The sequence below is a fragment of the Tachyglossus aculeatus genome, chromosome 24 (genome assembly GCF_015852505.1).
Source record: "Tachyglossus aculeatus isolate mTacAcu1 chromosome 24, mTacAcu1.pri, whole genome shotgun sequence".
Taxonomy (NCBI): Eukaryota; Metazoa; Chordata; class Mammalia; order Monotremata; family Tachyglossidae; genus Tachyglossus; species Tachyglossus aculeatus.
Window position 1 is genome coordinate 6917455 of NC_052089.1, and position 144179 is coordinate 7061633.

Consider the following 144179-nt stretch of genomic DNA (forward strand, 5'->3'; position numbering starts at 1 on the left):
AGACTGTGCGCTCCACGTGGGGCGGGGACCGTATCCAATCTGATCAGCCTGAATTCACCGCAACGCTTAGTACAGTGCCTGGCACATAGTAAATGCTTAACACATATAAAAATTATTATTATTAGTCCCTGGGCCTCAGTTCCCTTATCTGTAAAATGGGGATCAAGCCGGTGAGCCCCATGTGGGACAGGGACTGTGACCAACCTGATTAACTTGAATCTATCCCAGTGCTTAGTACAGTGTCTGGCACACAGTAAGTGCTTAAAGACCACAATTATTATTTCTATTATTATTATTCTCTGGGGTTCAGTTTCCTTATCTGTAAAATGAGGATTAAGACGGTGAGCCCCAGGTGGGACAGGGACTGTGTTCAACCAGATTAACTTGTATCAACCCCAGCACTTAGTACAGCGCATAACACATAGTAAGCGCTTGACAAATACCGCAATTATTATTATCAACACAATTTGCTCCCTCCTCGGAGAAGGGCCAGCAAGGCTAGTTCGGTGCTTAGTACAGTGTCCGGCACATAGTAAGTGCTCAACTACCACAATTATTATTTCTATTATTACTATTCTCTGGGCCTCAGTTTCCTCATCTGTAAAATGAGGATTAAGACGGTGAGCCCCAGGTGGGACAGGGACTGTGTTCAACCAGATTAACTTGTATCTACCCCAGCACTTAGTACAGTGCATAGCACATAGTAAGCGCTTGACAAATACCGCAATTATTATTATCAATGTAATTTGCTCCCTCTCCTTGGAGAAGGGCCAGGAGAAGGGAGGGGGGAAATGGAGGCTGGGAGGAGGAAAGAATGAGGAGAAACCGCTTCCAGTTGTGGCTCTCAAAAGTGGGAAAACAAGGAATGCTGAAAAAAAAAACCCCAACAACCATTCATTATTCTTCCGTGTTCTTAGTCTCCAGAATGCTATTTACTTACCATTGTTCTGTCAGTATATCTACCCTGCTAAACACAAGCATTTCTAAAGGTTCACAGCAAAGGCCAGCTCGACAAGTAAATGAGGTAAAAAAAAAAAACAATACCTTCTCCAATAATACTTACCTTTCCACCAGTTTCTCTCTCTAGGGGGAAAAACATTTTCCTTCTAAACATTCAAAAACATTCAATGAAAACATTTAATAGATGATTTTTTTTTGGCTCTGGATCAGCCGCTGGAATCACCTCTCATCCCTGGCTAGAGAAAGACATGACACCGACACCTCGCTTGCCCTTCAGGTTGACATTTCAAAAATTAAAGTAAGATTTTTAAGCTCACTCGGGCAGGAAATAATTGATGGCTCGCCCGGTCAATAAAGCTGAGGGGAAAAATCAAGCCGACCTAATCATTACCGATGAACCGATGTGTTTCACAGGACACGATCTAAACAACCTTCCTTCTAGCACAGGCGGCTTAAAGAACCAACGATCAGCTAGAATTCTCCGTTGACATCAATCGCTCTACATTTTGGCCGCAATTCTGATCCGTTCATCAGAAAGGGGGTGGATTGTGGACGTTGAGTTTTCAAAGTCTCCGAAAGGCCTCTCCAAACGGCTGACACCCACCGCCTCCCCAACGGCCGGGGAATATTGTCCTGGACTCTTCATTTTCTCCCATTTCCTGCTTTTCCCTCCCATTAAAGGCCTTGTTTTCTCAATCCCCGTTGTTGGTTTTTTTTTAAATGGTGTTAAGTGCTACGTGCCAGGCACTGTACTAAGCGCTGGGGTAGATACAAGATAAAACGAGTGGCGGAGCTGGGATCCAGGTCCTCTGACTCTCCTGCTCGTCTGCTTGGCCACGGGGCTTCTCTGGCCTCCCTCTCCAGGTTGGAGGTTGGCCAGTTCCCGTGGGGGCCATGGGAGGACGGAGAAAGCAGAGGAAGGGCCATGTTGAAAGAACTATTAGCCACTCCGGAATAAACTACTGCCCCTATGAAAGTCCTCTGTCTCATTTTATCACTGACACCTGGTCTTCTTCCTCAGAGCCGGCCCTCAAAGCGTTTCCACTCGTATGTGCCTCTCCCTCTAGACCGTAAGCTTGTGGCGGGCAGGGAGCGTGCCTGCCAACTCTGTTCTGCTCGCCCAAATGCTTAGTAAAGTGCTCTGCCCCGAGTAAGTGCTCAATAAATCCAACTGGTGGGGCGGGGGTTGCATCTGCCCATTTCCCAACAGCGTGGCTCAGTGGAAAGAGCCCGGGCTTTGGAGTCAGAGGTCATGGGTTCGAATCCCGGCCCCGCCACATGTCTGCTGTGTGACCTTGGGCAAGTCACTTAACTCCTCTGAGCCTCAGTTACCTCATCTGAAAAATGGGGATTAAGATTTTGAGCCCCACATGGGACAACCTGATCACCTTGTATCCCCCCCAGCGCTTAGAACAGTGCTTTGCACATAGTAAGCGCTTAACAAATCCCATTATTATTATTATCTCCCTGGACTGTGAGCTTGTTGTGGGCAGGGAACGTGTCTGCCAACTCTGTTGGATTATAGTCTCCCCAGAGTTGAGTACAGTGCTCCGCACATGGTAAGTGCTCAATAAACACCACTGATTTTTCTCTTGGAGTCCAACTGACTCCTCCAAGCCTGACTGTTGCTTTGACACGCTTGGACGGCAACAAAGACGCCCTCTCCGTTCCTGCACATTCCCCAGATCCTCCATAATTTATCAACCAATGGTAGTGATTGAGCACTTACCGCTGCATTAAGCACTCGGGAGAGTACAACAGAGTTAGCAGACCTGCTCCCTGCCCACAGGGAGCTTACAATCATCCTGGAAAGGAACCCCACCGTCATCACAACCTTGCTCTCGGAGGGTGGTTACCCTCTCCCAAGCGCTTAGCCTAACGGTCTGCACACAGTAAATGCTCAATAGGTACCACTGATTGACTGAAGCATGAGAGGCAGCCTGGCCTAATGGGTAGAGCATGTGCCCTGGAGTCGGAAGGACCTGGGTTCTAATCCCAGCCCCGCCACTTGCTGCTGTATGACTTTGGGCAAGTCACTTTGCTTCTCTGGGCCTCAGTTACCTCATCTGGAAAATGGGGATTAACAGCGTGAGCCCCGTGTGGGATGGGGACTGTGTCCAACCTGACTTGCATCTACCCCAGTGCTTAGAATAGTGTTTGGTAACAAGTACCGTGATCGTTATTATTGATCGAGATAGGCAGGAGCCCATCCTAAGAAGAAATGTGCTCCTTTCTCAAGACTCAATCCTGTCCACGGCTCGTTAGCCGCATCCGTGACACCGGTCTCTTGGGCTTCCTCTTGGTCTCGGCCTTCGGAATCCGCCTTATTTCCCCTGTACCACTCCAGGGTGGGGCCGGAGGACGAAGAGCTGGACTCTGAACTCCGACCTCCAAGCCACCCAGAGCTGGGAAAACCCCACCCGGCCTCACTCCCGGCCTCTAAATCGGTTTCAGGTGCAAGAAAGATCAGAAGTGGAAGACCTCGTTCGGTCGAACGGATCATTCAGATGGTCTGGTGAAGCCGAAGAAAAACGGCACGATGGAGGAGAAAACCTGCCATCTTGGCGTGACTCTTTTTCTTCCTGGTGAATACCGAGTGGGGAGTTAAAGAAGCAACCTGGGCTGAGCCAAAGCCTTCGGGACACACCCAAAAGAGAAAATTGTTTCTTGTAAATGGGAGTGGCTGATCTAGCCGTTTCTGCCAAGCACCACGGCCCAGTGGATAAATCACGGGCCTGGGTTCTAATTCCAGCTCTGCCACTTGGCTGCTGTGTGATCTTGGGTGAGTCACTTCACTTCTCTGGGCCTCAGTTCCCTCATCTGTAAAATGGAGATTAAGACTGTGAGCCCCAGGTGGGAGAGGGACTATGTCCAATCCGATCAGCTTCCATCTACCCCAGTGTTTAATAGAGTGGCCAGCACATAGTAGGTGCTTAAGAAATGCCATTAAAAAAAATTATAATTCTCGGGGGGTGTAGGGCCTTGGCAGAAGCTGGGGAAGGAAAACCTGCCAGAAAAGGAGACCATCGGGCTCACGGGTTCAACAGGAATAGCAACTGAACAGTTGATCACCCTCTCCCAGATGGAGACGTTCACTTCGGACATCATCATCATCATCATCATCATCAATGGTATCTATTGAGCATCTACTAGGTGCAGAGCACTGTACTAAGCACTTGGGAGAGTACAATACAACAGAGTTGGTAGACATTTGGCCAGCGGCAGTTGCTTCGAGCAGGATCAAGGGACAAGAGACCCTGATGGTGTCTAGCCATTAGGAAAATGAAAAGCGATCTGTGGGTTGCAGTTTCATCGTCTGCAACAGGAGGAATCAAATGTAGGAAAAAAGTGTCCCACCTTAGGGTAGCTTTGATTGCATTCCCCCACGTAATATTTGGGGGCCAAATTCCCAGCCACAGAAGCAGCTGGGATTTAGAATGGCCCAGATGGATCCCGTCCAGCTCCATGCCCAGGGATCTGAGTTTCGAAGCCCGACCACAGTGAATAACCATGATAATAATTGTGGCACTCGTTGAGTGCTTACTATGTGCCAGCGCTGTGGTGGTTACAGCCAAATCCGGCTGGTCGCGGTCCCTGTCCCACGTAGGGCTCACAGGTAACTGAAGCCTGGAGAAGTGACTTGTCCAAGGTCACACAACAGACAAGTGGCGGACCGGGATTAGAACCCGTGACCTCCTAACTCCCAGGCCCGAGGTCTTTCCACTACGCCATGCTGCTGCTGCTGAACCCGACCCACACTGGAATTGGGGTCCGGTTCCCCAACAGCAAGAGCCGCTGCATTTGTGTCAGTGACTCAGGGGTTCCAGAGCTTCCCAGGAGCCCAGCCACACAAAAGCAGCATAATTCCCATCCCCAACTTGCCGCTCTCCCAATCGGACTCCTCCGAATCAGAGGGAGAGAGGAGAGATGGGGATCCAGAACAGTGCATGACACACAGCAAGCGCTTAATATAATCATATTAATAAATAACAATGAACACAGACAAAACGAAGCTGGCTAAATAACCACTCTTTCCGTCGCGCGGTCCTCAGATGCTGTTCTCTAAACGGCGCCCCTTCCCGAGGCAGAACATTCTTCAAGGGTTCAGGGAAATCTTCAAAAGAAGGGTGTTACAAAATCCCGTGAGAAATACAAGGCACAGTATTGAAGGCATAGCACGGAAATGAAAGCAAGTCAAGAGAAATTCAAGGGTAAGGCTCCTCTCTGGCCACTTTCTGAGCGGTTTTTAGAGCCGTGGAGCGGGATATCTATCTAGGCGCATCACTTGCCTTCGAAAAAATTAATTTAACAAAAATGTTTATTTTCACACAACAGCTATTAATGTTTTACAATCAGGTCTCTTATTTACAGTGAGCTTACATCAGGTTGTGAGAAACAACGCTGCGATGCGTCAGAAAGTCGTACCGCTAGAATCCGTTTTTCAAAGTTTCACTTTAAAACTTCATAAAGTTTACCAAGTGGTTTTTGGCTGGCGAAGAATATACTTGGAGTAGGTCAAATACTCGTTTTTCGATCTGAATTTTGCTACAAAAAAGTTAAACTTACAGAAGGCTACAATATCCCACACGAAAAAGGGGGTCCCCAGTAGGTAATCCGCTTCTCTCCCCAGCCAGCTAGGTTTCAAAGACAACCGACAAGTCAAGATCTCGTACACACTGAAAATGTCATTCTAGAAATAGCGCTCGCTTGCTGGGGATTTTGCTCAGAGCATTCACTCGGGATGACAGCGGGGATGGAATTGGGCCGACGCAATAATGAATCACCGTCTGCATTTCAGATGGTAAAATACTGGGGGCCGCCCTCGTTTGGCCAGACCGAAATACGAATCGCCGTCTGTTACTCTTATCTTCCCCAAAACACGGTAACGCCCCATCACAGTGCGCCGTCGACGGCGTCATTTTAGAAATCCAGATTCCGTATTTGCGATACGGCTCTAAATACCGACTTGACATTTTTACGGGGCTTTTCGGCAGCGGCCGAGGTATTTCGAAGGAGTGGACCCTATTCCCTTTTCCTGTGGGTTCTGGGCTGGACTTTAGAAAACCCCCAGATTTTCTGGGAGGGGACTTTTGTCAACTACTCCAGATGTTTAACGCTTTGGGCTGCTGGGATCCTTTGCTACAGGAAGAGGGTGAGTAAAACCCCACGTCTTGGTCGCCGATTAGCTCAAACTCTCTCAGTCGCAGGTTTTAAAGTCTCGCAGAGCATTTTCCGGGAACCCACTCTAGCTGACCCCGCCTCCTCTGGCATTCGCGATGGCGCCTCAGAGCAAGCATTTTCACTCCAAGTCACTCTTTGCCTGTTTCCCCCTTGACTGCCAAACATTTCAGAACCATTCTGTTAACTTTGGCCTTTCTCGCCCGGCCAAAAAGCCAAGGCATCACAACCCAGAAGCAGCCACGGAAAGATCTGTTCTTTGGTCCGCGCAATACATGTAAGCATCAGCTGTATGTTTTCCAGGACTTGGCTGCAAAAATATTTTAATTAAGGGCTCAGGGAGGCACCTCTAGAAGGAGCTGGATGATATATTGCTGAATTTCTCTTTTCGGGATGCACGGCATAGACTCTGAAAATGAAATGCTTACTCTGTCAATTAACCGTGCTCGCTTCATAACCTATTTGGAAAATCCCGAAAATGTTCAAAAATTAACGTCTCTAAAAAAGGAAACAACGGAGATCCGTGTTTGGGTAAAATGTTGGCTTGAGCTGTTATTGCCAATTAAACAGCCTTTACACCTGACTCCGATATTCAGATTTTAGTGCTTCAAAACTCCGCTTATACTGTTTACCCTCTGATCAAAATGATCAAAGACAAGATCACCAACAAAGACGATATAAAAACAGCTTTTGGCTAGGTTTGTGCTCTCATTTTCCATTCGTAACTGAAAAGTTGTATCCTACCTGCTTTTCCCTTAAAATCCCTTTTGGACTGCAGTCAACGAGCGGTCTCATTTTCTTTTTTTTTAAATTGTTTACTAGAATAGTTAAGCAAAAAGTACAAAAAGACTGGAAAGCATATAAAATTCCAAACTCGCTTAACACACCCAATTTTCTACCTTCACAGTACGGTTTGTCCTCTAGTGACGAGGAAAACTGTTGCGTTCGGAGCTTTTTAAGTTAAATTATGAAGGATTTAGACTTCATTTTGCTTATAAATGTCATCCTTCTCTTTTTATGACCCAAAATACTGAAGATTTACATTGTGTAATTAGGGCAAACCCCTGTGCCTTACGTCTATTGCAAAAGTTTCAGTGCCGCAAAATAACCTTCTAGAGTACAGTCACCTAGACAGTATTTACGGCGAGGCTCATTAGAAAACAGAGGTATTCTTCCATTGTGCAAAACACAAGCTAAGGAACTAGAAGCGTGGAGAGGGAACGATGATCCACCAGGCCGCAGGTCGCGGAGAAAAGAAATCGATTTTTCAAAGAACGGTTAACTTTGAACGGGTTTTGGATTAGATTCTGGTGTGCCATTACAGAAGGGCAATTCTAGGTTCTAGATCGAGACGTAACCGCTTTTACCAAGACTGTACTTGAGATGACAGTCTCAGGCCAACACTTAATACACAATGCAGAAAGGAGGTTGCTTTTTTTTTTTAATTTTTATACCCCAAAACATACAATTAACTTTAAATTAACATTCTGTTCTTACCTGGGCCACAGACCAATAAAGTACTCTGCGTGACTATTCAAATCTCGAGAGACAGTAGTACAGCATTGAGAAAAAACAACGTAGAGCAGCTCAGATACATCTCACCTAGATCTGACATTTCCATTGGTCAAGTTGGGAGTACAAAAAGTAAGCTCGAAAATCAACTTCAAAAAGCTTATTCTTCCCCAAGAAAAAGGAGGGACAGATGTGAAAGCGACCGACCGACGCGAATGACACGTTGCGGCAGAGTCGGGTTGCGTTCAGCGGTGGCTAAACGTACCACTCCCTCCGGGAAATGACCGAACCGTCTACCTGGGGAACTAAGTCGTCCTCGTTGTCGTCGAAGCAGTCCTCGCCGACGTACTTCATGCCCAGCTTTATGTCTTCGTAATAATCCATCGGTCTCTCAAACCGCCCCTGGTACCGGTTGGCGAGGCTGTCGCCATTGTTCCACTCGGATTTTTCGGGATCTTCCGAGCTCTCCTTACATATGAGGTTGTTCGGGGGGTGTTTCGTCTCCTTTTTGATGCTGTCGGGGTAGGAGTCCAGCTCGTCGGGTTGCAGCACGTCGATCTGGGATTCCTTCTGCATATCCGACGGCGGGATGTAGTTCTTGGCAAAGTAGTCGCCGCGGAACGTCCGTCTTCGCCTATAGACGATGACGCCCGCCAAGACGCTGATGAGGATCAAGAAGAGGGTCCCGCCCACGGCGCTACCGATGATGGTGCCCAGCGTGTCTTCCTGAATGCTGGCCAGGGTGGACAGTGGGAAGGGCAATTTTTTGGACGCTGTGGCTACACCTGGGATGTCCACGGTGGAGAGGTGCCACGGTATCGTTGGCGGGAGGGTGGTGGTAGAAGGAGGATCTAATGGAAACGGCAAAGATAGACAAGACACAGAAGGGCAGAGCATGTCAATGCAGAGCTAAACAAGAGGCAAGTTGACCGGAAAGCCCGGCTGATGGATCCCTAGGCTCACCGCGCATGATGGTTTTTCATTCTTATCGGGAGACCTCTGTGCTTCTCGTGATTGTTCTCTGGGTCACACTGACAACAGAAGCTCTGAGGTCTCAGTCACGCAATCAATCAACCAATGGTATTTCTTGAGCGCTTACTATGTGCAGAGCACTGTACTAAGCGCTTGGGCCTCAGCGGGACTTCTGCAAAACAGCGAAGTGGCTGGGGTTGCACTGCCCTCAGGTCAGTCGTATTTATTGAGCGCTTACTGTGTGCAGAGCACTGTACTAAGCGCTTGGGAAGTACAAGTCGGCAACATATGGAAGACGCTCTACAGCAGCCAGGCCTCCTAAGGAGAGGGAGCCTTGGGTTCAGGTGGGCAGGTGTTTGGCTGAAAACCTTCCCAACTGCAAATCCGGGCCCGTGGAAACCCCTCCGGGATCCCTTCAGCTGATGGGCCGGAGATACGAAACGACAGCTGGGCTAATATTAAATGGAAAAGTTCATCGGGTCCAATTCCTCTTGTTTTTTTTTTTATTGAAAAAAAAAATCAATGCAGCAAAAGAATGAAAAACCATAGATGCTTGGTAAGTGGGTAGAAAGAGAGCTATTGATTTTAATTATTCTCTCTAAAATATTTTCCCTGTGTGAATGCAATTGCTTCCGTCTGGAGCAGGAGAGGGGACAAATTCAAATGTGGCATGAAACACACTTTCTTCAGTCATTTTTAAATGCAAGTGAATGCTGGGATGAAAGGCAGCCAAGACACCACTCCGGGGAAAAATCCATTTGACCGCTCCCAGGAATTCGAAGTTTGGATCAAGGATTTTATTAAGTCAATTCCAAAATAGTATAACGACTAGGAAAACCCCCAGGAAGAATTAATACTTTAGAGAGAACACTTTAACACTACCACCATATTAGAGGCAAATGATCCAGGGTATTGCTAGGGATTATTCTGTATATCTCTGTTAAAATAAAGGCATCTACAGTGGTGAAAATACAGGCTGGTTAATTGAAAATTAAAGGTGTTTAGGCTATTATCCACAAAATTATAATATAAACAGAGGAACAGAAATGTGAATGCTCTCAATAGCAAAAAGAAATGTCCCAAAATAGTAGAATTTCCTAGCTTAGATGAATTCTAATGGGTGGCACTGACACATTATTACAAACAAAAACAAAACACAGTGTTAGAAAGAACTCTAAGTCTACACTGGGAAGTTATGCTAATGTTATTTACAGTGGAGAGATACTTACTGTAATAGTTTTCGTCACGGAATGCCATGTGTACAGAATGTGGTGAGAATTTAGCAGTCAAAATATAAAGCGTTGAACACAGAACAGTAACGAGTTTCCTATGAATATACATATATACAACTAATCCTGCCACGCATGGTGAGGGGATGAATATTAGTTCATACAGTATAAGTCAGTGAAAGAAAGAAGAAAAATTTAAGACTCAATGCACTCTACTGGTGAGTGAAAAGGAGTGTGTTGTTAACGGCGATACGAAATTCGAGAAATCAGGAGATATACGGAGAGAAAGATAAAGACAGAAAGGAGAGGGAAACCCAAACTAAGGGGTTCGCTGTGAGGGAGGAAGGGATCTGTCCTCACCAGTATCGGCTCTTCCGACCAAGCGAAGAGCGAAAATAAGTTGGCCTTTCCAAATCAACACTCGGGTCATTTTGGAAAACGGGACTTCCGGGTGTCAAATGTTATCTTCGGAACGATCCCTTGGCGTTTATGAACGAGGGACCCGCACGGTCCGCTTTTAAGCTCGGAGTTCAGAAAACACGCAGCCCTAATGCAGTCCGGTCAACTTCTGGTTTGTCTTCCCACCCAACAGGTGCTTTCGTGATGTCTGAAAAATAGCCTGCGTGGTCGTGTCATCTTCTCCACAGAGCCCGGAAGAGCTCTCTCCGGGATCTGCTGCTTCCTCTCATCCAAACAACCATACCGTTGGTCCAGGCAACTACATCAGCCTCCTCGCTGATCTCCCTGCCTTTACTCTTCCAAACCCAGACCATAATTCGTTCTGCTGCCTGGAATGTTTTCTAAGAATGTCATTCCCACACATTCCTTGGAAGCCTCCAATGGTTGCCCGTTCTCCTCTGCACCATGAAGGGACCCTTGACCAGTGGCTGTACAGCACTCAATTGGCTTTGTCTCCCTTCTACTAACCACTCTCTTCTCCCACTATCAATCGATCATATTTATTGAGCACTGCAGGGCACTGTACTAGAATACAATATAACAGACACGTTCCCTGTTCATGAATTTACAGTCTACACTTTAGGTCGCATCCTCTCCAGCTAATCTACCATGATAGAGCATGGGACTGGAGTCAGAGGGACCTGTCTTTTGTGTGACCTTGGACAAGTCACTTAACTTCTCCGCGCCTCGGTTCCCTCATCTGTAAAATGGGAATTAAGACTGTAAGCCACATGTGAGACAGGGACCGCGTCCAACCCAACTAGCCTGTACCCAACCCGGCGCTTAGAACAGTCTGGCACATAGCAAGTGCTTAAGAAATATCATGATTTGTATGTATTTGGGTCATTGAGCGTTCTTCTTGACTTCTGCTAAAGTTTCTTGATTTAGTACGTTCGGGAAAAGATGAGGCTTAATGGGCAGGGTCCGGTCAAGGGATATGTCAATTAAATACATAGCATCACACACTCAGAAAGCCTTTCTTTGGCACAGAGATGTAATGTCTGTGCTAAGACTCAGGAAGGATTATAAGCCAAATGTTTTTCAGGTGACACGGTGCACATCAAAATGCAACGCACTACGATGGTCAGACCTGAAACACCATGCTTTAGAGACCATATTTACGCACATGTTTCACTCTACCTTTCGCAGAGCCAAAAACAGGGATGGGACTATTTTGAAGGGTCATCTAAAAATTAAATCTACCAATAAGAGGAGCAGAAAAAAGGGAGGAGATGAAGCAAGATGAGGAAAGGAGAAGGGAAGGTGGAGAAGGGTAAGAAGTCTTTTGAGACTGCATCTCTAACTTTAAGTTGCACTCTCTTAATAATAATAATAATCATCATTATAATTATAATAATGGCATTTATAAAGCACTTACTATGTGCAAAGCACTGTTCTAAGCGCTGGAAGCACCTTCCTACCCACCTTCTCTGCTTTCTTCCCCAGTGGATACTGCTAACTCTGCTTACAATTAAGATGTGAGGTACAAAAAATAATCTCCCCCTAATCCCCTCAAAAGTTAGGTTGGGGAAATTAACTGGAGGAGACAATTATGTGAGTAAAGACAGTACTCAACCAAAAAAGATAAGCCCTGAATGTGTGAATATTTATAGTTGCAAAATAAGCTTCAATTCAATTTATTTTTAATCAGACCTATAATCTGAAAACGGTCTTTACTATTAGGCCTAATTTTCCTCATGGCTTGAAATCCTCCGAATCATATTCAACTCATTCATCAGCCTATACCTTGTGAGATTACACTTCCTTCACCCGGAGGGAATCAAAATATCAAAATTGATCACTCGGGGCTAATATCCTTTCATATTCATGTGTACACACACAGGAATTGCTACATTCCCATGACTTATCACGTATAGCCAACACTTTCACGGATTCGTATTTGATTCCATCTGAGCAGAGAAGGTATAATTCCACAAAGAGTAAAGAAGAGTGAGGTGAATGCGATTCACAGAATTTCAAGCAATGAGCTTCAGGAGAGAACTCTTTTAGATCTGGAACTGATTAAAAAGAAAATTGAAGTCTCTCCTTTAAGGAGGTACAGTAACATGTTTTAAATTTCTGGACGCCTCCTTTCCGTCGGATTCATTTTCTGGCTTGCGATCTTTTCATCCAAGAGAGGTTCCTTATCTTTTCTACAGAAATACTGGATTAGTTGCCCTTTGCTTCCAAAGACAACCCCACGGATAACTTATTTAAGAATACAGGTTGGCTGACAAGGAAGCACGGTTGAGCAACGCTACATTCTATGCCGAATACGCCAAGATAGTTTTTTCTGATGCTTAGCATTTTCCAGTTGCTCTTTTAAGAATCCGCCTGTTGGAATCCTGGCCTTCCTGAAGCGTCTCCCTGTATCCTGATGTCACACACCAAGCTGCTCCATCTGCTGCTACATCTCTCCAACCCTTTTTTCATGGTATTTGTTAAGCACTTACTATGCAGCAGACCCTCTGCTAAGCGCTGGGGTGGAATGCAAGCTAATCAGGTTGGACACGGGCCATGTCCCACGTGGGGCTCACGGTCTTAAATCCCCATTTTACAGATGAGGGAACTGAGGCCCAGAGAAGTGACTTGGCCAAGGTCACCCAGCAGAAAAGTGGTGGAGTCAAGATTAGAACCCAGGGCCTTTGGATTGCCAGGCCCGTGCTCTATCCATTAGGCCACACCGCTTCGTGTTGCGGAGTCTGTTGGGAGTGCTCTGCTCTAGACTTCACTCGTTTGTTTGGATCCCCCTATGTGCATGCATCTCGTTTCAGGTTCCCCATTTAGCAATAATTTGGGAAGCTTGAATTTGTCCATTCTTCTCTCACGTCCCGCTCAGTGCAGTAAAACAGTGCCGCCCTGGGCTTTTCCTCAACACCGGCAAACGGACACCAGGATTTCATCCAGCCACTTGACATTTTCAGTCTGGCTGGTCGGTGACATTGATGAAAAGGCTCCAGAAGCTGGAGAGATCTTTCTGGACCGGTGCACGATGTCTTAGCTGACCTTTTAGCTCAGTCTGAAGCTTGGCGCTTCATCCTCATTCTCTACCTAAAGACCTACAGATCGTGGCTTCCCCTTCCCCCAGACAAAAGATGGTAGACGGGCACGTGTGCGTGGCCGACGACAGTCTACGGTCACGGGTGAGGCTTCCCGGGAGTCGAGGCGTCCCCTCGGTCTTCTCCCTCGGGCGGACTGGACACGACCATCGGTCCCTAATGTCCTGCTTGTGTCCCTGTGCTGGGCCCTCAGAGCACAGAACCCTGGCAGTTCCTCAGAGACACTCACTCACCCTTCCCCTCTTCAAGGGCCACTCTTGCGTTACCCAAAAGGAAGCCTGACTCAAGTCCCATATGCCAGTGGGGCCCTCCGCGATCCCGTGAGAGACTCCGTGAGATTCCTCTTGAACCTGAATTGTCTTCGTACTTACCGGGGAGTGAGGCAGGGCTCAGCATCAGCTGGGCCTCGCTGCCTCCGCTCTGAGCTCGGTGGTGACTCTTCCGGGCCTGGAGACTTTCTTCCCAGGTCCCCCTTGCTACGTGCCACTTGACATAGACTCTGCTCCCCAAAGACAATGAGGAAACAACCCTGTGGGTGCTACACTCGGTGAGGGAGCTGGAGTCTTTTAACATCAGCTGTGAGGGGAAAAAATACAGTGCGGGGTGGCTACTGCCTAAACCTTGTCATAACTCATTTGGTCTTTGTGGACAACAGGTCCTAGGTTCCAGTTAGTTCTAGTTATAAAGCAACATATCTCGAAGAGAAAATGGTTAAAATAGTCCAGTCCCCCCCAGTAATAAATGTTGCAAAACATCTTTGTTGGGCTACTCTAAAAATTTTCAGGTTCTAATCACCAAAGCCCTGGCCCCTGGAGAAACAATTTAGTTGGTGGTTCTCCTGCAAAGAAACAAGCTACTTCTTTCCCCCAGTTAATAATAATAATAATAATAATGGCATTTGTTAAGCGCGTACTATGTGCAAAGCACTGTTCTAAGCACTGGGGAGGATACAAGGTGATCAGGTTGTCCCATGTGGGGCTCACAGTCTTAATCCCCATTTTACAAATGAGGTAACAGGTACAGAGAAGTTAAGTGATTTGCCCAAAGTCACACAGCTGCCAAGCGGCAGAGCTGGGATTAGAACCCATGACCTCTGACTCCCAAGCCCGGGCTCTTTTCACTGAGCCATGCTGCTCCATGCTGTACTCCGTTAGAGTGTAAGCTCCTTGTGGACAGGGAATGGACCCCTTGGTTATTCTGTTGAACTTCCCAAATGTCTAGTACAGTGCCCCCCACCAAATGGGAGTTCAGTAAATGTTACAACAACTACCATCAACACCACCATCAGGCTGCTGTTTCCCCAAGTGAGAGGCGGATCAAAAGTTGGCTATCCTTCCTCCAGGAGACCAGCAAACCCCCACCACGGCACAGCAGGTGGTCTCAAATTTGAGAAATCCCACGATGTCGGGGCCACAGAACAGGATGGCGTTCTCAGGCTCAGAACACAGTTTGCGCCTCGGCTATTGGGAGGCTAGAGACAACGTTTGTAAAGATACACACCTTTTACAGGTTCGGTTTTTCCCTTCCTTGTGAGTATTCCGAGTTAAAGCAGAAATCCTTGGCAGGCGCCACCCGCCATTTTCAGTCCACATATTACTATGATCGGATCCCGGACTTTACAGCGGCACACAATGAACGCAAGCGAGAACTCACCTAGGATGTAGACGATCTTTTGATCACTTCTTTGACCAAGGGAATTGGTCACTTTACAGACATAAACCCCAGAGTAGTTGTAAGACAGGGGACTGCTGAAATGTAGTGTGTTGTTTGACGTCACTAGGCCTTCGGGCCACTGCCCATCCAACCTGAATTGGAACAAGTCAAAAAAGAGGCTTAAAACTCTCAAATACCTTCATCGTTCAATGCAAAAAATCTTCCGGCGTCTGAGTGAAGGGCAGTCTTACAAATCAGAGCGGTCTCATTAACGTCCTAGTTGACGGCATTATGGTTCATGTGATGTCTTCCACGTGTGGGCACTGGTAAAGGCCACTGGGGAAAGACCCTGCTCAGTAAATAAAAAGCTTTGGAAATGGTCAAGAAAAAACAGCAGCTTAGGTTGAAAACAACTGGTTGGAAAAGAGTCGTAGAAAATTTTAAACCCTCTCTTTTTAGCTTTGGTTACGAAACCGAAGCCTAGATGGGAGAAGGTATAATGAACACCTAGATACATACTATATATTATATAAAGTACAAATGTACTACACATTATAAATAGCATAAACATGCTACTTATATATAGTATAAACACATAGATATACTATATACTAGACAGTATAATTTATATTTAGATAGGCATACTACGTATTACATATAGTATAAACACTGTGTGTGTATATATATGCATGTATATATGCATATTCATTCATTCAATCATATTTATTGAGCGCTTACTGTGTACAGAGCACTATACTAAGCGCTTGGGAAGTACAAGTCGGCAACATTTAGAGACGGTCCCTACGCAACAACGGGCTCACAGTCTAAAAAGGGGAGACAGGCAATAGAACAAAACATGTAGACGGGTGTCAAAGCCGTCAGAATAAATGTGCTATATGCACATCATTAACTAAATAGAGTAGTAAATATGTACAGGTAAAATAGAGTAATAAATCTGTACAAATATATACAAGTGCTGTGAGGAGGGGAAGGGGTAGAGCGGGGGGGGATGGGGAGGAGAAGAGGAAAAAGGGGGGCTTAGTCTGTATACATATGTATGTATATGTATATGTATATATGTATGTGTATATATATATCCATAAACATAACAGCATCCAGTAATGAAAGAATAGTCCACTAAGTGTTCAGGAGAAATAAAGTGATATATTTTAAAATTTTACCCACAAGTTTAAGAGGAAAAAAGGAACACCTACTTAGGTATATGGCCCAGGAATACGAGATAAATGCTCAAACTCTTATAAACATTATACGGAGCGGTTTCTATTCCCAAAGGGGGTTTGAAATAGGAATCTCAAGTGGTCCCCTCTAAGCCCTGAAGAAAAACCATCTATAATCGACAATGCTCATCATCAAGAGTACACACTCTCTCTCCGGTGAAGAGCACCAGCAGATCTGAATGAATACACAGGCCCTGCTCTCAAAGAGCTTACGGTTTAATGGGGGAGAAAACACAAGCTGAAAACACAAAACCCAACCAAATGAACCAATGCAAGTTCCAGGAGCATAAAATTTAACGATGCCGTTAACGGAAACATACGGCTAAGGTCTTCAGTGCTCTCCAAAGCCAGATTGAGTTTGGGTAGCTGGGTGTGTGTGGAAAGAGCAAAGCCCAGTGAGGTGAATCTAAGGGTGGATGCGGAGCCCGCTCTTGTTTCCGCCAACGGGAAGGGTGAGCTGTTGAGACCTCCCAATAGGGTCCCGCATGGACTGAAGAACAGTGCTTTGCATATAGTAAGCGCTTAATAAATGCCATTATTATAAGAGGAGACCAAAATATCACCCAGGAGGGCAGCCAGGGGGAGGTCTGCTCTACCCCACTCCAATATTTCTCCATTGGCCGAGGAGCGAGATGTTGGGGAGAGGCGGAGACTGGGGGACAGGAGGCCCTTCGATGTTTCAAATCGGGGACCAGAGCTCTCCTCAATAGGATAAGAGTAACTTACGCAAGGAGCCGGTTCTAAGGCATGACCTTGGGTCTTCCTAATTTACGATGTTATAAAGCCATAAATTGGGTTAAAGGCAAAGCAACCCACAAGGCCAAATGATAATGGAGGAATTTAACTGCCATTTCCGGTGGCTCCTGAGAGCCCTAATGATTGGCAGCCGTCTCTGGAGAAGGCCCTGACCTCTGATCGCCCAATAAAAAGCAGGGCTGGGGCCTGGCCTTTGTTCTAGGGCCCCAGCCCTTTCCTGGCAATTCAAAATGATCCACAAACAGCTTCTAGATTTCTCCGGAGGGCTTTGCGCAAAGGTGTCTTTCAACAGAATGTCATTCTTAATTCCGTTCATGAGAACCGTCCTCTGATATCTCCCCCGTCTCCCCCTGCCCTTTCCCATCTGTTTTTACCCTTTCTCTGGGTCCCACAGCCAAGCTCACCCCTTCGGGTGAGAAATCCTCAGATTTCTGGAGTTTGGCTAGTACCAAATAACTTAAAACAGGCCAGGAGGATGGCAGCTGGCTACTACCGAAAAGATCACCAACGGAGCTTCTAACCCTACACCTCATTATGGGACAACAGGTGGAGGATACCGGCCGTGTCTGCTGCAGGTTATATCAAACTCGAAAAACGCTACTGAAGCAGTGTGGCCCAGTGGAAAGAGCCCAGGCCTGAGAGTCAGAGGCCCTAGGTTCTACTCCCGGCTCTCCATTTATCTGCCGATTGACCTTGGGCAAGTCGCTTGCTTTCTCTTGGCCTCAGTCACCTCACCTGTAAAATGGGAATTAAATCCTACCCCCTCCTTCTTAGGCTGTGAACCCCATGGAGACCACGGACTGTGCCAAACCTAATTAACGTGAATTTACCCCAGCACTTAGTACAGGGCTTGGCACATAGTAAGCGCTTAACAAGTACCACACATTATTATTATTATTATGTTATTAACAACATAGCAAGTGCCTGGGGCTGAAATCGCTGCATTAATGAGAACACTGAAGATTGTCTCTCATTTTTCGGAATGCATAACTGGTGACGCTCAGAAAGGGGAGCTATAGTTTTCACTCTGTGGGAATGTTTCATTGTTCGCTGTTTGCAGACCGGAGTGGACAATACAAGTCTGAATTTGGGACCCAGACAGATAAATGGTTGCACCTTAGTGATCCGAGCAGTAATTCCCTCTTTTCAAGCACCCTAATTAGGCCCCACCCTCGGCTTTGAGGGGATCATGTCTACTGACATTACTATGTTCTCCCAAGCGTTTAGTACAGCGCTCTGCACACAGTAAACGCTCGATAAATACCACCGATCCATTACTAAAGAATCCTCCACTAGTTAAGGGTTTGGCCCAGCAAATAATGAGGGCATTTGTTAAGTGATTACTATGTGCCAAGCTCTGGGGTAAACACAAGCTAATCAGGTTGGACACAGTCCCTGTCCCACATGGGCTCACAGTCTTAATCCCCATTTTAAAGATGAGGTAATTGAGGCACAGACAAATTAAGTGATTTGCCCAAGATCACGTAGCAGACAGGTGATGGAGCCAGGATTAGAACCCAGGTCCTTTTGACACCCAGGCACACGCCTGTAGAGCTTCTTCCCCTAAGCCACTCTTCAATAAAGTCAGAGTAATTTAATACAGTTTCCTGGGTCACTTAACTCCCCTACGTTCAGACGATAACATTCGGTTACCTTCGCCATGTGAATTCCGTGGGGGGTGGGTTTGCATCGGCATTACAGGTGAGATGAACGTTCTCTCTCCCAATAAACCAATTTCCATCATACCCTGTGACGGAAACTTCTGGGACATCTATAAAATAGAACGGGATGTGACAGAGCAACATAAAAAAACTGCACAGAATCAGAAGAGAGCCAGAAACACCTTTTTTGCCCATTAAGAGAAATACAGAAGAGATGTGCAAGGGTTTAGTTGCTTTGGACACTTGTAAAATCAATCCATCAATCCACAGTATTTAGTGAGCACTTAATGTGAGCAGGGCACTGCACTAAGTGCTATGGAGTCCGTGATAGAGCAGAGCTGGTAGACCCGCTCCCTGCCCACAAAGAGCTTACACTCTGGGAGGGGAGAGAGACATTTAAATAAATTCCAGCTAAGTACAATGTAGAAGAGAGTGGGAAGTGAGGAACTGAAGGCTTAGTCAGGGAAGGCCTCTGGGAGATGCGATTTTACTAAGGCTTTGAAGTTGGGGAGAGGTGGTCCGCCATAATCAGCGGAAGTAGCGTGGCTCAGTGGAAAGAGCCCGGACTTTGGAGTCAGAAGTCATGGGTTCAAATCCCGGTGTCAGCTGGGTGACTTTGGGCAAGTCATTTAACTTTTCTGGGCCTCAGTTACCTCATCTGTAAAATGGGGATTAAGACTGTGAGCCCCCCGTGGGACAACTTGATCACACTGTAAACTCCCCAGCACTTAGAACAGTGATTTGCACATAGTAAGCGCTTAATAAATGCCATTATTATTATTATTATTATCAATCAGTGGTATTTATTGAAAGCTGACTACCTGCAGAGCACTTTAATAGGTGCTTAGAGGGAGAACGCTCCAGGCCGGAATCTCTTAATTGTCAGATCCTCTTACTCTAAAGTGACACAGAATACAAAATGATCCCAGGGCAACAATAATCTGCTTGGTTACCCAAAAGAAAGCAGGAGAAGGAACTGTAAACTGTAAACTCGTTGTGGGCAGGGAATATATCTGTTTATTGTTATATGGTACTCTCCTAACAATATATCTCATAGAAGCAGCGTGACTTGGTGGAAAGAGCATGGGCTTTGGACTCAGAGGTCATGGGTTCAAACCTCAGCACTGCCAACTGTCAGCTGTGTGACTTTGGGCAAGTCTCTTAACTTCTCTGTGCCTCAGTACCTCATCTGAAAAATGGGGATTAAGACTGTGAGCCCCCTGTGGGACAACGTGATCACTCTATAACCTCCCCAGCGCTTAGAACAGTGCTTTGCACATAGTAAGCACTTAATAAATGCCACCATTATTATATTATCATTATATTGTTATATGTACCCGCTTACTACAGTGCTCTGCACACAGTAAGCACCCGATAAATATGACTGAATGAACGAATGGGTGATTTAGACAAGTCACTTCACTTCTCTGTACCTCAATTTCCTCAACTGTAAAATGGGGATTTAATACACGCCCTTCCTGTCGGAGTGTGAGCCCCATGCAGTGTAGCTCAGTGGAAAGAGCCTGGGCTTAGGAGTCAGAGGTCATGGGTTCTAATCCCGGCTCGGCCACATGTCTGCTGTGTGACCTTGGGCGAGTCACTTAACTTCTCTGAGCCTCAGTGACCTCATCTGTAAAATGGGGACTAAGACTGTGAGCCCCACATGGGACAACCTGATGACCTTGTATCCCCCCAGCACTTAGAACAGTGCTCTGCACATAGTAAGCACTTAAATGCCATCATTATTATTATTACTATGTGGGACAGACTGTGTCTAACCTAATCATCTCATATCTACCCCAGCGCTTCATACACTGCTGAGAACATAGTAAGCACTTAAATACCACTGTACCGTCAAAAGAAACAGAATAATAACCCTGCTCAGCTACACCTAATCGCGGAGGGGGAATCAATCCCATCAGCTAATTTTAAGATGGAAAACCACACTGAGTTCTTCAGAGGAAGAGAAAAATGACTATCACAAAGGTCTAAAAAGCGGCAGCTTCTTTGGAAGGAAGATACCCTGTAATATCTTGAGAAAACGGAGGTGTACGAGGAATTGGGCAAACCGTTACCATTACAATGCCAGCCCGGGGGGAGAGTGCTCATTGAAATCTGCTTCCTCTTCAAGATGTCCTCATCCAAAGAAAAGCCTCTCTCTAGGGAGAGAAAATGCCACGTGGACGGGGCTGAGCTGTTCCAACTTCTGCAGCTGTTCCAACTTGAAAACTTCCACACTGCCCTTCCTGGCTCCTACTGATGGGCGATCCCACCCGGCGTTCTTGATACACACGGTGTTTCCGAGGGAAGATTGTCGGACAAACAAGCAGCCAGATCGATGGATCATCTCCCCCGATAGTCCATCTCCACAGGTAACCATCCTAACTTTCCTCCCGCTCACTCTTTACAAATCCTTTCTTTCATGAATTTCACCCCATCCATCTTAGGCCGGTTGAGATTTCCTGCAGGCGTAGCTTGCGTTAATGAATTCTATATATCGTGTTTTCACGAGCATTTAGTACAGTGCTCTGCACACTTTAAGTGCTCAATAGGCAGGGGCAACGTGGCCCGGTGGCTACAGCACGGGGCTGAGAGTCAGAAGGATCTGGGTTCTAGTTCCAGTTCCACCACTTGTCGGTTGTATGGCCTTGGACGCTTATCTTCTTTGTTGTCTCTGTTACTTCGTCTGTGAAATGGGGATTAAAAATGTGAGCCCCATGTGGGACATAGAGTGTGTCCAACCTGATTAGCCTGTATCTACCCCAGGGTTTCGCACAGTACCCGGCATACAGCAAGCGCTTAACAAAGACCATAAAAAAATAAATATACATCACAGATTGATTGATTGATCTACAGTCAGGATCTGCTCCATCCCCCTAGATCAGTCTTCCTGAATCTTCTCCATCTCTATTTCCTCCCAAAATGCACCATCCCAGGCCTGGAGAGAGCTGGGCTTTACCAAGTGGGACAACTAGGACTGAGGCTTTGTTTTCTGTCCCCTTCCTGACACTCCACCGCATAAGTCTGGCCTCTTGCCCGCTGCTGCTTCACATCAAATCCAATAAGGTGCCTTTCCTGAGCCAGGGCTGCAAACTCGCTGGTGGGGAACCTTGTCAAAGGCCATTAAAAATCTCTCGACGGGTCTCCCTCGCCATCTGCGGGATTGTCGATCAAACCACAAACGAGTAGGTTGTGTTTTCTTCTTACAGAAAACACGTCGCCTTTCCTGGTGGCGGGTCTTCCTTGTCTGATGCTCCCGGAGACCGACTGGTCTCCCATCTTCAGGGTCGTCTCCGAGCCCCTCTTGCCCACGGGAGCAGCAGCAGGCAGACCGCACACTCTTGTCAGGAGATCTGCCGCTTCCTCTCTGCTTTCCCTCAGAACTTCCATGTTGGCCCCATCTGGTCCTGGTGGATTTTCATATCTAGTTCATCAAACAAAATACCCTCGGCTGTTCACAGTTATAATCCATTTCCTCAGGCCAACGAGGGAATGTTTCGCTCCTCTCCGCTTTATCTCCTCATCCAAAGGAATACGAACGACTCCGCAGTCTTCAAGGGTCCCCACCCACCTCTCCGGTTCTCTTCTTCGGACAAATAAGGAGACTCTTCTACAACTAGACACCTTTTGGGCCTGCTTAATTTCTTGTTGGCATTCAACCGGCCGCTTTTTCAAACACTTCCCTCTTCCCCCCTCAGGTGCGCTTGCCGTGCTTTCCAGGATGACCCCCTTTACTTTATCAGTTAACCATGCGAGGTTCCTATTTTATCACTGCGATTGTTTTGTTCTCAAACGCATCATTTCACCAGCCCTCTGTGTTTTTTTCTCATCAGCCCTCAAATTTCAGGAAGGTTGTTTTTGTCTACTCCTTTCAGCTTTTTTTTTCCTAAGGGTCTCTTCTCTCTCTCTCTTTTATCATCGTTCCCCTTTCTGAGATTTAATATCCTCCTATTGATTTCTTTAGGCTTCCCATCCGTAGTATGGATGTTAAATTTAATCATGTTGGATCACCACTGCCGAGTGGAACTCTCATATAAGGGCTCTATACAAAGTCCTGTCCGCTAGGTTGAATTAAATCCACTGTATCATCTCGCCTTACGGATTCTAAAACCGGCTATTCCAGAAAAGTCTTTTATCCTCTCAAAACACCTCGCCTCCCCTTCTCTTCCTGATGACTTATTCAGCCAATCTCTGTAGGGAAATAATGGACATCTCCCACTGTTCCTTACTGCCCTACTTTTACAGCCTGTCCAATGTGGCAAACGTTTCCTCTTTCTAGCCACCGAGATTCCATCAGATTCCTCTCATCCGGCAAGACTTTGAAGTTATTGCTGTTTTAAGCTATCCTTCCCTTCCGGGTCTTCTGCCCTCCGACAGAGGCTCAGAGATATAAATGCTGTATTGGCAAAGGGGGATGTGGATGTGTCTAGCTTAGGGTGATCCCACCGTAGCAAGCAAGGCTTCGACAGCCTGAGAGGGATGACTGACCATTCGGGGGACTGAAGTTGGAATGTGATTGAAAGGAGGCAGGCTTTCAGGATTAACAGGGACGGTGGCAAATGGGAAAACTGATGTTCTGATGCGAGGTGACTTTTGAGGATGGAGAAAGAAATGATAACTGTGGTCTCAACTCTATACCAAGCACAGTCCTAAGCGTTGGGGTCGACAAAAGATAATCCGCTCCCATGTGTCCCATCCGCTCCCTCGTCCCCCTCTCCATCTCCCCCATCTTACCTCCTTCCCTTCCCCACAGCACCTGTATATATGTATGTTTGTACATATTTATTACTCTATTTATTTATTCATTTATTTTCCTTGTACGTATCTATTCTATTTATTTTATTTTGTTAGTATGTTTGGTTTTGTTCTCTGTCTCCCCCTTTTAGACTGTGAGCCCACTGTTGGGTAGGGACTGTCTCTATATGTTGCCAATTTGTACTTCCCAAGCGCTTAGTACAGTGCTCTGCATACAGTAAGCGCTCAATAAATACGATTGATGATGATGATGATGATGTGGGACTCACAATCTACATAGGAAGGAGAACAGGTACTGAACCTCCATTTTGCAGATCGGGGAGCCGAGGCAGAGACAAGTTTCGTAAGTTGCCCAAGGTCAACCAGCAGGAAGTGGCGGAGGCGGGATTAGAACCCAGGACCTTTTGACTCCCAGGGCCGGGCTGTAGCCACTGTCCACACTGCTTGCACACAGTAAAGACAGAGAAAGCTACAGTAATGAAACTTTTCCCTTAACTATCATTTTGTTGGCGATGCTCACAAAATCAGAGCCTGAATTCAGGCCCGCTAGCTCATATCTACTTTTCTGAATTCCATTCCCAGGATGCTAATTCCTGCCGCCACCCAATACTAATTGAAGAATGAATGCATCGGAGAAGGTCAGCCTTAACGGTGCCTACGGTCACTACACTGGATTGAAATCTGAATAGTAGGCAAAACACCCCAAATAATTTAGCTCTCGAATACCAGAAACAGAAAATAACAGAAAAACGGTCTCTACCCTCTCTCCCCAGCCCTCAGTTTCCTTCACCATTCTACCGACAACTTCCTGCCTGCTCCCCTGGAACTGAACCTTTCCATTTTTTTTTTTTAATTTTAATGACATTTTGTTAAGTGCTTACTATGTGCCAGACATTTTATTCAGCACTGAAGTAGATGAGAAGCAGTGTGGCTCAGTGGAAAGAGCCCGGGCTTTGGAGTCAGAGGTCATGGGTTCAAATCCCGGCTCCGCCAATTGTCAGCTGTGTGACTTTAGGCAAGTCACTTCATTCTCTGGGCCTCAGTTACCTCATCTGTAAAATGGGGATTAAGACTGTGAGCCCCCCGTGGGACAACCTGATCACCTTGTATCCCCTCCCCAGCGCTTAGAACAGCGCTTGGCACATGGTAAGTGCTTAATAAATGCCATTGTTATTATTATTATTATTAGATACAGTCTGATCAGGTTGGACACAGTCCATGCCCCACACTGAGGCACCCGATCTTAATCCCCATTTTTACAGGTGAGGAAACTGTGGCCCGGAGAAGTGGAGTGACTTGTCCAAGGTCAAACAGCAGACAGGTGGTGGAGCCGGAATTAGAACCCAGGTCCTTCTGATTCCCAGGCCCGAGCTCTATCTACTAGGCCAGGCTGCTTCTCTCGTGTTGTGAAGGGTGCGTTTTGTACGGAAGGAGTCTGTACACTTGGTGTGGTTTCCCAGAACCTCCCAGGGTGGGCAGAGACCATTTCACAACTCAGAAACCTCCTCGGGAGTCGGAGGGCCAAACTGTTTGGAAGCTAAGAAAACCGGCACAGGCAGCGACTGCCAGAATCCGCCATCATTCCCGGCCCCCCACCATTATTTGGGAAGCACAATAAAATATGCCATCACCGGATAAACTTGGGGGGCCGCCAAAATTACAGAGGGAATACCCACCACCGCAACACGTATAAAAGAGATTCAGCGTGGCCTACTGGAAAGAGCCTGGGAATCACAGGACCTGGGTTCTAATCCCAGCTCTGCCACTATTGATTGTTCTATGGTGCTTCATAACGCTTACTATGGGCCAGGGACTGTACTAAGCGCTGGAGCAGATAAAAGCAAGTCGGGTTGGACACAGTCCGTGGGGCTTGCCGTCGTAATCCCCGTTTTACCGATAGGGAACTGCGGCCCAGAGAAGTGAAGTGAATCGCCTAGGTCACACAGCAGACAAGCGGTGGAGCCAGCATTAGACTTCTGGACTGTGAGCCCACTGTTGGGTGGGGACCGTCTCTGTATGTTGCCAACTTGTACTTCCTAAGCGCTTGGTACAGTGCTCTGCACACAGTAAGTGCTCAATAAATACGATTGAATGAATGAATGAATTAGAACCCGGGTCCTTCCGACTTCCAGGACCGTGCTCTATCCGCTAGGCCAAGGTGCTTCAGGACCACTAGTCCGCTGTGTTACTTTGGGCAGGTCGACTTCCCTGGGCCTCGGTTTCCTCGTCTGTAAAATCGGGATTTGATACCTGTTCTCCGTCCCCCTTCGATTGCGGCTGTCTCTGGCGCGATTACCTTGCCCGCACCCCAGCTCTCGGTACAGTGCTTGGTACATAGGCAGCACTTAAGATATATCATGATTATTATTACTATTATTATTATTATTATTATTATTATTATTCTAATAAAAGGTCCCCTCTCAAAATGACGTAAAGACTCATGAGGAAGAGCAGATGTGATTCAGTCCAATGAACAGCACATCATCATCTGCCCAGGGCCTCCAAGGTTCGGTCTGCACACCACACTCCAACGGGTCACTTGAGGTGAGCCAGTTCTGAAATCTACCAGTGGTACTTACTGAGTGTACACTGTGTGCAGAGCGCTGTACTAAGCACCTGGGAGACTACAAGATAGCACATTCCTGGCCCACAATAAGCAGAGATTGAAAGGGGCCAGGTTACATCGTTTCCTGTACCAGGAGGTCCTTGAGAAGCAGCGTGGTTCAGTGGAAAGAGCCCGGGCTTTGGAGTCAGAGGTCACGGGTTCAAATCCCGGCTCCGCCACTTGTCAACTGTGTGACTTTGGGAAAGTCACTTCACTTCTCTGGGCCTCATCTGTAAAATGGGGATGAAACTGTGAGCCCCCTGTGGGACAACCTGATCACCTTGTAACCTCCCCACCGCTTAGAACAGTGCTTTGCACATAGTAAGCACTTAATAAACGCATCATTATTATTATTATTGATAAGATAAATAACCCTACTTCCCCTCGACCTTTCCCTTTCACAGCTGATGTGCTAGACAAGCTAACGGTAAGGCAAACACCCAGAGAAGCGTACGTAACCACTTGACAAATACCAGAGAAAAAAGTTAAAAACGGAGAGACACTAAAAAAGTCATAACGGCATTGAGCATCACGAATCACCCGGCACGGTCCATGCTGAAGGGAAAAAGGAGAAGCCAAGTGAAGGAGAGAGGTTAAACTTTGTGCAAACGCCCAGGCTATATCCCTGTTACTTACACTGTATGTCCAGCATAGAGGAATAGCGGATCTCTTTTTCCCAAGCTGGATGCTTCACCACGCAAGTGATCCGCCTTCCTCGGGCAAACCTGGTCGGAGTCAGTTTGTACCGGCTCGTAACCGTCACAGTCTCGTTCGGAAAAGTCGTCGAACTAGATTCCATCTCCCCGAGGTCTCCTTCCCAGGCAATCTGGGCGACGGGTTTCCCGGTGGCGGCTACACAGACGGCTGCTACTGTTCGATTGCCGCCGTCGATTAAAGCGTTTGGTCCTTTCGTTAGCCTCACAGTGGGTTCAACTATTGAAAAAGGAGGAACAGAAATGAGAAAATATCCCTTAGAACGTATGCTTAAAGTCCACGGAAAATCACCTCCCAAAGCACACGTAATCCGTCCCTTCACGAGACTACTCAATAGGCAGACATGAGTGTGGAAGATTTTCATGACAAGAGATGGCCAGCTTTCTTTCTCCGGGAAGGACAGCTCATGCCCATGCTCTTTCCACTGTGCCACGCTGCTTAATGATGTGTATATAGCCATAATTCTATTTATTCTAATGGTAATAATAATAATGATGATGGCATTTATTAAGTGCTTACTATTGGCAAAGCACTGTTCTAAGCACTGGGGAGAGCACAAGGTGATCAGGTCGTCCCACGTGGGGCTCACAGTCTTAATTTTCCACACCATCTGCATATATGTATATATGTTTGTACGTATTTATTACTCGATTTATTTATTTATTTTATTTGTACATGTTTATTCTATTTATTTTATTTTGTTAACATGTTTTGTCTTGTTCTCTGTCTCCCCATTCTAGACTGGGAGCCCACTGTTGGGTAGGGACCGTCTCTACATGTTGCCAACCTGTACTTCCCAAGCGCTTAGTACAGTGCTCTGCACACAGTAAGCGTTCAATAAATACGATTGAAAGAATGAATTAGAACATCCGAAGGCCACTGCAACTACCAAGCTAGGGAGAAGGGGGTGTGTATGTTGTGGGGGAGAAGGCAGCTTCTGGGAAAGGGTCGAGGCAGAGCGGGATAACTGGCCTTTGAAGTGTGTGGGGGGATAACGACTGCCTGTCAATAATAACAATAATACTAATAATTACGGTACTTGTTAAGCGCTTACTACGTGCCAGGCACTGTACTAAGTGCTGGGGTGGATTAAGCAAATCAGGTTGGATACGGTCCCTGTCCCGCACAGGGCTCCCAGTTTGATTCCCCATTTTACGGATGAGATAGCTGAGGCACAGAGAAGCGAAGTGACTTGCCCAAGGTCACACGGCAGACACAGAGCAGAGGCAGGATTAGAAACCGGATCCTTCTGACTCCCAAGCTTGGTGTTAGGCCAGTTCTAATCCTGGCTCCGCCACTTGCCCGCTTTGTGGCTTTGGACAAATCGCTTGTATGGTACTTTCTCAGTACAGTGCTCTGCACACGGTAAGAGCTCAATAAATACTACTAATTGACTGCCAGGGATTGTGTCCAACTCAATTATCTCATATCTACTCCCAGCGCTTAGTACAGTGCCAGACACCAAGTGAACAGTGCTTGGCACGTAGTAAGCGCTTATAAATGCCATCATTATTATTAAGTGCTTAACAAATACCATTAAAATACTACTACTGATGATAATAATATTATTCTCTCATCCTGCTGGGATCCAATCCCTATGTCTCCCTATTTTCTCGCATAGTGGTTGGGAAGTAGAAGAAGAGGGAGTGAACGGGAGTCTATAGAGGACAATGAGGACCTTTCCAGATTTCAGAACAGGAAGCCGGTGGGAGAGAAGTGCCCTCAGTAATCCCTACTGGACACCTAACAGTGCTGGGCACAAAGTAAGCACTTAATAAATAACCACAATAATACTTATTACCTTGGGGAAGGAGAGTAATATCCCGGTGGAAAAAAAATGTCATTGGGAGTCAGGTGACCCAGTTCTAGGCTCAGCCCCACCGCTGTGTGACTGGGGGAGATGACTTGCCCTCTCTGGGCCTGTCTCCTCTCCTGTAAATTGGGGATATGAACCCAGCTCTCCCCACCTCTTAGTTTCTAGGCTCCAGGAAGGGCAGAAAATTTGTCTGATCTTATATTTACCCGAGGGGTTGGAGGGCTTGGAGTGTCAGCCCTTAATAAGGACTGAATAAATAGGAGAATAAAAAGGAAGCAAGTTGATGAGAAGTTGAAGCTCCCAGGAGTCTGGATACTCTTGATCATATGTTGAAGTTTCTGAGCCAAACCACAGCGGGTAACTAACCCAAGCGAAGACCCATCGTTTACGAACGATTCATTTGCCGGGACTTTACCGCTCCCAGACTCGCTCTCTGCTCTTTTCCTCCCTTCCTCCCACCATCCTGACAGGAAGGGACACCGCTTCTCCCCTCTTCCTTCATCCACCTAGCCCAATGTGTTTCTGGGCAAATTCCCAAGGGGTTATAGTTGGAAGCCGTTAACATATCCCAAAAAGCGGTGTGGCCTAGTGGAAAGAGCACGGGCAAGGGAGTCGAAGGACTTGGGTTCTAATCCCGGCTCTTTGTGACCTTGGGCAAGTCACTTAACTTCTCTAAGTGAAGAGTGATGAGTTATCTCATCTGTAAAAAAAAGGGGGGGGGGATTTAACTCCTATTCCAACTGTGAGCCCCATGTGGCCACACCAGCATTTAAAATAGTGCTTAACATCACAATTATTATTATTTGCTTACTAGCTATTAGTTGGAGCAGGCTACCGCCCTCTGTCAAACCTTCTGTCTATCAACAATGAATCCCCTTAAAAAAGAGAGATAAATACCCAGCTTCCACTCCACAGTCACAACTGTGACAACACAATTTTTCACAAAAATCACACATGCCAGAATCCAGAACTTACATCCAGTATAAGACTAGACTGTGAGCCCGCTGTTGGGTAGGGACCGTCTCTATATGTTGCCAACTTGCACTTCCCAAGCACTTAGTACAGTGCTCTGCACACAGTAAGCGCTCAATAAATACGATTGAAGGAATGAATGAAAGTGAGAGCCCCAAACTCTAAATTTGTCATATTCAGTGAATTGGCCCATCAAACTCATGTTTGCAAGTCAAATTTTCCACAGAGGGTATTCAGGGCTGAAAAGAAACTGTTTGAAAACCACACGGGCACGCTTAAACAACTTACAGAACACCTTTCTGGTTTCCAGACATCGACCTTGGCAGGGACAGAGATATCACTGAAACACTGCCAATTGTTCCATCTGATAAATGCCCAAGTTAGTGAATAAGCGGTCCGTGTCATTCCTTAATCAGCTGTTCAACTTCATTTTTACTGAAAAGCATAGCGATTCATTAACTCCCATAAGAGCATCGCTCCAAATTGACTTCTTAGCTAATCTGATCGATACAACTGTGACATCCTAGCGGTGCTTCTCACGGGAATGTTCTGGATTTTATGGTATTTATGGAACTTGTTAAGCACTTTACTATGTGTCAAGCATTGTGCTAAGTGTTGGGCTAGATAGAAGATAATCAGGTTAGACACAGTCCAAGGGGGCTCACGGTCTAAGTAGGAGGAAGTAGTACTTAATCCCCATTTTACAGTTTTACAACAGATCAGATACAGGAAGAACAGGAAGTGAATCCCTAATTTACGAGGAAACTGAGGCCCAAGGTCACACAACAAGCACCTGACAGAGCCGGGATTAGAACCCAGGTCCCCCGACTCCCACCGGCTCTTTCCATGAGGCCACGCTGGAACCCAGCGTGGATTTGACGGAAAGAGGTCAAGACCATTCAAAGTCCACCGGCCCGGACTGAGGATGCATAAATCTCGTGCCGGGGTGGGGTTTGGTGGGCGGAGGGGAACCGGGCAGCCCGTGGCTCGGTTGGAAGGGAAAATAACTTGGAGCCAAAAAGGGTCTGAAACGGCAGTTCTGGGATGGAAAGGATTTTGGAGCGATTGTGTCGCTGCAGGGAGGGGAGAGGGGGTTGTCACCGCCCGAGCCTCCCCCACGGCCCCAGTGCTTTGGCCTTTTTGGGGTCTGAGGCCTACACCCCACACCCCTCCAGGCTCGGCTGCGGGGTCCGGCCTCCGTAGCCACTCGGCATCATCGGCCGCCTCTCCCATCCGTGCTCTGCCCGGGGAATGGCCAAATTTGGCCTCTCTGCTCCCGTTCTTCCCTTTCATCTTGGAGGGGGGGGGGGTCGTGGTGAATGGCGGGGGGACGGGGACGGGGAAGGCCTCTGATGAAGAGCCCCTCTCCCCCCGCAGTCTTGGCAGCCCTCTGAGGCCTGGCGTATAATCTGGCCGCCCGTGGAGCACCCAAATCTGGAGACGGCGGCTCCAGGTCACTCTGCTCCTCTAGCCACAGTCAGTGCATTACTGATCTTTTTGGCTTCGTTTTTTAAAAGAAAATTACCTTTGACTACTGTTGGTTTTGTGGTCTGATTTTTTTCCACCGCTCCTCGCTTGTCTGTCGCCCGGTCCCTGCTGGTCCCTGCCTGACCTGGAGGCCGCGGGGGACCCCGTCTGAAGCGGCTGCCTATTCACCTGTGGCTTCTTCTTTGGGCTTGGAGCTTCAGACGGCTGGTTGGCGAACCGCCCGGGCGCTCTCCCCGCCGGCCTCGGGGCTCCCAGTTTCTGCTGCCACTGCCCGAGCTTGCCCGGAGGACCCATGTGATGAGGAGGGCAGGGAGGACGCTTGGGAAACACTTCCAGGATGGCACTGAGGGCCTCCCGGGCTAATATCTGGGAACCCGGACTCCAGGGGCACGCCCTTGGCACCATCCGGAGCACGCGTGTGCCAAAATGGAGCTCTGCCCACTGGCCGGGAGGAAACGAGAGAATGCCAGCTGCTCTAATTACAGGACCTGTCTATTCCCTTCAGGCTCCGAGCTCCTTAAGGCCAGAGACTGTGACATGTGTTTTCAAACACCCCAACCGCCCTGAACTCAGAGGACACTTAAGACCGCTGCTGAGCGATTAAACCTAACCCGAGCATTTTAGGGAAATTCAGAGCTATTAAACCTAACCTGAGCATTTTAGGGAAATTCACATCTCTCTGCTCTTATTTGCTCAGTGGAGGAAATAAGGAATAAGTGGAGGAAAGTGGTCACTTTCCCTTTCATATAAGTCAGGTCTTTTTATTCACACACCTCCTTTTTTTTTTTTTTTGGCTCTCAACGTCTGGCCTTCTGTGAGGGGTATATTCCACGGCTTCATCCCAACTGTACAAATGTGAATAGCTAGAATGTATTTACACTCTGCACACATACATGCATACGTACGAGTGTTAAATACCCACCATATTTTTAAGCACTTTCTGTGTGCAGAGCACTGTACTAAGCGCTTGGGAGAGCACAATACAATAGAGCTGGCTCCGTGCTGCAACAACCTTATAGTCTAGAAAGTATACAAATTTGTATGCGTACACACAAAGTGCATACTTACACATGAGCATATGCGGGGGCAAGCTGTCAGCCCACATAATAATAATAATAATAATGATGATGGCATTTGTTAAGCACTTACTATGTGCCAAACACTGTTCTAAGCGCTGGGGAGGATACAAGGTGATCATGTTGTCCCATCTACAGTCTGTCCCCTGTTGTGAGGCGAGCTTGCTGCTTGTGGCATGTACTGACCCCTGAGGTAAACATCGAGGGGATCAGGGTCTCGCGGCCTCACCCTCACGTCTGAGTGGGATGCTCACTTTGGGGCCCTGTCGCAGTCTTCTAGACTGTGAGCCCACTGTTGGGTAGGGACCGTCTCTATGTGTTGCCAACTTGTACTTCCCAAGCGCTTAGTACAGTGCTCTGCACACAGTAAGCGCTCAATAAATATGACTGAATGAACGAGAAAGTTCCTGGCCCGGAACGAAACGCTTTTGGAACCAGAAGGCTGGTCCTTGCCGCGGTGTTCCCAGATTGGATGCTACACCATGTAGGCCTCTCTCCTTGGAGAACAGTGCTTCAGCACTTAGAACAGTGCTTTGCACATAGTAAGCGCTTAATAAAGGCTATAAAAAAAACTCTACTCTTTGCTCGCACTGCAAATCGGCCAACAAAGTAGTGCCAATCAGTGCGAGTGTTTAATACAGTGCTCTGCACACAGTAAGCGCCCAATAAATACAGCTGAATGAATGAACCAGTGGTTAGAGAGGGGGGCCTCAGAGTCAGAAGGACCTGGGATCTAATCCCCGCTCTGTCCCTTGCCTGCTGTGTGACTTTGGGGAAATCACTTCACTTCTCTGGGCCTCGGCTTCCTCTAACTGTAAATGGGGACTAATTTTGTGAGCTCCACGTGGGACACGGACTAGGTCCAACCTGATTAACTCATATCTACCCCAGCGCTTAGTACAGTCAATTGTATTTAGAGGGCACTTACTGTGTGCAGAGCCCTGTACTAAGCGCTTGGGAGAGTACCACATAACAGACACATTCCCTGTCCACAGGCAAACAGTAAGCACTTAACAAATACCATTAAAAAAACGAGTCAATTAAGGTAAAACCCTTCACGGCAGTTTGGACATATTTGAGCGAGCTCTTCAACTGAACAATCCTAGAATTCCAGCTCCCGAATCTCCTGGGAACCCTGATGTGAACCTTTCCAAAGACAAAAAGGATGCACTTACCCAGCACGGTTATTGTCGTGGAGGCTTGGGCATTTCCTAGTGGGAATGTAGCTGCTTTGCATATGTACTCTCCCGCATCGGGGAAGCCTACGTTGCTGAGGACGATGGTTGCATTGTTGAGTGAATAATTTTTAAATAAGACCCTCCCTTGGTATTCTCCTTGGACCGAGAAACCGTACTGAGGGTGATGGACAGCCACTGTCTGGGCACCTTTGCCCCGGATCTTCTCCCAGGAGATCTGGGTGATGGTTTCGTTCACTTCGATTATACACTTCAGCGTGACGTTCTTCCCCCACACGGCCGTCACGTGTGGGTCCACGAGAACTGGCCCAGCTAAGGCACCTGGAGAGAGAAAGAGGAAGAGAGAAACAGAGACAGAGGGAGAGAGAGAGAGAAAGAAATCGTTCAACAGAGTGAGAAGAGGGTGGGCAGGAAGGGGAGAAGACAGATCCGGAAGAGGCCGGGAGTGGGTGAGAGTGCATTGGGAAAGGACGAGGGGGGAGATGAGGAGGAGGGAGATGAGGAGGGGAGAGATGAGGAGGGGAGAGATGAGGAGGGGAGAGATGAGGAGGGGAGAGATGAGGAGGGGAGAGATGAGGAGGGGAGAGATGAGGAGGGGAGAGATGAGAAGGGGGAAGTGAGGAGGGGGGAGATGAGGATGGGAGAGACGAGGGGGGGAGATGAAGAGGGGGGTGCCAACGACGAGGGGGTAGAGCATGAAAGAGCAGGAAGAGAGCAAGAGGATGCGAGAGGAAGAGAGCAAGAGGATGCGAGAGGAAGAGAGCAAGAGACAGTGAGAGAGCAAGAGAAAGCAACAGAGGGAGAGAAAGCGAGAGAAGGAGACAGAGAAAGTTCCAGAGAAAGTGAGTGAGAAAGAGTAAGAAGGAAAGAAAGTGTTAGTCAGGTATTAGGAATCTAAAAAAGCATGTGCTTTACAAATTCCTGCTCATTTTCAGTTCAAATATCAGATTTCACATGTTCACTATTTTTAGTAACAAACATCTAGCATTTTATTCATTTTAAATTTAAATCTGGATCAAATGAAAGAGGAAATTGAGAACATATTTTACACACACCAATTATGCTCCAACTCATCTTCCCACCTAGATTACTCACACTGAGGGCAGGGCCCATGTCTAAATAACACTTTGATCTACACAGAGACTAGCACTGGGCCAGAAACCCTTTTTGATGAACATTTTCTTATTACAATTTTCCATTTTGGCCTAAACCCACACAGGTCACGTTGAAAATTGAGCACAGACCTAATCCTAGCAAGGATTGTGTCAGACAGAGTAATGAGTCAGGGCTGTAATGAGGCACTCTAGAGAGTGGCTACAAAGGCAGAATCTAAAGTTCAGGGCAACTCCTGATTGAAGTGTGTGACCCCTGGCAACTGGGAGCCAGGAGGTTAAATCAGGGCCTCATCACTTCAGCTGCAGAATGACTAGTCTAAAATGAAAGGAGGAGGAGGACGATGACCAGGAGTAGGACAAGGAGGAAGAAGGAGGAGGAGGAATTGGACGAGGAGGAAGTGGACAATGATGTTGGGGAATACTAGGGGGACGAAGATTAGGGAGGACAAGGAGAAGAGGAAGGATGAGAAGAGGGGGGACGAGGAGAAAGGGGGACGAGGAGAAGGGGGACGAGGAGAAAGGGGGACGAGGAGAAAGGGGGACGAGGAGAAAGGGGGACGAGGAGAAAGGGGATGAGGAGAAAGGAAGATGAGAAGGGGGAAGGAAAAAGGGGGGATAGGGAGATGGGGAGGGGGACGAGGAGAAGAGGGGGGATGAAGAGAAGAGGGGGAACGAAGAAGGGAAGGCAGGTGTAAATGGAAATATGCTGCCAGGAAAAGGGATCTTCAACCATTTAAGTCTAGGGAAGAGTCCAGGCAAGCGAAAATTTGGTTTCTAGTTTCTATATTCTTTTTTCTCTAATACTGGAAAGGTTTGGTTTCCCAATTCTTAGCCCACCCATTAGTTCTTGTATGCTGAGTCTGGGAGCAAACCTAAGGTTGTTTCAAACTTCAGGAAGTTAGGAGAGTAAAGCCTCTACAATAACCTTCAGCAGCTTGGGGCAGGGGTCACACCGATTAAACAGCTTAAACCACTGAATAGCGGCACTTCTGAAAATCAGTCATATTTATCAAGCGCTTACCGTGCGCAGCACACTGTACTAAGTGCTTGGGAGTCCACAATATAACAGATACATTCCCTGACCACAATAAGCGAATGGAATTAATTAATGCAAATTAAAGCAAATAAGTTATGGATATGTAGGGAAGTGCAGTGGAGCTGAGAGAGGGGTGAATAAAGGGGGTAAATCCAAATGCAAGGGCGAGGAAGAAGAGGAAATGAGGGCCTAGTCAAGAAGGGTTCTAATGGAAATAATAATAATATTGATGGCATTTATTAAGCGCTTACTATGTGCAAAGCACTGTTCTAAGCTCTGGGGAGGTTAAAAGGAGATCAGGTTGTCCCACGGTGGGGGGGGGGCTCATGGTCTTAATCCCCATTTTACAGATGAGGGATCTGAGGCCCAGAAGTGAAGTGACTTGCCCAAAGTCACACAGCTGACAATTGGCAGAGCCGGGATTCGAACCCATGACCCGACTCCAAAGCCTGGGCTCTTTCCACTGAGCCACGCTGCTTCTCTAGGAAACTAACGGAAAGATAGGAGGCTCCAATGTGGACAACGGCTGAAGTGATAATGACAGTATATAAATGAAGCTCTTCCTAAATGCCAAGCACTGGGCTAAGCAGTGGGGTACACAGGTATCTTTTTTCCATTTCACAGACGAGGAAGCCAAGGAGCAGAGAAGTGAAACGACTTGCACGGGGCACGCGAGGGGTGGAGTTCGGATGGGAATCTGCATTTCCTGGCTCCCATTTCCAGGGAATGTTGGCTTAAAGACACCTCTAGCGTCGTTCCACACTGATGCCCGCTGGGGTATCAGGCAGACCCACCCCACATCTCTCCGATCACACGTGGCCATCTCTAGTCCTCCTCCTGACTGGAGGCAGGGAGCCGGGTCGGGTGATCTCTCCAACAAACTATCCCTGATCCTCTAGACTTTAAGCTCGCTGTGGGCAGGGAATGTGGCCGTTTATTGCATTGTACTCTCTCAAGCGCTTAGTACAGTGCTCTGCACACAATTAGTGCTCAATACATACGACTGGATGATTGAATGAATGACCCCAAGAGAAGCAGCGTGGCTCAGTGGAAAGAGCATGGGCTTTGGAGTCAGAGGTCACGGGCTCGAATCCCAGCTCTGCCAGTTGTCAGCTGTGTGACTTTGGGCAAGTCACTTAGCTTCTCTGGGCCTCAGTCCCTCATCTGTAAAATGGGGATTAAGACTGTGAGCCCCACGTGGGACAACCTGATCACCTTGTAACCTCCCCAGCGCTTAGAACAGTGCTTTGCACATAGTAAGTGCTTAATAAATGCCATTATTATTATTATTAACCATGACCCTTATGCCGCCTCTAGCACTTCATTCATTCACTCAATCGGATTTATTGAGCGCTCACTGTGTGCAGAGCACTGTCCTAAGCACTTGGGAAGTAGCCTCCCTTGGAACCCATGCATAGTACAGTGCATGGCACATAGCTTAACAAATACCATTACTATTATTATTATTATTACGCATAGTGTCCCATCGGCCATAAACAGTCCGCTGATTCTTATGACCCCATTTGCCAAAATTTGTGTCCAATTTTGACACAAATTGAGACCGGCCCTAAGGTTCAAGTCTTACCTCTGCTGCCTGAGGATCAGAACCATCAGGATAAGACAACGCACTTTGGGCACTCGGGAACCACATCCCAACTCCCCCGCCCAAAAACCAACACCAAAAGAAAGCAGATACTTGTAGAAGTTTTTTTTTAGCTCATCTTCTGCCAAGTGCAAACGGATAACTACTAGCTGGATTGGTGAAGAAAACAAGATAGAAACAGGAAAACTTTGAAACGGTTAGATGATCCCGTGTTAAAACTGCCAGACCCGAAAGATATCCCTTCGGTACCTACAGGCGGAGGCGAAATTACTAGCTCTTATTTTTCCGAACTCAGGTTGGGTGGATAGGGGTCCTAAACCAATTAATGGAACATAAGCTCGTTACGGGCTCGGAACGTGTCTGCTAATTCTGTCCTATCGTACGTTCCTAAAGCAGTGTGGCTCAGTGGAAAAGAGCCCGGGCTTTGGAGTCAGAGGTCATGGGTTCAAATCCCACCTCCCCCACTTGTCAGCTGTATGACTTTGGGCAAGTCACTTCACTTCTCTGGGCCTCAGTTTCCCTCATCTGTAAAATGGGGATGAAGACTGTGAGCCCCACATGGGACAACCTGATCACCTTGTATCCCCCCCAGCACTTAGAACAGTGCTTTGCACATAGTAAGCACTTAATAAATGCCATCATTATTATTATTAAAGGCTTAGTACAGGTCTCTGCACATAGAGCTCAATAAATGCGATCGATCATTGATTGAGTGCTTACCGTGTGCAAATCACTGTACTAAGCACTTGGGACAGTACAATAAAACAGAGCTGGTAGGTGCATTTCCTGAGATGGCAGGGATAGATAATCAATCATGTTTACAAAATATTGAATGTCTACTGTGAGCAGAGTGCTCTATTCATTTCATTCATTCATTCAATCGTATTTATTGAGCGCTTACTGGGTGCAGAGCACTGTACTAAGCGCTTGGGAAGTACAAGTTGGCAACATATAGAGACAGTCCCTACCCAACAACGGGCTCACAGTCTAAAAGGGGGAGACAGACAACAAAACAAAACGTGGACAGGTGTCATCAGAACAAATAGAAATAAAACTAGATGCACATCATTAACAAAATAGAGTAGTAAATATGCACAAGTAAAATAGAGTAATAAATCTGCACAAACGTATATACAGGTGCTGTAGAGAGGGGAAGGAGGTAGGGCGGGGGGGATGGGGAGGAGGAGAGGAAAAAGGGGGCTCAGTCTGGGAAGGCCTCTTGGAGGAGGTGAGCTCTCAGTAGGGCTTTGAGGGGAGGAAGAGAGATAGCTTGGCGGACTTGCGGAGGGAGGGCATTCCAGGCCAGGGGGAGGACATAATAATAATAATGATGGTATTTATTAAGCGCTTACTATGTGCAAAGCACTGTTCTAAGTGCTGGGGAGGTTACAGGTTGTCCCACGGGGGGCTCACAGTCTTAATCCCCATTTTACAGATGAGGTAACTGAGGCCGGGAGAAGTTAAATGACTTGCCCAAAGTCACACAGCTGAGAAGTGGTGGAACCGGGGTTTGAACCCATGACCTCTGACTCCAAAGCCTGGGCTCTTTCCACTGAGCCACACTGGCCGGGGGTTGATGGAGGGACAGGCGAGAATGAGGTACAGTGAGGAGGTTAGTGGCAGAAGAGCGGAGGGTGCGGGCTGGGCTGGAGAAGGTGGGACTGGAGGTGAGGTAGGAGTGGGCGAGATGATGGAGAGCCTTGAAGTCCAGAGTGAGGAGTTTTAGCTTGCTCTAGTGATACATGGGTGAGTGTACTATGACTCCTAAGCCAAGTCTAGCCTCAAATCCTACAGACAATTACGCTCCCATGCTTCTTCAAAGCCCTACTGAAGGCCCATCTCCTCCAAGAGGCCTTCCCAGACTAAGCCCCACCTTTCCTCATCTCCCACCCTGATTTGCTCCCTTTGTTCTTCCCCCCTCCCAGTCCCACAACACTTATGTAATTTTATTTATTTGTATTCATATCTGTCCTCCTACCTCTAGACTGCTCATCATGGGCAGGGAATGTGTCTGTTTATTGTCCTACCGTACTCTTCCAAGTGCTTAGTGCTCTGCGCACAGTAAGTGCTCAGTAAATACAATTGAATGAAAAAGTTAAAAAAAATTAAGTGCCAGCTCTGAAAGAGCTAATGGGGGAGAGAAAGGCAGACAAGTTGTTTGCAGAGTGGGAGAAAAAGGAAAAAACAGAGCGGCCACTAGTATTCATTTACTCATTCAATCGTATTTATTGAGCGCTTACTGTATGCAGAGCACTGTACTAAGCGCTTGGGAAGTCCAAGTCGGCAACAACGGGCTCACAGTCTAGAAGGGGGAGACAGAGGACAAAACAAAACACAGTAACGGCTTAAGTTGGAAAAATGAATAAACAAGGTCAGTCAATCTACAGTGCTGATGAGCCTTCTAAGTGCAATCTTTAAAAAAAGGAATGACAGGTGATCACAAGAACGATCTGAGGAGCTGCAGGCCCATCTATAGAGGACTGAGAAAACAGAAGGGATTAAAACAAAACAAAAGCCCAAAACTTACACACACACAAACACCTAAAAAAAAAAAGCAGGGTCCTTGAATGATTGCCTGGTCTTTTTGAAGTGACATCAACGGTAAACAACCCAAACCAGAAGCAGCTTACAGGAATTTCTCTTTGAAATGCAGACACTTGACGGTTCTTATCGGAAACTCCTCGGGGCAGAGAGATACCACAGGTCCCACGGAGAAGAGGCTGGCTAGGGACATGGGGAATGCATTTGGTGTAACAGGGAAAAAAAGGTGGGCCCTTCCAGGATGTTGGAAATACTTCCACATATTTTCTCCCAAATCGTTTCCCTCCAGATAGGGGAAACCCTGCTCTCCTTAACCCAGCTGTGATATGGGGGGCACCTGTAGAAGATGAAAGAAAGCAGGGTATCCAAACGGCTGCTGCAGGAAGAGCTGAGATTAGGAAACCAGCAAGCAAGGGGGCACAGAAGAAGTGTTTGAAAGGACAACATGAAACAATGCTGCATCGCAGCTTCCGAAGAAGAGGAAAATTGCCAGGAACACACCAGCATGGGGCTCCTGTCATCAAGCAAAGCCCAAGGCAGACGGAGGAAGAAAGCAAAAAACCCCAGCAATCTTCAAACATGACGTGTCTGGGCCCACAGTGGCCTTTTCCAACACAAACACATTCCTGGGTCAATTTCACTTCAACGCGCTTACTATGTGCCAGGCACTGTACTAAGCGCTTGGGTGGATACAATAAACGTGGGGCTCACAGTCTCAACCCCCATTCTGCTGATCAATCAATCAATCGTATTTATTGAGTGCTTACTGTGTGCAGAGCCCTTGGGAAGTACAAGTTGTCAACACATAGAGACGGTCCCTACCCAACAGTGGGCTCACAGTCTAGAAGGGGGAGACAGAGAAACAAAACAAAACATATTAACAAAATAAAATAAATAGAATAGATATGTACAAGTAAAATAAATAGAGTAATAAATATGTACAAACATATATACATATATACAGGTGCTGTGCGGAGGGGAAGGAGGTAAAGCAGGGGGGATGGAGAGGGGGCGGAAGGGATAGTAGCACAGCGACTTGCCCAAGGTCACACGACAGACAAGCGGCCGAGCCGGGATTTAGAACCCAAGACCTTCGGACGACCAGGCCCACGCTGCTGCGTCTCATAATATGACCCTGTCATCAGTGTATTTATTGAGCGCTTCTGTGTGCAGAGCACTCTAATAATAATGATGGTATCTATTAAGCACTTACTACGTGCATAGCACTATTCTAAGCGCTGGGGAGGTTACAAAGTGATCAGGTTGTCCCACGTGGGGCTCACAGTCTTAATCCCATTTTACAGATGAGGGAACTGAGGCCCAGAGAAGTGAAGTGACTTGCCCAAAGTCACACAGCTAAGCGGCGGAGCCGAGATTTGAACCCATGACCTCTGACTCCAAAGCCCGGGCTCTTTCCACTGAGCCACGCTGCTTCTCCAAAAGCTTCTACTAAACGCTTTGGGGGAGGACGATGCAACAGAGTTGGCAGACACCTTCCTCGGCTATTCCGAGCTTGTTGAAAGGGATTAAAATCCCCAGAGAAGTAGAGGATGAAGGGGAGGAGGTGATGCCTCGCACCATTACAGACGGCCCCCCAGCAAGCCGAGGAGAGAATGCCCTAATTCCGAACACTTGAAATGTTTAATATCTAGCGGTGGCAACCAAACCGTTGGCAGATTATCCCCCTTATCACCTGAGGGATTGGTCCTGACAGGTTACCCCCTGCTCTGCCTCATGTCAGGACAGTGGCACCCCACAAGTAGGGGTGGAAGAAATGCTTTGATCATCAGTCCCATGGCTGCAATTCTGTAAGCCTCCTCTGTACTCTACCGTAACTTTAATCCTGATGAAAAGGACCCTCTTCTACTGTTGCGGCCCCTTATTTGTGACCCTGAATTTGGGTCACAAGAAGAGACACAGGGTCACGAGGTGTATTTTAAGTAACGTATATTTCCTCTCCACTTCAAAAATCGGAACTATTCGTCTCGAGCTATGACAGCATCTTGTGACTTTCGCAGCTAGAAATCAAGTTAAAGTATTTTAGACGGCTCTTTTCCCTTTCCTCTTCTAATTGCTGGAAGTAATTTATAGTTTGAGATGATGAAGAGATTAAGTTAAACGCCAGTCCCTTTTGGCTGTCTTAGGTTGGGCAGGGATCGCCGTACCTCTGTTCCTTTGTAACTTTTCTCTCTTTGGACACAAAGCACCTCCGATGGTACTTAGGCCACGGGAAACATGATGGTAAAAGATTTAATGAGGCAGGGCTAAATTCTGCTCTAAGTCAGTCGCCTGGCAATTCCAAAATATAACTAATTCTGACAAGCAACTTCCCAAAGCATCATTTTAAGTGATCAATAAGGCATCTGTCACACATTCCTAGGGAATTCCCCACTACTTCTAGCACTCTACTTCCCTTGTTGAATTGAACTGGGAGGCCACTGCAATCCAGGGAAAGATTAAACAGCACGATAATGAATCAACCAATGGTATTTACTGAGCACTTATTGTGTCACTCTAACCCTAATTACATTTTTCTAAGGACTTGGAGAATACAATACAACAAACTTAATAGACACTAAGTCTAAGTCACAAGTTTATAGTCTGGAAGGGGAGATAGATATATTTCCAAATATCTGGATGAAATACGTTCTTCAGGATTAAAGAATGCAATGGACCATTTTGCACAACTTAACAGGTGGGGATTTTGGTGCTTCTGGCGCAAAGGTTGTTCAGTGTAAAATCTCCTCTTCAGCAGCGGAAGCTGTCTTAAGGTGGGGAGGGAGCTCTGATTGTCTCAGAATACTTCTCTGCCTGTATCCTGTCTTCAGGGAAACTGGTATCAATCGATCAATGGTACTGATTGAGCCCTTACTGTGTGCAGAGCGCTGTACTGAGCACTTGGGCGAGTATAATATATCAGAGTTGGTAGACACGTTTCTTGCCCGCAAGGAGCTTCCGGTCTAGAGGTATCAGTCTGCGTGGATAATAATAATAGTGGTATTTGTTAAATGAGAACTGTACCATGCAAAACCCTAGACTACTTCAGCTGTGGCTGCTTGTATCACACCGTGAAGCTTAATTCTGTACTCCATGTCACTTGCTTTGCTAAGCTTTCCTCTTGTCACCATCAGGAGTGCAAGCAGTGATGGTATATCAGGTTTTTTATGAGTAGCTATTGATCTTCCCCCTCTAAACTACGTTCTCTGTGGTCAGTGATCTCTTCTACCAACTCTGTTGGGTTGTACGTTGCCAAGCACTTACAACAGTGCTCTGAACACGGCTCAATCAAAGCCGCTGATGGATTGATTCAAAATCCATCACCAAACCAGTGTCTTTTGGCTGCTCAAAATCATACTGGATACGCCACATCTCCAGGAAGCGTCCACTCCCTGACATTCCTTGGTGGAGGTAAATGGTGTTTCTTGCTGCTAAGTGGTTTTTTGAAGCGCTTCGAAGGTTGTTTCATTCTCTGGAATTTTGGCTTTAATCAACCTGCGATCCTTGGGGGCCACTGCGATCCACTGGTTTTTAATCACCAGGGAGGCTGGAATATATCTAACGTCTTTCCGCTCCCCAACTACGATTCTGAATATCTGGAAACTTTCCGTTCAACAGGCCAGAAAGGTCACCATGGGTCCTTTGAGCGTTTATCAGGGCTCCTAGATACTGATGACTGAGTATTCAGGGTTTAATACCCAGCGAAATCAAGCAGAAGTACAGATGGCTAAGCGCCGTTCTTCGGAATCAGTGCGGCCTAGTGGAAACTGTAAGCTCGTTGTGGGCAGGGAACGTGGCTGCTTATTTTATACTGTACTCTCCCAAGTGCTTAGTACATGCTCTGCACACAATAAATGCTCAATACGACAATGAATGAAGGAAAGATCATAGGTCTCTGGGAGTCGGTGTATACTTAACCATGGTCAGTTTATCAAGCATTTATTGAGCATTTACTGAGTGCGGAGCTTGGGACAATACAGTACAAGAGTTGGGAGACACGTTCCCTTCCCACAGGAAACTTACAGTCCGGAAGGGGAAACTCTACAATCTAGCGACATTGGCAGGATGCAGCTTATCCAAAAGGCTTCTTTCGGTACCAAAGACTGCAGGGGGGAGGACCACGTATTCAGAGGACAGACGGAACAGCTCAGACGGCGTGCTGAAAGTTGTGTACAGCTGAGAGACAACTGCAGCAAACATACCCGCTTGCAGAGTTTTAGGAATAAATAAATACACCACCATACTCAGAGGCTCAAAGAAAAACCACACCAGACGCCACGGGTGGCAAATACTGTGACATGTATGGAATAATTTTTATATACATACAACAAGGACGGGATGGTTGGTTCTACCAGGTACCCTCAAACACACTGATAAGCACCTGCTACCAGGAGCATCACCTCCAGCCTTGGGATAACTACATATATTTCAAATTTGAAATTCTCATTCTTAGTTGGCATCAATAGCCCGAGGTATTTCTTGCCTCCAGGCTCCGGGTTATATGGTTACCCCTTTCCAAGGGGACCTCTCAAATAAAAAGACAAGCTGAAAATATGTGGAACGTCATCAGTTCTAGTTGAAGAACTCCTCAGTCCCGAAGCAAAGAAAGGAGACTGGGAGTCGCGGTCAGCTGTCCGAGGTTAGGGTAGTTTTCGGCCTCACTACAGCGTAGCTTTGCCTCTGTAAATGGTTCGTTCCCTGGTACTTTCCCCCTGCACCTCATCTCCCACTCCCTTCTGCTTCATCCGCCTTACTCCCTGTATTCATTCCCCACTCCCAGCCCCGCAGCACTTATGTACATGTCTGTAATTTATTTATATTAGTGTCCGTTTCCCCCTCTTGATTGTAAATTTGTTGTGGGCAGGGAATGTGCCTGTTTATTGTTAAGCTCTCCCAAGTGCTTAGTACAGTGCTCTGCATACAGTAAGTGTTCAATAAATGCATTCATTCATTTGTATGTACTGAGCACTTACTGTGTGCAGATTACTGTACTAAGCACTTGGTAAAGTCCAGCACAGCAATGAAAAGAGACAATTCCTGCCCATTACGAGCTCACAGTCTTGAGGGGGAGACAGATATCAATACAAATAAACAGACATTAATATAAATACATAAAATTACAGATCTATAAATAAGTGCTGCGGGGCGGGGAGATGGGGGAAGAGCAAATAAAGTGAGTGTGGGTGACGCAGAAGGGAGGGGGAGACGGGAAAAGTAACGGCCTGGAAGACTTGAGGAGGGAGGGCGATCCAGGTCAGAGGCAGGATATGGGCCAGGGGTCGGTGGCGAGACAGGCAAGATCGAGGCATAGTGAGAAGGTTAGCACCAGAGGAGCGAAGTTATATACGACTGAATAAATGAATGAATGAATCACCATCCCTCTGGCCTTCTGTTTGCCGCCTACCCGCGATTTTGAGATGGGGGTGATGGAGCCGACTTTGAAAACCCTGGAATCGTCCATCTGGCCCCCACACTGCTCGAGGAACAAAAGAAGAGACAATCGCTGCCAAACAGCCCCTTCAACTAAGCAGCTTGGCCTAGGGGAAAGGACACCGGCCTGGGAATCAGAGGACCTGAGTCCTAATGCGGGCAACGCCACTTGTCTGTTGGGTGACCTTGGGCAAGTCGCTTTACTTCTCTGGGCTTCAGGTACCGCACCTGTAAAATGGGGATTAAATCCTCCTCCCTCCAACTTCAGACTGTAAACTGTGCGGGACAGGGACTGGGTTCAACCTGATTATCTGGTCTCTACCCCAGCGCTTAGTACGGTGCCTGGCACAATGCTTAGTAAGTCCCACACAAACAGAAATGAAGGCGGACTCCCAGAGCCTACAGAAGCTCTTTGTGGGCAGAGCATGTGTATCTGTCGTTGTATTTTACTCTCTTAAATGCTTCATAGAGGTGCTCTGCACACAGTAAGCACTCAATAAATACGACTAACTGGTCAAATTAGGGATCCGTATTTTGTAATCTTGGAGTTGGTATCATGGGTAGGGGAAACTGCTGTACAAAGGTTTAATGGAGAGAATGCCATTATTATTATTGTTGTTTTTGGAGAGGCAGTGGACTGAGAACAGTTCCGGGGGTTGGCAAACCCGGTTTCTAATCCCACTTTGCTGTTTCCCCGCTGTGTGACTTTGGGCAAGTCACAACCTCTTCAGGCCTCAGTTACCCCATCTGAAAAACGGGGATGATGATAACAATGAAAATAATAATAATTTCAGTTTCCCCAGTTTGACACACACTCGGAAGGATTAAAAATCAATAACCACCTCGCAAAGCCCAAAGAGAGCCTGTTTAAGGAAGGATGTGATAATAAAGGACAACAAATCAAACAATCAATCATATCTATTGAGTGTTGAGTGCAGAGTGCTGTAATAATAATAATAATAATAGTAATAATAATGGTATTTGTTAAGCATTTACTATGTGCAAAGCACTGTTCTAAGCACTGAGGGGTTACAAGGCGATCAGGTTGTCCCACGTGGGGCTCACAGTCTTAATCCCCATTTTACAGATGAGGGAACTGAGGTACCGAGAAGTTAAGTGACTTGCCCAAAGTCACACAGCTGACAATTGGCCGAGCCGGGATTTGAACCCATGACCCCTGACTCCAAAGCCCATACTCTTTCCACTGAGCCACAATGCTTCTCAGCTCTTGGGAGACATTCCCTGCCCACAACGAGCTTACAGTATAGACAGGGAGACAGACACTACTTTAAATAAATTCCAGATGCTTGTAAGTGGTGTGGGGCTGAATAAAGGGAGCAAATCAAGTCGACACAGAGGGGAGTGGGAGAAGAGGAAATGAGGTCCTCCTCAGTGAAGGTCTCTTGGAAGAGATGCCTTTATTAAGGCTTTGAAGGTGGGGAGAATAACTGTCTGCCGGATATGAAGAGGGAGGGCACTCCAGACCAGAGATGGAACAAGGGTGAGAAGTCAGGGGCGAGATAGACCAGATGGAGGTACAGCAAATCGGTTAACATTAGAGAAGTGAAGTGTGAGGGCTGGGTTGGAGGAGGAGAACAGCGAGGTGAGATAGGAAGGGGCAAAGGTGAGTGAGTGTTTTAAAGCCGATGGTGATGAGTTTATGTTTGAGGAGGAAGTGGACGGGCAACCGCTGGAAGTTTTTGAAGAGTGGGGAAACGTGGACTGAACATTTTTGTAGAAAAATGATCCACTCAGCAGAGTGAAGTACGGACTGGACATGGGAGAGCCAGGAGGCCGGGAGGTCAACAAGACGGATGATACGGTAATCGAGGCGGGGTGGAACGAGTGCTTGAATTAACTTGGTAGCAGTTTGGAGGGAAGGAAAAGGTGGATTTTAGTGATGCTGTAAAGGCTGAACCAATAGGAAACTTGGAGCTATTAAAGAAAAGCCACAACAGCCAGGCGGAAGCAAACTCGTCTAAAATGTCCTCAGAATCTGTTCTTGGCCTCCTTCAGAAGTGATGTTCTCCTATTATTGGAAGGTCCGTGGCAGTACGAAGCACTTTGGGGGGGTGCGGTAAAAAATTAAGCATTCATAAGCCACTGGAATGCAACAATGGGCTTCAAACACCAGCAAAAGTTGTTCTAGTTGGAAATGATTAAGCCTACAGCATATATTCATGCGTGAAATGCAGGCAAGGACATTACCAATTAACCAGTAACCACACTCAATCCATGTTCCTGCAAACATTGCCATTAGAAAAAATGATCATTTCCTGGCGGTCCACATGGCCCAGTGGAAAAAGCCTAAGTCTGGGAGTTAGGAGGCCTGGGTTCTAATCCTGGCTTCGCCACTTGCTTGCTGGGTGACCAAGGGCAGGTCACCTAAATGATCTGTGCCTCAGTTTCCTCACCGGGAGCCCCGTTTGGGACCGGGACCATGTCTGACCTGATTCTCTTGTATCTACCCTGGAGCCTGGCCCTTACGTAAGCGCTTATCAGATACCACAATTATTAGTATGCAAAAGTATACTTTTCCAAGAAAACTTGCCCCGCAGTCCACTATAAAAACTAAGAAAAATAAGTGGCGAAGAGGATTTGACCCTGAGCTTGGCTGTTACATTAGGCTTCCCGGCGGGGACCTCGAAGGCAGTCTTCACTTTATGTTTCGAGTTCCAGTGAACGGCTCTTACAGCGTCCTGTAATTCCTACCGTTTCAGGTTTTCAACATGCCGGTTTTGACTTTACAACACAGCCTCCTTTTTGGTACAATCTCCGTTTGCTACCTCCAGTACCCATCAGATAGGGTGTGCGGGGGGTGCACCCACGAACCACAGCGATGTAGGGACACAATTTTAAAAGCTGTAAAGAGAGGGGGTGGGAGGGCAGAGCGGGAGTGTCTTGGGGGGCAGGTGGGTGTTTCCTGAAGCTCAAGATGGGGGTGCGATTTAGCATGGTAGGCGTCTGGTTGGTTGCAGAGGTTGTCTGAGCAGCCTATCGATTCTACCAATCCCGAGGCGAAGGGGTTGAACTATGGTCCAACACGGTGTCACCTCCCCCTCCCAGTCATAAGATGCAATCTGTCGCCAGCCCAGAGCCTACCCCAACATATGGTCCGGCTCATGATGCCATCCCTTCTTGCCGATCATAGGTTGCAATCTGACATGCAGCCCCAGCGAGCCCCAGATGCAACGGGGACTGTGTCCGACCTAACTCGGAGCTACTCCAGCGCTCAGAACGGTGCTTGACACAGAGAAAGCGCTCAACGAATACCACCGTTTTAAAAAACTCATTAGGACTTACTTCCAACAAAGAAACGGCCAGCTACGCTACTGCGACTCGATGTAGATCTACATTACTGTAGCTCTTTTACTCATTTCACTGGAGTTAGCGTACAACGCGGGATCGCTTTGGCAGAAATAGGATACCTGACCGTGGTTCAGGAAGCGATGCCCCATTTAGGTCACCGTTCCTACGAGGAGATCGGTTTCGACGTAGAACAACCCGACTCCAGGGGCAGTTTTCGGGAAGCGATTTGGGTGGGAAGTCTGAGGCCCCCCTGGAAAGACAAGCCATCTTCTTGGACCCTTGGGAGGCGGGGGGGAGGGGAGGGCGGGAGTCCTTCCACGTAGCAAAGTCAAAGGAAAGGTGACATTACAAGCTTAATCTGGATAAGGAGAAGCGTTCGTTCATTCGACTCTCCTAAGAGACAGATCGGCTGAAAGGATGAACCATGTCAGCGGGTTCCATCCACTCTGTAATCTCGTAAGGCGATAACTGGAGATCGTCGCATTTAATCCAGCCCATGCCAGCAGTCAGAAGTCCTGGGTTGTGGTTACAGCTGCTTCTCACAGCAGATGCGGGATTCCTTAAACAGACCCGTTTATCCACAATAACCAGGTGCGACAGAAGTGTGCAGAGATAGCCCTGGCCCTGTATGAGGCTGCCTTATTTATAATCCAGACAGAGAAGATTCAAAGGAGTACGCTCAATCTGCCAGAGTCAAATACGGAAAAGGAGAAGAGCCGAACATCTCGATTTAATTCAGTTTTTCTTGCTCTGCGGGCCATCGGCCCTTACGCCGTGCATCTGTATGTTGGTCTGTTTCCCAGGCACACTGGGGGAAAGACATCATGACATCCCGTGTCCTCAGGTCTTCTCCCCAGCTCCTTCGATGTTTCCCCGACCCAGCTGGACCCGGCCACGTTTGAGGGGCACGGGTTAGCCCGCTGAGGGGAGAGCGGCGGTGGCCACGGGTCTGAGTAGCTGCTGCTTGCCGGAAAGGATCAAACACGCGTTTCCCTGGGGTCTCCGCTGGCTGGCATTCTTTCAATCAGTGCTTTACCAACTCCTTAGTACTTTCCCACTTCCTTAGTGTGATGCTCTGCACACAGGAGGCGCTCAATAAATACCACCGACGGACAGATTGATTGACTGATCGGGAGGGAAGGAAGGGGCAGGGAGACACTCAGCTCTGGCCTCTGGACGTGAAGAAATCTTCAGGAATCAAAGCCAAGTACGGACTCCCGTTGGCACAGACAACCCTCGAAGGCCCAACTACGCTAAATTTGAGAAGCTGACTGAAGAGCAAGTGAGCACGTTCTTACTACTAAGACATCGACAAAGTCTCTTGCACGTATGTGGTACTTACTAAGTGCCCACTTGGTACGGGGCAATGTATGAGACGCTTGGGAAATACAGAATTGATGCTCATTTCCAACGCCAATGAAAAGCAGGGGGAAGTCAAATGTTACGGGCCTTACCGTCTTTCCCAAGGACCTGTTTTTTCATCCAGGTACAAGCTGAGGCAGAAACCAGACCAAGATGCAGTCTGACTTTAAAATAAAAATCTGTCTTGCTCCCCAACTGAGTTTAGCTTTACTCTTGTCCTCCCTTGTGTGTGTATGTCTCTCCAGTCCTGAACAGGTACCACGCTTCAGGTCTGACCTCCACCGGCCCCAGAATCCAAAGGTCCCCAGAAAAGGCTATTTCTGAGTCAGTTTTATTTCACTTGGGCATATGGAAGCCACGTTCTCCTCCTGTGTAGACCCAAGTCTTCGGGGACACAATGAGGCCGACAGCCTCCACCCCTGAGCAGCCAACTTTGTCGGTGTGGCACGCCTGAGAGGTCTCCTTTAAAGACTGTGGAGAAGCCGCCTAGTAGTTGGAGCTCAGCCCTGGGCATCAGAAGGACCTGGGTTCTAATCCCCGCTCTGCTACACGTCTGCTGGGTAACCTTGGGCAAGTCGCTTCACCTCTCTGATCCTCATTTCCAAAACAAGGATTAAGACTATGAACGCCATGTGGGACAGGGACTGTGTCCAACCTGATGAGCTTGTATCTATCGCAGTGCTTAGTACAGTGCCTGGTATATATAATAAACGCTTAACAAGTAATGATAATAATAATGATGGCATTTGTTAAGGGCTTACTATGTGCAAAGCACTGTTCTAAGCGCTGGGGAGGTTACAAGTTGATCAGGACGTCCCACGGGGGGCTCAAAGTCTTCATCCCCATTTTACAGATGAGGTAACTGAGGCCCAAAGAAGTGAAGTGACTTGCCCAAAGTCACACAGCTGACACTTTGCGGAGCCGGGATTTGAACCCATGACCTCTGACTCCAAAGCCCGTGCTCTTTCCACTGAGCCATACTAATCAGAAAAAAAAACACAAAAGAAGACACAAGCGAAAAAGACACAAAATGTACAGGCCAACACAGGCTGCTGGATACATTCAAAGAGATTCCACGGCTGTCTTTCGGTGATGCTTCTGGGGCGGAGGCCGGCTTCGGGCTCCCAACCCAACACTAGCTCCAACCCCGCAATTTAGACTGTGAGCCCCATGTGGGACAGGGACTGAGTCCAACTAGACTATCTTGCATCTACCCCAGTGCTTAGTACCATACGTGGCACATAGTAAGTGCTTAAATACCATAAAAAAAAAATTAGTTGCCAATTTGCCTCTGGATGAAACTGAACTGCAACAGTTTATTTCAACAGGCCGAGATGTGTGAGTGGACTAAAGGACAATCATTTGGTAGGTACGCTTTTTGAAGTCGTTATTCCTCCTTTAAGAGGAGCAGCAGGGAGGGCGGATGACCCGGTGAATGGAGAGGTCAATGGGGCTCCCCAGGCTGGCATCCACATCATCCTTTGCTTCGAAGTGGCCGGGCTGGGCCCCTTTCTTCTTTAATGCTGCCCGGGACGGGAGATGCTTCCTATCCGAGCCGGCTGCAAGTCACGGCCCCCCACCCCAGCCCCTCCACTGTGCACTGAACAGAGAACAGCGGCTGCCACTTTCCCCGGGAACGAGACTAAGGGAAACGGTTCAGTCCCTGGGGCGGGGAAGGAGGCCTTGGTGATCCCGGCTGGCTGGTGGCTAGGCGGCCTTATGGTTGTGGGGGGCTGCCGGCAGGGCACAAACTCACTTGTGGCCAGGGCCGGGGGTTTTCAAAGCAAGTTTCGGTAGGAATGTGGGCAGGACCTCCGCCGTGTTTGAGCCCAGTGCGAGGTGGGAGGAAACCTTTGAACCAGCCTGATCCTGGGGGTTTTAGATTCCAGGGAACTCCCCAATCCTTAGCAGGGCTCTTCTGGGAGCCACCCGCCTCTCCGTAGCTCAGCACAGACATCCATCACACCAAAACGCCTCAGGAGGTCTGCTCCTTCACCGCGGCCCTATCCGGCTAAGAGAAGGGAGTCTGTCCGGTGACAAAAACAGAAGCAGATTGGCCTAGTGGAAAGAGCACGGGTCCGGGAGCCGGAGAAACTGGGTTCAGATCCCGGCTCTGACCTTGGCAAGTCACTTCACCGGGCCTTCGTTACCTTATCTGTAAAATGGGGATTCAAATCCCGTACTCCCATCTGCTTAGGCTGTGAAGCCCGGGTGGGACAGGGATGGTGTCCAACCTGATTTATATTGTATTCATTCATTCAATCGTATTTATTGAGCACTTACTGTGTACAGAGCACTGTACAGAGCTCTTGGAAACTACCATACCTCAGCCCTTAGTTCAGCGCCAGGCACAGAGTAAGGACTTAAAGTACCGCCACCATTATTAAGAAATGGCACGTGGGAGCCCGCCTTCTTCTTTTCCAAACCCCTGCCAAGGCAGCCTTCACTGCAGGTGGTCCCGAGGCGGTGGGGAGAGCAGACAACAGCAACATAAACCCAAGCCTGGGTGGCAAACAGCCCGGCCACAATCATGTTGGCACTGTGCTTTATAAAGCAACGTTGCCTATGGAAACATACCTGGGACCGGCACGAATCTTACAAAGTTTGTACCAGGGCCACAAAGCTTCTAGGGCCCGGGTTTATTCATTCAATCGTATTTATTGAGCACTTCCTGTATGCAGAGCACTGTACTAAGCATTTGGGAGAGTACGAAATAGCAATAAAGAGACATATTCCCCTCCCACAACGAGGTTACGGTCTAGAGGACGAGCACGATTGCTCACTCTGTGCAGAGCACTGTTCTAAGCACTTGGGAAAGATGGTTCACACGATCCCTGCCCTCTGTGAGCCCCGTGAGGGACATGGGTGTTGTCCAACCTGATTATCTTGTATCTACTCCAGCGCTTAGTACAGTGCCTGACACATAGTAAGAGCTTAAATACCATGGAAAAAGAGTTAACAGTATAAAGCAGGAGACACCTTAAAATAAATTACATCTAAATTCACTAGTTTGAATGTTTTAAAAGACCCACAAAAGCTGAAGAAATTCCACTCGACTTTAAAATTTCTGAAAATTCACCGTTTATTATGGATTGCCCAAGCTAGACTGAGCGTCCTATTCAGAATGGAGACTTGGATCTATCTTGCAAATTTCTCCCAGTGCTCAGCATAGTGCTGGGCATATCACAGACGTAATTAATCATCCCCAACTAGATTATTTTCTGAAAAGTGTAATATGGCTAGAGCAGGAGGCCCTGCGATTCAAGCCTTAGAAAAAGGAAGACTCGGGACACATAAAATGACACTTTTCTGTTACCGCTTGATTTCTAATAGGTTCTAAAAGTTAAAATTATAAAGTCCATGTGGAAGTTCACTACCTGACTTGACCCTAAGCTTCTTTCCCGCTAGACCGTAAGTTCATTGTGGGCAGGGAACATTTCTGTCAACTTTGCTACAACCACTTAGTCCAGGGCGCTCAATAAAAACGACTGATTGATTGATTTCCATTGACCTTCAAAACTCCAGCAATTGGACATTACAACTGTTCTATTCTTCGGGCATTGGGTCTATCTTCAAATATCGCTCCACCTCCATAAGCGCTCTTAGATGGTTCCGTGAATTTAGAGGATTATGCAGAAGAGCATCAGAGGAAGTCTAGTTTCCCATAGGAAATCATATAAATTGCCTCGGTGGGTTCCCGGGATCCAAAAGAAAGAAGCAGCCTGGCCCTAGTGGACGGAGCACGGGTCTTGGGTTTAGAAGCACCTGGATTCTAATCCCGGCTCTGCCACTTGTCTGCTGTGTGACCTTGGGCAAGTCGCTTCACTTCTCTGTGCCTCAGTTACCTCCTCTGTAAAATGAGGATTAATAATACTGATGGCATTTGTTTAGCGCTTACTATGTGCCAAGCACTGTTCATAGCGCTGTAATACTGTGAGCCCCGTGTGGGACACGGGCTGAGTTCAATCTGATTGGCGTGTATCTACCCCAGCGCTTAATACAGTGCTGGATATATAGTAAGAAAAAAAAAAGGACCCAAACCACAGAAATAATATTTTAAGTGAAAAAACCCACACACTCAGAGTCTACTAACTCTCGTGACTCAGTGGAAAGAGCATGGGCTTGGGAGTCAGAGGTCGTGGGTTCTAATCCCGGCTCCGCCACATGTCTGCTGTGTGACCTTGGGCAAGCACTTAACTTCTCTGAGCCTCAGTTACCTCGTCTGTAAAATGGGGGTTAAGACTGTGAGCCCCACGTGGGACAACCTGATCACCTTGTATCCCCTCCCAGTGTTTAGAACAGTGCTTTGCACATAGTAAGCGCTTAATAAATGCCATTATTATTATTATCATGTCTACTGTGTGACCTTGGGCAAGCACTTAACTTCTCTGAGCCTCAGTTACCTCATCTGTAAAATGGGGATTAAGACTGTGAGCCCCATGTGGGACAACCTGATTACCTTGTATCCCCCCAGCGCTTAGAACAGTGCTTTGGACATAGCAAGTGCTTAACAAATGCCATCACTATTATTATTATAAGCAGCGTGGCCTAGTGGATACGGCACGGGCTTGAGAGTCAGAAGGACCTGGGTTCCAATTCTGACTCCGCCACACGTCCGTTGTGTGACCTTGGGCAAAACACTTCACTTCTCTGGGTCTCAGGTACCTCACTTGTGAGGGGATTAAGAGGGTGAGTCCCATGTGGGACAAGGACTGTGTCCAACCTGATTAACTTGTATCTACCCCAGTGCTTAGAACAATGCTTGGTACATAGTAAGCACTTAACAAGTATCATTCAACGTCGGGGGGGGAGGTGTAGCTATCTGAGCGGTAACTACCACGGGCCCTGCAGGTCTTCAAAGTGCCCATGAACCAGAACATGATGTGCCCTGGTCAAAAGTTCCCAGCCGCAGCCTCTCATCACTAAAGGCGAGCACGCTGAGAGCAATTCCAATTCAACAGGGCAACTGCAGAAAAGCCCTCCACGGTGAGGGGACGGCAGTCTAATAATAATGATGGCATTTATTAAGCACTTACTATGTGCAAAGCGCTGTTCTAAGCGCTGGGGAGGTTGCAAGGTGATCAGGTTGTCCCATGGGGGACTCACAGTCGTAATCCCCATTTTACAGATGAGGTAACTGAGGTACAGCGAAGTTAAGGGACTTGCCCAAAGTCTAGAAAACAGGACTCCAGCCCGTTGGGCATCAGGACTAAAATCCGCTCCAGACTCGATGACTGCGTCAGTCTTCCTCCAGATCTCTCCACCTCCAGCCTCTCCCTTCTCTAGTCCATATTTCAATCGGTCGTACTTACTGAGCACTGTGCGCAGAGCACTTTACTAAGCCCTTAAATCCATTCTTCACTGTGTATCGTTTTGCTTAAACATCATGGTCAGCATAGCTCCCAGCTCCTCAAAAACCTCCAGTGGCTGGTTGCCCATCTATCTCTGAATCAAGGAGAAACTCCTGACCTCTGGCAGTCTAGAAAACCGGACCCCAGCCCGCTGGGCATCAGGACTAAAATCCGCTCCCGACTCGATGACTGCATCAGTCTTCCTCCAGATCTCCCCGCCTCCAGCCTCTCCCTTCTCTAGTCCATATTTCAATCAGTTGTATTTACTGAGCACTGTGTGCAGAGCACTTTACTAAGCCCTTAAATCCATTCTTCACTGTGTATCGTTTTGCTTAAACATCATGGTCAGCATAGCTCCCAGCTCCTCAAAAACCTCCAGTGGCTGGTTGCCCATCTATCTCTGAATCAAGGAGAAACTCCTGACCTCTGGCAGTCTAGAAAACCGGACTCCAGCCCGCTGGGCATCAGGACTAAAATCTGCTCCGGACTTGACGACTGCGTCGGCCTTCCTCCAGGCCTCCCTGCCTCCAGCCTCTCCCTTCTCTAGTCCATATTTCAATCAGTCGTACTTACTGAGCACTGTGTGCAGAGCACTTTACTAAGCCCTTAAATCCATTCTTCACTGTGTATCGTTTTTCTTAAACATCATGGTCAGCATAGCTCCCAGCTCCTCAAAAACCTCCAGTGGCTGGTTGCCCATCTATCTCTGAATCAAGGAGAAACTCCTGACCTCTGGCAGTCTAGAAAACCAGACTCCAGCCCGCTGGGCATCAGGATTAAAATCCGCTCCGGACTCGACGACTGCGTCGGCCTTCCTCCAGGCCTCCCTGCCTCCAGCCTCTCCCTTCTCTAGTCCATATTTCAATCAGTCGTACTTACTGAGCACTGTGTGCAGAGCACTTTACTAAGCCCTTAAATCCATTCTTCACTGTGTATCGTTTTGCTTAAACATCACCGTAGCTCCCAGCTCCTCAAAAACCTCCAGTGGCTGGTTGCCCATCTATCTCTGAATCAAGGAGAAACTCCTGACCTCTGGCAGTCTAGAAAACCAGACTCCAGCCCGCTGGGCATCAGGATTAAAATCCGCTCCGGACTCGACGACTGCGTCGGCCTTCCTCCAGGCCTCCCCGCCTCCAGCCTCTCCCTTCTCTAGTCCATATTTCAATCGGTCGTACTTACTGAGCACTGTGTGCAGAGCACTTTACTAAGCCCTTAAATCCATTCTTCACTGTGTATCGTTTTGCTTAAACATCACCGTAGCTCCCAGCTCCTCAAAAACCTCCAGTGGCTGGTTGCCCATCTATCTCTGAATCAAGGAGAACTCCTGACCTCTGGCAGTCTAGAAAACCGGACCCCAGCCTGCTGGGCATCAGGATTAAAATCCGCTCCGGACTCGACGACTGCGTCGGCCTTCCTCCAGACCTCCCTGCCTCCAGCCTCTCCCTTCTCTAGTCCATATATCAATCAGTTGTACTTACTGAGCACTGTGTGCAGAGCACTTTACTAAGCCCTTAAATCCATTCTTCACTGTGTGTCGTTTTTCTTAAACATCATGGTCAGCATAGCTCCCAGCTCCTCAAAAACCTCCAGTGGCTGGTTGCCCATCTATCTCTGAATCAAGGAGAAACTCCTGACCTCTGGCTTTCCGGCACTCAATCAGCTCTCCCTGCTACTTATCTTTATTCCTCTCCCATCCCAACTCAACCCTGATGCATGACACTAACTCCACCCTCATTCCTGGGCCTCCTTCTCTCCTCCCTCACCACTGACCTCTAGCTCCGTTCCTCCCTCCTGCTTGGAGCTCCCTCCCTCTCCACTTCATTTATTCATTCAATCGTTATTTATTGAGCGCTTACGGTGTGCAGAGCACTGTACTAAGCGCCTGGGAAGTACAAGTTGGCAACATATAGAGATGGTCCTACCCAACAGTGGGCTCACAGTCTAGAAGGGGGAGTCCACTTCCGACAGACCATCTCTCTCTCCCAACTCCTCCGGGAAGCCTTCCCTGATCAATCTCTCACGGCCGAGTGGAAAGAGCACAGGCCTGGGAATCAGAGGACGTGGGTTCTAATGCCTGGCTCTGCCCCTTGTCCGCTGTGTGACTGCGGGCAAGTCACTTCACTTCTCTGTGCCTCAGTTTCCTCATCTGGAAAATGGCGATTAAGACTGTGAGTGCTAGGTGGGACAGGGACGGTGTCCAACCTGACAATCTTGTATCTACCCCAGTGCTTAATACAGTGCCTGGCACATAGTAAGCACTTAATGAATACCATTATTATCATCATTATTATTATTATTATCTCCCCACCTTATGCCCTTCCCTCCTGCCACTTCTTATTTCCCCTCTCTCCACAGCACTTACTGTACGTATCTTTCTTCAAAGTTTGATGCTTTCCCCTACGTGTAATCTAGTTTAGTGTCAGCCTCTCAGGCTACACTATAAACTCCTTGAGGGCAGAGATCAGGTGTAGTAACTCTATTGTACTCTCCCAAGGGTTTAGAACAGGACTCTGCCCACAGTAAGTAGGGAACCAATACCATGGATTAATTTAAAGTTCCATACACAAATGATGTTCCTTGAAAATGCCCGTCTGGTGGATGGCACTTGATTTGCCCGGTAAAAGTTAGGATTAGGAGTCATCTCAAAACTTCTAGTAAGAAACTCCCTTCTGTCCCTGTGATATATTGTTAGACACCCCTAAATTACTGCGTAATCTTCAATGCAGTCATTCCAAGCACAGCATCCTGACTTCACATGAATTTTCTGTAGCGTGACCTTGAAGTAGAAATCCACTCAAAACCACCGGTGAACCCAATATAAAACAGATCCCCAACCAAGAGGGGACACGACAGCGAAACCTAGACTGTAAGCTCACTGTAAGCAGGGAATCTGTCTGTTTATTTGTATTGTACTCTCCCCAACACTTAGTACAGTGCTCTGCACCCAGTAAGTGCTCAATAAATAAGAGCACTGTACTAAGGACTTGGGAGAGTACATTTATTGGCTGGCAGCCCCACTGCCCCATCCCGCATCGTGGCCAGAGCACTGTGGCCTGGTGGAAAGAGCCTGGGGGTCAGAGGATCTGGGTTCAAATCACAGTGCCACTTGTCTGCTGTGTGATCTTCAGGCAGTCACTTCACTTCTCTGGGCCTCAGTTGCTTCATCTACAAAATGGGGATTCACTAATTGTTCTCCCTCCTACTTGGACTGGGAAACCCTGGTGATCTTGTATCTAGTCCAGTGCTCAGTGCCTGGCACATAGTAAGTCCCTAACAAATGCCGCAATTATTATTATTATTGTTCTAGACATCCAAAGGTGTGGTCACAGCTGTAATAATAATAATAATAATAATAATAATAATAATAATAATAATAATAATAATAATAATAATAATAATAGCATTTATTAAGCGCTATGTGCAAAACACCGTTCTAAGCGCTGGGGAGGTTAACAAGGTGATCAGGTTGTCCCACGGGGGGCTCACAGTCTTCATCCCCATTTTACAGGTGAGGTAACTGAGGCCCAGAGAAGTGAAGTGACTTGCCCAAAGTCACACAGCTGATAAGTGGCGGAGCAGGGATTTGAACCCATGACCCCTGACTCCAAAGCCCGGGCTCTTTCCACTGAGCCACGCTGCTTCTTGTTGTACCTTGTTGCTCTTGCTGTACCATCCAACATGCCTACCTCTTCCTCCAAGTATTACTCCCCGCATTACTGTTAGCTCCCGTGCAAGAAGAAAAGTGTCGCTCTCCAGCTTTTCCAATACTCTCCTGGAGGATCAAGCTGAAAGGTTACACAAGTCCACACTTCTAGGATTAGTCCAACACCGCTCAACGCAGAATATATAGCGAAGCCTTTAAGATCAACTGAATTTTCACGACTACTGGGAAATTACATTCAAGTCTTTAGTAGATGTCTAAATTGCGCGGAATAAGTGGCATTGAAAAAACAAAAAATCCACCTCTCAGGTTAGAAGTTAAAAATGGAATCAAGAGAATGTATTGAGTACCTGTGCGCAGAACACTGTACTCTGGGCCCGGGAGGTTATTTGTTCATTCAGTCGTATTTATTGAGAGCTTACTGTGTGCAGGGTACTGTACTAAGTGCTTGGGAGAGGACAATATAACAACAGACAATAATGGAATGAGCTTAAGTAATGAGCCTGCAATCTAGACTGCACATATAGGCATCTGTTATTCATCCCACTCTCAACCCCACAACTCTTACATACACGCCTATAAATTATAACTAATAAACTATTGATTTATATTAATGTCTAGAGGGAACGTGGGCAGGAAACAAGTCTGCCAACTCTGCTGCACTGTATTCTCTCGAGCACTTAGGACAGTGCTCTGCACAAAGTAAGCCCTCAAGAAATATTCATCCATTGAATCATATTTATTGAGTGCCTACTGTGTGTAGAGCACTGTACTAAACGCTTGGAAAGCACAATTCAGCAATAGAGACAATCTCTGACCACACAAGGCTTACAGTCTAGTTTGGGGGGAGACAGACATCAAAACAACAGGCATCAATATAAATAAATGGAATTACAGATATATACATATATATATGAAAGTACTGTGTGGCGGGACGGTGCAGGGAGAGGAAAGGGAGCGCATCGAGGTGAGGCGGAAGGGCGGGGGAGCCGAGGAAAAGGGGGCTTCTGACTGAATGAATTAAATGGGATAGTGTTAGATGATTCAATCCCTGATCTAAAGAGCTTCCAGTCTAGCGGGAAGACGGACACCAAATTGCAGGCAGGAAAAAGAAGAGGAAGGAAAGATGGATCTTTGGATGAGTGACTGCTTAAACAGTAGAACATTTAAGGTTAAATGAACAGACGTGCCCTGGGTGACTGCAGCAAAGGCCTCAAATGGGATGTGGGGAGGAGGGAAATTAAAATCAGGGAAAGTCTCCCAGGGGAGGAGAGACTACTCTGAAGGCACAGCGAGCCGGAGTCTGGCAGATCTGAAGGGAGAAGGAGTTCCAGACAGGAGGGTGGACATAAGCAAGGAGGCGGGAGAGGCAAGAACGAGGCTGGTTTGGGAAGACTGACGTGGACAAGCTGGGCGAAGAGAGGGGCTGACAAGAGTGGGAGAGAGCTGGCTGAGAGCCAACGGTCGGGAGTTTCTGCTCCAAGTGGAGAAGGATGGATAATAGTTGGGGGCTTCCTAGGAGTGGGGAGACAGTGTTGGAAAAATGATCGGGGCAGGAGGATGGTTGGAGGAAGGGGAGGCTGGAGGCAGGGAGGCCGGCGAAAAGGCAGCTGATACGGTTGTCTAGTCCAGCTTTGGCGAGTGTGGGGAGGCCGATGGGATGGAGAGGAAGGGGAAGAGTCCGGGAATGTCGGGGAGGGAAAAACTGACTGGATTTAGTGACAGAATGAGTTGAAAGATAGGGAGGAGTCAAGAACACTACCGAGTTTGTGGGTTTAGAGCCTTTCCCTTCCCTTCCCAATCCTGGCTGCCTCCAACACAGCCGACGCGGGGTGCCTCTCCTCGCTGGCCCTCCAAGCCCCTCCACCACACGCCTTCTGGGGGGACTCCCTCTGACAGCGGAGTCGGTCTCCCTCATAGGGAGGCCTGCACTAATTCACCCACTAATCACGGACATGCAAACCTGATCCAAGGCCCCCAGAGTTGGCTTGGGGAAAAAAAGTCCAGGGCTGGGAGGTGGGAGACCTGAGTTCTAATTCCAGCCCTGGTAATAATAATAATGATAGCATTTATTAGGCACTTACTATGTGCAAAGCTCTGTTCTAAGCACTGGGGAGGTTACAAGGTGATCAGGTTGTCCCACGGGGCACTCACAGTCTTAACCCCCATTTTGCAGGTGCGGGAACTGAGGCCCAGCGAAGTGACTTGCCCAAAGTCACACAGCTGGCAATTGGCGGAGTCGGGATTTGAACTCATGACCTCTGACTACAAAGCCCGGGCTCTTTCCACTGAGCCATGGGCAACTCTGGAGTCATTTAACTTCTCGGTGCCTCAGTTCCCTCCTCGGTAAAATGGGGATTACATACTCGCACTTGCTGTGTGGAGGAAAGGATTGTATCTGATCTCATCATCCCGAATTTACCCTGGAATTTAGCACATCGCGCTTAACAGACACCACAATTATTAGTACTAGTCGTTCGCATTTAGATGTCTGACTTGCCACCATTCGGTAAAAAGATTATAAACAGTCAAAAGTTCTTTCAGATTGAAACTGCCAACCTACTAAATATTAAAGCAAGCTGCAAGACATATTAATGCGGGCAAATCAAGAAATCTAATTAGCCCAATGCTTTTCAAATGTAGGCCCCCATTTGTAACTTTCCAAGTCGAGACAAAACACGGCGGATTCTAAGAGCGATACCAGCTCCACTAGAGCCGGGCTATTAAAAGTCACACGAGGCGGCGACGGGCAAGTTTCTCCATCCTTTTCTCCTCCGATTCGTTTCGCACAGTCCCCCGAATGAACTGTATTTTCTGAGTGCTAACTGCGTGCAGAGCACTGTACTAAGTGCCTGGGAGATTACAACCCAATTGAGTTGGTGCCCAACATCTCTCCTCTCAAGGGAAACGGAATGGCCTAATGGAAAGAGCCCAGGCCTGGGAATTAGAAGGCCTGGATTCTCACCCCGGCTCTGCCTCTTGTCCGGCGCGTGACCTCGGCCAACTCGCTTCACTCCTCTGGGCCTCAGTTTCCTCACCCGTAAAATGGAGATTAAATCTTCCTCCTTCCTACTTAGACTGCAAGCCCCACGTGCGACAAGGATCGTGTCCAACCCAATGATGTTGTATCTACCCCAGCTCTTACGACGGTGCCCGGCACCCAATATTCATTTAGCGATTGATTAAAATACCACACTTCAGGAATCCACAACCTGTTTCTCAGTCAGGTCCTCCTGGAGGCCGGCACCAGTCAGGTGTGGCTCTCAAACTCCAAAGGTGAAGCGGCCTGGATCCAAGCCCCGGCCGCCCTCACTTGGCACGCCTCCGGAGAGCGTCCGCAGCCGAGTCCCACCGAGGCACCACCTGGAGAGCTTCCGGCTTCCTTCTGGGCCAGCTCCCGCACAACAGAACACCACCTCCACCTTAGCTTTCCAAAGTCTCTCCCTCAGTGACCTCACTCTGTCCTCAAAATATCCCCGGGAGCCAAGGAGAGGTGGTGATGACACCCATTTTCCAGATACGGAAACTGAGGCTCAGGGAGGCTAAGTGAGGGGCCCAGGGTCCCCCAGCAGGAGGTTAGGAGCTGCCCCGACCTGCGGGTACTCCGCTAGATCCACGGCCCCGCCCCAGTTGGAGCGGCCGGCCCACTGAGGACAGTCAAGCGCTTAGTACAGTGCTCGGCACCCAGTAAGCGCTCAATAAATACGATTGAACGAATGAAAATCAGAAGAGCAGCTGCCCTGGTTGGGGGATGGGCTGATGTCTTCTAGGGGCTCACCCTTCCTGGGGTCCACTTTGGGGGCCCAAGCTCTCCAAAGGTGGAGGCTGGCCGTTAAATCTAGGGTCCTACGGAGCTCCAAGCGCACCTGACCTTCTGGGCCGGAACTTAAGGAAAAGTGAATGGGAACCTTTGGAAATCTTCTAGAAATCTTCTACAGAAGCAGCTTGGCTCAGTGAAAAAGAGCCCAGGCTTGGGAGTCAGAGGACATGGGTTCGAATCCCGGCTCCACCACGTCTGCTGTGTGACCTTGGGTGAGTCACTTAACTTCTCTGAGCCTCAGTTCCCTCATCTGTAAAATGGGGATTAAGACTGTGAGCCCCACATGGGACAACCTGATCACCCTGTATCCCCCCAGCGCTTAGAACAGTGCTTTGCACATAGTAAGCGCTAACAAATGCCATTATTATTCTTATTCTAGTGTGTAATTTAGATTTCCGGGACGAGAGGCCCTCGGAATGCCCAGGCTTCACATGTCTCCTCTCCCTCACCCGACTCCACCGTGGCGCACAAGAAATGCTCCGAACGTGTCAGACCAATGGGATGCCCAGCCGGGAATTCTTGCTCGACCAGGTGACTTGGCGGTCCCACCTGGCCCAGGACGGAGGACAAGGACCCCAGCCCCTCATATCCCGGAGGCCGGCCCGGAGCCCCAGGCAGAGCCGGTCCCCACGCTGGGATACACAACGGGTGCCCAGACGGAAGGGTTACGGAGCGTGAGGCCCGACCAGCCGGACGCTCACTGTCCCTTGGGGGCCGGGAGGGTGGAGGGGGTAGACAAGTTATTTTTCACGTCCACGAGCAGCCCTGACTCAACAGACACGGGAAGCTTTGAGGGTCTGGCCTCTCCGGACCCGAAATACCGTTGTCCCTGGCAAGCCCAATTCTCAGGTCGGGGCTGGCTCCTTTACAGGGCTAGTGTGCCACCGCCAAAATGCACCGAGCGTGCCCTCGACAGGGGAGGAAAGGGCGGTTCAAGTTTTGATTCAAATGGTTCTGGCTGAGCTGAGTTCTGGGGGAGCAGTTTAAATCGCTGTTTGTCCCTCTCCTTCCCCTGAGAGTTTAGAGAATCCACCCCAAGAGGAATGTGAATTTTTGAATATCGGGGAGCCAACCTGGGCTGGATTCTGATTTGGACCCGTCCACCGACCAACTGGGGTTGGGGGCTCCCCAGCTAACCCGGACCCCTGGAAGGCTCGTCAGGGTGGGCGTGACGCTTCTTCGGCACCCGGGTTGCCGGTGGCGGAGGGTCATCCCGGCCTCCCCCTGCCCAAGAAGGCCTGGCCCTGCGTGAAGAGGTCACGGCTCTCCTCCCCAGAGTCTTGGGGATCTTTGGGTCCCTCCCTGCCCCCCTCAACTTAAACCAGCCTCTTTCATGGATTCACACAGCTCCTCTAACTGAACTCAGTCAGTCGGGGCCCATGCAATCTTGACCCGGTAGTACTCCGTCCCGTCCACCCCCCCGCCGCCCCCTCCCCTGCTGTATGCTCTCCAGACATCGAGTGCCTTCTGTATGCTCTCAACAATACTAATTGATGATGACAAAAGAGTTCTAGAAGGCTACCACATCGGATGATTCTGCAAGAGAATACCAATGATTCAGTTCACTTCATATTTGAGAACACTGAACAAATATTTTCGGTTGTGCCACTAGCTCAAGAAAACGCCTCCAAACGATCACGGCAGATCTGAGGCCACCTTCCTTCCGAAAGGCCGGACAGAGAAGAGAATTGTTCGAGTGGCACTACAGTTATTTTTTTTTTATTAACCGACTGCTTTCTTTGCCCAAACTGCTTAGCTGAGGCAATCGGGAAGGCAGACGAGTAAATTAGTTCATTTGCACTGCCCGAGAGGAGCTGCGTGGCCAAATGAAAACATAAAATACGGGAGAAAACCTTAGTGAGGACTCTGCATTAGCTAAAGTCTTGAACTTACCAGACACGCAAAGAAATGATCGGCCAAACCTAAAATTTAGCTAGAAGAATCCTTCTCAGCATCGAAACCTCCAAGAGCGCGGACGCTGACGACAAATCAATACGGTACAAAATACACGCCAAGCCTGGCTTTGTACACAACACATTCTGCATGTCACACCAACTAATAACTTGAGAGAAAAACCAAGGCTTCCACAGTTACCGAGAACCCATTAGTCACATCTAAACCCTTCTCAAAAATTGAGTTTTAAGATGGAGAAAGGTTGATGGAAAAACCCTGTCGGAAGAGCTGAAGGATGAGGGTGCCGAAACACTCGGTCAGAGCCAAAGTGAGACTGGACGGAAGAGGAAGGCGGCTGGCGTCGGAATGCCCACGGGAGAGCCTTACTAACTTCAAACTGGAGACGAAAAGTCCAGAGGGGAAAAATCACATGGGTCGACTCGGGTACCGGCGTTTTAAAATCAAGTTTATGTAGTGAAAAGCACTCCCCCCAGACCCCACCACCACCACCGCTGCAGAAAAAGCTGGGGTCATCTTTATATTTCTCTCCCGACTGCAATCCCTTTAAAAAGCAATCAATACTACGTGCAGACAAAGGTGGTACGGTAAAAATACCTAAGAAATAGTTCTGCAAATCCCCTTCCAGCCTCTCTGGCAGGAATCCTAAAGCGGCACTGCAATCCGAGGAGGGCTTTGCCTAGTTTAGCTCTACCGTTTCTCGGACAAAGATTACGGCACCTCGGCCCGGCAGCGCCTTCCCCGCTCACGTTCCGCCCTCCGGCCTCCGATTCCAGGATCGCTCATCCCGGCTGGGCCTGAAAAGGGGTCAGCCCAACGCACTGGCTCCGGGAATGCATTTCCAAGGCAATACACACTGTAGTGCTGTAATCTGATTTTTGTGTCTCGGGTCCAAGCCCGCTATCACATTACAGAAGCAAGACACCGAGGGACGAGACAAGAGGCGAAGCTCCCAGGGCCCCGCGCCAGTTCGAGGCAGAAATCCAGCCCCGGGTGGTATCTACTGAGCGCCGAACACTGTGCTAAGCACAGATTTCGGGAGCGACCAGCGACAGCTCCTTAGCGCAGGGGGCACAGTGGGAATTGAGAGCGGAAGAGCGGGCAGGGAATGTGCCTGCTCCTTCTGCTATTCCCCCAGGCGCTTAGGATAGTGTGCGGCCCAGAGCGCTCAATAAACACCCCTGATTGACATCCGACAGTGACTCTTCCCGCCTTGAAAGGCCCAACTCCTCCAGGAGGCCTTCCCAGACTAAGCCCCCGGCTCTTCCTCATCTCCCACTCCCTTTGGCATCGCCCTGCTTTGCCCCCTCTGCTCTTCCCTTCGCTTCCCAGCCCCAATGTCCGTATCGGTCATTTTATTTATAATAATGATGGTGTTTGTTAAGCGCTTACTATGTGCAAAGCACTGTTCTAAGCGTGTATATCGATGTCTGCCCCCTCCCTCCAGACTGTCAGCTGGAGGTGGGCAGGGAATGTCACTGTTCATTGTGGCGCCGTACTCTCCAGCGGTCAATCGCTGGGAATGAACCAATAAACGCCGGCACCATGGTGACCACCCGACTCGGAAACCTTGTAGGCGCCCTCCATCCTGACACGCCTAGCTCCGGCCGCCGGGATTCTCCCTTTCCCCAGCCACCGTCGGGATCTGGCCAGGCCGGTCCCGCTCCTTGGGCACGCCACATCCTAACCCGCGGCTCCGGATTTCGGGAAGAATCGTTGGGAAAGTCTGGAGCGTCGGCGGGAAGGGGGCTCGAATCCACCCAGGGAAAGCTTTCCTGCCCCGGCACGCCTGGAAAACAACTCTCCTGGAAAACAAAACTCCTTGCATGTCCCCAACTTGAACTCCCAAAGGTAGTCGGCACCCTCCGCCGTCCCTCTCCAATTCATTCCTATTTACTGAGCACTTACTGTGCGCACAGCACTGTGCTGAGCGCTTACTGTCTGCCAAGCACTTAGGAGAATGCACTTAGAACCAACGGTCACCTTCCCTGCTCACTGCGAGCTCACGCCTGTCAATCAACCAATAAGGGGCACTTACTGGACGCTTAACAGGCACAGAGCACTGTTCATTCCTATTTACCGAGCGCTTACTGTGTGCACAGCACTGTGCTGAGCGCTTACTGTGCCAAGCGCTTAGGAGAGTGCACTTAGAACAACAAACGGTCACCTTCCCTGCTCACCGCGAGCTCACGCCTGTCAATCAACCAATCAGGGGCACTTACTGGACGCTTAACAGGCGCAGAGCACTATTCATTCCTATTTACCGAGCGGCGCTTACTGTGTGCTGAGCGCTTACTGTGTGCACAGCACTGTGCTGAGCGCTTACTGTGTGCCAAGCGCTTAGGAGAGTGCTCTTAGAACAACAAACGGTCACCTTCCCTGCTCACTGCGAGCTCACTCCCGTCAATCAGGGGCACTTACTGGACGCTTAACAGGCGCACAGTACTGTGCTGAGCGCTTCAGAAGAACAAACGGTCACCTTCCCTGCTCACCGCGAGCTCACTCCCATCAATCAGGGGCACTTACTGGACGCTTAACAGGCGCACAGCACTGTGCTGAGCGCTTCAGAACAACAAACGGTCACCTTCCCTGCTCACCGCGAGCTCACGCCCGTCAATCAACCGCTCAATCAGGGGCGCTTACTGGCCGCTTAACAGGTGCAGAGCGCCGTGCTGGGCGCTTAGTACACTCAACCCCTCCCGAACACACCCCAGCCGCACAAGGAAGGGATTTTTGGGGGGGTGTGTCTTTTTGTTGAGCTCCAAATCAACAAAAGCCCGCTGATCTCCAGATCCCAGCGCTCCGCACAGCGTGGGCGCTCGCTGAATAGGCCGGAGGGAAGGGTGCAAGGGTACATATTCATTCTATTTATTTTATTTTGTAAATATGTTTTGTTTTGTTCTCTGTCTCCCCCTTCTAGACTGTGAGCCCGCTGTTCGGTAGGGACCGTCTCTATATGTTGCCAACTTGGACTTCCCAAGCGCTTAGTACAGTGCTCTGCACACAGTAAGCGCTCAATAAATACGATTGAATGAATGAATGAATGAAGGGGACGATCCGGGGGTGTGTGTGACCTCTGACCCCAGGCCCCCCCCCCGCACATCCAGCCCCGGCTCTGTTGCCGATTCGTCCTCTCCCGAGCGCTTAGTCCAGTGCTCTGCACACAGGAGGCGCTCAATAAATAAGCCGTTAGTCCGGTGCTGTGCACACCGGAGGTGCTTAATAAATAAGCGCTTAGTCCCGGCGCTGTGCACACAGGAGGCGCTTGATAAATAAGCGCTTAGTCCGGCGCTCTGCACACAGGAGACGCTCAGTAAATAAGCCGTTAGTCCGGCGCTGTGCACACAGGAGGCGCTCAATAAATAAGCCGTCTCAGTACCGAGGGGGTGCTCAATGAATAAACCGTTAGTCCGGCGCTTTGCACAGAGAGGGCGCTCCATAAACAGGCGCTGCAGGAGGCGCTCAGTGAATAAGCCGTTAGTCCGGCGCGGTGCACAGAGGGGGCGCTCCATAAATAGGCGCTTAGTCCGGTGCGGTGCACAGAGGGGGCGCTCCATAAATAGGCGCTTAGTCCGGCGCTCTGCACCGAGGGGGCGCTCAGTAAACAGGCGCTGAGTGAATAAGCCGTTAGTCCGGCGCTGGGCACAGTGGGGGCGCTCAGTAAACAACCGCTTAGTCCGGCGCTGGGCACAGAGGGGGCGCTCAATAAATAAGCGCTTAGTCCGGCGCTGGGCACAGAGGGGGCGCTCCATAAATAGGCGCTCAGTCCGGCGCTCGGCACAGAGGGGGCGCTCAATAAATAAGCAAGCGCTTAGTCCGGCGCTGGGCACAGAGGGGACGCTCAATAAATAAGCGCTGAGTCCGGCGCTGGGCACAGAGGGGGCGCTCAATAAACAAGCGCCTAGCCCGGCGCTCTGCACAGAGAGGGCGCTCCATAAACAAGCGCTTAGTACAGAGGGGGCGCTCCATAAATAGGCGCTGAGTGAATAAGCCGTTAGTCCGGCGCTGGGCACAGTGGGGGCGCTCAGTAAACAAGCGCTTAGTCCGGCGCTGGGCACAGAGGGGGCGCTCCCTAAATAGGCGCCCAGTCCGGCGTTGGGCACAGAGGGGGCGCTCCATAGATAGGCGCTTAGTCCGGCGCTGGGCACAGAGGGGGTGCTCAATAAATAAGCGCTTAGTCCGGCGCTCTGCACAGAGGGGGCGCTCAATAAATAAGCAAGCGCTTAGTCGGCGCTGGGCACAGAGGGGGCGCTCCATAAGTAGGCGCTCAGCCCGGCGCTCTGCACAGACGGGGCGCTCCATAAACAAGCGCTTAGTACAGAGGGGGCGCTCCATAAACAAGCGCTGAGCACAGAGGGGGCGCTCCCTAAATAGGCGCTCAGCCCGGCGCTCTGCACAGAGGGGGCGCTCCATAAACAAGCGCTTAGTACAGAGGGGGCGCTCAATAAATAAGCGCTGAGCACAGAGGGGGCGCTCCATAAATAGGCGCTGAGTCCGGCGCTGGGCACAGAGGGGGCGCTCCATAAATAGGCGCGCTGTCCGGCGCTGCGTACAGAGGGGGCGCTCCCTAAGTAGGCGCTCAGCCCGGCGCTCTGCACAGAGGGGGCGCTCCATCAACAAGCGCTTAGTACAGAGGGGGCGCTCCATAAGTAAGCGCTGAGCACAGGGGGGGCGTTCCATAAATAGGCGCTGAGTCCGGCGCTGGGCACAGAGGGGGCGCTCCCTAAATAGGCGCTGAGTCCGGCGCTCTGCACAGAGGGGGCGCTCAATAAGTAAGTGCTGAGCACAGAGGGGGCGCTCAATAAATAAGCGCTGGGCACAGGGGGGCGCTCAAGGGCCCGCCTCTCTACGTTGCCAACTTGCCCTTCCCAAGCGCTCAGTCCAGTGCTCCGCACACAGTCAGCGCTCAATAAATACGATTGAATGAATGAATGAATGAAACGAGCGCCGAGTCCGGCTCGGTGCACGGAGGGGGCGCTCCGTAAAGCCGGCCGGCCGGCCGGATGGGTCCTACTTATTGAGCGCTTCCTGGGGGCGGGGCAGCGGACGGAGCGCTTGGGAAGTCCAAGTCCAACCCGACAACGGGCTGCGCTCGCGGGCTTGGGAGGAGATGGAGGATGAGGGACGGAGAGGGAGGGAGGGAGGGAGGCGCACAAAGTCCCCAAAGTTTGCAGCCCGGGCGGAGGCGGCCCAACCGCCGCTAACGGCCGCCGGGGGGGGGAGGGAGGGGATGGAGGGGAGGGGGTCCTACCGTGGGGGCGGGAGCCCAGCGCCGGCAGCAGCAGCAGCGGCAGCAGCAGCGGGAGCAGCGGCAGCGTGGTGGGGAGGGGCGGGGGTCCCCGCGCCGCCCGCGCCATCCCCCCCCCCCCCGCCCGCCCGCCCGCCGGCTCCCGTCCGCGGCCCCCGCTCCTCCTCCGGACCCGCCCGCGCCCACACTGCGCGAACTGCCCGCCGCCCCGACTCCCGGACACTCGGACCGCACCACCCCGCCCCGCGCCCGGGGGGGGGCCGCGATGGGGCCGGGCCCACAGCGCCGCCGCGGGGGGAGCCTCAGACGGACCGCCACGGGAAAGGGCGTCTCTACTCCCTCGCGCCCCCCCCTTGGGGTGGCCAACGTCCGTTCGGACAAAGGGGGGCCCCTCTCTCGGCGCGCGCGCCCCCCGGCTCCCCCCCCTCCGGCTGCGCGGGGAATGGTCTCGCCCCGCCCCAGGCCCCGCCCCCGGCCCCGCCCCCGGCCCCGCCCCCTTTATCCTCGGCCCGCTGCCGCCCGGGGATCCCTCATTCATTCGTTCGGTCGGTCATTCATTCATTCATTCATTCGCTCATTTGCATTTATTGAGCGCCGCCTGTGTGCGCGGCACCGTACTAAGCGCTTGGGAGAGTACAACTCGGCAACATATTCATTCATTCGTTCGCTCTTTCATTCATTCAGGCATTCGTTCATTCATTCATTCAGGCATTCGTTCATTCGTTCATCCGTCCATTCATTCATTCATTCATTCATTCATTCGCCCATTCACTCATTCATTCATTAAGGCACTCGTTCATTCATTCATCCGTCCATTCATTCATTCATTCATTCATTCGCCCATTCACTCATTCATTCATTAAGGCACTCGTTCATTCATTCATCCGTCCATTCATTCATTCATGTATTCATTCATGCATTCGTCAATCGTCCATTCATTTGTCCATTCACTCATTCATTCATGCCTGCATTCGTTCATTCATTCATCCATTCATTCATGCATTCGTTCATTCATTCATCCATGCATTCATTCATTCATTCATCAATCATGCATGCATTCATTCATTCGTTCATTCAGTCATCCATGCAATCATTCATTCATCTCAATCATGCATGCATTCATTCATTCGTTCATTCATTCATCCATTCATCAATCATGCATGCATGCATTCATTCGTTCATTCATTCGTTCATTCATTCATCCATTCATTCATGCATTCGTTCATTCATTCATCCATGCATTCATTCATTCATTCATCAATCATGCATGCATTCATTCATTCGTTCATTCAGTCATCCATGCAATCATTCATTCATCTCAATCATGCTTGCATTCATTCATTCGTTCATTCATTCATCCATTCATCAATCATGCATGCATGCATTCATTCGTTCATTCATTCAGTCATTCATGCATTCGTTCATTCATTGAGTCATTCATGCATTCGTTGTTTGTTCGTTAATTTGTTAATTCATTCATTCGTTGTTCGTTCACTCGTTCGTTCATTCGTTCATTCATTCATATTTATTGAACACCAACAGTGTGCAGAGCACTGGACAAAGCGCTTGGGAAGTCCAATTCAACAACATATCATAATAATGACGGTATTTGTTAAGCGCTTATTATGTGCCAGAGGGATACAAGGTGATCAGGTTGCCCCACGTGGGGCTCATGGTCTTCATCCCCATTTTACAGATGAGGGAACTGAGGCGCAGAGAAGTGAAGTGACTTGCCCAAGGTCACAGAGCAGACATGAGGTGGAGCCGGAATTTGAACCCGTGACCTCTGACTCCCAAATCCATGCTCTTTCCTCTGAGCCACGCTGCTTCTCCATTCATTCATTCATTCATATTTATTGAGCACCTACTGTGTGCAGAGCCCTGGACTCAGCGCTTGGGAAGTCTAATTCAGCAACATACAATGATAATGATGGAATTTGTTAGACGCTTACTATGTGTCAAGCACTGTTCTAAGTGCTGGGGGGGATACAAGGTGATCAGGTTGTCCCACATGGGGCTCACAGCCTTAATCCCCATTTTCCAGATGAGGTAACTGAGGCCCAGAGAAGTGAAGTGACTTGCCCAAAGTCACCCAGCTGACAAGTGGCCGAGCCGGGATTAGAACCCACGACCTCTGACTCTCAAGCCCGGGCTCTTTCCACTGAGCCACGCCACGCGACAATCCCTACCCAACAGCGGGCTCACAGTCTAGAAGGGGGAGACAGACAGCAAAACAAAACAAGTAGACAGTTACCTTTCATTCATTCAATCGTATTTATTGAGCGCTTACTGTGTGCAGGGCACTGTACTAAGCGCTTGGGAAGTACAAGTTGACAACATATAGAGACGGTCCCTACCCAACAGCGGGCTCACAGTCTAGAAGGGGGAGACAGACAAGACAAAACATCTTAAAATAAAATAAATAGAATGAATATGTACAAATAAAATAAATAAATAAATCAAGTAATAAATATGTACAAACATATATACATATATACAGGTGGTGTGGGGAATTAAGACTGTGAGCCCCACGTGGGATGACCTGATCACCTTGTGCCCTCCCCAGTGCTTAGAACAGTGCTTTGCACATAGTAAGCACTTAATAAATGCCATCATCATTATTATTATTATTACCATCAGAATAAATAGAATTATGGCTATATACACATCATTAAGCAGCATGGCACAGTGGAAAGAGCATGGGCTTTGGAGTCAGAGGTCATGGGTTCAAATCCCGGCTCTGCCTATTGTCAGCTGTGTGACTCTGGGCAAGTCACTTAACTTCTCTGTGACTCAGTTACTTCATCTGTAAAATGGGGATTAAGTCTGTGAGCCCCCCGTGGGACAACCTGATCACCTTGTAACCTCACCAGCGCTTAGAACAGTGCTTTGCGCATAGTAAGCTCTTAGTAAAAGCCATTATTACTATTATTATTATCATTAATGAAATAAATAGAGTAATAAATATGTACAAATAGACACAAGTGCTGCGGGGAGGGGAAAGGGGTAGGGCAGAGGGAGGAGGAGGTGAGGAAAAGGGGGATCAGTCTGGGAAGGCCTCCTGGAAGAGGTGAGCTCTCAGTAGGGCTTTGAAGGGAGGAAGAGAGCTAACTTGGCGGTTAGATAGAAAAAATAGAATAAATAGAATAGATAGATAAATAGAATAGTAAATATGTACAAGTAAAATAAATAGTAAAATAAATAGAGTAATCACCATCATCATCATCATCAATCGTATTTATTGAGCGCTTACTATGTGCAGAGCACTGTACTAAGCGCTTGGGAAGTACAAATTGGCAACATATAGAGACAGTCCCTACCCAACAGTGGGCTCACAGTCTAAAAGGGGGAGACAGAGAACAAAACCAAACCTACTAACAAAATAAAATAAATAGGATAGATATGCACAAGTAAAATAAATAAATAAATAGAGTAATAAATATGTACAAACATATGTACATATATTCAGGTGCTGTGGGGAAGGGAAGGAGGTAAGATGGGGGGATGGGGAGGGGGAGAGGAAAAAGAGCCCCAGAGTGTGGCTCAGTGGAAAGAGCCCGGGCTTGTTAGACAGAGGTTGTGGGTTCTAATTCCGGCTCTGCCGCTTGTCCGCTGTGTGACCTTGGGTAAGTCGCTTCACTTCTCTGTGCCTCAGTGACCTCATCTGTAAAATGGGGATGAAGACTGTGAGCCCCACGTGGGACAACCTGATTACCTTGGATCTACCCCAGCGCTTAGAACAATGCTTAGCACATAGTAAGCGCTTAACAAACACCATAATAATAACTACTATTATTATTATTATCATTCCCCACCCCCTGTAGTCTAGACTGTGAGCCCGTTGTTGGGGAGGGACCATCTCCATATGTTGCCAATTTGTGCTTCCCAAGTGCCTAGCACAGTGCTCTGCACACAGTAAGCGCTCAATAAATACGATTGAATGAGTAAATGAATTCAGGCTGATTCTTCCCCAGGCGGAGCGGTAGAGCCCCGGCCTGCAAGTCGTGGGGTCGTGGCTTCTAACCATGGGAAGCAGCGTGGCTTAGTGGAAAGAGCACGGGCCTGGGAATCAGAAGTCGTGGGTTCTAATCCCGCCGCTTATCAGCTGTGTGACTTTGGGCAAGTCACTTAACCTCTCTGGGCCTCAGTTACCTCATCTGTAAAATGGGGATTAAGACTGGAAGCCCCACGTGGGGCAACCTGATTACCTTGTATCTACTGCAGCGCTTGGCACATAGAGCTCAACAAATGCTATATATAAAAAAGCGCTTAGAACAGTGCTTGGCACATAGTAAGCGCTTAACAAATACTATTAAAAAAATCACTTCACTTCTCTGGGCCTCAGTTCCCAAATCCGGGAAATAGGGATTGAGACCGGGAGCCCCAAGTGGGACTGTGGTCGACCCCATTTGCTTGTGTCTATCTCAGTGCTTAGCACAGAGCTTGGCACATAGTAAGCGCTTTAACACGTATCGCCATTACTATTCTTCTTCTCCCTCCCTTGGCCACTCTCCCACCCAGACTGATTCTTTTCCAACTGTCCTCGGCTCAGTCCAATTCTTTCCCAAGTAGTCCTGGACTTGGCTTCTTCTTCTCCCACCCTCCCCTCCCCTAGTTCAGGCTGATTAATAATAATAATAATAATAATAATAATAATAATAATAATAATAATAATAATAATAATAATAATATTTGTTAAGCTCTTATTATGCACCAAGCCCTGGTCTAAGCGCTAGGTAATCAGATTGTCCCACGTGGGGCTCACAGTCTCAATCCCCATTTTATAGATGATGTAAAGCAGCCTGAGAAGCAGCGTGGCTCAGCGGAAAGAGCCCGGGCTTGGGAGCCAGAGGTCATGGGTTCGAATCCCGGCTTCACCCCTTGTCAGCCGTGTGACCTTGGGCAAGTCACTTCACTTCTCTGAGCCTCAGTTCCCTCATCTGTAAAATGGGGATGAAGACTGTGAGCCACAAGTGGGCCGACCTGATCACCTTGTATCGCCCCCAGAACAATGCTTCGCACATAGTTAACAGACTCCATCATCATCATTATTATTATTACATAACCGTGGCACAGAGAAGTTGTGACTTACCCAAAGTCACACAGCTGACAAGCGGCGGAGCTGGGATTTGAACCCACGACCTCTGAGTTCCAAGCCCGGGCCCTTTCCACTGAGCCACGCTGCTTCCCATGATTCTGGCTCAGTGGAAAGAGCCCGGGCTTTGGAGTCAGAGGTCATGGGTTCAAGTCCCGGCTCTGCCAATTGTCAGTTGTGTGACTTTGGGCAAGTCACTTCACTTCTCTGGGCCTTGGTTGCCTCATCTGTAAAATGGGGATTAAGACTGTGAGCCCAAGTGGGACAACCTGATCACCTTGTAACCTCCCCAGCACTTAGAACAGTGCTTTGCACATAGTAAATGCTTAATAAATGCCATTATTATTATTATTATTATTATTATTATTATTATTATTTATTATTATTCTCCACCCCTTGGCTCAGGCTGATTTCTTCTCCTTTCCATTCATTCATTCAATCATATTTATTGAGCGCTTACTGTGCGCAGAGCACTGTACTAAGCGCTTGGGAAGTCCTCCTCCCCCCTCCCCATCCCCCCCACATTATCTCTTTCCCCTCCCCACAGCACCTCTATATATGTATATATGTCTGTACGTATTTATTACTCTATTTATTTTATCTGTACATATTTATTCTATTTATTTTATTTTGCTAACATGTTTTGTTCTGTTCTCTGTCTCCCCCTTCTAGACTGTGAGCCCGCTGTTGGGTAGGGACCGTCTCTATATGTTGCCAACTTGGACTTCCCAAGCACTTAGTACAGTGCTCTGCACACAGTAAGCGCTCAATAAATTGTAAGCTGTGTGACTTTGGGCAAGTCACTTAACTTCTGTGTCCCTCATCTGTAAAATAGGGATTAAGACTGTGAGCCCCCCCATGGTACAACCTGATCACCTTGTAACCTCCCCAGCGCTTAGAACAGTGCTTTGCACATAGTAAGCGCTTAATAAATGCCATCATCATCATCATCATCAATAAATACGATTGAATGAATGAATGAATGAATGAATGAAGTACAAGTTCTCCTCCCCAATCAATCAATCCCTGTGCAGAGCACTGTACTAAGCACTTGGGAAGTCCAAGTTGGCAACATATAGAGACGGTCCCTACCCAACAGTGGGCTCACAGTCTAGAAGGGGGAGACAGAGAACAAAACAAAATGTATTAACAAAATCAAATAAATAGAATAGGTATGTACAAGTAAAATAAATCAATAAATAGAGTAATAAATCCGTACAAACATATATACATATATACAGGTGCTGTGGGGCAGGGAAGGAGGTAAGGCGGGGGGATGGAGAGGGGTCCCCACCCTGACCACCCCCAAGTTGGGCTGATTTTCCTCCAACCGCCCATTCCCAGGCCGAAGCCAATTCTTTCCCGATCAGCCCCTGGCTCAGGTCGATTCTTCCCCTCTTTCCTCTCCCGACCCCTCCCAGCCGGAGGCCAAGAGTCACCCCTAAGCCTGGCCCCTAGCATTTCATTCATTCATTCAATCGTATTTATTGAGCGCCTACTCTGTGCAGAGCACTGGACTAGCAGATCTGAGCCCACATCCAGGGTCATTTTAGTAAGAGCCGAGGACCCCGTGCTTCCCGGATTTCCCCGGGCCATCCCGTCGCTGGGAACCCTATGCCGTCTGAGCCCGTGCCAAGCGGGCGGCGTGTTGCCGAGCTGTAGGGACTGAAAAGGATTAGTGAGTTTTGGGCTTCACAAATGGATGACATGGAGATTTTTTTTTTTAATGTATTGCCTCCATACTTGGCGAAATTGGATTACCAGCGTGCTATGATTATACTCTCCTCTGACCTAGACAGGAGTGAGGGCAAGGGAGAGCAGTATTTATTGGTGTTTTATAGGCATTAACAGGGCACCACGCTGATGCTTTATATGCATGAGTGCGATGTGTTTTACTACCCATAATTTGTATTTATATAGCATCTTTCAACCAACGATGTCAAACCACTTGCTCCCTTCAAGAGAAAAGTGGAAATTATTCTTATCCTTATTTGAAAGCTTTCTAGACTGTGAGCCCACTGTTGGGTAGGGACCGTCTCTATACGTTGCCGACTTGTATTTCCCAAGCGCTTAGTACAGTGCTCTGCACACAGTAAGTGCTCAATAAATACGATTGAATGAATGAATGAATGAATTAATGAATGGAAGCTGGAAAAGCCTAGGCTCAGGAAAGCTAAGTGCCTGACAAAACACCAGTGTGGCATCATCATCATCATCGATTGAATTGATAGAGCTCTCACTACATGCAGGGCACTGTACTAAGCGCTTGGGAACTGTGTTTAACACAGCCCCCAGGTTCGGGACACTAAGATTCATTCATTCATTCATTCAATAGTATTTATTGAGCGCTTACTGTGTGCAGAGCACTGTACTAAGCGCTTGGGAAGTACAAGTTGGTAACATATAGAGACGGTCCCTACCCTTTAGCACGGATACTCAGATCCCTTTATATTACACCAGAGTTTCAAAGATAAAGGAAATCTATAATTTACCAGCTCTCTAGCTAGACTAGCTGCTTCCTTAAATCAATCAAGCGATATTTCTAGAGCACTTACTGTTTGCAGAGCACTCGGAAGAGTACGGTAATAATAATGATGATGGTATTTGTTAAGCGCTCACTATGTGCAAAGCACTGTTCTACGCGCTGGGGAGGTTACAAGGTGATCAGGTTGGCCCACGAGGGGCTCACAGCTTTAATCCCCATTTTACAGATGAGGTCACTGAGGCCCAGAGAAGTGAAGTGACTTGCCCAAAGTCCCACAGCTGACAGTTGGCGGAGCCGGGATTTGAACCCATGATCTCTGACTCCAAAGCCCGGGCTCTTTCCACCGAGCCACACTGCTTCTACCGCGCAAGTGGACGATACCATGTGTGAAATTCAGAGCCTAGACCCTTTTATCATTACTGATTAAATTTGTTGATCCGGGGAAAAAGATCGGTATCTAATCTCTTTTTTTACTCAAAGCCTAGAGTAATTAGTCACTTTTTATTACTAACCTTTAGCTTTAGAATTTTAGAGCTTTCCTGCTACGGTCTGAACTAGATAGCTTTCGGGACCGTTTTTACGTGTGGTAAAGTTTGGGATAAAAATCACTTCATTTGTCGCGAATTATACTCTCCCAACCCCTCAGTACATAGCTTTGCGTACAGTAAGCGTCCAATAAATCCCATGGATTGATTGAGTGATTTCTCCCAGATACTTGGAGGCTCTAGACAGCTTCGAGGAGTATATTGTTAAAGTGTGCATTGAAAAGTGTTCGCTTACACAAGTACCTATGAAACGGTCTATTCTCAAACGTACTGTAGCATGTTCATCTTGATTTCAGTCATAGAGGCTGCCAATTAACAAGCCTCATTAACTCAACGGAGAAGCAAACCACAGAGTTTGGAGTTTTACCGTAGAAGGGAATTATTTCCCGTTCTGGATAGTCTGCGTTGGGCTACGTGGTCACAAATTGTTCCCCAACACGGAGTAATTAAAAGAATTTAAGCTATCCATTAGAGAAAGGGTTGACAACCTAGGACATTTGGAGGCGTATCTGGCTCTCCTGGCAGCTAAATGCGCTTCTCAAGCTGACCCTAGGGCCATAATAATAATAATAATGGCATTTATTAGGCACTTACTATATGCAAAGCACTGTTCTAAGCACTGGGGAGGTTACAAGGTGATCAGGTTGTCCCATGTGGGGCTCACTGTCTTAATCCCCATTTTACAGAAGAGGGAACTGAGGCACAGAGAATTGAAGTGACTTGCCCAAAGTCACACAGCTGACAAGTGGCGGAGCTGGGATTTGAACCCAGGACCTTTGACTCCAAAGCCTGGGATTTTTACCACTGAGCCACGCTGCTTCTCAATGGAGGAGGTGGAGGTGAGGGGGGGTGGGGGAGCGTGGTCCCATTGAACATCCCACAATGTCTGGTTCTTTGTTACATTTATTGAGCACGTACTCTGTGCAGAGCACTGTGTTTGGCTCTTGGGAGAGTATAAAACATCAGCATTGGTAGACACGATTCCTGGGCATAAAGAGAAGCAGCAAGGCCTAATGGATAGAGTGCGGGCCTTGAAATCAGAAGGTGCTTGGCACATAGTAAGCGCTTAACAGTAAGTTAAGTAAGTTAATAGTAAGCTCTCCCTTTTAGACTGTGAGCCCACTGTTGGGTAGGGACTGTCTCTATATGTTGCCAGCTTGTACTTCCCAAACGCTTAGTACAGTGCTCTGCACACAGTAAGCACTCAATAAATACGATTGATTGATTGATTGATTAACAAATACCAGTATTATCATTATTATTGTCTTCTGTCTAACCTTGGGCAAGTCGCTTAACAACTCTGGGCCTCAGTTCCCTCATCTGTAAAATGGGGATTAAGATTATGAGCCCCATGTGGGACACGGACCGTGACCACTTGATTAGCGTCTACCCCAGCGCTTAGTATAGTGCCTGGAACACAGGAAGCACTTAACAAGTAGTATTTTTTTTAAAAAATGGAGAGAGCGGGGGTCTGTTAGCTATGAAGGGGAGGGAGTTCCTGGCGAGAGGGAGGAATCCTTGCAGAGAGCGTGTGGGCTGGGACTGCTGGACTCTGCTGACGCCTCACCCCCCGGGACGGGGTCTCAGCAACAGGAGGCCGCCCGTCCGTGGCTCCTTGCCCTGGAAGGCTCATCTGATCACCACCTGATCTGATCTGATCTGATCTGATCACCACCCTACGGGTCCTAGGCCAAGGGCGGGCAGTGGGGTCTTCCCAGCCCTTTGAGCCGGAGGCCCCTCCCATCCTCCCTGGATTTGGGGCACCCCACTCCATCGATGCCGGCGAGGAAGCAGAACCACCGGCTTCACCTGGTGCCCTGGGCAGGCGATGGCTACCATCACTTTTCCAGGCTGGGAACAAACGGTTCTTCTCACCCCAAAGTCCCATGAGGAGGAGCTGAGAGCCGACAGCCCACCTGGCTCCTCCCTATCCGCCCTGGCTGATCCTCTGGGACGGTGGGATTCAGTGAGACTGTAAGCCCCTCGTGGGACAGGGACTGTGTCTAACCCCATTTGCTTGTATCCACTCTAGCGCTTAGTATAAGTGCTAACGAATACCATAATAACAATAATTATTATTCCCTCTTTCTTCTATTCCCTCTCCCTTCTGGCCTCCTCACCTTTCCCTTCTTCTTTTCTCCCCCTCTCCCCAACCTCCTTTCTCCTTCCCTCTCTCATTTACCCCTTCTTCATTCTCCTTTCCCCTCCCTTCCTCCCCCCGGCACCTCACCTGGGTTGCATGTTTCACTAGTAGAGTACTCTACTAGTTAAATGCAGCTCACAGTTATTAGAACTTTCCTCAGCAATATTTCTGAATCTTTTATGAGGGAAAATATTCACAGCTCGGAGTACATCCAGCACATTGTTTAATTTAGATACCACAAACTGGCAATCCCATTGCCAGAGGCTAGTTTTCATGCTCTGCTAGCTGGGAAAGGGCTAGTTTTTCTCAGCTGGACATTTGTCTGAACAATGTGGGAGGAATGTTGGGCATTTTACATCTTGCTTTTGGAAGCTCTGGCTAACTTTGACCAGCTTGAAGTGCATAGTCTCCTGAACTACTTGGGCAAGCATTGACAGAACCAACTTAAAGTGATTATCAGGCACTCTGAAAGCCGTGTGGACCAATGGATCGGACACAGTTCTGGAAGAACGAAGGACCTGGGTTCTAATCCCGGCTCCGCCGCTTGTCTGCCGTGTGACCTCGCGCAAGTCACTTCACCTCTCTGTGCCTCAGTTACCTCGTCTGTAAGATGGGACGTGAACTTTGTCCAATCTGATTAATGAGGAAAGGAAGGCTTAGTCAGGGAAGATCTCTTGGAGGGGATGTGCCTTCAATAAGTCTTTGAAGGAGTGGAGAGGAATTGTCGATTTGAGGAGGGAGGGCATTCCAGACCAGAGGCCGGATGTGGGAGAGGGGACAGAGGGGAGACAGGCAAGATCGAGGAACAGTGAGAAGGTTAGCATTGGAAGAGTGAAGCGTGCCGGCTGGGTTGTAGGAAGAGAGTAGAAATGTGAAGTAGGAGGGGGCAAGATGAACGAGTGCTTTAAAGCCAATTGTGAGGAGTTTTTGTTCGATGCAGGGGTGGATGGGCTATTACTGGAGTTTTTTGAGGAAGGAGGAAACATATCCTGAACATTTTTGTAGAAAAATGGCCTGGGTAGCAGAGTGAATTATGCAGTGCAGTGGGGAGAGAAAGGAGGCTGGGAGGTCAGAAAGAAGGCTGATGCAGTGATTCAGTAATTATTAGCAGTTAGTACTACTGCTACTATTAATAATGATGATATTCGCTAAGCTCTTACTATGTGCCAAGCACCAAGATATGAGCACTAAGATATGAGAAGCAGCGTGGCTCAGTGGAAAGAGCCCGGGCTTTGGGGTCAGAGGTCATGGGTTCAAATCCCGGCTCTGCTAATTATCAGCTGTGTGACTTTGGGCAAGTCACTTCACTTCTCCGGGCCTCAGTTACCTCATCTGGAAAATGGGGATGAAGACTGTGAGCCCCCCGTGGGACATCCTGATCACTTTGTAACTTCCCCAGCGCTTAGAACAGTGCTTTGCACATAGTAAGCGCTTAATAAATGCCATTATTACTATTATTCTTACCAGGATAGACAAAGGATAATCAGTTCACACACAGTCCCTGTCCCACACGGGGCTCACAACCTGAGGGGGAGGGACAGCGGGTAACTTACCCCATTTTAAAGATGAAGAAACTGAGGCACAGGGAAGTTAAATGACTCTTCCAAGGTTACAAAAGCAGACGAGACAATCAGAGCTGCTACCATGATGGGCCCCTCAGAAAGGTTTCCTGTGCCACTTCTCTGCCAGGCTCAGCTGGCCACGTCAAGCGCTTGGGGACTCCCCAGCACCTACCTCCCCCCGCCACCCCCCGCCCACTACAGCACTTATGTCCATAATTTTATACTCTTGTTGCTTCCTCCTACTTGTAATTTATTTTAGAAACTGTGCTAAGCCCTGGAATAGAGACGATATAATCAGAGCAGAAACAGTCTCTGTTCCACACGGAGATGCAAACCTAAGAGGGAGGGAGAATACTCCGTTCATATAGATGAGGAAACTGAGGCCCAGGACTGCCTAGGCGCTAGGGTTGGCTGTTGGGAAGCAGCGTGGCTCAGTGGAAAGAGCCCGGGCTTTGGAGTCAGAGGTTACGGGTTCAAATGCCAGCTCTGCCGATTAATAATAATAATAATAATAATAATAATGGCATTTGTTAAGCGCTTACTATGTGCAGAGCACTGTTCTAAGCGCTGAGGGGGAATACAAGGTGATCAAGTTGTCCCACGTGGGGCTCACAGTCTTAATCCCCATTTTACTGATGAGGTAACTGAGGCTCAGAGAAGTTAAGTGACTTGCCGAAGGTCACACAGCAGACATGTGGCGGAATCGGGATTCGAACCCAGTTGTCAGCTGGGTGACTTTGGGCAAGTCACTTCACTTTTCTGTGCCTCAGTTGCCTCATTTGTAAAATAGGGATGAAGACTGTGAGCCCCCCGTGGGACAACCTGATCACCTTGTAACCTCTCCAGCGGTTAGAACAGCGCCTTGCACATAGTAAGCGCTTCATAAATGCCATCATTATTATTATTATTATCACCTGTCATGGAGTGGGTATCGTTGTGAGCAGGAAAAGCTTTGGTAGAGGTGAGGTTCCCTAGAGCAGGACTCCAGTGTAACCTCCCCAGTGCATAGAACAGTGCCTTGCACATAGTAAGCACTTCATAAATGCCATCATTATTATTACTATTATCACCTGTCATGGAGTGGGTATCAATGTGAGCAGGAAAAGCTTTGGGAAAGGTAGGGTTTCCTAGTGCAGGACTCCAGTGTAACCTCCCCAATGCTTAGAACAGTACATTGCGCATAGTAAGTGCTTTATAAATACCATCATTATTATTATTTGAAACCCAAAGCATGGGGTTCGGGCTGTCAAGACGCTCAATGCTCGTGTGGTTCTAAACATTCTGTGGAAATAGATTGTAAGCTCCTCCACTAGACTGTAAGCTCCTTGAAGGCAGGGATCGTGTCTACCACTTTTAATGTTCTGTACTCTCTCAAGCGCTTGGTCCAATGCTCTGCACACCGTTTGCGCCATTGATTGAATTTTGAAAGAGCCGCCCGTGCCATCTAAAAATACAACACCGAAAGAGGGCTTAATTTCAGTCAGAGCAAAGGGTTTAAATACTGCCTTTCCCTTGTCCTCTCGCTGCTTTTAGTTCGAAGGAAGGTAGGATCATAACACAGCAGTAATCCATGAAGTAAGTGTGCAGAATGGGAAGGTGTGATCTGTGTCTTCCAGGAGTTTATGCTCTAATTCGGGATTTCAGAAACAGCCCTGGCTCCAGAACTAAGAGATCTGGAAAAGGTTCAGAGGAGATTCTCCAAACTGAAGTTTAATAATAATAATAATGTTGGTATTAGTTAAGCACTTACTGTGTGCCGGGCACTGTTTTAAGCACTAGGGTAAATACAAGGTAATCAGGTTGTCCCACGTGGGGCTCACAGTATTAATCCCCATTTTACAGATGAAGGAACTGAGGCACAGAGGAGTTACGTGACTTGCCCAAAGTCACATAGCTGACATGTGAGGGAGCCGGGATTAGAACCCATGACCTCTGACTCCCAAGCTGGGGCACTTACTGCTTTGTTCACTAGGCACTTAGGAAGTAGAGAAAAAAGGAGTGATGCCCACAAGGAGCTTACACTGTAAGAAAAGCAATGAGGAACCATATTATTATTATTATTATTAATCATATTTATTAAGCTCTTACTGTGTGCAAAAGACTGCACTAAGAGCTTGGGAGAGTAAAATATAAAATCAGACACATACCCTGCCCACAAAGAGCTCACATTGTAGAGGGAGAGACAGACGTTGTTATGCTCTATTTATTTTACTTGTACATATTTACTATTCTATTTATTTTGTTAATGATGTGCATATAGCTATAATTCTATTTGTCCTGGCAATTTTGACACCTGTCTACATGTTTTGTTTGTTATATTTATTATTCATATATTATTTATTTATTTATTATATGATTATATTATTTATACATATATATATAAATATTTACATATTTATATATATTTATTTTACTTGTACATATTTACTATTCTATTTATTTTGTTAATGATGTGCATATAGCTATAATTCTATTTGTCCTGGCAATTTTGACATCTGCCTACATGTTTTGTTTTGTTGTCTGTCTCCTCCTTGGAGAAGCAGTGTGGCTCAGTGGAAAGAGCCCGGGCTTTGGAGTCAGAGGTCATGGGTTCAAATCCCGGCTCCGCCAATTGTCAGCTGTGTGACTTTGGGCAAGTCACTTCACTTCTCTGTGCCTCAGTTACCTCATCTGTACAATGGGGATGAAGACTGTGAGTCCCCCGTGGGACAACCTGATCACCTTGTAACCTCCCCAGCGCTTAGAACAGTGCTTTGCACATAGTAAGTGCTTAACAAATGCCATCATTATTATTATTATAATTAGACCGTGAGCCTGTAGTTAGGTAGGGACCGTCTCTATATGTTGCCGACTTGTACTTCCCAAGCGCTTAGTACAGTGCTCTGCACACAGTAAGTGCTCAATGAATACGATTGAATGAATGAATAAATGGATAAATAAATAAATAAATTACAGATATATACATAGACTATATCTGATCCTCTTTGACCTGTTCTCCCTCCTACTTAGACTGTGAGCGCCTAGCAAGACATGCTCTTTTTGTATCTACCCCAGCGCTAGGTACAATGTTTGGCATTTAAAAAATACCACAATTATTAGTATTATTATTACCCACGGTTCGGGTGTACTTTTAACTCCTCTTCCTGCGCCTTCCTGAGCCTGAGCCCACTGTTGGGTAGGGACCATCTCTATATGTTGCAAACTTGTACTTCCCAAGCGCTTAGTACAGTGCTCTGTACACAGTAAGCACTCAATAAATACGATTGAATGAATGAATGAATGAATGAATGAATGAGCCTTTTGGTCCTTCCTGCTTTTCCTTTCCTTTTCTCCCTCCTGCTGCCTCATTTTCAGTTCGATGTATTAGTCGCGTAAGCAGTTTTCTGTGTTTAAAGTTCCCTCTGCCCAACATTTTCAGATCTTTGAAGGAAAGGTGCTCTCTATAAATCCACCAGATAAATAATTCATACGTAAATGAACCGAAATTATCCGGCCCGGAGAAAGCTCGAGAAGAGTGATGATTTGTTTTCCATCTTCACTGAGACTTGGATAAGAAGAAATAGGCTAGATGGATTTGGATTAGATATGATAGATGCATTGTACCATTAGATTCGCTATGAAGGGAACCTAAAGGAAGTTGGCTGGGCAAAGTTCCTCGGGAAATGTCTGAGGGAAGCAGTGGCACTCTCCCAAGTGCTGAGTCCACGAGAGTGTAAGCTCACCGTGGGCAGGGAATGTCTCCACTATCTCTGATGTGTTCTCCCAAGCGCTTAGTACAGTGCCCTGCATGTAGTAAGCACTCAATAAATGCCATTGATTAATTGACTGACATTGATTTGCGGTTCAATCCCTCATGGGGATGAGGAGACAGAATGTTGTGATTTCTCAGTGACTTTTCTGGTCTTATGTCTTCGATCTATTAAAATAAGAACAGTATCTACCTGGTCTGAGAAGCAGCGTGACCTAATAGAAACACCGAATGAATGAGAAACAGTGTGACCTAATAGAAACACCACAGGAATGGGAGTCAGCGGACCTGGGTTCTAATTCATTCTTTCTTTCAATCGAACTTATCGAGCGCTTACTGTGTACAGAGAACTGTACTAAGTGCTTGGGAGAGCACAATATAACAACAGACAGACACATCCCTGCCTCACAATCTAGAGTGGGAGGGAGACAGAGATTAATATGAGCAATAAATTGATAAATAAATTACAGATATATGGTCATATATAGTACTATGGTTTCAGAAAAGAGGGAGAGTGTGAACCAAACTGGACTCGGAGAGGAAGTTAGGCCAGGAATCCATTGAGCCACTTATCAGCCAAATGATTCCCTGATACTCAAATTTCTGTACTGACTTTCCACCTCCGACAACCTGTGATGTCGGTAGTTCGCCACTTACAGTGCACCTTGCTAGATTCATGCAGCTGCAAAATGGAATTGAAATTTTTCTTGTCAGTTTTCATTTCTCTGGTCCCACATTCCTCTTCGGGGATACTCTTCCGTGATTAAAGAAAAAGTACCAATTTTTTTTTTTAGTGGAATTTATTAAGGACTTACTATGTGCCAAGCCCCAGATAAGGAAGCAGCGTGGCTCAGTGGAAAGAGCCGGGGCTTTGGAGTCAGAGCTCATGGGTTCAAATCCCGGCTCTGCCAATTGTCAGCTGTGGGACTTTGGGTAAGTCACTGTGCCTCAGTGACCTCCTCTGGAAAATGGGGATTAAGACTGTGAGCCCTCCGAGGGACAACCTGATCACCTTGTAACCTCCCCAGCGCTTAGAACAGTGCTTTGCACATAGTAAGCGCTTAATAAATGCCATTATTATTATTAGGAGCTGGTGATGATACAACATCAGCAGGTCTGTCACAGTTCTTATCCCACGTGGGGCTCACACTCTGAGTAGGAGGGAGAACAGGTATTAAATCTCCATTTTACAGATGAGGAAACAGAGACACAGAGAAGTCGAGCCAATCCATCAAACAATGACTCTCCCCACCTTCAAAGCCTTACTGAAGGCTCCTCTCCTCCAAGAGGCCTTCCCAAATTAAGCCCCACGTCTCCTCATCTCCCACTCCCTTCTGCGGCGCCCTGACTTGCTCCCTTTTCTCTCCCTCCCTCCCAGCCCCATAGCAATTATGTACACAGCAGTAATTTTCTTTATTTGTATTGATGTCTGTCTCCCCGCTTCTAGACTGTCAGCTCGTTGAGGGCAGGGAATGTGACAGTTTATTATTGTATCATGCTCTCACAAGCTCTTAGTGCAGTGCTCTGCCCACGGTAAGTGCTCAACAAACATCGTTGATTGATTGATCATTCTGGGATCTTGCGCGATCTTGTCTGAAGTAAGTCTTTTCTATAGGTTTGGGTTGTAAACAACCCGTCAGCTGTGCGCTTTGCTCTTTTTATTTATTTTACAGTTCACAACGCAGATGTGGTTTAAATCTGGCAGAATACAAATCATTCGGGAAATGCTTTTGAAGGTACATTGTAACAAAATACCCGTAGAGCAGGAAAACACACGTTAAGTCACATTTAAGCCGGGACAGAGTGAGAATCGGGGCCATCCCGCCAGGTAATAATGTTGAGTTGTGAAGGACACAAAAGCCCAGATTGAAATAATCAAAGGCTTTGTTTCGTGAGACATTTTAGAGTAAGCTAATGTGGTGGTTTTGTTTCTCCTGTGCCTGGTATATTGACATGAACAAAATTTTTATTTTTAAATTGAAATGAAGACCAACTCTACATTCCTTTAAAACTTTTAAATCCAAACTACAGACTCCACGGGGTTCTAAGTCACAATCTCTTAACCCCCAGTCAATCAGTGGTATTTATTGAGCGCTCTGTGCAGAGCACTGTACTAAACGCTTGAGAGAGTACAATACAACAAGATCCACAGACACGTTCCTGCCCATAATGAGCTTACAGCCTAGAGAGGGGGACAGACATTAAAATAAATCCATAAGCAATTTATAATACATGATTTCAAGGTATGTATAAAATTCAGATCTTTCTTGGTAAAAAAAGAAAGAAAAAAGAAAAAAGAAAAAAGATCTTTCCTGGTAAAAAAAAACAAACAGTTTTTCCAGAATTGCATTTTCTGAGGCTGCCAAGTCTTTTGGTCTAAAATAACTGGCGATAATTAGCAATTGAGAAGGCCCAGCCGATTTGTCTGTGTTATGATAACACAGGTTGCCATTGTGTTGGAATGTCAAGGAGACCTCATAGACTTCCACAGGAATAAATGCCCGTTATAATCTCCTTCCAATGTGCTTTGCTCAGAACTCTTTTGACTTCCATTGTCATGACTATGAAGGTGGTTAGTTTCTAGCCAAGGTCCTAGCTTCACTACCTACTGGGATCTTCAGACAACAACAAAAAAACCCCCTATTTCTTAGTACCTTCTGGCGGCTAAGGTAGTTTCCTTTTTGTCTTTCGAGTGGTTGGGTAACGAGGCTTTGCACAATTAAGGCCTGCTACTCCCGAGCTAACTATGGTTCAGTGGGAGATTGAGTGATCCTTACACTCTATTTTATAAAAGAATCGGAGAAACAGAAAGTGTGCATAAATCGAGCCCCCCACTTCCTCCTCAGTCCAAACCTAGATCCAGTAATAAGTTCCTCTGAACCGAAAAACAGCCTGGTATCCATTCAGAGGTAAGAATTCCCAAGTGCTTTGATTCCAAAGTGATAAAATGTTGACAAATAGCCGAACAGTGAAGTATTATTCATTTTCAAAAGAGATTTTTTTTATATAGGGATTTAGAGATGCAACATTTTTTTAAAATCTTTTGTGTCTATAGCTTTAGTTACCATATATTAAGCAGAGAAGCAACATGGCTCTGTAGAAAGAGCCCGGGCTTGAGAGTCAGAGGTCATGGGTTCTAATCCCGGCTCTGCCTCTTGCCAGCTTTGTGACTTTGGGCAAGTCACTTCACTTCTCTGTGCCTCAGTTACCTCATCTGGAAAATGGGGATTAAGACTGTGAGCCCCAAGTGGGACAATCTGATCCCCCCCCCCAGCGCTTAGAATGGTGCTTCACACATAGTAAGCGCTTAACAAATACCACCATTATTATTATTAAGCTATCTGTACTATCTGTATCTGTTCACTTCCCTTTTATGGTACTTGTTAAGGGCTTCCTAGGTTCCAATCAATCAATCAGTGGTATTCATTAAGGCCTTACTGTGTGCAGTGCACTGTATTAAGCGCTTGGGAGAGTATACTACAACAGAGTCGGTAGACACATTCCCTGCCCACAGTGAGCTTACAGCGTTACTTAGCGCTGGGGTAGATACAAGATAATCTGGCTGGACAAAGTCCCTATCCCACATGGGGTTCACAATCTGAATCCACTTGTCTTCCCCATTAGAAGTTCCTCAAGGGGTAGGAATCGATCAATTGACGATACTTACGGAGCACTTATTGTGTGCAGAGCACCATACTAAGAACTTAACCACGTCTTTCGTTTCCACCGAATGTTTCCCAATTACCCTGTGAAGCCGTCTTAATCCCTGGGCACTCATTCTCGCACCACGTCCATAACAGACAGTCAATAAATGTTGTTCGTGTTGAAGCTGATGATCGATGGATGCGTCTTTGAAGGCCTAAGGAAGCTAGAGAATTGGACTGGATGCTAATATGGCGGGGGTGGCTATGAAGCGTGGAAGATATGGTCCTTTCTCTCGATGCGTACACTCTGTTCACAACGAGAAACACTGTGACCCAGTGGTTAGATTGTGGGCTCTGCCACTTATCTGCTGTGTGACCTTGGACAAGTCACTTCACTTCTCTTTGCCTCGGTTCCCTCTTCTATAAAATGGTCATCAAGACTGTGAGCCCCACGTGGGACTTGGACCCCGTCTAAACTAACTAGCCTGTAACCCCAAGCTTAGGACAGTGTCTGACACCTAGTAAGCATTTCACAAATACCACTCAAAAAACATAAAGTAAATGCCATTAGAAAAAAAGCAAACTCCTCTCACAGTTGGGGTCTTCTTCAGTCATATTTAAATGTTCCCCTATTTTCTTGAGAATTGACGCAAGCCTTTTTAAATCCCCCAGTTTTAGCTGATGTTAGCAAAGTCCCAACACCTTCATCTGTTTCAGCATCTTGCCAGGATGTATTGGATAGTTGAAGTTCAGTGAGGTCAGATAAGGACAGCGAGCCCTCTGAATGAGATGTAATGATCTCACTGACAGCTGTGTCATCCATTTTTTTTTAAATGGTATTTGTTAAGTGTTTACTACATGCCAGGCACTGTATTACGTTCTGGGGTAGAGACAAGCTAATCAGGTTGGACACAGTCCATGTCCCTCATGGAGCTCACAATCTTAATCCCCGCTTTTCAGATGAGGTAACTGAGGCACAGAGAAGTTAAGTGAGTGGCCAAGTCACCCAGGAGACAGGCGGCGGAGTCAGGATTAGAACCCAGGTCCTCTGACTCCAGAGCCCTTACTCTTTCCACTAGGCCATGCTGCTTCTCAATTTCTAAATTGCATCGCTTTTCCCGTTCAACAATTTCCCTAGATTCTGCTGAAGGGCCTTTTAAAATGCCTTGAAAACTGGACACAGAAGTTGGGCAGCGGCCTAGTGATGGAGGCGGAATTAGAACCCAGGTCTTTCCCCTTAGCTAGATTGTACAGCACTTATGTGTACATCTGTGATCTAGCGGTTTCAAAGTCTGTCTCCCCTTCTAGACCGTAAACTCGTCGTGGGGAGGGAGTGTGTCTACCAACTCTGTTATACTGAGGTCTCCCAAACAGTACAGTGCGCTGCTCACAGTAAACGTTCACTACATATCATTAATTGATTGATGGATGGATTATAAAGTCCTCAAGGACTGGGATGGTTGTGTCCTGGGGTGAGTGTAACCTGAGAGATACTAGACCCCCATTACTAAGGGTGGCATCTGTTTCCAGGAGACGGTTGATAATGCTCTGCATTGCATAATCAATCAATGGTATTTACTCTAATACAGCACTCTAAAAAACACTTGGGAGAGTACAACAGAGTTGATAGGCACATACCCTGCCCACAATGAGCCTACAATCTAGAAGGGGAGACAGACATTAATATAAATCAGTAATTAATAATATACAATTTATAGACCTGTACATAAGTGCTGTGGGGTGAATACCAGATGCCCAAAGTTCACAGATCCAAATGCAGCCACAGAGCCAAGTGCAATGCTCTCGTCACCAAATCGGATTGCTTGCTTGTTTGATTGATTGATTATAGAAATGAAACTCCCAAGCAGTCAGAGCCAGATTTGTAACTGCCCAGTGCTCTATCTAGGAGCTTCTTCATTTGCAGTGTTTTAATAAATTAGGGGTGTCCACTTGAATTAGAATTTTAATTATAGTACCGTATTCCTGAGCAGATACTGTGATCGCCAACTCTTATTTGGGAAATTCTCAAATCTGATTCCTCACAGCCTAGAAACCTTTGAAAGAACGATTTAACGGTAGGCTCTGTCGGGCTGCAGGTTTTTTTGTTTTTTTACAGTATTTGTTAAACGTTTACTATGTACTTGACACTAATCAGCTTGGACACAGTCCTAGTTCCACATGGGGCTCGCAGTCTTAATCCCCATTGTACAGTTGAGACTCGGAGAAGTAAAGTGACTTTCCCAAGGCCACACAGCAGACAGGTGACGGAGCCGGGATTAGAACCCAGGTCTTTCCAACTCCCTGGTCTTACCACTAAGAAAGATTGCTTCTCCATTCCCAGGAGTCCTGATTCAAGGTGTAAATTTTGTCTTAGAGCTTCCCACTTATCAAGCTATGAATTCCCAACGGTTCTCAGAACATTGAACCCCAGAAGTCAGGGGCTGAAGACAATGAGAGGAGAAGAGGGGAGGGAGAAGAGGATGATGATGTTAATACTATATAATACAAAATACAATCATTAATATTATTATTGTAGTATTTGTTAAGCGCTTACTTTGTGCCAGACACTCTACTAACCTCTAGGGTTGATACAAGGTAACCGGAATGGACACAGTCTCTATCCCACATTGGGCTCACAGTCTTAATCCCCATTTTACAGATGAGGTAACTGAGGCACAGAGGAGTAAGGTGACTTCATCATCAACAAAGGTACTTATTGGGTGCTTACTGCGTGGGAACGTAAAACAGGGTTCCCTGACCAAAGCAAGCTTACAGTCTAGAGGGGGAGACAGACAGTAATATAAATAATTTAGCCGTTAACTATTAGAGTAGGGAATCTCGAAAGGTAAGAAGGGGGAAGAGAACTTGTTTCAGTATCTAAACTGAGAGTATGAAATAATGTAAATGGATAACCGAAGTTGTGAAAAGGAAAATGAAATTAAGAAGTCATTTCACGACCCATTTTCTGCTTGCAGTACACGCAAACTCATCTCACCGCCCACATGCAGATAGAAAATTAAGGAATAAGAGACCCACATGGAAGGTCTAATAATATTCATTTTCTAGCAAATGTTTTATTATAGTAGGACTGGGTAGTCATTGAAGAGTCTAGAAAATGGGGTTAGATTTTAAAAGTTCACTGTTACCAGCCCAGGTCTGCAGACCTCCATAATAATAATAATACTAATGACGAAAACGATAAAGATAATAATGATAATTGTGGTATTTGCTAAGCCTTGACTATGCGTCAACTGCTGTACTGAACCCCAGATTAGATCCAATACTATCAACTCCAGCCCCACAGCACTTTCACCATTTCCTTCTTCTCTGCCTCTTCCCTTTTTCATAATTTAGTTTGTCTGTCTCCCCTGTAACTGAAACTGTAAGCTCCTTGTGGACCAGAAGCATATAATAATAATAATGATGGCATTTATTAAGCGCTTACTATGTGCAAAGCACTGTCTACTGACACTATTGTATTGTGCTCTCCCATGGACTTAGTACAGTGCTCTACACATTGCAATTGCTCAATAAATAACACCGATTGATCGATTGACGGGTCCGTAGCCGGAATAACCCAACCCCACCCAGCCTCACCCATTGACGGTCTTCTAATCGACTCTTTTGTTTTCTCTCATTTGTTTCTATAAACATTATCATAGTAATAGTAGTATTTGTTCAGTGCTTACAATGTGCCAAGCACTGTACTAAGCGCTGGGGGGAATACAAGCAAATCAGGTTGGACAAAGTCCCCGTCCCACGTGGGGCTCACAGTCTCAATCCTCATTTTACAGATGAGACACTTCTGAGGTCCAGAGAAGTGAAGTGACTTTCCCAAGGTCACATAGCAGACAAATGGAAGAACTGGATTATAACTCATAACCTTAATAATAACAATAATGGCATTTATTAAGCGCTTACTATGTGCAAAGCACTGCTCTAAGCACTGGGGAGGTTACAAGGTGATCAGGTTGTCCCACAGGGGGCTCGCAGTCTTAATCCCCATTTTACAGATGAGGTAACTGAGGCCCAGAGAAGTTAAGTGACTTGCCCAAAGTCACACAGCTGACAATTGGCAGAGCCGGGATTTGAACCCATGACCTCTGACTCCAAAGCCTGGGCTCTTTTCCACTGAGCCACGCTGCTTCTCTAACCTTCTCTAATCTTCTGACTCACAGGCTGGGGCTCTATCCACTAGGCCATACTACTGGCCTAGCCCTGGCCTAGTAAAAAAGCCCGGGCTTGGGAGTCAGAGGTCATGGGTTCAAATTCCGGCTCCACCAATCGTCAGCTGTGTGACCCTGGGAAAGTCACTTAGCTTCTCTGTGCCTCAGTTCCCTCATCTGTAAAATGGGGATTAAGACTGTGAGCCCCCTGTGGGACAACCTGATCACCTTGTATCTCCCTCCAGCATTTAGAACAGTGCTTTGCACATAGTAAGCGCTTAACAAAATGCCATCATTATTATTAGTATTAGTATTCATTCATTCATCCAATCGTATTTATTGAGCACTTACTGTGTGCAGAGCACTGTACTAAGCACTTGGGAAGTACAAGTTTGCAACATATAGAGATGGTCCCTACCCAACAGCAGAAGTACAGTGCCAAACACGTGAAGAGCACCGTACTAAGCACTTGGGAGAATATACTGTAACAGAATTGGTCTGTTATATTGCTATGTTGTACTCTCCCAAGTGTTTAGTACAGTGCTCTGCTCATGCTAGGTACTTCATAAATGTGATTGACTGATTGACACATCCCCTGATGACAAAGGGATTATGGTCCAGAATCTACAGTCACTGTGGGCGGGGAATAGGTTTACCAACTCTGTTGTAGTATACTCTCCCAAGCATTTAGTACAGTGCTCTGTACACAGTAAACGGTTAATCAATGCCATGGTGATGATGATGATGATATGTGTCGAATGTTGATCTCGGCACTGAGATAGATGAAGGTTCATTAGATCGGACCCAGGCCCTCTCCCACACAGGGCCCCATTCCAAGGGAGAGGAAAACTAGGATTTGAACCCCCATTTTACAGGTGAGAAAATTGAGGCATTGAGAAGTTAAGGCCTCCAGGAGGCCTCCCCAGACTGAGCCTCCCCTTTTCTCTGCTCCTCCTCCCCTCCTCATCACCCCACTCCCTCCCTCTGCTCTATCTCTCTTCCTTGCCCCACGGCACTTGTGTATAAATGTACATATTTATTATTTTATTATTCTATATATTTCATTAATGATGTGTATATATCTATAATTCTGTTTATTTATATTGACGTTGTTGATGTCTGTCTCCCCCTTCTAGACTGCGAGCCTGTTGTTGGGTAGGGATTGTCTCTATTTGTTGCCGAATTGTACTTTCCAAGTGCTTACTGCACACAGTAAGCGCTCAATAAGTAAGTGCAGAGAAGCAGTGTGGCTCAGTAGAAAGAGTCCGGGCTTTGGAGTCAGAGCTCACGGGTTCAAATCCCGGCTCCACCACTCGTCAGCCGTGTGACTTTGGGCAAGCCACTTCACTTCTCTGGGCCTCAGTGACCACATTTGTAAAATGGGGATTAAGACTGTGAGCCCCCCGTGGGGCAACCTGATCACCTTGTAACTTCCCCAGCGCTTAGAACAGTGCTTTCAACATAGTAAGCGCTTAAAAAATGCCATTATAAATAAAAAATAAATACGATTGAGTGAATGAATGAACGTTAAGCATCTTGCCCTAGGTCTCAAGGCAGGTAAATGGCAGAGCCAGACTGGGCCCTCAATCAATCAATCATATTTATTGAGCACTTACTGTGTGCAGAGCACTGTATTAAGCACTCAGGAAGTACAAGTTGGCAACATATAGAGACGGTCCCTACCCAACAGTGGGCTCACAGTCTAGAAGGCTCTCAGTGGGCTTTGGGCTTGAATTATGACTTCTCTGCAAAGATCCCCTGGAGAATCCAGCTCTCCCGACTTCCAGCCCTCAGCACTTTTCACTAATCGCTGCTGGAGTGTCTGTGGGAGTGTGTATTTTGAGGTGAGGGGGGAGAGAGGATTCTCCACTGGCCAGAGCGCAACGGAGGACCTGCCCAAATCTGAAGGCCTTGCTTTAAGTTCGTAGTGGGTAAACACCCTTCCAACTCTGATTCCCAGCTCCGCTCCCAGCGGGAATGCCGGCTTGGTTGTCCAGGTCGGGTTTCAGCGCCGGGGCCTCAGTCGCAAGGCCGAAACACGCCCCGGAAAATTCCATCAGAATCCCTTTGCATTAAGACTTTCATATTTACGAGGCTGCGGCCTCTGCTCAAGTCAAAGCTTCTTTTTAATCGTGAATCATTTGCCCAACTTTACCGCCCGGCCATAAAAGGAGTCCCTGGGTAAAGGCGAGGAGCTTCAGAGGAGCTGATGGGAGAACAGGTGTCCGACTTAGTGTGCTCTGCTGTGAGCCTCAAGGCTGAACACCCAAACACACCCAAACACACTCTTTCCCTTCCTTGAGGGCAGAATGATGATAATAGTAACGATAATCACGGTACTTGCTAAGCGCTTACTATGTGCCGGGCACTGTGCGAAGCGCTGGGGTGGATACAAACAAATCGTGTTGGACGCAGCGCTCACGGTCTCAATCCCCGTTTGACAGTCGAGGTAACTGAGGCGCAGAGAAGTGAAGCGACTTGCCCAAGGTCACACAGCCGACGAGCGGCGGAGCCGGGATTAGAAACCAGATCTTCCGATTCCCAAGCTCGGGCTCTAGCCGCTATGCCATGCAGCTTCTCGGTGGCAGTTTTCAGGCCTGTCGGCAGGCAAGATGAGGCCTCTTGAGCTGCTCATATTCCTCCAACAGGGAGGAAGACGGAGGCTGGTCTGGGAAGGATTGAGCCCCTTCTTCCCACCACTCACCTGCCAGAGGCATTCTGAAGCTTAATGAACAAATGCCTGTAGAGTGATTTGAGACGCTTGGATGAAAGACTTTAGGAGAGGCCCAAGGTGTTACTGCTTGAAAATGTTTAATGAGAAATTTTAAGCTACATTTAACTGTGACTTTTATTTGACACGCAGTGACAAAGAAACATAGGAAGCCGATCATTAGGACTGCCACTCTAACATTCCTCGGTTGCTCTGGGGGTTTAACGTAGAGTTTTAAAAACTCAAAAGAGGTTTCTAGAAAGGGCTGTTTTCCAGACCCTGGCTTCCCTGAGGAGAAATGGAGGAACTCTTCAAAATGAAGATGCCCCTGTCAGTCCCCTGCTCCGTGCCTGCATCTGAGGGGGGGCCAGACTGCTTGCAAAATCCCCTTCCTGCCCTTCTTTGGTCTGAACACTTGAGACCAGCGGAGAGGGGTTGTATGAAATCCTGGTTCCTTTCTGACTCCCTGAAGGCCGCTGAATCAGTTAATTAATCAGTGAAATTTATTGAGGGTGGTCTTTGGGCAAATACAATGTGATCGAGTTGGTAGACATGATCCCTGCCCTCAAGATGCTTACAATCAAAAGGCCAGCGTGGCTCAGTGGAAGTCAGAGGTCATGGATTCATATCCCAGCTCTGCCAATTGTCAGCTGTGTGACTTTAGGCAAGTCACTTCACTTCTCTGGGCCTCAGTTACCTCATCTGTAAAATGGGGATGAAGACTGTGAGCCCCTCAAGGGACAACCTGATCGCCTTGTAACCTCCCCAGTGCTTAGAATAGTGCTTTGCACATAGTAAGCACTTAATAGATGTCATCAACATCAAAAGGCCATGAGGATTTTCCCAGGGTCCCAGGAGGCTAGTTTGGCCCTGCATTTTGGGGTAGCCATGCTGGGGGTCTGGGAGAACACAGATGGGGTGAATTTAATAACTATCATATTTGTTAAGTGATTACTATGTTCCAAGCATGTTCTAAGGGCTAAGGAAGATCTGAGTTGATCAGATTGGACAGAGTTCTTGCCCCATATAAGGCTCACAGTCTGAATCCCATTTTACAGATGAGGGAACTTAGGCACAGAATAGTTAAGTGACTTGCTTAAGGTCACACAGCAGACAAGCGGCGGAGCAGGAATTAGAACCCAGGTCCTTCTCACACAGCAGACAAGCGGCGGGGCCGGAATTAGAACCCAGGTCCTACTGATACTCAGGCCAGAGCTCTAACCCACTGGGCCCTGCTGCTTCTCTGTACTCCCCTCAATCCAACCTTTTGATCATTTCCTGCTTCTGACAAAGCTCTCTTCACCCTGCCAAACCTTCAGATCCATTCACAAGCCCTCTAAACTAGTCACTCAGTAGCAGGAATCCTGAGCTCATTATAGATTTTGTAAAAACAGTTGGTTTTATGCCTTTTCATAAAGGCAGGTTCAAGAGCACATCGACAGGGACAAATGCACAAGCGTTGTTTATAATGCGCTGCAGTTTCTAATTACCACCGGTCGAAGATTCTGCTACAAGTGAACTGTCTCCTTCTGACGGGCCCCACAGGGCTGAACGTTTCTGCTCCAAACTAGATGGTTTCCTGGAAATGATCTCAACCCTTGCCACGTTAGGCTATCCGAATCATTCCCAGCCCTTTAATGTCCCCTTCAAATAGGAAAAGGCCTTTTGGCTTCTCTTGGTGTTACAAAAAAAACCAAATATATAAAATATATTATATATAACATATATAATATATTATAAAATCTATAATACATATATTTTTGCTGGGTAACTCATCCACACTGATATAGGACTTCCAGGACAGGGAAAGAAATATAACACAATGAAACCAAATACTTCACGCTTTGTTTCTAAAAGAGAATGGTTTTCATTTTTTTTATCCTCTGTGGTAGGTCCGGGGACTGTGGGTGAAATGGCAAGAATAATTGAGGAAAATGGTGGTGGGTTCTCAAAAGCAGAAAAACATCTTTTCTTCTATATAAATAACCATCACCTTTCTCCGACAGTCCCTACTGAACACTCACAGAGGAGAGATTTATATTCGTGGAATGTGATGGGCAAAGCCTTATCTCTCTTTCTCCATACGCTGAGCCGTTCCAAGCGCTTTAGTAGTAGATACGGGGCTATAAACACTGTGCACGCAAACATATAAAGCCCATTTTCTGTATCTGTCTTGGATGAATGAGGGTATTCTCAGATTTCCCTTATGTAGGAGCCGACATAGAAAGCGTATAACACACAAAGCGAAGTTCGGTGCCGGGCCATTGAAATCCGAGTAGTTTTTGTTAATGGAGTTGAAATGCACATTGCTGGCGGAGAATGAATTCCTCAGGAAGGTCAACCCTGGGAGGAAGAGGATTGGAAAGAGGAGTAGTGTACACGAAAGGAAGCAGAGTGGCCTAGTGGGAAGAACCCGAGGCTGGGAGGGAGAGATCCTGGGTTCGAAACCCCACTCTGTCCCTTGTCTGCTGTGTGACCTTGGACAAGTCAGTTAACTTCTCTCCTCCAAGAGGCTTTTCCTCATCTCCCACTCCCTTCTGCGTCTCCCTGATGTGCTTCCTCTGCTCTTCCCGCCTCTCCCAGCCCCACAGCAATTATGGATATATCCGTAACTTTATTCATTTGTATCGATGTCTGTTCATTTATATTGATGTCTGTGTCCCTCGCTCTCGACTGTGAGCTCGTTGTGGGCAGGGATTGTCACTCGTTATCATTGCATTGTACTTTCCCAAGCTGCCAGTGCTCTGCAAAAAGTAGCGCTTAATAAATACGATTGAATAAATAAATGAATGAATGGCACAAAATTAGCATTTAACAAATAGTTAATAGTTAATAATTAATTAATAGTTAATATTAGTTAACTAAAATTAAAATTCATTAATATTATAATTAATAGTTAATAATAGTTAATAGTTAACAAACAATTAATGCCTCCTTTGACTTTTCGTCTCTAGACTATAAGCTGACTATGGGCAGGGAACTTGTCTACCAACTTGTACTTCCCAAGCGCTTAGTACAGTGCTCTGCACACAGTAAGTGCTCAATAAATATGATTGAATGAATGAATGAACTCTGTTACATTGTACTCTCCCAAGCGCTTACTACAATGCTCTGCACACAGTAAGCACCCAATGAATATGATTGATTTCTTGAGGGCCTGGAAAATCCCATATGGGATTGTTTCCTTAATCCCATATTTTCAAACATGACGTGAAAAGTACGCACCAGGGAGGAGAGAATATTCGAAGCCCCCCAGCCCATTTTCCTATTTTATTGGGAAAATAATAATAATAATAATAATAATTGTGACATTTGTTAAGTGCTTACTATGTGCCAGGCACTATACTAAGTTACTAGAAAATCAGGTCGGACATAGTCCCTGTCCCACGTGGGGCTCACAGTCTCAGTCCCCATTTTACAGATGAAGGAACCGAGGCCCAGAGAAGTGAAGTGACTTGCCCGAGATCACACAGCAGACAAGGGGCAGAGCTGGGATTAGAACCCATGACCTTCTGATTCTCAGGCCTGTGCTATCCCCATCCTTGCCAGGCATTGTACTAAACGCTGGGGTGGATACAAGCAAATCAGTTTGGACACGGTCCCTGTCCCCCATGGGACTCACAGTCTCTGAGGAGACGAGGAGTCACCTTGGGGTGTGTTTGTGTGTGTGTGTGTTTGTGTGTCTGTGTGTCTGTGTGTTGGACCAGAGGAATTTTTTCCGAATACTAGCTAGTGAACAATGCACTTCTACGACTCCAGATTCATTGCTGTCACCCTCATATCTGTGTCTCTCACCACGCAAAACAGCCTCGAAACTGGCGGGGCTGGGGGGGTGTCCATGGCTTGGAGTGACAGGATGTGAGATCAATCAATCAATCATCAATCAATCATATTAATTGAGTGCTTACTGGGGGCAGATCTCCGTACTAAGCACTTGGGAGAACACAATATACAGCTGGACAATACAGAGAATCTGGAGCAGTGGGGTCTTATAAATAATAATAATAATGATGGTATTTGTTAAGTGCTTACTATGTGCAAAGCACTGTTCTGAAGTGGCTTTGTCTGAACCTCTGACTCACCAGGAAATCCTGGGCTAAATTCTTGAGACTGCAGATTTTCTGTCATTTCAAGATTGTCTTGACAAGAAGACAAGTGGCTAGAGCACGGGCCTCGGAGTCAGAGGATCTGGGTTCTAATCCCGGCTCCACCACTTTCTGGCTCCGTTGTGTCGCTGCCAATGATATGTAATGATTGTGGTATTTGTTAAGCATTTACTATGTGTCAGGCACTGTACTAAATGCTGGGGTGGCTACACGTAAATCAGGTTGGACACAGTTTCATGTGGAGCTCACAGTCTCAATCCCCATTTTCTCGATGAGGTAACTGAGGCCCAGAGAAGTGAAGTGACTTGCCCGAGGTCACACAACAGTTAAGTGGCAGAGCCGGGATTAGAACCCATGACCTCCTGGTGCCCAGGCCCGTGCTCTATCCACTTCATCATGCTGCTAAGGAGGAGCAGTGCAAATTAATAGAAAGAGTACAGTCCCATGTGTCAGAGGACCTGAGTTCTAATCACAGGTCCGCCATTCACCAGCTGTGGGACCCAGGGTGAGTCACCCTATTTCTCTGGGCATCCGATCCTTCTCCCGTAAAATGTGGTTTCGGTATCTATCCTCCCTCCCCTTTAGGCTGTGAGCCCCATGTAGGGCAGTCACTGGGTCTGACCTGCTAAACTTTTATCCAGCCTTGGGCTTAGTGCATTGTTTGGTACACATAAGCACTTAATGAGTCCTATTATTCATCAAGAGAAAAAAAATAATGGCATTTATTAAGCCCTTACTATGTGCAAAGCACTGTTCTAAGCGCTGGGGAGGTTACAAGTTGATCAGGTTGTCCCTCGTGGGGCTCACAGTCAATCCCCATTGTACAGATGAGGTAACTGAAGCACAGAGAAGTGAAGTGACTTGCCCAAAGTCACACAGCTGACAAGTGGCGGAGTCGGGATTTGAACCCATGACCTCTGACTCCAAAGCCCGGGCTCTTTCCACTAAGCTAAGCTGCTCCTCTGCAGGCTGTAGAACAGGCTGGGACGTAAAGAGCTTGGAACCAAAAACAAGGAAGCATACAGTTCTCAAAACCCTCGGTTAGGCAACTTTCAAATTGAAACAAAGATGGATAAGCCAGCTGGCTGCAAAGTGGGAAAGCATATTGCCATCCTGAAGCAGAAAATGCCTGTGGGGCAGTTCATTCATTCATTCAATCGTATTTATTGAGCGCTTACTGTGTGCAGAGCACTGTACTAAGCGCTTGGGAAGTCCAAGTTGGCGATGTATAGAGACGGTCCCTACCCAACAGTGGGCTCACAGTCTAGAAGGGGGAGACAAAGAACAAAACAAAACATATTAACAAAATAAAATAAATAGAATAAATATGCACAAATAAACTAAATAGAGTAATAAATTCGTACATATATACATATGTACAGGTGCTGTGGGGAGGGTCAGTCATTTCAGTCAATCAGTGGAGCTCCTTCCTTCTCCTTAAGCGTGGTTTAGTGGGTTCTAATCCCAGCTCCACCAACTGTCTGCTGTGTGACCTTGGACAAATCACTTCACTTCTCTGGGCCGCAGTGACCTCATCTGTAAAATGGGGACTAAAATCAATCAATCAATCAATCAATCATATTTATTGAGCACTTATTTTGGGCAGAGCACTGTACTAAGCGCTTGGGAAGTACAAGTTGGCAACATATAGAGATGGTCCCTATCCAACAGTGGGCTCACAGTCTAAAAGGGGGAGACAGAGAACAAAACCAAACATACTAACAAAATAAAATAAATAGAATAGATAAGTACAAGTAAAATAAGTAAATAAATAGAGTAATAAATATGTACAAACATATATACATATATACAGGTGCTGTGGGAAAGGGAAGGAGGTAAAATGGGGGGATGGAAAGGGGGGCGAAGGGGAGAGGAAGGAAGGGGCTCAGTCTGGGAACTGTGAGCCCCATGTGGGATAGGGGTTGTGTTCAACCCAATTTGCTAGTATTCACTCCAGTGCTTAGTACAGTGCCTGTAAGCGCTTTGCTAAGCGCTTACTATGTGCCGAGCACTGTTCTAAGCACTGGATAGTGTCTGTCTCCCCTGCTAGACTGTAGGCTTCTGGTGGGCACAGGTAATATCCTACTAACTCAATTGTTCTCATCCAGAGTAAGCGCACAATCAATAAAAATACAAATCACCATCGTCATCGTATCTGTGGTATTTGTTATGCACTTTATACTAAGCTTTGGGCAAATACAGTATCATAAATCATCAATCGGCGGTATTTACCGAGCATTTATTATGTGCGGAGAACTCTGCGCTAAGCTGTCAATTGTATTTATTGAGTGCTTACTGTGTGTGCAGAGCACTGCACTAAACATTTGGGGCATTTCAATGCAGCATGGTATAATGGATGTCAGAAGGTCATGGGTTCTAATCCTGGCTCCACCCCTTTTTTTAGTGGCATTTATTAAGCGCTTACTATGTGCAAAGCACTGTTCCACTTGCCTCCTGTGTGACCTTGGGCGAGTAACTTAACTTCTCTGTGCCTCAGTTACCTCATCTGAAAATTGGGGATTGAGACTGTGAGCCCCATATGGGACAGGGACTGTGTCTAGTCCAATTTGCTTGTATCCATCCCTGCACTTAGTACAGTGCCTGGAATGTAGAAAGCAATTAACAAACACCATAATTATTATCATTACAATGCAGCAGATTTGGTAGACATATTCCTTGCCCACAGTGAGCTTACTGTCTAGCAGGAGAGACATGCATTAATATAAATAAATCACTTATAATGTAGAATTTTAAGGTACGTACATCATTATACACAGGTGCTTTGCATACACTAAGTGCTCAGTAAATATAATTGAATGAATATGTATACAACAAGTATCAGTGAGTCAGGGCTAGAATCCAAATCTCCTGATTTCTCGAGCCACAATCTTTCCACCGGATCAACAGCAGGGCAAATTTGCGATAAGAGCAAAGCACACGTCCTCTGCCCACAAGAAGTTTGCAATCTAATGGACACCCCAGTGACCCAACTTGGTGACTGGAGATCCGTGCAGCTGGAGAGAAGAGAATAGCTAGCCTGTTTGAGAGGAGCACAGGGGAAGAAGTCGGGTGAAAGTGAGCAAAGATGAAAGAAAATTCTAAAAATACGGGCTGGAGAGATTAGGATGGAATCAATCTCTTTGTTCTCTCCTCCAATCTAATAACAATAACATTTGCGGTAATTTGTCAAGCGCTTACTATGCTTGGGAGAGTCCAATAAAGTTGGTAGTCCGGATCCCTGCCCTCAAGGAGCTTACAATGCTGATGGTATTTGTTAAGTGCTTACTATGTGTCAAGCACTGGGATAGATTTAAGATAATCGGGTTAGACACAGTCCCTGTCCCACATGGGGCTCACAGTCTAAGTAGGAGGAGAACAGATACTGAATCCCCATTTTACAGATGAACTGAGAGACACAGAGAAGTGACTTGCCCAAGGTCACACAGCAGTCAGTTGGCAGACTCGAAGGCCAGTGATCTTTCCACAGTAATAATAATAACAATAAGGATGATGGTATTTGTTAAGTGCTTACTCCGTGCCAAGTGCTGGAGGAGATATAAGGTAATCAGGTTGCCCCACGTGGGACTCACACTCTTAATCCCCATTTTACAGATGAGGTAACTGAGGACCAGAGAAGCTAAGTGACTTGCCCAAAGTCATGGGATTAGAACCCACGACTCCTGGGCTTAGAACCCACGACTCCCCCTCCTCCCCCTCTCCCCGCCTTACCTCCTTCCCCTCCCCACAGCACTTGTATATATGTTTATATGTTTGTACGTATTTATTACTCTATTTATTAATTTATTTTATTTGTACATGTGTATTCTATTTATTTTATTTTATTAATCTGTTTTGTTTTGTTCTCTGTCTCCCCCTTTTAGACTGTGAGCCCATTGTTGGGTAGGGACTGTCTCTATATGTTGCCAACTTGTACTTCCCAAGTGCTTAGTACAGTGCTCTGCACACAGTAAGCGCTCAATAAATACGATTGAATGAATGAATGATTTCTGACTCCCAAACCTTGCTCTTTCCACTGAGCCATGCTGCTTGCTAAGCATATCTTTTTGGTCCCTGACAATCAATCAATCAACCAATCAGTAGAATTTATGGTGTGCTTACTGAATGCAGCGCACTATATATAAGCGCTTAGTACAGTGCTCTGCACATAGTAAGCGCTCAATAAATACGATTGATTGATGCAGCGCACTATACTAAGCACTTGGGAGGGCACAATGGATTTAGTTGACAAATGTTGGGTAGGGACCGTCTCTATATGTTGCCAACTTGTACTTCCCAAGAGCTTAGTACAGTGCTCTGCACACAAAAAGTGCTCAATAAATACGATTGAATGAACACACTCATCCCAACCTCCTTTCATGGACTCCATCCTACTGACTTGGGGCTGGCAGGCAGTTGCTGCAGTGAATAATAATGACAATAATAGTAATAACAAAAACAATGATAATAAAACTGCTGTGCTTTTCTGTACCAAGCACTGTGCTGGGGTAACAATAATAATAATAATAATAATAATAATAATAATAATAATAATAATAATAATAATAATGATGGCATTTGTTAAGCACTTACTGTGTGCCAAGAACTGTTCTAAGCACTCGAGATAATCAGATCCCACATGGGACTCACTGTTTAAGTAGGAAGGACAACAAGAATGGATAAAGCCGTGGCCTGGGGGTCAGGAGGATCTGGGTACTAATCCCAGCCCTGCCACTTGTCTGCTGTGTGACCTTGGGTGAGTCACTTAACTTCTCTGGGCCTCACTTAGCTCATCTGTAAAATGGGGATTAAGACCGCGGGACAGGGACTGTGTCTAACCCATTTATCTTGTTTATACCCCTATGCTTAGTTCAGTGTTTGGCACATAGTAAATGCTTAAGAAATACAATTATTATTATTATTATTAATTCTCCATTTTGCAGATGAGAAAACTGAGGGCCGGAGAAATTAAATGATTTTGCTGCTGCTGCTGCTACTCCAGGCTCCTGGAGCCCAATGAATCCACTCAAGAGTCCTGATCAGCAGGGATTTGGTCAGTTCCAAGGGTCAGGCCAGCAGGCAAATTCACCTCCCATCCCTCTTAAATGTTAATGGTTTTCCAGTTTCCACTGTTTTCCTGTCCCTTTAGGTTTTATATAGCCAGAGGCAACTTGGCTATGGCAGGAACTCTCTCACATTAAAGCTTTAAAGCCCCGTGGCTCACTAAGAAGCCTGATTCTTTATTTCTCTTGCGCCTTTTCCGAATTTAATCTTCCATGGGGTTTTAAATGTGGATGTCAAAGCCACGTCGGATCGATTCAACCCCCAGGTCTCCGGGGAAGAGATGGGAAACCGTGGAGATTTAGGCCTCCTGAAGTTGGCTAGCTGAATTTTTGCTCTTTCAGGATATTTCAGTGGTTGGTACCTGTGAGCAACGTTGGAAATTTTTCACCTACGGGGAGATGTGCTCAGAAAGTGGATTTCCAATCCTTAACTACTGCATCCTCATAGTCTTTCCTTCATCATTTGATCAATCGATCCATCAATCAATCACTGTGGGCAGGGACTGTGTCTCTTTATTGTTATATTGTACTCTCCCAAGCACTTGGTACAGTGCTCTGCACACACAGTAAAGACTCAATAAATAAAATTGAACAGATGAATGAATGGTCATAATAATAATAATAATAATAATGCCTTTTGTTAAGCTGTTACTATGTGCCAAGCACTGTTCTAAGCCCTGGGGTAGATACAAGGTAATCAGGTTGTCCCACGTGGGGCTCACAGTCTTAATCCCCATTTTACAGATGAGGTAACCGGGGCACAGAGAAGTGAAGTGACATGCCCAAGGTGACACAGCAGACAAGTGGCAGAGCAGGGATTAGAACCCACATCCTCTGACTCATTCATTCATCCATTCATTCAGTCGTATTTATTGAGCACTTACTGTGCACAGAGTACTGTACTAAGCGCTTGGGAAGTACAAGTTGGCAACATATAGAGACGGTCCCTACCCAACAGTGGGCTTATCAAGCTCTTACTATGCACAGAGAACATTGTACTAAACGTTTGGTGGAGTACAATACTAACAGAATTGTATTATACTCTCATTTCTAGACTATGAGCCCGCTGTTGGGTAGGGACCGTCTCCATATGTTGCCAACTTGTACTTCCCAAGCGCTTAGTACAGCGCTCTGCACACAGTAAGTGCTCAATAAATACGATTGAATGAATGACTTTAGTAGCATTAATTGAGTCCTTTCTGTGTTCAAAACACTGTATTAAGTTCATAACATCACTTTCATGTCAGTGAGAGAAAACAAATAAGAATGAGCCCCACTTTTCCTCATATCCCACTCCATTCTGCGTCGCCCTGACTTGCTTCCTCTGCTCTTCCCCCTTCCCAGCCCCACAGCACTTATGTACATATCTTTAATTCTATTTATTTGTATTGCTATCTGTCTCCCCCTCCAACCCCCCAAACTGTAAGCTCACTGTGGGCTGAGAATGTGACTTCTTATTGTTGTATTGCATTTTCCCAAGTGTTCAGTACAGTGCACACAATAAGTACTTAACAAATACAACTGAATGAATGAGCGAATGAATGTGTCACAGAGTAGGAAAGTGGCTGAGTTGGGTAATAATAAGTTTAGTACAGTGCTCTCTGCACACAATAAACACTTAATAAACGCCATTGATTCACCACTGATAGACCCATGGGCTAACTTCTCTGGGCCTTGGTTTTCTAATCTGTAAAATGGGGCCCAGGAGAAGCAGCGTGGCTCAGTGGAAAGAGCACAGGTTTTGGAGTCAGCAGTCAGGGGTTCAAATCCCGGCTCCGTCAATTGTCAGCTGTGTGACTTTGGGCAAGTCACTTAACTTCTCTGTGCCTCAGTTACCTCATCTGTAAAATGGGGATGAAGACTGTGAGTCCCACGTGGGACAACCTGATCACCTTGTATCCTCCCCAGCGCTTAGAACAGTGCTTTGCACATAGTAAGCGCTTAACAAATGCCATCATCATCATCTGTAAAACGGGGATTAAAACTGTGAGCCCCCCCGGGACAACCTGATCACCTTGTAACCTCCCCAGTGCTTAGAACAGTGCTTTGCACTTTGTAAGCGCTTAACAAATACCATCATCATCATCATCATCATCCTCTCCCCTTTAAACTGTGAGCCCCATGTGGAACAGGGATTGTGTCCAACCTGAATACCTTAGATCTACCCCAGTGCTTAGTATAGTGCTTGACTTGTGATAAGCACTTAACGCACGCCACAATATTATTATTATCAATACTATTAGTAGTAGTAATAATAATAATCTAAAAACCTGAAAAATCCTAGGAACGGTATGACAAAGCAGATATATAAAGCGGTTCCTCTAGACTGTAAATTCATGTGGCAGGAAGCATCTTTACCACCTCTGTTGTAGTAGTCTCTCCCAGCAGTAAGTTTTCAATAAATACGACTGATAAATTATATTATACTCTCTTAAACACTTAGTCTCTGCACAAGGTGAAGGCTTAATAAATTAAACTGATCGAATAGAACCCAGGTCCTCCGACTCCCAGGCTTCCCATTCCCGTTCTTCCCATTAGGCCGTGCCACTGTTTGTAATCTTCAGTAGCGATGCCATTTCTTGCAATATTTGAGAAGCAGCATGGTCTAGAGGAAAGAGCAAGATCCTGGGAGTTAGAGGACCTGGGTTCTAATTCTGACTCCGCCCCTTGTCTGTTCTGTGACCTTGGGCAAGTCACTTCACTTCTCTGTGCCTCAGCTACCTTGGCGGTAAAATGGGAATTCAGACTGTGAGCGCTTACGTGGGACAGGGACTGCGTCCAACCTGATTATCTTGTATCTACCCCACTGCTTAGCACGGTGCCTGGCGCATATTCATTCAGTTGTATTTATTGAGCACTTACTGTGTGCTGAGCACTGTACTAGAGAAGCAGCGTGGCTAAGTGGAAAGAGCGTGGGCTTTGAAGTCAGAGGTCATGGGTTCAATCAATCAATCAATCAATCGTATTTATTGAGCACTTACTGTGTGCAGAGCACTGTACTAAGTGCTTGGGAAGTACAAGTTGGCAACATATCAAATCCCGGCTCCACCACATGTCTGTTGTGTGACCTTGGGCAAGTCACTTAACTTCTCTGAGCCTCAGTTACCTCATCTGTAAAACGGGGATTAAGACTGTGAGCCCCACGTGGCAAAACTTGATCACCTTGTATCCCCCCCACCGCTTAGAACAGTGCTTTGCACATAGTAAGTGCTTAACAAATGCCATTATTATTATTATTATTACTAAGCACTTGGGAGAGCACACTATGACAGCAATCAGACACATTCCCTGCCCACGTGACACAGAAGCACTTACCAAATACCACAAATATACAACAACCTGGAAAAGGACCACGTTTTCTTCCACGACAGCAAAATAATGCTTAAGTCTAGTCATTTTACACCCGCTGGCATGCGTCCTTACGTTCTAGCCCGCATACTCGATTCCCTTTGGAGCGTTAGAAAATCATTTACAGGTTGTCACAGCGGCTACTTTCTGCGTCTGGAACTGACCTTGCATTTTGCCCCAGGGAAGGCCAGAGGGAGAGCCAGACAAGGGAAATACTCTCCACTCCTGGCAACCGTGTTGTGTGGTTCAAACCGTGCCAGAGAAATCACGGAAACGCCAAAGGTGGTGACAATGGACAAATGAAGGGAATCCATCCAAACAAGCAAACAGCACCTCTGCTCTGGGAACCCCTGGGATCTGCTTTATGATATTGTTTTTTGGCTGTTTCGGGTGCTGATACTAATACTAATAATAATGACATTACTGTTATTGCATTTGTTGTGCACTTGACATGGGCCAAACACTCTACTAAGCGCTGGGGTAGATACAAGTTAATCAGATTGGACCCAACCCCTATCCCTCATACGGCTCCCAGTCTAAAGGAGAGGGAGATTGGGTATTGAGACCCGTTTTCCAGATGAGGAAACTGAGGCCCAGAGACTGAATCAGTCAATGGTATTTATTGAACACTCCCCGTGAACAGAGTGCTATACTAATGGCTTGGGAAAGAGCAGTAGAATAGAGGTGGTAGACACAATCCCTAGACACACAAGGAGTTTGATGAATATAAGAATATTTGAAGAATAAGAATAGTTACATAAGCACTATGGGGCACAGTATGCACTCAATAAATGCCATTAATTGATTGATAGTACAGTGATAAATGCTTTCCACAGTGCCCTAAGCAGAGTAAATGCTCAATAAATACCAGTGATTGATTGACTGAGTGCTGTGTTCTAGGAGTGACTTTGTCTCTTTTTGGATACTAGTGGGAGACCCTAACGATAACAGTGAAAATCATCATCACCATCATCATCACAAGCCCGTTGTTGGGTAGGAATTGTCTCTATTTGTTGCTGAATTGTACTTTCCAAGTGCTTAGTACAGTGCTCTGCACACAGCAAGCGCTCAATAAATACGATTGAAGGAATGAATAATGATGACAGTGGTATTTGACAAGGTATTACTCTGTGCCAATAATAATAATAATGAGTATGTTTAAGTGCTTACTATGTGTTAAGCACTGTTCTAAGCCCTGCGGTAGATACAAGGTAATCAGGTTATCCCACGTGGGGCTCACAGTCTCAATCCCCATTTTACAGATTTTACAAGCTCTGGGGTAGATACTGGATAGAGCACAGACCTGAGAGTAAGAAGGTCTTGGGTTCTAATCCCGGCTCCACCACATGTCCGCTGTGTGATCTCGGGCAAGTCATTTCACTTCTCTGTGCCTCAGTTTCCTCACCTGTAAAATGGGGGTTAAGACTGTGAGCACCATGTGGGACAGGGACTATATTCAATCCGATTTGCTTGTCTTCCCCTCCAGTGCTTAGTACAGTGCCAAGCACATAGTAAGTGCTTAACAAACACCACAATTATCCAGCACTTAGTACAGTGCTTGGCACATAGTAAGAGCTTAACAAATACCATGATTATTATTACCAGGTAGGACACGGTTCCTCATTCACATGGGGGTCACAGTCAGTATAATCATTCATTCATTCAATCATATGTATTGAGCGCTTACTGTGTGCAGAGCACTGGAATTACAAGTTGGCAACATATAGAGACGGTCCCTACCCAACAGTGGGCTCACAGTCTAGAAGTCATTCATCCTCTCCCGCCTAGATTACTGCATCAGTCTCCTCGCTGACCTTCCAACCATCTGTCTCTGTCCACTCCAGTCCATACTTCACTCCTCTGCCCAGATCATCTTTCTAAAAAAAACATTCAGGACACGTCACCCCCCTCCTCAAAAATCTCCCGGCAATCGCCCATCCACCTCCATATCAAACAAAAACTCCTCACCATTGACTTTAAAGCACCTTTCCCCCTCCTACCTCACCTCGCTTTCTCCTTCTACAACCCAGCCCACAAACTTTGCTCCTCTAGTGCTAACCTTTTCACCATTCCTTCATCTCGCCCGTCTCACCGCTGAACCCTGGCTCACGTCCTGCCTCTGGTTTAGAATGCCCTCCCTCCTCAAATCCTGCAGACAATTCCTCTCCCCCCATTCAAAGCCTTATTTAAGGCAAATCTCTTCCAAGAGGTCTTCCCAGACTAAGCCCCACTTTTCCTCATCTCTCACACCCTTCTGCATCATCCTGACTTTCTCCCTTTGCTCTTTCCCCCACCCAGTCCCACAGCACTTATGTCTACATCTGTAGTTTTATTTATTTGAATTGATTTGCATTGACTGTCTCCCCTCCATGAGCTCGTTGTGGGCAGGGAATGTCATTGTTTATTATTGTATTGCACTTTCCCAAGTGCTTAGTACAGTAAGCACTTATTAAATATGATTGAATGAATGAATGGTGTTCCCTTCATCCTTACTCTGATAAGCGTAAGGCAGGACATTTGTGTAGGGAATCATTCCTAGTGGGAGCCAAGTGACTTCATTGCACTGTGGTTCAGGGGTATTTTGTCTGGAGTTTTTCCAGTGATAACTATCCCTGGACCTGCGGATTTCTGTGCCGGTTCTTTGGGCTGCTGTGTGTAGGCTTTAGGGAAGTCCCTTTGTGGCAGGGTGACGTTCCAATGTCCAGAGAGAAAAGGAAGTGTTTCCCAATATTTCCGCCCCAGGTCAAACTTCATTTGGCATTCCAACAATGCCGAAGAAGTGCTTAGTTGTACTTAACAAACACTTAGTACAGTGCTCTGCACACAGTAAGCGCTCAATAAATACGATTGATTGATTGATTGATTGAAGAGAATGTTATTCCTGACTGGAGCGTGAGAAAGCTACAGTCCACGAAAGAGTCTTGAGGCAGATACGATCCATGACAGGGACATGAGAAAGAAGCAGTCCATGACAGAGATGTGAGGAAGACAGAATCCAAGACAGAGAAATGAGAAGGAAGTGAGCCACAACAGACCTGAGGAAGAGGAAATCCATGATAGAGACATGATCCATGAATAGAGACATCGGGAAGGAACGGTAACGTGACAGAGACATGACAGAGACAAGAGGAAGACACGACCCATGGCGGAGACGTGAAGAAGACATGATCCGTGACAGAAATGGGAGGATGTGATCCATGACAGTGAAGTGAGGAAGATGCAGTCCACAACAGAGATCCATGACAGAGACGTGAGAAATATGCAGTCCATGATAGAGGCGTGAGGATGACGCGATCCACGACAGAGACATGAGGAAGACTATCCATGTCAGAGAGATGAGGAAGACACGGTCCGGGGCGCAGGCATGAGGAAGACATGATCTGTGACAGAGATGTGATGAAGATGTGAAGCGTGACAAAGATGTGAGAAAGACTTGGCCTTACCACAGAGGTGCATTTAAGTTGGGCAGTGATATCCACCACCAGTCAGTCAGTCAGTCAGTCAATCGGATTTACTGAGCACTTACTGCATGCAGAACACTGTACTAAGCACTTGGGCATGTACAATATAAAAATACAATGGACACATTCCCTGCCCACAACGAACTTAGAGTCTAGAGGGAGAGGCAGACAGTAAGTCCTGACTGCCCATGCATTGTAACAGGAGATCCCAGCTGCAGAAACCGTTCAGGGGTATTGTCCAGGGGTGAGGTGATGACGATGGCGTTTGTTAAGCGCTTACTATGTGCCAAGCGCTGTTCTAAGCGCTAGTCTGCTGCCCACCAAGTACTGAAGAGACACCCCAGGGAAAAAAAATGATAGCAACAGTACTACTGGTCTTTGTTAAGCGCTTTCTAGGTGCCAAGCTCTGGGGTTGTTACAAGACAAGGTGACTAGTGAAGGAGGAAAAAAGGGGACTGACTGATGAATTCTGGCACGTTGATACCATCGGAAGCAGCATGACCTAGTGGAGTACAGTGCTCTGCACACAGTAAGCGCTCAATAAATATGACTGAATGAATGAAGAGCATGGGCCTGGGAGACAAGAGGATCTGGGTTCTGATTTTGGCTCCTCCATTTGCCTGCTGTGTGACAGTGGGCGAGTCACTTAACTTCCCTCTATCCCAGTTTCCTCAGCTGTAAAATGGGGATTCACAGTCCAGTCTCCCTTCCCATTGGACTGTGAGTCCCATGGTGGGCAGGGACTGTGTCCCACCTGATTATTTTATATCTCCTCCAGTTTTTAGTACTGGAGAAGTACTAAATTTAGTAATAATAATAATAATTTTACATGTATATAATATAATAATTATATAATAATTATTATTATCATCAGAGAACAGATACAGTGGCTGCCTGTGAAATACTGTCTTCAGTCTAGAGAGGGAGAGATTAGAAAATTACCACTGAACCATATTCATCCAAAAAGCTTATTACCAGATTATTTTAAAGGCCTGAGTTGTTAATTTTAGACTGACTGATTTGGGGTGGATTATTAGTATTATTGTATTTGTTTTGTGCTTACTATGTGTCAAACACTGTACTAAGAACTGGGCAGATGCACATTAAACAGTCCCTATCCCACTTGGGGCTCACCATCTAAGTAGGAGGGAGAACAGGCATTGAATTCCCATTTTACAGATGAGGAAATAGAGGTATAGAGAAGTTCAGTGACTTGCCCAAGGTCACACAGCAATCAGCTGGCAGAGACAGGATTAGAACCTCGGTCCTCTGACTCTCGGGCCCGGGCTCTTTCCACTGAACCACACTCTTTATCAACTGTACAGCGGAAAGAGCCTGGGCTTTGGAGTCAGAGGTCATGGGTTCAAATCCCTGCTCTACCAGTTGTCAGCTGTGTGACTTTGGGCAAGTCACTTCACTTCTCTGGGCCTCAGTTACCTCATCTGTAAAATGGGGATTAAGACTGTGAGCCCCCCGTGGGACAACCTAATCACCTTGTAACCTCCCCAGTGCTTAGAACAGTTCTTTGCACATAGTAAGCGCTTAATAAATGCTATCATTATGATTATTATTAACTGTAGATGTCTACGCTTATCAAGGTATCCACAAGTTTGCCACACCTGCTTCTAGATTGCCCGAATCAGGAATTCTGAGCCCATCCCTTTCACTGGAATGTTAGCTATCTTTCAAGGCCCGAGTGCCTACTCTAGGCAGAGGGCTGTATTGAGTGTCTGCTGTGTGAGGAGGACTGTACTAGATGCCCACTGAGTGTAGAACAGTGCGTGGAGCGCTTTTAGGGTATACTGCACTATAATAGGTACAGAGAACATTATTTTGGGTGGCACCACTGGGCAGAGCAGGGTAAGCGGCGGGGAATAGCGGAAAGAGCACGGGCTTGGGTTCTAATTCCCGCTAGGCCACTTGTCTGCTCTGTGACCTTGGACGAGTCACTTAACTTCTCCTCGCCTCAGGGACCTCATCTGTAAAATGGGGATTAAGACTGTGAGCCCCACGGGGGACATGGATTGGTTTGACCCGATTATCTCAAATTTACCCAGTGTACGGCTGCATGGCCTAAATGGAGAGATCGGGAGCCTGAGAGTCAGAGGACCCGAGTTCTAATTCCATCTCTGCCAATGGCTTTCTGGGTGACTTTGGGCGAGTCACTTAACTTCTGTGTGCCTCAGTTTCCTCTACTGTAAAACAGAGATTAAATCCTCCTCCCTCCCACTTAGACTATGAGCCCCAAGTGGGACTGTATCCAACCTGATAAACTTGTACCTAACTTAGCATTCAGAACAGCTCCTAACACATAGTAAGTGCTTAACAAATACCATAAAGCAAACAAAAAAATATTAAAAATTTAAAAAACGAGTTTGTGATCATTCAGATTGTGTTGCCATGGGTTGCCTCCTCTGCTGCCCCTCTAGCTCACTATGGGCAGAGAATGGGTCCATTTAGTAGTCCATTGTACTCTTCCAAGAGTTTAATACAGTGCTCTGCACACAGAAAGCGCTCAGTAAATATGATCAACTGACTGACTGATTGTTGCTTTCCTTCCTGGGCTGGCACATAAGTTGCGCTCCGTGGTCTTTGGATTTTATTTTATTTTTTAATGGCGTTCGTTCAGCGCTTACTATGTGCCAGGCACTGTACTGAGCACTGGGGTAGATACAAGCTTATCAGGTTGGGCACAGTCCCTGTCCCGCCTAAGGCTCACTGTCTTAATCCCCCTTTTACAGATGAGGTAACTGAGGTGCAGAGAAATGAAGCGACCCACCCAAGGTCACACGATAGACAAGTGGGGGAACAGGGATTAGAACCCAGGTCTTTCCTACTCACTAGCCTGTGCCGTATCCACTAGGCCAAATCTCTGAATTTTCTTTCCAACCCTGTAGATACTCAAAACAGCATCGGGCCAGGGACAGGTGAGTTGCTTGCCAATCTGTAAAATGGGAATAAAAATCCCTACCGCCCTGCAGTTCCCTCCTGGATGGGGTGGTGTGGGGATTCATTAGCACAGCACCTGGGTTGGCGACCATCTCGGAGAGACATAGACTATAAATAGCCTGTTTTCCACAGATTTTACCAGTTGTTTTGAGCAGAACGATCTCACCGCAACAGATTGTTCGGCCAAGATTAGCATACACTGGCACACACATTTCTCCTAAGTTGTCGCAAGACCTCCTAGAGACACGTTGACATAGTTTGGATCTGAATGCCAAAAAAGATGATTTCCACCATCATTAAATTAAAGCCCAACTCTTGAAAGTTCAAGGGGATTTTATCCTCTTCTAATACGAAAAGTTTGGGTCCGAATGCCAAAAAAGATGATTTCCACCATCATTAAATTAAAGCCCAACTCTTGAAAGTTCAAGGGGATTTCATCCTCTTCTAATACAAAAACACTAGTGGATGGGTCTTTCTCAGCCAGATCTCCGTGTCCCCCGTAAAGAAGGGAAAATTCAGCCCGGCAGTTAATCTCTAATTTTCTAGCTCATACTTCACTGCCAGAAGACCTGAGGCGAGTTGCCTTAAAGGTCATTAGCCATGTGATCTGCTGATGAGATCACAACTGTTGATGTTTCTTTCATTTGGCAACGCTGCGGAATATTAGAGGCTGTGATTAAAAACTGAAAAGTTGTAGGAAAGTTATAAAATCGGATGTCTTGAGCTGTGACAAGTTCTGTTAACATTTGGCTTCTGATATTAAAAACAAACCTCTGCCTATTTCCTCTTAAAAGATATTCCTCGTATCGTGACAGTCCTTTGTAGCCTTTTCCTATTTGCACTGACAAAGGAATTCACCAGTGCCCAGATTCCCGGGGCTGGCCAAACAGTGAGACACTGAGGCACAGAGACGTTAAGGGGCTTGCCCAAGGTCACACAGCAGGTTGGATTAGAACCCAGGTCCTTTGGCTCCCAGGCCCGTGCTCTATCCATTAGGCAACGCTGCTTCCCCAGCTTAGAGAAAGTCTGAGCCCAGCCCTGGCATCTGTGGGCCAGAGTATCTCTGGGCCTCGGTTACCTCATCTGCAAAATGGGGATTAGATACCTATTCTCTCATTCATTTAATCGTATTTATTGAGTGCTTACTGTGTGCAGAGCATTGTACTAAGTGCTTTGGAGAGTACGATATAACAATAAACACATTTCCTGCCTGCAGTGAGCTTACAGTCTAGAGGGGGAGGCAGGCATTAATAGAAATAAATAAATGAATGACGGATAGGTACAGTGTGGCTCAGTGGAAAGAGCCCGGGATTTGGAGTCAGAGGTCAGGGGTTCAAATCCCGGCTTCGCCACTTGTCAGCTGTGTGACTTTGGGCAAGTCACTTCACTTCTCTGTGCCTCAGTTCCCTCATCTGTAAAATGGGGATTAAGACTGTGAGCCCCCCTCCCCGTGGGACAACCTGATCATCTTGTAACCTCCCCAGCGCTTAGAACAGTGCTTTGCACATAGTAAGTGCTTAATAAATGTCATTATTATTATTATTATTACATAAGGGCTGTGGGGCTGGGAGTGGGAGTGGATGAATAAAGGTGAGCAAGTCAGGGTGACACGGAAAGGAGAGGGAAAAGAGGGAAGGAAGGCTTGGTCAGGGAAGGCCTCTTGGAGGAGGTGTGTGCCTTCAGTAGGGCTTTGAAGTGGGGGAGAATAATTGGCAGATTTGAGGCAGGATGTGGGTGAGGGGTCGGCAGTTAGCTCACCTGTAAAATGGGAATTAAGACCGCGAGCCCCATTTGGGGCACCCTGATTAGCTTGTAGCCTCTTAAGGGTCACACCTGGAGAGTTTCCAGTCTCAGTTATGGGAGGAAGAGTCAAGCAGAGGCCTACCCATTCCATTACTAGCTTGGCCAGTGGCTAGCCAGTGGAAGGAAATCTGCTACAAGTCCAAACTCACCTGTGCTGGGCAGCAGCGTCCTGGAGAGAGTCGAGGGTGGAGACTCAAGTTTACTGCGCAGAAGACCACAATGGTAAACCACTTCTGTATTTGGACCAAGGAAACTCTACGGATCCACTACCAGAACGATTGCAGATAGAGGTGGGACCTTGTGGGAGGGTTGTGCCCATGGTGCCGCTATGGGTCGGAGACGACTCGATGGAATAAGACAAGATGAGCTTGTGTCAACCTCGGTGCTTGGTACGGTGTCTGGCACATAGTAAACGCTTAACAAATACCACAAGAAAAAGAGGAAATTTTCAGTAGGAATAAATTCCTCTTGGCTTTGAAAATACTTGTTGGCAACCACTGGATGCATTTCAGGCCAGGACACTAATTTGTGAGAGGGTGCTTGCTACTAAATGCCCTGGTTGTCTTTCAAAATGAGGGATTATCTGTCAGTCAGGCAGTCTGTCAATAGTGTGCAGAGTACTGTACTAAGCGCTTGGGAGGATACAATATATAATAATATAATGACAGCATTTATTAAGCACTTACTATGTGCAAAGCACTGTTCTAAGCACTGGGGAGGTTACAAGGTGATCAGGTTGTCCCATGGTGGGCTCACAGTCTTAATCCCCATTTTACAGATGAAGGAAGGGAACTGAGGCCCAGAGAAGTTAAGTGACTTGCCCAAAGTCACACACCTAACAAGTGGTGGAGCCAGGATTTGAACCCATGACCTCTGACTCCAAAGCCCGAGCTCTTTCCACTGAGCCACGCTGCTTCTCTAGCACAGAGAAGTGAAGTGACTTGCCCAAAGTCACACAGCTGACCATTGTTGGAGCTGGGATTTGAACCCAGGACCTCTGACTCCAAAGCCCGGGCTCTTTTCTCTGAGCCATGCTGCTTCTCTGAGCCAGGCTGCTTCTCAATATGTCAATATAGCGGACACATTCCCTTCCCACAATGAGCTTACAGTCTAGAGGGATTGTCTACAGTATAACTGGTGAAGGGAGACTCTCAGAGGGACAAATTTAGGAAACTGAGGACCTGAAGCCTTTTGGTACCTACGCCTATGGATAGAAGGTGGACTTTAGAAAGAACTCAAATCTCAGGCGTGAACCCAGCACGTAGTTAACTATCACTGTAGAGTTAAAGTGCACTAGGACGTACAGGGGTTATATCTTCCTTGCCAACGTGTCATTTTTCAATCTCTCTAGTTTCAAGTCCTGGCTGTAAACTACCCTTGATTTGGTCTGGTGATCCTATATAATAATAATAATAATGATGGCATTTGTTAAGCGCTTACTATGTGCCAAGCACTGTTCTACACGCTGGAATAGGTACAAGGTAATCAGGTTGTCCCACGTGGGCCTCACAGTTTTAATCCCCATTTTACAGATGGGGTAGCTGAGGCCCAGAGAAGTGAAGTGACTTGCCCCAAGTCACCCACCTGACAAGTGGCGGAGCCGGGATTAGAACCCACGACCTCTGACTCCCAAGCCCGGGCTTTTTCCACTGAGCCCCTGGGGATTGAGTCTGTGAGCCTCTGTGGGACAGGGACTGCGTCCACCCCGATTTGCTTGTATCCACCCCAGCGCTTAGTACAGTACCTGGCACGGAGTAAGCACTTTGCGCAATTACTATCCGTTGTGATTCCCAGCACTCTGAGGTCTGTCCCCAGAAGTCCTGCTAGATCAGATCCCTCCACCCCCAAGTTCTGGTCACCCAGAGACCCTCATCCTCTCCTGGCAGGGGCTGCAGCGAGGGCAGGGATGGGCAGAGCAAGCGCGAGAGAGCTGATTCTCCGTGGGCGCTGTTCATTGCCGCCCACAAGGACCGGGCCTCACTGTGTCCCTGCACTCTATGAGGAGACATTTGAGTGTGAAACAGACTGTCCCGTCCCCCTCACCCCCTGCCACGAGAACATGTTCCCTTCTGAGGGAACAAACAATCCAGAGACTCAATCCTTCAAACCGAGACAGGTGTTTCTCCTCCTCCTCCTCCTCTACTTAATTATGGCATTTATTAAGCGCTTACTATGTGCAGAGCACTGTTCTAAGCACTGGGGGGGATACAAGGTGATCAAGTTGTCCCACATGGGGCTCACAGTCTTTATCCCCATTTAAAGATGAGGTAACTGAGGCCCAGAGAAGTCAAGTGATTTGCCCAAGGTCACACAGCAGACACATGGTGGAGCCGGGATTCGAACCCATGACCTCTGACTCCAAAGCCTGGGCTCTTCCCACTGAGCCACACTGCTTCTCTACTTCTTCTTCCTCCTCCACTTCCACCTCCCGCCCTTCCTTTCCTCCGGCCAACCTCTGACCTCGCCACTGCTCTCTACCACTGTGGATGCCACCGTTATTTAGTGGACGCCTATCACGGATAGTGCTGAACTGAGCACTGGCTGGGTGCAGAGAGGGCTGTCTTTGTGTTACTAGGTGCCGAGCACTCAACTGAACACTGTGTAGGATGCTGTACTGGGTGTCTACTGTGTGCAGAGCCCAGAGCCATATACTCTGAGCCATGAGCCATATATAGAGAAGCAGCGTGGCTCAGTGATGATGATGATGATGGCATTTATTAAGCGCTTACTATGTGCAAAGCACTGTTCTAAGCGCTGGGGAGGTTACAAGGTGATGAGGTTATCCCACGGGGGGCTCACAGTCTTAATCCCCATTTTACTGTTGAGGAAACTGAGGCACAGAGAATGATGATGATGATGACGCTTATTAAGCGTTTACTATGGAAAGAGCTCTGTCTTTGGAGTCAGAGGTCATGGGTTCAAATCCCAGCTCCACCAATTGCCAGCTGTGTGGCTTTGGGCAAGTCACTTAGCTTCTCTGGGCCTCAGTTCCCTCATCTATAAAATTGGTGAGCCCCCTGTGGGACAACCTGATCACCTTGTAAGCTCCCCAGTGCTTAGAACAGCACTTTGCACATAGTAAGCACTTAATAAATGCCATTATTATTATATACTTGGTTTGGTATACAAGGACTGAAAAGCATTACCCCTGGTTCTGTCCGTTGCACTAACTCCTCCCCAGGTATCTGAGGGTTGGCTCGGCCCTATCTTGGCTGCGAGAGTTGAGTGGGTCGGTCAGAGGGGCTGGGGTGGGGAGGTGTGTGGCGACCACCTCTAGATTGTGTGCTTGTTGTGGGCAGGGAATATAATAATAATAATAATAATTTTGGTATTTGTTAAACGCTTACTATGTGCTAAGCACTGTTCTAAGCGCTGGGGGGGACATACAAGGTAATCAGGTTGTCCCACATGGGGCTCACAGTCTTCATCCCCATTTTCCAGATGAGGTAACCAAGGCACAGAGAACCAAAGTGACTTGCCCAAAGTCACACAGCTGATAAGTGGCGGAGCTGGGATTAGAACCCATGACCTCTGACTCCCAAGCCCGGGCTCTTTCCATTGAGCCACGCTGCTTCTCTATGTTCGTTATGTGGTTATATTGTACTCTCCCAAGTGCTTAGTACAGAGCTCTGCACACAGTAAGTGCTCAATAAATACGATTGACTGACCTGGTCAGGGAAAGGAAATTCTCCCCCGGACTCTGGTTGTTCTGCTCCTGGCCCGGGCCAGAGGACACAAACATTTACACAAACGCAAACACTAACGCAAACTCTTATGCTTTTAGCACTTAGAACAGTGCTTTGCACATAGTAAGTGCTTAATAAATGCCATAAAAGAAAAAAAAAACGCTGTGAGCTCACTGTGGGCAGGTAATGGGATTAGTGTAAGAGGGAATGTCTGTTATTGTATTGTACTCTCCCAAGTGCTTAGTACGGGGCTTTGTCCACAGTAAATGCTCAGTAAATACAAATGAATGGTTGAATGAGTGCTTATTGCAGGGTGGGTTGAGGAGAGATCCGACCTTCCTCCTGAACCCCTCACCAGGCTTCTCGATGGATTCACGCACACACAAACGCAACACACACACTTCATGCACACACAAACAAAATACACACACCCACACACCTGCCCTTACCTCCTTCCCCACCTCCCTGCCTCCATTCTTTCCCCACTCCAGTCCAGAACTTCCCTCTCGGCTCATATCATTTTTGTAAAAAAAAAAAAAAAGTTCAATCAATCAGACAATCAATCAATCTTATCTATTGAGCACTTACTGCGTGCGGAGCGCTGTACTAAGCACTCAGGAAAGTACGGTATTAAACTGTTGGTGGACACATTCCCCGCCCACAATGTGCTTACAGTCTAGAGGGGTAGACAGATATTAATATAAATAGATAAATTAGGGATATGTGCATAAGGGCTGTATGTAAGCTCAGTTCACATCTACCCATTCCTTTAAAACCTCCAGATGATTTCCGATTCCCCTCCGCATCCAGCTGAAATTCCTTCCCTTTGGCTTTAAGGCACTCAAACAGTTCACCCTCTCCAACCTTAGTAGCTACCTTCCTGCTACGATCCAGCCCGCACACTTTGCTCCTCTACTCTCTGTACGTTCATCTCATCGCTTTCACCACTGACACTCTGTCCGCAATCTCCCTCCTTCCTGAAATTCCCTCCGCCAAACCGCCACTCTCCCCATCTTCCAAGTTCTACTAAAATCACACCTCCTCCCGGAAGCCTTCCCTGACCTTCTCTGACTGAGCTCTCATCTCCGTCGACCCTCTCAGCCGTCTCAGAGAAGCAGCGTGGCTCAGTGGAAAGAGCCCGGGCTTTGGAGTCAGAGGTCATGGGTTCAAATCCCGGCTCTGCCAGTTAGCTGTGTGACTTGGGGCAAGTCACTTCACTTCTCTGGGCCTCAGTACCCTCATCTGGAAAATGGGGATGAAGACTGGGAGCCCCCTGTGGGACAACCTGATCACCTTGTAACCTCCCCAGCGCTTAGAACAGTGCTCTGCACATAGTAAGCACTTAATAAATGCCATTATTGTTATTATTATCCATTCGTGGCTCAATGGAAAAGAACACAGGTTTTGGAGTCAGAGGTCATGAGTTCAAATCCTGGCTCCGCCAATAGTCAGCTGTGTGACTTTGGCAAGTCACTTAACTTCTCTGTGCCTCAGTTACCTCATCTGTAAAATGGAGATTAAGACTGTGAGCCACCTGTGGAACAACTTGATCACCTTGTAACCTCCCCAGCGCTTAGAACAGTGCTTTGCACATAGTAAGCGCTTAATAAATGCCATTATTATTATTATTATTATTATTATTATTACTTATGCACCCATGCAAAGTGGCACAGATGACAGAGCACTGGCCTAAGAGTCAGAAGGGCCTGGTTTCTGATCCTATCTCCGCCACTTGTCTTCCGCGTGACCTTGGGAAAGTCACTTAAGCTTCTCTGTCCCTCAGTTACCTCATCTGTAAAATGGGGATTAAGACAATGAGCCCCATGTGAGACATGGACTGTGTCCATCCTGATTGGCGTGTCTTTATCCCAGCGCTTGGTAGAGTTGTCTAGCATGTAGTGAGCCCTTAACAAATACAATTAAAAATAAAAAGGAATGAACTGGCTCAGGCTTGTTGGTCAGAAACATCAAATTCATTCATTCATTCAATCGTATTTATTGAACGCTTACTGTGTGCAGAACACTGTACTAAGCACTTGGGAGGTACAAGTCGGCAACATACAGAGATGGTCCCTACCCAACAGCGGGCTCACAGTCTAGAAGGGGGAGACAGAGAACAAAACATATTAACAAAATAAAATAAATAGAATAAATACGTACAAATAAAATCAATAAATAAATAGAGTAATAAATACGTACAAACATATTTACAGGTGGACATATATATATATATATATATATATATGTATAAAATGGACACTCTGATTGGGTGCTTCACACTTCTAGACTGTGAGCCTGTTGTTGGGTAAGGACCGTCTCTCTACGTTGCTGACTTGTACTTCCCAAGCGCTTAGTACAATGCTCTGCACACAGTAAGCGCTCAATAAATACGATTGAATGAATGAATGAATTCCAATCAGCCCGACCCATCTGCCCCTTCTTTCTCAGTGGGGTTGGTAAGGAGGTCTCAGTCAGTGGTATTTATTAAGCACCTACTGGGTGCAGAGCAGTGTACTAAGCACTTTTTAAATGGTATTTGTTGAGTACTTTCTGTATGCCAGGCACTGCACTCAAAACCAGGGTAGATGACACAAGATAATCAGGTTGGACACAGTCTGTGTCCTACATGGGCCTCACAGTCTTAATCCCCATTTAAAAAGTGAGCTAAATGAGGCTCAGGGAAGTTAAGTGACTTGTCCAAGGTCACACAGCAGACAGGAAGAGTAGGGATTAAAACACAGATCCTCTAGCTCCCAGGCCCGGGATCTACACACTAGGCTACACTGCTTCTCTCGGTAGAGCACAATACCCTGCACTCAAGGAGTTAAATTACAAGTACGAGAAGCAGCAGAGTATAAGGATGTGTACTTAAATGCTATGGGGATGGGGTGAGTAATAATAAGAATAATGATGATGGCATTTATAAAGCACTTACTATGTGCAAAACACTGTTCTAAGTGCTGGGGAGGTTACAAGGTGATCAGGTTGTCCCACGGGGGGCTCACAGTCTTCATCCCCATTTTACAGATGAGGTAACTGAGGCACAGAGAAGTGAAGTGACTTGCCCAAAGTCCCCCAGCTGACAATTGGCGGAGCCGGGATTTGAACCCCTGACCTCTGACTCCAAAGCCTGGGCTCTTTCCACCGAGCCACGCTGCTTCTCATAGTAGTATAGTATAGGATGGGAATAATAACAATAATGGTATTTGTATTCCATATTTTTCCCAAGAAAACTCCGTGGATACACTACCAGAACGATCGCAGATGGAGGTGGGGTGTTCTCTAAGTGCTTAGTACAGTGCTCTGCACACAGTAAGCGCTCAATAAATACAATTGAATGAATGAATGAATGTGTCCATGGAGTCGCTATAGGTCAGAGACGACTCCACGGTGGAAGACAAGACAAGACTGCACGCAGAGCAGTCTACTAAACGCTGGGGAGAGCCCACTGTTGGGTAGGGACCGTCTCTATATGTTGCCAATTTGTACTTCCCAAGCGCTTAGTACAGTGCTCTGCACACAGTAAGTGCTCAATAAATACGATTGATGATGATGATGATGAATTGTTAGACATGTTCTCTGTCCACAAGGAGCTTACAGTCATGAGGGGGAGACAGACGCTTGTATAAATCCATATCCATAATCCTGATATGGACATAAGTGCTTTGGGACTGAGCACAGAAGGGAGAGGGAGTAGGAGAAATGAGGGCATGTGATTTTCCTTCATTCATTCAATCGTATTGATTGAGCGCTACTATGTGCAGAGCACTGTACTAAGCGCTTGGGAAGTACAAGTTGGCAACATATAGAGACGGTCCCTACCCAACAACCGGCTCACAGTCTAGAAGACGGGCTCACATAAAGCTTTGGAAGAGGGAAGAGTGGTGGTCTGTTGTATATAATAATAATACTACTACTAATGGCATTTGTTAAGTGCTTACTATGTGCAAAGCACTGTTCTAAGCCCTGTGGGGGATACAAGGTGATCAGGTTGTCCCACGTGAGGCTCACAGTCTTAATCCCCATTTTACAGAGGAGGGAACTGAGTCCCAGAGAAGTGAAGTGATTAGCCCAAGTCACACAGCCGACCAACAGCAGAGCCAGGATTAGAAGCGCTTAGTACAGTGCCAAGCGCTTAGTACAGTGCTCTGCACACGATAAGCACTCAGTAAATACGATTGAATGAACTCAGGTCCTTCTGACTCTCAGGCCTGCATTCTATCCACTAAGCCATGCTGATTCCAGGATTCATTCATTCATTCATTCCTTCAATCGTATTTATTGAGAGCTTACTGTGTGCAGAGCACTGTACTAAGCGCTTGGGAAGTCCAAGTTGGCAACATATAGAGATGGTCCCTACCCAACAGTGGGCTCACAGTCTAGAAAGGGGAGACAGAGAACAAAACAGATCATATTAACAGAATAAAATAAATAGAAGAAATATGTACAAATAACATAAATAAATAAAGAGTAATAAATATGTACAAACATATATACAGGGAATATATCCTGTATATACATACAGGATAGCCAGGGAAAGTGGGCCAAGCCCATATGTGGGGTCCAGTGCTTAGAGCAGTGCTTTGCACATAGTAAGTGCTTAACAAATACCGTTGTTATTGTGAAGAAACGACTAGTAATACTAGTAAGAGCTAAATAAATACCATCGACTGATTGAGATAACAACCATTAGATTTTTGCATAATATTGATAATTGTGGCATTTGTTAAGTGCTTACTATGTGCCAAGCACTGGGGAAAGATACGAGAGGATGCAGTCCGTGTCCCACGTGGGGCCCGCAGGTTTCGGGAGATCAGGTCCTGAATCCCCATTTTACAGATGAGGAAACTGAGGGCCAGAGTTTCATTTCTCTGGGCCTCAGTTCTCTCATATGTAAAATGGGGATTAAGACTGACAGGCGCTTAGAATGGTGCCTGACACATAGTAACCGCTTAACAAATATCATAAAAAACTGTGAGCCCCCCCGTGGGACAACCTGATCACCTTGTAACCTCCCCCGCGCTTAGAACAATGCTTTTCACATAGTAAGCGCTTAACAAATGCCATCATTATTATTAAGCGCTTAGTACCGTGCTCTGCACACAGTAAGCACTCAATAAATACGATTGAATGACTAAAAAAAGGAAGTGATAAAGGAATGTGAATGCCTCCGAAACATTTCCAGTCCCTGTTTTCCTTCCTTCATTCATTCAATCGTACTTATTGAGCGCTTACTGGGTGCAGAGCACTGGACTAAGCGCTTGGGAAGTACAAGTCGGCAACATATAGAGACGGTCCCTATCCAACAACGGGCTCCCTTAAAGTACCACCCCCATCCTCTCTCCTAGATCCCTCACCCCCACCCCAAAGGAAAGAGTCGGCAGCTATGCCCACCCCCAGGCCGGGCATCTCTTCCCGCTCGGATATCAATGGAAATGGGCTGTTCCATCCCTTCCCGTTCGGATGTCAATGGAAATGGGTAGAGAATGGGCGGGAAAAGGAAGCCAAGGTCTAACGAGAGAGCCAGGGACTCCACGCTCACAAGAGAAACGTCCTTTCAGATATTTAAATGCTGCTCATTCCCCTAACCTGTAAATTCACTTTTGCTCCTTTCTCTCCACCTGGATTGTAAGCTCCTCGTCCTCGAGGGGTCATGTCAGCTTACTCTATTCCCTTCTCCCAAGTGCTCTTCCCGGAGTCGGTGTCGTCGATCGCGTTTATTGAGTGCTCACTCTGTTCAGGGCACTGTATTAAGTGCTTGGAAGAGTACAATATGACATGAGCCCACTGTTGGGTAGGGACCGTCTCTATATGTTGCCAATTTGTACTTCCTAAGTGCTTAGTACAGTGCTCTGCACGCAGTAAGCGCTCAATAAATGCGATTGAATGAATAAACGGAAACGTTCCCTGCTTGTAATAATAATAATAATAATGATGGCATTTATTAAGTGCTTGGAAGAATACAATATGACATGAGCCCGCTGTTGGGTAGGGACCGTCTCTATATGTTGCCAATTTGTACTTCCCAAGTGCTTAGTACAGTGCACTGCACACAGTAAGTGTTCAATAAATACGATTGAATGAATAAATGGAAACGTTCCCTGCTTGTAATAATAATAATAATAATAATGGCATTTGTTAAGCACTTACTATGTGCAAATCACTGTTCTAAGCACTGAGGAGGATACCAGGTGATCAGGTTGCCCCATGTGGGGCTCACGGTCTTCATCCCCATTTTACAGATGAGGGAACTGAGGCCCAGAGAAGTGAAGTGACTTGCCCAAAGTCCCACAGCTGACAGTTGGCGGAGCCGGGATTTGAACCCATGACCTCTGATTCCAAAGCCCGGGCTCTTTCCACTGAGCCAGGCCAGAGTAGGTGCGGTCGATTGTATTTAGTGAGTGCTCACTGTGTGCAGGGCACTGTATTAAGCGACTGGAAGAGTACAATATGACAATAAATGGAAATGTTCCCTGCTAGTAATGAGTTTATAGTATAGAGGTGCTCGGTAAATACTATTGATCGATCGACTGATTGGAGAGCTGGAGTGAGGAAAGAGTCAATCAATCAATCAATCAATCGTATTTATTGAGCGCTTACTATGTGCAGAGCACTGTACTAAGCGCTTGGGAAGTACAAATTGGCATCACATAGAGACAGTCCCTACCCAACAGTGGGCTCACAGTCTAAAAGAGTCGGGGTCAAGGGGCACTGCGGGACAGGAGGGGGGGAGACCCCAATCCGCCGTCCCATGGTTGGGCGGACTATGACCCCCGGGCCTCATCCAGAATCAGAAAGCAGCAGGATGGGAGCCGAGAGAGCCGTTCCGCCTGTCGGCCGCTGCTGTACAGAATTCGCACGCGGCTCCTGAGGATTAAGACTGTGAGCCCTGTGTGGGACAGGGACTGTGTCCAATCTGATTTGCTCGTAGCTACCCCAGCACTTAGAACAGTGCCTGGCCCATAGTAACCGCTTAACATATACAATAATAATAATAATATTGATAATAGTGATAATAATAATGATAATGAAACTTCCCCTATAGTAAGTTCTTTTCTTGTTAGTCAGAGTTCACTGAAAACCCTCAGCTACACGCACTAGCAATAATAATAATATCGAGCGTGCACTTTGAAGAGAAGCAGTGTGGATTAGTGGAAAGAGCACAGTCCTGGGACTCAGAGGACCTGGGTTCTAATCCCGGCTCCCACACTTACCTGTTGTGTGACCTTGGGTAAATCACTTCACTGCACCCTGCCTCAGTTTATTCATCTGTAAAATGGGGAGTCAGTCCTCGTTCTCCCTCCCCGTCAGACTGTGATCCCCCTGAGGGACAGGGACTGTGTCTGATTTGATTATCTTGTCTCTTCCCCAGAAAGTGGAGCTTTGTAAACACTTCACAAAATACTATGATTGTTTTCATTCAGGCACCTAGACCTCCGTACTCCTCCGTGACTGAATTTCCAGCCCCCGGTACAGTCACTTCATGCCTGCTCCTCTGAGCTGTTCTTCCCGCTCCCAGAAATGGAAACCTGCTGACAGCTCGCAGCTCCTGACGACCAGATTTACACTTCCATTAAAACACTCGGAAATACATACATCCAAACAGCTATAAAGAAACACTCCCACGGACAGCTGGGAAAAAAATACCTCACTTCTTTTGGATTTCACATTTCTTTTTAATAACTGAAGCGTTGGAACCATTTCTTGAAAGAGGCGCGGAAGCGAAAATTGAGTTAATTTGCCAGATTCCCAAACAGAGTCTATCAAGGCTTGATCGGAGGCTGTGGTCAGCTGTCACGCGGGGCTGGTCTCACCTCGATCCCTCCTTCCTTTGTGGCCAGGATTTCCAGGGCTGGCTAGGCAGAAGGGGCAGGATTCCTGGGGTTCAATTGGGAAGTGGGGAAGAGTGGAAATCTGGTACGGGAAGCCTGCCACACACATATTTTAAGGTATTTATTTAGCACTTGCTATGTGCCAGACGCTGTATTAAGTGTGGGGATGCTATTCAGATTGGACACAGTCCACGTCTAGTCTTACTCCCCATTTTGCAGAGGAGGGTACTGAAGCCCAGAGAAGTTAAGCGTCTTGTCTAAAGGTCACACAGCAGACATGTGGCGGAGCCAGGAGTAGAACTCAGGTCCTTCTGTCTCCCATTCATTCAATCATATTTACTGAGCGCTTACTGTGTGCAGAGAGCTGTACTAAGCGCTTGGGAAGTACAAGTTGACGACAAAAGGTCTGGGCTCAATCCATTAGGCCACCTGCTTCGCACATCCTCTAACAAAGCAGCGTGTCTCAATGGAAAGAGCCCGGGCTTTGGAGTCTGAGGTCATGGGTTCAAATCCTGGCTCTGCCCATTGTCAGGTGACTTTGGTCAAGTCACTTCACTTCTCTGGGCCTCAGTTCCCTCCTCTGTAAAATGGGGATAAAGACTGCGAGCCCCCCACGGGACAACCTGATCACCCTGTATCCCCCCAGTGCTTAGAACAGTGCTTTGCACATAGTAAGCGCTTAACAAATACCGTCATTATTATTAAGCGTTTAGTACAGTGCTCTGCACACAGTAAGCGCTCAATAAATACGATTGATTGATTGATTGGCTTCTCCCCACCGTGAAAAGGAGGCCACCTACCCCAGGATATATGTGCCCTCCTTTCTCCCCTTCTTTCCTCCAGCTCCAATCCCCAGTTTCCTTCTGGGGGAGAATTCACCTGAGACCTCACTGAAATTGTGCCACAGATTTGTCACTCTATTTATTTTACTTGCACATATTTACTATTCTATTTATTTTCTTAATGAGGTGCATTTGCTGTAATTCTATTTGTTCTGACGACTTGACACCTGTCTCCATGTTTTGTTTTGTTGTCTATCTCCCCCACTGTGAGCCCGTTGTTGGGTAGGGACCGTCTCTATGTGTTGCCAACTTGTACTTCCCAAGCGCTTAGTACAGTGCTCTGCACACAGTAAGCGCTCAATAAATACAATTGAATGAATGAATAGCCCGGAGGTCCAGGCAGAAGCCAGTAGAAGCTGGTAGGAAGCGGTGTGGCCTAGTGAGAAGAGCACAGGCCTAGGAGTAAGAGGATCTGGGTTCTAATCTCAGCTCCGTCACGCGTGTGCTGTGTGACCTTGGGTGATTCACTTTACTTCTCTGTGCCTCAGTTACCTCATCTATAAAATGGGGATTAAGACTGTAAGCCGTATGTGGGACAAGGACTGTGTCCTACCTTAATATACCTGGGACCCAGTAAATCAGTTACCACCAGGATATAAAAGTGCTAAGAGGCCTCTGCTGCTCAGGTCTCACCTAAAGAGAATGGGCTGACATGAGAAGCAGCGTGGCTCAATGGAAAGAGCATGGGCTTTGGAGTCAGAGGTCATGGGTTCAAATCCCGGCTCTGCCACTTGTCATCTGTGTGACTTTGGGCAAGTTACTTCACTTCTCTGTGCCTCAGTTCCCTCATCTGTAAAATGGGGATTAAAACTGTGAACCCCACGTGGGACAACCTCACCTCATCACCTTGTATCCTTTCCAGTGCTTAGAACAGTGATTTGCACATAGTAAGCGCTTAACAAATGCCATTATTATTATTATTAATATTAATATCTTTCATCTACCTCAGCGCTTACTACAGTGACCTTCTAGGCTGTAAGTCGAGTGGGCAGGGAATGTGTCTGTTTATTGTTATATTGTACTCTCCCAAGTGCTTAGTTCAGTGTTCTGCACACAGTAAGCTCTCAATAAATATGATCTGACTGACTGGCATATAGTAAACAACAAATACTATACAAAAAAAAATCTCCACTAAGTCATGCCCCTGGGTCTGGTATAATAATAATTATGGTACTTGTTAAGCACTTAGTATGTGCCAAGCACTGTTCTAAGCACTGGAGTAGATTCAAGTTAATCAGGTTGGATGCAGTCCCTGTCTTATTGTGCTGTTTCCAAGTAGCAAACCCTAGAGCGATCAGTCGATCAGTAGTATTTATTGAGCGCTTACCATGTGCAGGACATTGTACTAAGTGCTTGGAGAAGTATTCATTCATTCATTCATTCAATCGTATTTATTGAGCACTTACTGTGTGCAGAGCACTGTACTAAGCACTTGGGACAAGTCGGCAACATATAGAGACGGCCCCTGCCCAACAAAGTTCCTTCTAGACTGTGAGCCCACTGTTGGGTAGGGACCGTCTCTATATGTTGCCAACTTGTACTTCCCAAGTGCTTAGTACAGTGCTCTCCACACAGTAAGCGCTCAATAAATCCGACTGAATGACTGACTGAATGAATGAAAAGTAGGATGGAATACAGCCAGTAGTCAAGTAATACTACTTTTTTTAATGGTATTTGTTAAGCACCTACTCTGATTCAGGCACTGTGCTAAGCGCTGGGGTAGATACAAACTAATCATGTCTCCCATGGAGCTCGCAGTCTTAATCCCCGTTTTCCAGGTGAGGTAACTCAGGCACAGAGGAGTGAAGTGACTTGCTCAAGGTCACACAGCAGACACAAGAAGATTGGAACCAGCTCTTCCCGATTCCCAGGCCATGCTGCTTCACTACTTCTACTACTAATAATAGTGCTTTCACAACGCTTCCCCTCTCAGGATCGCAGCTGGAGAGTTTCCAGTCCTCTACCAGTCACGACTACAGGAGGGAGAGTCAAGCAGAGACATATCCACTCTAATCCTAGCTTGGGCAGTGGCTAGCGAGTGGGAGGCCATCTGCTACAAGTCAAAACTCACTCGCGCTGGGCAGCAGCGGTGTGGGAGAGAGCCGAGGGCGGAGGCTCGTTTACTGCGCGGGAGGAGGCAGTGGTAAACCACTTCCACATTTTTAATAATAATAATAATAACGATTATGGTACTTGTTAAGTGCTTACTATGCGCAAAGCACCGTTCTAAGCGCTGGGGGGATACAAGGTGATCAATCAATGAATCAATCGTATTTATTGAGCGCTTACTGTGTGCAGAGCACTGTACTAAGCGCTTGGGAAGTACAAGATGGCAACATATAGAGACAGGTTGTCCCACGTGGGGCTCACAGTCTTCATCCCCATTTGACAGATGAGGGAACTGAGGCACAGAGAAGTGAAGTGACTTGCCCAAAGTCACACAGCTGACAATTGGCAGAGCGGGGATTTGAACCCATGACCTCTGACTCCAAAGCCTGTGCTCTTTCCACTGAGCCACGCTGCTTCTCTGTGGTTACGCTACCAGAATGATTGAAGACGGAAGCGGGGTGTTCTCGGACAGATGTGTCTATGGCGTCGCTATGGATCGGCCACAACCTGACAGAGTAAGACAACAACAACAATCACAGTGCTAAGTGCTGGACTAGATGCAACTCAGTCCGATCAGACACAAGAAAATCCTACCTGATTCTTCAACCTGTTGGCCAACGGACCGAGTAGATGAGCCTCTGGGGCCTTTCCTTCCTCTTCCTCACTCACCACCCGGGACGAGAACTCGGCCGAGTCTTCGACCTGGGATCCTATGGTCTGGAGGAGGGAGTTGGATCCAAGGAGTCCAAGGGGTTGTCTGGGGCCTTGCTGGGCAGCTGCCCGGAAGGGACGACTTTCAGGAAATTCACAGCCTTCGGAACGAGTAACCGTGGGCCTGGAAATGTCTGGAAAACATTTGCCCAACCGTTGGCGGGATTTAGCTCTAATTGAACCCGAGGGCCGGTGTCCATCTTGTGTCACACGTCCAGTCTCTTCAGGAAGTACTGGAGTGACTGAGAGACTGTTTTATTTCTCAGACCTCCCCTCCCCTTCCAGCCCCGAGGAAGGGTCTTCTTCCCCCCAACAGCTGGCCTTCCCCACCCGCGGTCCCCTCGATCTGGGGCTCGTTGGGGAATGGCCTCCTTGCCGATATAATTAGCCTCCCCAGCCAGAGGCCTAGACTCCACCTCCGTGCTCGAGCCCAATCAGGCCAGACTGAAGAGACGAGCCATCCGTGGAATCATCTGCGTCTTCCAGAGGACGGCCTCGTCGTTCTTCCTCCAATTACCGATCGGACGTCACGTTGTTCATCTGAATTACCGCTCAGTGGGGTTTGAGTACCCTGTGGCCAATCTACCCAAGCCAGTTATACGCTGAATAATTGGTTCCCACGAACTCTCAGTCCATTCCGAGCTGCCTGTATCCACTTTACATTTTCTGCACTTAATGATGTGTTGGCTTTTGGGTAGGGGGTGAAGTTAGACGGTGAAAATGTAAATTCTCTTCAGTGAAATTTGCTAGAATTATGCTTTCCTCCGTCAGCTGGAAACAGCCCGCTGTTGAGCCTTGTGTTCTCTTGGGTGGTTCTGTCTGACTTTGTAGGGCCACAGATGTCAGCTTCCCCGCAGTCAAGATGGTCTTGGTGTAGAAGATTCAAAGCTGGGTCAGGTCGGGTTGGTTGGCTAAGCAATAATGGAAGTGTTTATTTAGAAAAGCGGCATGATGTAGTAATAATAATAATAATGGTATCTGTTAAGCGTTTACTATGAGCAAAGTACTGTTCTAAGCGCTGGGGTAGACACAGGGTGATCAGGTTGTCCCATGTGAGGCTCACAATCTTAATCCCCATTTTACAGATGAGGTAAGTGAGGCGCAGAGAAATTAAGTGACTTGCCCAAGGTAGTAGATATAACACAGGCCTGGGTGTCAGAAGGTCGTGGGTTCTAATTCCGACTCTGCCACGTGTCTGCTGTGTAACCTTGGGCAAATCAGTTCACTTCTCTGTGCCTCAGTTACATCAACTGTAAAATGGGGATTGAGTCAGTGAGCCCCATGTGGGACAGGGACTGTGTCCAATTTGATTTGCTTGTATTTACCCCAGCGCTTAGTACAGTGCCTGGCACATTGTAAGCACTTAACAAATACCACCATCATTATTATTATTATTATTTAGGGCTTACTAGATGCCAAGCTCTATGCTAAAAGCTGGGGTTGGTAGGAGATTATCAGGGTAGACACAGTCCCTTCTAGACTGTGAGCCCACTGTTGGGTAGGGACCGTCTCTATATGTTGCCAACTTGTACTTTCCAAGCGCTTAGTACAGTGCTCTGCACACAGTAAGCACTCAATAAATATGATTGATTGATTGATTGATTGTCCCACATGGGACTCACAGTCTAAGGGAAGGAAATGATAAATTCGAGTTCAGTTTGGATCTAGCACGATTCCAAGTCATTTGTTTGGGCTTCTGTGGAGGGAATGAGCTGCTACACGGGATTAAATACCTGTTCGTTCATTCATTCATTCAATCCTATTTATTGAGCGCTTACTGTGTGCGAAGTACCGTACTAAACGCTTGGGAAACTACAATACACCAACAAATGGATGCCTTCCCTACTCACAACGAGCTCCCAGTCTTGAGATCTGTTCTCACTCATTCACTTACTCAATCATCCCATCATATCCACTGAACACTTATTGTGTGCAGAGCACTGTACTAAGCGCTTGGGAGAGTACGCTATAACAGTCGGTAGATATGTTTGACGCACACAACGAGCTTCCGGTCTAAAGGGGGAGACAGACATTAAGATAAAGAAATAAACTACGGATATGTACATAAGTGCCAGGGGGCTGAGGGTGGGGTGAATGAATAAAGGGTACAAATCCATACAGAAGAGAGTGGGAGAGGAGGAAATGAGGGCTTAATAATAATAACAATAATAATGGCATTTATTAAGCGCTTACTATGTTCTAAGCACTGGGGAGGTTACAAAGTGATCAGGTTGTCCCACGGGGTTTTCACAGACTTAATCCCCATTTTCCAGATGAGGGAACTGAGGCCCAGAGAAGTTAAGTGACTTGTCCAAAGTCACACAGCTGACAATTGGTGGAGCTGGGATTTGAACCCATGACCCCTGACTCTTTCTGCTGAGCCATGTTGCTTCTCCCCTTAGCTGGGGAAGGCCTGCTGTTAATAAGGCTTTGAAGGTAGGGAGAGTGGAAGGAGTGAACCCTGAGGAACTCTTAAAGTCAGGGGGCGGGAAGCAGAGGACGAAACTGGGAAAGAGACCGAGAATGAACGGCCAGAGGGATTAAGAGGAGAGCCAGGAGAGGATTGTGTCAGTGAAGCCGAGGTTGGATAATGTTTCCAGGAGAAGGGGGAGTCCACAGTGTCGGAATCAATCAGTCAATCGTATTTATTGAGCGCTTACTGTGTGCAAAGCACTGTACTAAGCGCTTGGGAAGTACAAGTTGGCAACATATAGAGACAGTCCCTACCCAACAGTGGGCTCACAGTCGGAAGCAGGTAGCTAGCTTCTTACCCTCCTGCTCAGACTGTGAGGGTCTCTATCTGCCCTGCTAACACTGTTTCTATCCTAGGGCATATTACAATGCTTGGCACGAGGTAAGCTTAACAATTATTGTCTTGTCTTATGCCGTCGAGCCGTCTCTGACCAATAATTATAATAATAGCATTTATCAAGCGCTTACTATGTGTAAAGCACTGTTCTAAGCACTGGGGAGGTTAACAAGGTGATCAGGTTGTCCCACGGGGGGCTCACAGTCTTCATCCCCATTTTATAGATGAGGGAACTGAGGCCCAGAGAACTTAAGTGACTTGCCCAAAGTCACACAGCTGACAAGTGGGGGAGCCGGGATTTGAACCCATGACCTGTGACTCCAAAGCCCGGGCTCTTTCCACTGAGCCACGCTGCTTCTCCGGAATAGCGACACCATGACGCATCTCTCCCAGAACGCCCCATCTCCACCCGCAATCGTTCTGGTAGTGGATCCCGAGAGTTTTCGCGGTAAAAATCTGGAAGCGGTTGACCATTGCCTCCTCCCGTGCCATAAACTTTAGTCTCTGCCTTCTACTCTCTCCCGTGTCGCGACTGCCCGGCACGGGTGAGTTTTGACTTGTAGCAGATTGCCTTCCACTCGCTAGCCACTGGGCAAGCTAGGAATGGAATGGGTATGCTTGCCTCTTCCTCCCGTAATCGAGACTGGTAGAGTACTGGAAACTCTCCAGGTGCATCACTGAGAGGGGCCACAGTTATCATTACACTCTAAATCTCCAAGAATTAATACCCCAGAGTATCCAAATGCAACCGCAACAGACACAATATCGAATCCAATACAGTATCAAGTTCCTTTGGCAAGGAAACCTGGTGTAGTGAATGGCATAGCGGAGAAAGCACAGGAGTCAGAAGGTCATGGGTTCTAATCCCACCACCGCCACTTGTCTGCTGTGTGGTCTGGGGCAAGTCACTTCACTTCTCTGTGCCTCAGTTACCTCATCTTTAAAATGGGATTTGAGAGTATGAGCCCCATGTGGGACAGGGACTGTATCCAACCTGATTTGCTTGACTCCACCCCAGCGCTTAGTACGGTGCCTGGCATATAATAAGTGCTTAGCAAATACCATAATTATTATTATTATTATTAGCGCGAGAGGGGCTAGGATAAGTAACAGGGTAGCTAGCTGACTGCACGCCTTAAAGCTGACAGTCACCTTTTTTATAGCACAGCTCTAGAAGTTCCAGCATTTCCCCATTTCCCTAAACTATCAGTATTTTAATCAAGTTAAATGAAAAATACTTTCATAAATATACAGAAACACATTCAGTCCTCAGATTAACCATAATGTTTTTGTGCAACGGGGCTCAGTGGAAAGAGCCCGGGCTTGAGAGGTCATGGGTTCTAATCCTGGCTCTGCCAATTGTCAGCTGTGTGACTTTGGGCAAGTCACTTCACTTCCCTGTGCCTCAGTTACCTCATCTGGAAAAAGGGGATGAAGACTGTGAGTCCCAAGCGGGACAACCTGATCACCTTGTAACCTCTCCAGTGCTTAGAACAGTGCTTTGCACATAGTAAGCACTTGACAAATGTTATTATTATTATTAATATCAATGGTATTTATAAGCACCTGTTATGTGCTAAGCACTGGGGTAGATGGGAGGTTATCAAATGGGTCACGGTGCCTGTCCCACATGGGCAGGTTCCAGTGCTTAGAACAGTGCTTGGCACATAGTCCACGCTTAATAAATGCCATCATTATTATTATTATGCTTCCCCTCAGGGAAGCGGCACTGCCTAATGGCTAGAGCCCAGACATGGAAATCAGAAGGATCTGTGTTCTAAACCCAGCTCTGCCACTTGTCTGCTGTGTGACCTCGGACAAGTCACTTCACTTCACTGTTCCTCATTTCCCTCATCTGTCAGATTGCAGCTAAGACTGTGAGCCCCACATGGGACATGGACGGCGTCCAAATAGTTTATCTTGCATCTCCCACAGGGCTTAGAACTCCCTAGCACATACTAAGTGCTTAACAAATACCATTTTAAAGAAAAACCTTCTCAGGGTGGAGGGAAAGAGTGATGTTCCTCTCTACCCTCTCCCCACATCAGATTTTAGCAGGTCGGGGACTTTGGCCCATTGGTTCATTTCCAGCAACTGGGAGAGAGAAGCACGGTATCCCAGTGGGTAGAGCATGGGCCTAGGACTCAGAGGACCTGGGTTCTAATCCGGCCTCCCCCACTTTCCTGTCATATGACCATGGGCGAGTCACTTGAATTCTCTGGGCCTTTGTTTCCTCATCTGTAAACCGTTCTCTCTCCTCTTTAGCCTATGAACCGTGTGAAGCAGCATGGTGTAACGGAGAAAGTAGGGGCTGGGAGTCAGAGGTCATGGGTTAATAATGACTTTTTTAATAATGACATTTATTAAGCGCTTACTATGTGCAAAGCACTGTTCTAAGCACTGGGGAGGTTACAAGGTGATCAGCTTGTCCCACAGGGTGCTCACAGTCTTAATCCCCATTTTACAGGTGAGGGAACTGAGACACAGAGAAGTGAAGTGACTTGCCCAAAGTCACACAGCTGACAACTGGCAGAGCCAGGATTTGAACCCATGACCTCTGACTCCAAAGCCCCTGCTCTTTCCACTGAGCCAAGCTCCTTCTCTAATCCCGTCTCTACCGCTTGTCTGCTGCGTGGCCTTGGGCAAGTGACTTCGTTTCTCTGGGCCTCAGTTCCCTCATCTGGAAAATGGGGATTAAGAATATGAGTCCTACGCGTGAGGGGGACCGTGTCCAACCTGATTTGCTCGTATCCACCCAGCGCTTAGTACAGTGCCTGGAACATAGTGAGCGCTTAAGGAATACCATAGTTATTATCATTGGGAAGGAAAGGGACTGTATCAAATCTGATGATTTTCCGTCCACCACAGCACAGGGCACATAGTAGGGACTTAACAAATACCAGATAGCCAGTGGCAACAGCCATGAGAGAGGAGGAGGAGGAGGAAGAAGAGGAAGACGAGGGCCTGGATCATCCAAACCCTGGACGACGAACCCAGGGAAGGGAAGAGTTGATGGCCACTCTGCACATCCATTACCTGAGGAAGGGGAATTTTGTGGCATGCAGTCCACCAACGACCAATAGAACAGAAGCAGAAGTTTTTAACACAGAGAGGCGAGCTAAGTAGGAATGTAATGGACTATATTTCATTTAAGAGACTGTTTACTCCTGAAACCCATCATGATCCTAAATTGGAAATAAAGGCTATTACATCGGAGCGGGCCCATGAAATTATTGCAGCAAACATTCATTACTGCATGAAGCCGACTGTTGACAGTCCTTCGCCTACAGAAAGAATTATCCCCAGCCACAGTGGCCCCCGGTCTCCGCGTCACAAATCATCCATTCATCACCTTCCGTGGAAGCCCCTGGCAAGGTTTCAAAGAATGTTTGTGGATAAAGTATTTATCATTTCTCAGCCGCGGTGGGGGTCGGTCCCTGGTGGGAACCATTATGTTCCTAAGTCAAAAAGTGTCAAGCTCTGGACAGGGTCCTAAATCTGCCTCCTGACATTCGGGCTGGCAAAGGAGAGCTGGAGGGGAGGCCTGAGGAGAAGACTTGCCTCTCCAGAAACCCGCTTTGTGACGATCACCACCTTGGCAGTGATGTAGAAGAGGCGGGGAGGCAAATGTGGCCAAGTGGAAATCAATCAACCATTTTTTGTTTTTTTTTTTAATGGTATTTAATGATGATGGTATTTGTTGAGCACTTACTATGTGCAACTCACTGTTCTAAGTGCTGGGGAGGTTACAAGGTGATCAGGTTGTTTCATGGGGGGCTCACAGTCGTAATCCCCATTTTACAGATGAGGTAACTGAGGCACAGAGAAGTTAAGTGACTTGCCCAAAGTCACACAGCTGACAGTTGGCAGAGCCGGGATTTGAACCCATGACCTCTGACTCCAAAGCCCGGGCTCTTTCCACTGAGCCATGCCGCTTTGTTCATCCGGTCATTCAACTGTATTTGTTGAGCATTTACTGTGTGCAGCGCACTGTACTAAGTGCTTGGAAATTCCAATAGAGCAATAGAGACAATTCCTGTCTGCAAAGGGCTTACATGTGATGAAGCAGGACTAGAACCCAGATCCCTCTGACTCCCGGGCCTGAGCTCTTTTCACTAGTAAGAATAATAATTATTGTGGTATTCATTAAATGCTTACTATGTGCTGGGCACCGTCGTAAGTTCTGGGGTGGATACAAACAAATCGGGTTAGACACAGTCCCTGTCCCACCTGGGGCTCACAGTCTTAATCCCATTTTACAGATGAGGTAACTGAGGCCCGGAGAAGTTAAGTGACTTGCCCAAGGTCACGCAGCTGACAATTGGTGGAGCCGGGATTTGAACCCCCGACCTCTGACTCCAAAGCCCGGGCTCTTTCCACTGAGCCATGCTGCTTCTCATTCTCACTGCTTCTCATTTATTGAGCGCTTGCTGTGTGCAGAGCACTATGTTAAGCAGTTGGGGGAGTTCAGTATAGCAGAGTTGGCAAACACGTTCCCGACTCACAAGGAGCCTACAGTCTAGAGAGGGGAAAGCGCATTGGGTTGGGAGTCAGGACACCTGGGTTCTGGTCCTGGTTCTGCTATTCGTCTGCCTTGTAAAATTGGACAAGTCACTTAACCTCCCAGTGCCTCAGTTTCCTCAACTCTAAACCCCATGTGGTACGGAAACTGTGACCAACCTGATTTTATCGTATTTAACCACTGGGTTAAATGAGCAACTCAAATTTCCCCCAACCGCTCATTAGAGAGCTACATTGGCCGACTTTCCTCCTTGACCTGTGCTGATTTGTCTTCAGGGTATTTTCCCACTTCTTCACTACGACTTGGTTTTCTTCTGCATCGTCTACTCACTTGGATCTGTCCCCTTTAAGCGCTTGATATTTATCCCACCCTCAGTCCCACAGCACGTAGGTACGTATCTCTAATTTATTTATTTATTTCAATATGTGTTTCCCTCTATGGACTGAAAGCCCCTTTTCCAGTGGCATTTGTTAAGCGCTTACTATGTGCTTAACTATGTGCCAGGGCACGGATGTGATGCAGGACACGGATGATTCTCCAAAGAGGACGGGGGCTTCGTTGATGGAGACCGATAGCTCAGTTTGTTTAGGGCAAACTGAGCTTCGGTCGGAGTTGCCCTACCTGGTTACCGAGGTGTCTGTTTTCCAGCTATCTACAACCTCTGGAGGCCTCCAAAATAAAACCGGATCCCATTCCAACACCAACAATTTTTAGATTTGGAGCTTGTGCTCACTGGCTCAACGTACGGCTGTTGAATTCTTCGATTTTGCTTAACAGTGTGGGGCAACCTAGGAAAGACGCTCAGTGGATATTTAATAGAGATCGTCGATACTTGCCACGAGAAAATATGAAACATGGAACTGATGAATAGAGTGAAAATATCCAGAAAAATGGAAACGCCTGGAACTTTCTCCAGCTCCTCTGCTATTCTTCTGACTCTGTCCCTACACCCAGATCTCCAACTTTTTAGCTTCCCTACCACTTGGCTTCCCTCTTATTCCTACGTTCTACACTTTCCCACCTTCTGCAGCTCTCCACTAGTGTCCATGTCTTCGGACTGACACTATGGCACTCTCCCAAATACCCTCTCCCCCTCTGGGCTGTATGCTCATGGTGGACAGGGAATGTGTCGGTTGAATTGTTATACCGTACTCTCCCCAGCGCTTAGTGTGGTGTTCTGCATGCAGAAGTAATTGGTAAATGTGATGGATTGATGGATTGTGTATCAGTCTCTACACTGGGTGGGGGTGACTGGTTTGGTGATCGGGTGGAGGGTCGTCAGGTTAAGGGTGGGATTTTCCGGGGCTGCGGTCCCAGACTCTGGCATGTCTCTGCTCCATTGGGGACCCCTGTAGTAATAAAAATAATTATAATTCTGGTACTTCTTAAGCTCTTACTATGTGCCGAGCACTGTTCCAAGTTAATCAAGAGAAGCAGCGAGACTCAGTGGAAAAAGCCCGGACTTTGGAGTCAGAGGTCATGGGTTCAAACCCCGGCTCTGCCAATTGTCAGCTGTATGACTTTGGGCAAGTCACTTAACTTCTCTGTGCCTCAGTTACCTCATCTGTAAAATGGGGATCAAGACTGTGAGCCCCCCAGGGGACAATATGATCACCTTGTAACCTCCCTAGCGCTTAGAACGGTGCTTTGCACATAGTAAGTGCTTAATGAATGCCATTATTATTATTAATCCCCATTTTTTTACAGATGAGGTAACTGAGGCCCAGAGAAGTGAGGTGACTCACCCAAGGTCACACAGCAGACCCGTGGCGGAGCTGGGATTAGAACCCAGCCTCGCTGCTTGTCCAGTACAACCCCAATCCATTGTACCAAGACTGCCCAGGCCCTGAGGAGCCAGCTGCTTGCCGCCACTATGCTGAGGATAGAGAAGCATCAGATTGGACATTCCTCCTCAGGAAATCGCCTCTCCCCATCCGCGCCCCACTCAACCCACCTTCTCTCTCACACGGAACAATCCCAGAACAGAGCCCTCATTGTCTTGTTGACTTGAAAACCTTCCCAGGGAGAAAGATTCCCTCCCCTCCACAGGGACTCTCCAAATTCCCACTGACCACAAGTTCAGGAAGATATCACGCTCAGTTCACTGCCACGGATCTTGGATCCAACCCTGGTCCCCGGTTTAAGTCAGAGGACTAAGGAGTGCATTGGTCCTTACTGTCTCACCTGTGCCAGGCTGCTGCTCAGCAGGGATCCCGGGAATATCTGCTTGATGTGGAGCCAGAGAAACCAAGTGGCCTAGTGAGTAGAATATAGGCCTGGGAGTCCAAAGACCTGGGTACTAATCCCGGCTCGGCCACTTGCCTGTTGTGTGACCTTGGGCAAGTCTTGTAACTTCTCTGTGCCCCAGTTTCCTCATCTGCAGAATGGGGATTCGATACCTGTTCTCCCACCTACTTCAGCCTTGAGTCCTGGGGGGGGGGATCTGATGATCTTGTATCTATCCCAGTGCCAAGTACAGTGATAATAATAATGATAATGATGGTATCTGTTAAGTGCTTACCATGTGTCAAGCGCCGTTCTAAGTCCCGGGGTACATACAAGCTGATCCTGTCTCTCATGGGGCTCACAGTCTTCATCCTCCGTTTTACAGATGAGGTAACTGAGGCACAGAGAAATTAAGTGACCTGCCCAAAGTCACAGAGCAGACAAGTGGCGGAGCTGGGATTAGAATGCAGCTGCTTTCTGATTTCCGAACCCATGCTCTATCCACTAGGCCACACTGCTACCCTACATGCTTGGCGCATAGTTAAGCACTTAACAAATGCTGTTATTATTATTATTATTGTTTTGGGAAGGGAACAAGCTCCAGGCTGGAGCACTGAGATATCCTAGCTTGCTGACCTTGAGAGAGAAGTGTGAGACTTTTCCTGTTCCTCAGGGCTTTCTTTAGGAGGTGGGATGGATGGGCCAGAATGGAAAAAGTAGAAGTGTCTGGTGGGCTTTGATCAATGGGTCTTTGCCGTTCTTTTCCCTTGGAAGTTTTCCTCTTCTCTTATGGTATTTGTTAAGCACTTACTATGTGCCAGACACTGTACTAAGCGCTGGGGTGGATACAAGCAAACCGGGTTGGACACAGTCCCTGTCCCATGTGGGGCTCACAGTCTTAATCCCCATTTTACAGTTGAGGTAACTGAGGCCCTGAGAAGTGAAGTGAGAACTGAGGCCCTGAGAAGTGAGAACTGCCCAAGGCCACACAGCAGACAATTGGCAGAGCAGGGATTAGAACCCATGACCTTCCGACACCCAGGCCCTGCCATGCTGCTTCCCTTGTGAAGACAGTTCAGTGATGGAGTTAGAGGGAAGGGGTCCCAAACGCAGATAAATAGGAAGAACAATTGAGGTATCAGTCCACTGCTCAGCAGGGATCCTTCAAGACTGTAAGCTCTGTTAATGGCTACATTGCACTCTCCCAAGCTCTTAGTACAGAGTAAGTGCTCAATAAATACAACTGAATGAATGAATAAATGAATGAAGTCCCCAAATCCCCAACCCATGCCCCCATGAGACAGGGTCTGTGGTAGGTCCAAAATTGCACCCAAAATATCTGGATAATCTAGGCCAGAGGTGTGGAGCACTGAACCATCCAGAAAATATGTTTGCTCAGACTCAGCCTCATGGTTTATATGGCTACAGTCACAGGAAAAGGCTGAAATATTTGGAAAGGACAAAAAGAGCATTTTTGGTCAGTTTAATGAGGAAACAGAAGCTCCTTAGGTGTCATCGAGTGAATGTAAAATTTCCGGAGAGCAATTAAAGATCCAGACCTCTGGGCACTTATCCTTGCCCAAGCTCTCAAATGGGATTTGATGAGGGAACAGGATTACCGGCCTCTTGCAGTTAGAGGAATGACTTGCCTCGGCAGGATTCTCAGACGTGCGGCATGGCTGAGTGGAGAGATCGTGAGCCCTGGAGTCCTAATACAGGCTCTGCCGCTGGCCTGCCGTATAACCTTGGGGAAGTCGCTTCAGCCTCAGCTTTCTCATCTGTAAAATGGGCATGCAACACCTGTTTTCCTTCCTGCTTAGAAGGTGCACTCCATTTGGGTCATCCATTTTAATCCCCAGTTTAAAGACGAGGCAACGGAAAGTGAAGTGATTTGCCAAAGGTCACACAGCAGAAAAGTGGCAAAGCTGGGATTAGAACTCAGGTCCTTCCGACTGCCAGGCTCATGCTCTATCCACTAGGCTATGCTGCTTCTCACGGTGTTTTATCAACTCTGTTTAATTATACCATCCCAAGAACTTAGTTCAGTTCTCTCTACTCAGTGAGCTCTCAGCAAATATGATTAATCGATTGATTGATTGACTGCTCCTTCCCAGTTTCATTCTTGTGCCTCTCATTTCCTCACGATGAGTTTCCCTGCACCACTGTGTTCTGGTTTCAAAACTCTTCTCACTCCTGCACCCCATCTCTCTGGTCATATGACTTTAGCTGCGGCCTCTATGTGAACGGTTCCCAAATCAAACCGACCAGCCCTGCAAAGGGAGCAACTTCAGTGGGAGGAGAGATGGGAAGAGTCAGGGCTCTCCTGCCTCATTTTTTAAAATTAGAAAATCAGAAATTAAAATAGTTTAATAACAGTCCAGGTGCGCAAAACTCTGATAATGGGAATTCTTCCCGGAGCTGGCCTGTATCTGCTTTCCTGGGCTGTGGAAGTTCCTGTGAGGAATTGTGGAGAGTTAGATTAGATCAAATCAAAGGTCACATCATCCATTTTCTTTATTGATTCTGTACCAAGAAGGGTGATTTTTTAAAACATAAGACTTGGGGGGAATTCTAAAATAGTCTAATGAGAACCAAAAGTGCTGAGGTTTTTTTTTTGCATTGGTAGTGCTGAAGAGTTTTTTCCCTGGTCCCTTTGTGTGACCAATAAACAGGTCTGGCCATGTGATGATGATCTCCATGTGGACAAGCTTGGATTAAAGCTTCATTGCTGGAGAGAAAATAGGCCGTTAGTAAACATGTGAGCTATAGCCCAAACTTCCTACCAGATTGACTCACATAATTGCTCCACTTTGGAGCATAATCTTTGTAACCCCAAAACAGAGAAGGGCTACCACACAGAAGGTTAAGCCCAGCCATAATGGGAGCAGGAGGAAATAAAAAAGAGAAGAAAATAGTGCAGGACAGGAGAGTAGA

At 47.1% G+C, this 144179-nt stretch overlaps 1 protein-coding gene and 2 non-coding genes across 3 annotated transcripts; 1 reads left to right on the plus strand and 2 right to left on the minus strand.

Annotated features, from left to right (window-relative positions):
• Nucleotides 1-7562: 7562 nt before the first annotated feature.
• On the minus strand, nt 7563-118463 carry NECTIN3 (nectin cell adhesion molecule 3). Its single transcript, XM_038766140.1, has 9 exons — nt 118368-118463; nt 113810-113829; nt 80308-80416; nt 69687-70035; nt 33279-33620; nt 26674-26970; nt 18670-18787; nt 15023-15174; nt 7563-8501 (listed from the first exon to the last, which is right to left on the minus strand). The coding sequence occupies exons 1-9, from the start codon at nt 118461-118463 to the stop codon at nt 7906-7908; spliced, it is 2079 nt and encodes a 692-aa protein (XP_038622068.1). The 3' UTR covers nt 7563-7905.
• A 12328-nt stretch (nt 118464-130791) lies between these two features.
• Nucleotides 130792-130929, plus strand: LOC119945296. Its single transcript, XR_005456170.1, has one exon. It is a non-coding gene; the product is annotated as a small nucleolar RNA SNORA7 (small nucleolar RNA).
• A 4123-nt stretch (nt 130930-135052) lies between these two features.
• Nucleotides 135053-135184, minus strand: LOC119945354. The gene has a single exon (XR_005456222.1). It is a non-coding gene; the product is annotated as a small nucleolar RNA SNORA7 (small nucleolar RNA).
• Nucleotides 135185-144179: the final 8995 nt, after the last annotated feature.

Bases quoted from the DNA above. Each gene is read 5' to 3' on its own strand.
- NECTIN3 (XM_038766140.1), bottom strand. From the start codon at position 118,463: ATGAACAGCGCCCACGGAGAATCAGCTCTCTCGCGCTTGCTCTGCCCA. The intron at 70,036-80,307 runs GTAAAATGCCCA...GGCCACCCCAAG, and splicing joins AGAGCTTCCAAAAGCAAGAT to GGGGGGGCGCGAGGGAGTAG. The intron at 26,971-33,278 runs GTAAGTGCATCC...CTTTTTCAATAG, and splicing joins CACGACAATAACCGTGCTGG to TTGAACCCACTGTGAGGCTA.